Source organism: Astatotilapia calliptera, chromosome 9 (assembly GCF_964374335.1).
Source record: "Astatotilapia calliptera chromosome 9, fAstCal68.1, whole genome shotgun sequence".
NCBI classification, from domain to species: Eukaryota; Metazoa; Chordata; class Actinopteri; order Cichliformes; family Cichlidae; genus Astatotilapia; species Astatotilapia calliptera.
In genome coordinates, this window is record NC_137430.1 from 9217155 (window position 1) to 9361333 (window position 144179).

General features: G+C 42.1%; 2 protein-coding genes, 2 long non-coding RNA genes and 1 other non-coding gene across 11 annotated transcripts in view; 3 read left to right on the forward strand and 2 right to left on the reverse strand.

The window, feature by feature from the left end:
• Positions 1-2250, forward strand: part of klf6a (Kruppel like factor 6a) — a 5777-nt gene extending 3527 nt beyond the window's left edge. The window contains exon 4 of the mRNA XM_026180023.2: positions 442-2250. Within this exon, the coding sequence (XP_026035808.1) occupies positions 442-493 (52 nt within the window). The 3' untranslated portion in view covers positions 494-2250. The remainder of the gene's footprint in view (positions 1-441) is intronic.
• Positions 2251-33570: 31320 nt separating this feature from the next.
• Positions 33571-107778, reverse strand: pfkpa (phosphofructokinase, platelet a). 5 transcript variants are annotated; one of them, XM_026179435.2, is made up of 22 exons: positions 107513-107776; positions 104856-104929; positions 103968-104045; positions 102675-102864; positions 102254-102419; positions 101950-101994; positions 101755-101863; positions 101011-101106; positions 99740-99832; positions 97922-98047; positions 97263-97327; positions 96944-97013; positions 95870-96016; positions 94673-94743; positions 94370-94457; positions 92346-92498; positions 90775-90939; positions 89537-89598; positions 89175-89286; positions 88752-88851; positions 86839-86944; positions 85910-86715 (listed from the first exon to the last, which is right to left on the reverse strand). In XM_026179435.2, the coding sequence occupies exons 1-22, from the start codon at positions 107604-107606 to the stop codon at positions 86559-86561; spliced, it is 2367 nt and encodes a 788-aa protein (XP_026035220.2). In that variant the 5' UTR covers positions 107607-107776; the 3' UTR covers positions 85910-86558. The 5 variants fall into 5 exon arrangements, with proteins under 5 accessions (XP_080162051.1, XP_026035220.2, XP_026035221.2 ...); XM_026179436.2 differs by lacking the exon at positions 92346-92498 and adding an exon at positions 93495-93647; XM_026179433.2 differs by lacking the exon at positions 101011-101106 and adding an exon at positions 101462-101557.
• trnat-ugu (transfer RNA threonine (anticodon UGU)) lies at positions 96621-96693 on the forward strand. The gene has a single exon. It is a non-coding gene; the product is annotated as a tRNA-Thr (tRNA).
• A 2054-nt stretch (positions 107779-109832) lies between the features above and the next one.
• LOC113029772 (uncharacterized) lies at positions 109833-110220 on the reverse strand. The gene is made up of 2 exons (XR_003273493.2): positions 110046-110220; positions 109833-109966 (listed from the first exon to the last, which is right to left on the reverse strand). It is a non-coding gene; the product is annotated as an uncharacterized LOC113029772 (long non-coding RNA).
• Positions 110221-129182: 18962 nt separating this feature from the next.
• LOC113031211 (uncharacterized) lies at positions 129183-133179 on the forward strand. 3 transcript variants are annotated; one of them, XR_013911240.1, is made up of 5 exons: positions 129183-129271; positions 129971-130036; positions 130387-130542; positions 130994-131086; positions 131376-133179. It is a non-coding gene; the product is annotated as an uncharacterized LOC113031211 (long non-coding RNA). The 3 variants fall into 3 exon arrangements; XR_013911241.1 differs by lacking the exon at positions 129183-129271 and adding an exon at positions 129298-129427; XR_013911242.1 differs by lacking the exon at positions 129971-130036 and having other exon boundaries at positions 129184-129271; positions 131376-131673.
• The last annotated feature ends 11000 nt before the right edge of the window (positions 133180-144179 follow it).

Below are 144179 nucleotides of genomic sequence, written 5' to 3' on the forward strand. Positions count from 1 at the left end.
CACTTCCCATGCATCATCCTAGCAGTGATGCTTGTCTTTAGACTGAAAGCACATTCATGTAGCCCAAAAAACTAGTACTCGACTAATGAATAGATCGCTCTGATATATCGGGTAATGCTAACTCAGTATACACATGTTGATATTTTTGGCCAGTTTGTCTAGTAAAAATGTGACATAGCATATTTCAGGCCCAACAGAAGCTTATGAGTCAGATGTCAAGATTGCTTGTCTGCGTTGATGTTTGGACTCTAATTTTTAGAGTCTTTGACACAAAAATCAGGAAAAGCCAGGCTGCAGGAAAAATGAAGCAACTGGCTTCTTCATATTACGAATTTCTCAGTTTAGGTCTGCAGATTGCAACGACTATCTTCATGCCCTACAGCGTGCCTCATCCAGCATCTTACTGACTTTCTCTCTCGCCTCCCCCCAATCTATCCACAGATGTTTCTCCAGGTCTGACCATCTGGCTCTTCACATGAAGAGGCACATCTAGAGCGGGGTGAGCGCCGAGCGACGCCACAAAGTGGGGGGAAAAAAAAGTTTTGAAAAGGGGAGAGGAAGGAAAAAAAAATGTAAACAAACGCCGCCTCCCGACCAGTCTCTTGGTTGAACTGTCCCAGAGCAGGGTGGCGGGAGAGTGTTCCAGCCAAAGCATGCCGTTTTGCACCATACTGAAACCCAGTGCCTCCGGGACCTCTCTTCGGAGAAAGGCGCTCTGAAGGTCGTCTGTTGCAACAAGAGGACAAAATCATGGATGGGCAAGTTTTTTTTTGTCGGTTTTTTTCTTTTTGTTTTTTTTTGGATTGAGAAGGACTTAAAACACACACAGACACACACAAAAAGACAAAACTAAACAAAAAAAACAGAAGAAATAAAAAGAAAAGACAATTAAAGAGTGAATGATTTGTACGTATGGTGCATGATGTTTTGGGGACATCTCCCAGACAGCAGATACACTGGTACTTTACTAAACTGTCTGAGGCAAGCATGTGTGCACTGTGAATGTCTGTGATTGGCTACCGGACCCCCCTCCTCCCCATCTGGAAGAGAGAGGAGAGGAAGAGGAGAATTTTGGGGGGTAGAAGATATGGGATTGGCGGATGGGCTGGTACCGATGTTGCTGTGGACTGAGCATTCTGGGAGAAGCATTCCGCTTGTGTTTCCCTGGTGGCGGTGTGAGGATGAGGCAGGGAGGAAGCTCCTGCCTGCCTGCCTGCCTTGTGTGGTAACCAGACTTGGGTGAGGGAGGGGGGGCCCCCCTGCTTCTCTGAAGCTAGCGAGGCCTTGGGTTTGACCAGAGCCAGTGACAAAGAGAGAGAGAGAGGTGCTGACATGTCACCTTCTGGTCTGTGTAACCTAGGGACCAAAACACCCCCCTACACCCCTCCCCTCTCTTGGTCACTGTATGACAGGAGCTTTTTTTGGTGTTTTTGGTGCAGCTACTAAATGTGCAATGTGTTATGTAGCCTGGTTTATTATTTTTTTACAAGCTACAAAGCTCATTTGTAGTCCAATTGTATAAGCTGTGTGCTTAGAGGTATAACACAACTATACTATAACTTCAGTATCATAGACAGGTGTTGCATGGTTCTAGGGTTTCTTCATTTCCTGTTTCCACTGTAATCAGGACTCCAGATAGTTTCAATAAAAGTGCAGCTAAACGGCAAACAGTTAAATGTTACAATATTGTACATAAAGCCTTGACGATTTCCTCTTTTTTTTTTTTTTTTTTTTTTTAATATATATTTTAACACTTAAATCCATTGCCTTCATTCTGGTTTGTCAGATCACCCCTGCTTGCTAACATTCTCATTCATTCTTTGCCTTGAGGAGTCATTTTGGATTTTTTTGTACTTTCTTTCCAATAATGCACTGTTGACCTTTTAATGGTGCCTTATGCAAGTGACTCGGCCCTCTGGGGTAGCCGTGGTTTTGCTCCCTTTGGGGTGTCACATTTGTTGTCTGGGTGATTTGCGAAAAGCTTAATCAAGGCTCAATTACAAATGAAATTGCACCTACTTTGTGTTTAAACTAGTTTTTTCTGGCAGTTAATTTGTTGTTTAAATGTAAATGTTCACAAAAGTACCTTTTCTGAGTCAACTGCCTTTTTTTTCCCCGTCTCTTTTTGAGTCGGAGCACCAGTTTAGTCGATGTAAATGCCATTAATTTAAGTTTGAACTTGTACATAGGACAAATGCTGTATGTTTAGAGCACTTAAATTCATTTATTAAAGATGTTAACTACTGTGTAGTATGTACTGAAGTCCATCACACACAGTGCTGCTCCTCTCATTCACCGGTGTCCTTCCCCACCCCACCCCGGTTTGACCACCCCCCTTTCCTTGTCCCTGCATCCCTTCGAGTGGGACTGAAGGGGGGAAAAAAGCTAAAGATTTATTGTAATTAACAGGCTGCAGTCGGACAGGCCTCGCCTTGTACCGCCTCACAGTAATGAATTGCTAAAGGCTTTGTTGGCATGGAATCTGTCACAGACTGCTGACTGTGTAGGTTGGTTATTGACCTGTCTGGAGAGCTTTGTTTTAGCCAAGCTGCAACAGTATTATGAAAACCACAGGAGTGAGCCGGGTGGGGTGAATGGAGGCTCTCAGGATCTGGGAAATTTGGCCACAAAAAAAGCTCATCAAAGTTTCTGTTTGGAGGTGGAGCGAGAAGGACCCTCAACGACAAAGTAGAGCCCAACCCCCCGACTCCCAAACCGCTCGGGCTTCTACCGATTACTGCTTTAGGATAAATCTTTGTGCGGCACTGTCTCTAGGTCAGCGACCCGGCTGCAGGAATCCAATGTCGCAGCAAGTTGCAGAGCGGCATGCTCCGACATATGGATTTCAGATGAGCGGGCACTGGAGACGGGGATGAGTACAAACTTGAAAGTGCTTGCTGCGATAGATTTTGGGAGCGCTGGCAAGGCCCTTGGCAGGCAAAGAGCAGGAACATCCATTCTGCGAAAACAGCAGCCGATACTGTTCCAAGTGATAATTGAGCCTTGATTCAGCCTCATGCTTTTTTTTCTTTCCTTCTTGTCTTTGCTCGCATTTCTTTTTTTTCACATCTCCATCATCACTTTCATCTCCACTACCCAAACTACTCTGTCTCACACACACACACACACAGAGCTCTTTGTTCTCTAAAATCTTTGTATTAAAAAAAAGGAAAAAAAAACTTTTGTAAAATTGTTATGTTTATGCTTTATGAAATTTTTATTTGAAATTGTTTTGCAAAATTGTTATATTTCTGTATGAATGTATTTTTTATTGGAATAAGAAATTCTTATCTGACCTTGGCTCGCCTCCTTTGTCTCATTTGTTGATTCTCCTCCTGAGTTATGCTTTATTACTGTGAAACCCCCCCCCCCCCCTTTTTTTTTTTTCCATTTTCTTTTTGGGTTTTTTGTAAAATTTTTCCTTTTTTTTTTTTTTTTTGGCTGGAGGAATATATTTTTAACTTGCCCTGCAGCTACAAAGATCACATTAGATCAGAGCTGTGGTTGAAACACTGCATACTTTGTTTCTGAACAACCTCGCCTCTTCCTGACTCACACATACCTTTGTCTCTTGAATGACCATCTTTGGAGAAGCTGGCTCTCAAACACAGAAACCTTGGTGGCAAACATTCAAATTTTTGCTTGGTTTTTTGTTTTTTCTTCCCACCCCCAGAAAAGTTTCAGTAAAATCCCGCTACAGCGGTTTCAAGTCTAAAAACGACTGACTGCTCAGAGCTAGCTAGCTCTCATCAAAGCAGAATAAATAATTTATCTCCGTCTCCTACAGCCCGTGGCATTTAATTAGAGAGCCGCTTTTATACATTTGTTAGATAATTACTCTACTTGACACAGATAATGATACAAAACAGCAGTGTATAAAGCAAAGAGTCTAGTTTAAGCTACAAACTAACAGGAAAATAAGAGTTAGATAAAACAACACCCTTCTTCTCTGCTTCCCGTGCTGATGACCTCGAATGGGCAGGCAACTTATTAGCACCTCTGATTTTCAGTAAAAGCCCTGTGGTTTCTAAATGAAGCTCTGCCTGCAGTTGGTAATTAAGCTCGCTCCGGAGAGCCTCCCGGCTTTGGAGTGGTGAAGAACGTTGTTTTTTTTTCCCCCACTTAAATCCTGGAGTTCCTTGATCTCTCAAAACCGCTGCCCTGCTTGGTTTGTCAACTTCACATCTACCAAGCATGCAAAATGCACCATTATTGAGCATTAAAAAAAGGGGGATAGCATTCCAAGCCAGTCCAAGCCACTCGCTTGACCCGCTCGTAGAGAAAATCCCTGTTCTGTGTTCTTTAACCTCTGCAGCTGGGAGCCAGGCAGATGTTGAATTCACTTTCCACTGCTGCTGACTCACATCCTCGCTGTACCTCTTGTGAAGTGGACCATATTGGATAAAGCTTCTCATGACTGTGGCATCGAGACCGCGTATTGCCTTTGATGTGTTCAGAGCTCCACATGCTTTCCCACATTGATGCTGAAACCCGAAGGATTACTGGAAACAATCCATCACTTTTCAATCTCGTACGTCTTTTAATGTCTCAGCGGACAGTGCAGCCCAAGGCTCGCGTTTCCTGACAACGTGAAGCGCTGGAAATGCGGTTTTGTCATAAGGGCATGTAATAAATGACCAAGCAGTGGTGGAAAGTGACCAACAGCTACAAGCCATCTCTCAGAATGAGACTGGACATTAAAGATATAGTCACAGGGGACATTTTGTCTCCAAGCTAGTAGTTTTATTTTTGAGACTTTTGCAAAATATAAAATAAAATATTGGGGTTGGCTAAACTTTGTTTCAAAAGTTATGCCCTCCACTATGTTTGATTTAGTTAAAACACCCTCTGTTAAACATTTGTCATTGGTTTACTCCAATTTAGACCTTAAAGAGGACCTATTTTATGTCATATTTATTGTTACAATGCTGGATGCTTACATTAAGCATGGCTAAAGTGTTAAATAATGAGGACAGCATATGTGCACGTCACTTCCGTGAGCCTATAGCTGCAGTTTTGGCTCTCTCATTGAGCTGATATCCCTACTATGGTAATCTCAAGCACAAAGCTCTGTCCATGTGAACAGAGGCCCACCCACTCCCTGAGAGGCAACCAATCAGAGGAAATTTGGCTTAAATGGAGGTGGAAGAGAGCTAAAGTATAAGACAAATAAGGATTATTGTGAGTCATGCAAAGCTACTTTTGTAGAAAGAAAGAATAAATATGTGGAGCTTGATATCAACATAATAGGTCTCCATTTATATTAAGTGGAACTCTTAATGTGCACCACTTTAATGAAAACGTAATTGAGAGGTGTTGCTTTTGCAAGTTCAACATAGTGCAAGTGAAAGTGTTTAACTATTAAATGTCTTCCAAAGAAAGCCTGGAGTAGAACACATATACTAGGCGTGAGGAGAAAAATATGACCCTGCATGCACTTCCAAAAAAGTCTGCCGGCATCTCTGCCAAAAAAAAAAAATTGTGGTGCCCTCTGAAAAATATCTTTTGACCTTTTTTTTTCATTGTAAGTAAAAGAGTATAAAAAATAAACATTGAAAAACTAGCTTAAGCAAAGTATACAGCCATGTGGAAAAAGGGAAATCCCACCGAGAGCAATGCCTTTTATAGATTTTGTCAAACAAACGCTTGATCCTTGTTGATGTGGTGTACAGATAAAGAAGATATACCATGACACCTGCAAAAATATCCATACATTTAATATCCTCCTGTTGCCACAGAAGCTACTGCTCCTCCCTTCAACAGAAATAACTTCTTGTAGGCGTTTTACATAATTGTTATTCACGAGTTTCTGAGATTGGCTTGCTGAGATGTCTTTATTCCTTGAGTTGTAAGACGTTTGAACGTTTCCCTGTATATACTGCCTGCTTTAACCCCCCCACGACATTTCAGTAGGATTCGAACCTGAGCTTTCAACAGGCTACAACCCTTCATTTGATTTTTCCTAGGTGAATTTCCATTGTTTTTCTTTAGGATCCAAAGGACTCCCGTTATTTTCAGGTACTATTTAAAATGGTGCCTCTGAGTAAAAATCTTTTACACCTATGGAATATCCTTTAACTCTTGCAACTATTTAGATAATAGCATGGCAACACTGAAAGCACAAGTATGGCACAGTCCTAGCGAATAACTTGCATGCAATCTGCAGAATCATGCTTTAACAAACCTGCAGTTAGCTTATCTCTTGACCTCAGTTTCCTCTAATGCAAAAAATATCTCTAGTCCAGAATTTGATTTAGATGCTTGAGTTTTCATTATTATTAATAAGAAATATCTTCCACCACTTTTTCAGTCAGCAATGAAAGGTAAATGTATTAAAGATAAAGTTTAAAAAAAAAAAAGGCTAATCGAATCAAACACTAGCATGAATAGCATGAAGTTTATCTTGAGTTAGCTTGTTTTCCTGTTGCTGCTAACATTTTTTAATGTCAAAATCCAGCATCAAAGTCAGTCAACAAAGTCCTCCTCTAGTTTACTAAAGTCTTACTAAATGAAAACTACACAGTGGCCAAATTTTTCAGCGAACAAGCGAGTAAGTCTAGCTTCTGAAGGACTCTCCTCTTCTCTATCGTAGCTGTGGTGACAATGGTTACAGTGAACTTTGAAACAATAAAAAAGCAGTTCTGTTCAGTCAGAGGTTTAGAAATATGTTCCAGATCAAATAAGCTTACCCTTTTTTCACTAACCTCATGACGGCTAAATAACCCCTCCGCCGACCATGTAGACTGCACACAACAAAGAGCCCTCACATCCTCTAGTCTCCAAAATAGAGACTTACATTAAACTTAAACAGCAGTTCTTTAGCGCTGGCTTCTAAAACTAATTTATATTGTCATCACCAAGGCTAAACCAGAAACAGGCAACAAAGCTTTGGTGTTGCCTTTTTTACCTATTAGCAATTTAAGCTAGCAATCTAAGCTAGTTTACATAACAGACAAAAATGTTAAATGCAAAATTAAATCATCGTGTTGTGGCTGAAAAAGATACCAAAACCTTAATTTAGTGGTTAAAAATGTGCTAATTTTAACATACCGCTTACCTTATGGTATTGCACTGTTAAGAGTGTTTCTGCTGAACCTGGTGGAATATTTAATATTAATATAAAGTGAAATAACAGTTATTCGGTTGAGCAACCAATCTCTGAAGCGGTTGACAAATCATTTACAAAAAGAGTGTACTCTAAAGGCTTTTCTAATTTTACACCCTTACCCGACCTGGTAATGCTAGAAAAGATTGGGCACGTTAGTCGCCATCAATTCAAAGCTTTCTCAGGTCCATGTCAGCTGTATCAGTGGATCTCGATGAATGTGACTATCTCTCACTACATAATTGCAGCGGGATTACTATTTTATCATTCCCTTTCAAGCGGAAGGCCTTCCAATTGTGGATAGTAAAATAAATCATTATCCAAAATTGCTGTGAAATAACAGACATGCTGCAGGAGTGAGAGATTGCTCTGGCTGAGTTTCTCTCAAGCACGCACACACAAAATGGACTGTGATGGAGGTACACAGTGAGTTAAATGAGGGGAAATAATAAGGAAAGAGGAGGTTATCAGGCTCTGAGCCTGGTTCATTCAGCCTGCCAGACTGCAAGTCATCACATATGCAGACTTTACTCGAGCGTCAGGGCTTTCTCTCCCTCTCTTTCTGTTAATAGACTCTATTAGGACTTGGCTTGTATGGGAAATAGGAGTGAAATCAGAGGTCAGCGACCCTCCTTTATGTGCCTTGGCTTGAGAGAACCACAACAGCAGTCGCCACCGCTGTGCCATAATCGCCATCATCACCAGCCCCATCATCATCATTGATGGCGTCTGCCTCGCTAACATTGTCGTTCCCTTTTCAATCCTCAATGTCACTGTTGTCGTCAAAAGTGCCTCTCTGCTTTTCTTACTCTAATGCGCCCTAATATTAATCCTCCTCCTTGGATCCCCCTCCTTAAATAATGCATACTTCCTTAAACGAACCCCCCATAGTAAATTAGATTCTGCACTTAATTACCGTCTTGCAATTAGCAAAAAGAAATGAGAGAGGATCTAAGAACATTGCCCACAACAAAATGTACCAGATTAGATTTTTTTTGTTTTTTTTTCTTCCTCCTCTGTTTTGTTTTGTATTTAAGCCCCAGAAATATGAAGAGCTAAAGCTTTTTTACCGCTTTTAAGACAGATTAATTTCCGTCTAAAGCTATCAGTTCTTTTGAAAATTGAGATGCAATCCTCAGAGAGAGCCCGGCTTGCCCCGAAAGAAGCAACAGCCTCTCAAGAAATCTGACAGAGACACAGTGTAGCAAAACCTCCGCCTGCTGATGTAACTAAGTGTGACCTTGTGGCAGAACCCGGGGTGAACCAGCGAACACGTCTGAGTCTTATGCAAAATAGCATGGGTAACTTCATTAGTACAAGTTTTTAGCGGGTGGATTAGTGTCTGACTAATAAAAATTATTTACAGAAGCCACTGGTAGGATTAACCCTGACTGATTTAAATTGTATTTTGCTTCTTTAAGTGAATTTATATCAGCAATATGATTAGTAAACACTAACTGCAGTTAGGTGTGCAGATTTACTTGCTAGTCGGCATGAATTAGCTGTAGGTACGGTGGCCCTGAGCGGTCAAACTCAGTACAACTTTAAGAAAAGTCCACAAAAGCACATGAAACACAACAGAATCAAACACTGCAAAAGCTTACAAAAATAAAAGTCATGCCGGAGCAGCTGCAGAGGTGACACGCTATTAGCCGTTTAGCTAATAGCAAACATGTATCCACGGTATTACTTGGATTGTGTGATTAAGAGAGATTTGTGTTCGCCCTCACAACAATCAGATGAATCCTTGCTTCTTTTACGGATGTAGAAAACAGTGTTTTCTGCAGTTTTGCAGCATGATTGTATTTGCTAGTGTTTCCTTAAGTTGCAATGCATTTGACCTCCCACGGCCACCACATATAGTACACGTCATAATTGTGCTCATCATAATTTTCAGGCATCAGAAAGAGTTTCTAATGGGAAGGAACTATTTATATGGGACAAAACGGAAATTTGGGAAGAAGACTAAGCCTTTCGCTTCTCACTCCCCTTTAGCTCCCTGAACTAGTACAGCAGGGGGTGGATGGTGAAAATAATAATAATAATAATCTGACAAAAAGTACCTAATGGGTCTTTGGGTAAAATGGATCAAATCCGTATTCAGGAATTGTTAAGTCACACAGGGTGGTGTAACTCTAAAAGACTGCTTTGATGAATACTGTGTACAACTCCAGAATACAGAAAGAACATATCAAACGGTGTTGCTGTGTTTGTGAGCTATTTTATTGTTTTGTTTTTGTTTTGGAATAAATCAATTCTCATTTTTGATTTGATGCCAGCCACATAATGACCAAAAGAATTTTCAAAACAGCCAATAAAAACAGTGGAAAAGTTGTGTCACGCTATAAAGAAACACCTGGTGGAATAACCCACAATTAATTAGGTTAATTGTCAACAGGCCGGTAACACAATTTGAGCAAAAACAAAAGATGGTAGAGACACCGAGCCTTTGAGAAGTTAAGGCAGGGAGGTCAGCATCCTGTGGTACATTATATCCTTCAAATACTGTGAGAATTGTGGAAGTCGCCACACTGACTTGGGACAAGATCCAAAAACACCACTCTTGGCTCAAGCTCATCTAATATGGACTGAGGCAAAGTGGTAGATGGCCCTGTGCTCTGATCAAAGGATTGATTGACTGATTATTAAATTTAGGAAATCGTGGATGATTTCCCCTCATCCAGGCTGAAAAGGAGAAGAAGCATTCTCTGCTTGTTACCAGCACAGAATTCAAAACCCAGCATTCATGCTGGTATGGGGGTGCATTAGTGCACGCGACATGGGTAATTTGCACATCCTCAGGGGCATCATGATTTCTGAAGGATTCATATATTATTATGTATTTGGTGCCACATATGCTGCTATCACCAGCAGCCTTTTCTGAAACATCTGTTGCATTAAATATGACAAACAATAAAAAAGGAGGCCCTAAACTGTTGAATTGGAAAATAACTCTAGCCCCTCCTGGAGAACTAGAAGAGAATAGATGGATTTATCACTATTTCGTCTGCTTCATCCATCCTTTCTCTTCCACTTATCCTTACGGAGGGGCTGGAGCCTATCCAAGCTATCATAGCGCAACAGACAGGTACACACCTTTGACAGGTCGCCAATCTGACACTCCACTACAAAAGGAGACAAGATGGTAGCTATTACTGGCACAGGATTCACTCATCTCCCTTTTCTTTTGGCTACACATGAAGCTGCTGTGTTGCTAACGTTTTGTATTATAGATAGGTTTTCCTGAGCTGCCTTTTTGCTGGCCTTTGTTCATTGTGAAACTAACCTCAGCTCCTGTAAATCCTGTTCACAAGTTGTCAAATAAGCTCAACAAATATCATCAATTTCTCCCAAGCTGCCTGGGCTTGAGAGAAAAAAAGAGTCACTCTCATGTTGAGTCTCAGCCACTTCTAGATGGACACATCACAGGACCATATCCTTCACCTCTGTGGCTTTTATGTGTTACCAATTCAGCCACTGGCTACATAAATGGAAGAACTCACTTAACAGCTGTGTGACAAAGTTTAGTTTGCTTCCAGCAGTGTGGGTGGAGAGTGACTGGCATGTTGTCCCCTCTGGACTTACCGTTGCCGCGTGTGCTCACTGCTGTGACTCTTCAGTACTACAAACCCATACAAAGCCCTATAATTGACTTGACCTGACTTGACTCCAGCTCTTGTACACACTTGTTGCCTTCGGTGCTCCCCGTTCTTGCCCAAGTGTGGCCAAAATTTCAACAGATATTGAAGAGCCCACTCAGAGGCTTTAGGGCTTACCGGTACAATCTGCCAGCCTGTTAGCCTGCAGATATATTCCTGATGTCCGTGGATTTTGACAAAGCCTCTGCTTGAAGTTAGAGCGACAGCTGTAACTGTCAATATCTCCATTGCATTGATTTAAAAAACTACTTCACCTAATACTAACACAGAAAACACCACAGTCAACCCAGTACAACAAGGTGGACTGTTTGTGGGGAGCTGTGACTCAGGAGATAGAGCAGGTTGCCAGTCGGTTGGAAGGTTGTTGGTTTGCAGGCCTTTGCGGTATCCTTGGGCACGATACTAAACGAGTTGTTCCCGATGCATCCATCCAAGCGCATACACGAACGTGTGATTTTTGGTGAAAGAGGCTTGTGGTAAAAAGTGCTGTGAGTACTCAGTTAAGAGGTGGGAAGTGCTATTTAAGTACTATTCCATTGGCTGTCTGGCCAAATAAAGTTTAAAGCTCAATAAGATGGCATTACAATATAATTCTCTTGACAACTAAAGCTATAATACTGAGTTATCACCCAGCTCTGAATAAAACCTTACAGCTACATCATATAGAACAGTTTATATGAGAACAAAGGAAAACCACAAAGCAGTCGGTTGATAAATAAACATGCACATCACTGTAAATTGGCCACAGCGCGTGTACGTGTCTGGTTGTCAATGCATGCGTGAGTTGCTTTAATAGAGAGGCACACAGGCTAAGTGACGGAGGAGTCTCTGGGTTCACGCTCAGTCCTCAGAAGATGCATCTCCAGCACACGAGGTAAATCAGTCCATTTGAATACAAATCCGGGTCAAACTGGGTCACAATCATAATTGTCTCTGTAATTAGATTCAGTCTCTGAGTCTCTGGATTGTGTCAGTCCGGCAGACAGCAGCAGTCTACCCAGGGGGGATGGACCAAAATACACTGTTAGCCTCTGGAGCCAGGGGTCGAGCGGTCAAGAAGGGGTGAGGACAGGATAGTGCACATTCACATATAATGGTCTCTGGTGTAATGGTGTTTTCGTCCATGCCCTTTTCCACTCTCATTAAGGCATTCTTGGTGGGTCGCGTTGCTTCAGAACTCTAGATGCGAAGCTTTGTCGGTTTATGTACACTAATGATCCCAGTTGTTATGGTGCCATCATGGCATTGGATGTCATTCCAAACAACTCGTTGCTATGTTGCCGCACGTAAGCACACTGACCAAAATAACTGCATTGTCACTTCTTGCTTCTGAAAGGCTCTGTTTTCAGCCCACACTTTGCCACCGCTGACAAAGTATTTTCCTCGAACCGTGCAGCCAAAGCACTATCTGAAGTGCGGGGATTTCATTTACAGCAACTAAACGAGATGTCAAGCTTTATAAAAGCTGGTATGATTTTCAATTTCTCTTGCCATTATATTGGTAGTGAGCAGAGACACTTATTACTTGAAGTCAAGGTCTGAGATGCTTTGAAAAGTCCTCTTCTCTCTTCTACAGGTTAACAGTGTGCATTTGCATTAATCACCATGACAACTGCCTCCTGACTGCGTGTTATGCCTGGCAGAGAAAGAAGAAAGCAGCAGAGAGAGATGGCGATAGCCTCGTGACAAGATGTATTTTAATTTCACACTATGTGAATATTTTCACTTCAAACTTGTGCTGATATGCATTCGGCTTTGCTCAAATTGCAATTATTGTGTGAAAAGATGAGGTCACACCACACTGGTTGTGTTCCTTTTTCAATCCATAAACGTCCACTTCATCTCGGTTTTAGAAATCCAGTCTAAGGAGGGTTTTTTCTTTTTCCATTTATCCATTTAAACGTATCATGTGCCGCTTTAGTGTATCGGGGTAAAGGCAGAGCAGTTACAGGAACTTAATGATATTGGAATAGAACAGATCTTTATTGTCACTGTTACAAGAACAATGAAAGACAGTCTGCCATCTCTCTGTTAGCAGCATGTACATTTTTACATTAAAATTCCTTTAGAATAAGAGAAAAAAATAGACTTAAAGTTATAGAGGGAACTTGTAATAACGTAAGTATCTATACAGATATGTACAAGTTATATTTGCCAAGTAAAGGCGCAGGTGCAATATAAGCTGCAATGTAATCAGTGGTAGTGCACATTGAGTAAGAGGTAGGAGTAGAGGTAGGAATGCTGGTTGCTATTATAATAAATGCGGTTTAGGGCAGCACGGTGGTTAGCACCGTTGCCGCACAGCAAGAAGGTCCTGAGTTCAATTCCACCATCAGTCTTTCTGTGTGGAGTTTGCATGTTCTCCCCGTGTTTGCGTGGGTTCCCTCCTGGTACTCTGGCTTCCTCCCACCGTCCAAAGACATGCAGCTAGTGGGGATAGGTTGATTGGATAATCCAAATTGTCACTATGTGTGAATGAATGTGAGTGCGAATGGTTGTCTGTCCCTGTGTGTTGGCCCTGTGACAGACTGGCGACCTGTCCAGGGTGTACCCCGCCTCTCGCCCTACGACAGCTGGGATAGGCTCCAGCGCCCCCCGCGACCCTGAAAAGGATAAGCGGAAGCAAATGGATGGATGGACGGTTTATAAATACAGTGTAAATGTCCATAAATGTTAACAGCACAGTTAACCTTCAATCAGGGTGGAGGTGGGGTGTGTTTGACAGCCTGTGGGTAGAAACTTTTATTGAGTCTGTTGGTCTTTGACCTAATGGACCTGTAGCGTTTACCAGAGGGAGGCAGGGGGGTGGAATGGTAAATGGACTTGTTCTTACATAGCACTTTTCTACTCTGTCTGATCACTCAAAGCGCTTTATTCAACTAATTCATTCACCCAATCACACAAGCACTTTTTCTGACCAAAGTGCTAAGTAGTCTAGCATTCATACACATTCACACTCCGATGGATGCATTGGAGAGCAACATGGGGTTAGTAGTAGTTAGTATCTCGCCAAAGGATATTTGGCATGCAGACTGGAGCAGCCTAGGATCGAACCACCGACCTTCTGGTTAGTGGCTGACCTGCTCTGCCACCTGAGCTACAGCCACATTATGGTCTAAAAACGTCATACGTCAAAAAACAGATGATGCATTGGGCTTTAAAAAGCAGCATCCCATACTTAGCTTTTGGTGTTGACCATCAGCAGCCATTGTTAGCTTAGATTGCTAGAAGCTAGCTGTGAGTTCCTGGCAGGAAAGAAAAGGTAGGCACCACTTTGGAATGTGAGGAATCCATTTCTCCTATGAGAAGTGAGACTAACTCTCCATCAAGCAAACACGGTGGCACCAACTTAATGCGCCAGCGCAAAACTAATCAACCTCGCTTCCAGTAAGCTCCGAACTATTAGCTACCACGTGTTTCCTCACAGTACACTGAGTGAGCACGTGTGGTTTGATAGGCTAAGTCTCAACGTCATTATTAGCTGCACAAGAATTAACTTTGCTAAATAATTGCCCTTCTTTCATTTTATAATAGGTGCACTAAATTTAGCCATGTTAAGCCAGTCATCAAGTTTTACGAGTTATTTACACTTCACTCCATAATCTCTCATTTAAACCTAAAAGGCCACAAACGAACAAGAATGCTCACGCAGAATATTAATCCTCCTCTCTCCACCTCCATCTCAGGAATTAATTTTGCTATGCACACCAGCATTCTTTGCACTAGACCCTAATTAATTTCTGGTCACACTAATTAATTATCGACAGAAAAAATGTGAAGAGCGTATAGGAAATACTGTAACGTTTAACAAGGAAAGAGGGGAGATTAAAAAAATTGCTTGAGGTGTCTACATGCTAAATTGTGTGACAGTATGACTGAATGTTGTTAAAGTCCTATCTGTCTGCAAAGCTTAAACTTGCTGAACTTTTAATATAGTGTGTAAAATGTTCGTTTTAAATTGCTTACCAAAGAAGAGCTTTTTTTTGTTACTGTAGGATACACATATGCAAATGGTCCTCATAGCCATGGAAAAAAAATAAACAACAGAAGAGGGAGAAAGGGCAAGCACTTTCTATTTTCAGCTGACATGCTCTCTAGCATATTTCAAAGATTAATTGCTACTCCTTGTGGAAAAAGACATCTGTCGTCCAATTATTAAAGTGATTGTTTTGTTTTGCCAGCTTATTCTTGGGGTCAAGGGGTGCTGTAGTAAAATATAAATGACTCTGGCTCTCTTGCATGCTGGTGCATAATGCTTCAGAGACGACACTCGGGAATGTTAAAAGGTTCCGTAACCCTGGAGCGACATTGAAGCTAATGGTGGCGACTCTCTGGGAAGCGAGTAGCTTTTTAGTGCCAAAGTCCACTCAGAAAAAGGTTATAGAAGAAGGAAAACCATTCATTGGTTATATGAAATCTCCATGCCTCTTACATTGGTGATTCTTACACTTTTTTTTTCTTTGTGACATTTTAAAGTGGTATTTTTACAAAAGAAATAAATTGTTTTTAAAAAAAAAGTAACCGGGTTTGTTGGAATTTTAAATCATTTCTATATTTTTATTTACAGTTTATCTTCATTTTATGAATGGATTACCTGTTTTTTTTATCCTAAACATGATAATAATAAAAAATTTAAACCAGTTTAAATTAAAGAACCATGAGTAAATGAGTCATATAGCACTTTAAGTGGTCCAGTAGAGTAGAAAAGCACTATGTCAGTCAATTTACCATTTATCAGTGTTAATGTTATTGTCTTGCAATTACATTTTTGAGTAAATAAATCTTCATGTAACTCTTATTTGTCAGTTTCTGACTATTTATGGTTTTTAAAAAAATATGCTAAAAAAATAAGGTTTTAAAATTGTAGCAGTTTTGTGAGAGGACACCACAGGCTGGCATAAAAAGTGTTTGGAAAAATAAGAAAAAATAAGAGTTTGGAAATGACTACATAAAAACATTTTTTCAGTTCACTGAACTATTAAAGTGCACAGTGTACGTGTGGTTACTTGAACAAGTCAATCGCTCTCAACTTCATAAATCGCCGCTCAGAAAGCTATAAAACCAAAAGATACTAAACTAACACAAAAAGCTCACATGGGATCTGTGTTTGCTTTTTGGTTTGTGTGTTTTAGACAGTTGTGCACTGAAGTTCAGCCTTCATGTGTCAGGATTTATAGGGTAGGAAGCAACTCTAAAGCTACAGTGATACTAGATCAGCCGAGATATGCAAGTGAATAAGCAAAAGGCAGCGAGGCTGACTGACTGCACCTCGTCACGTCCGATAACTGCAGCAGACGAGCAACAGGTTATTTTGCATTTTAATTATGAGAAGGTCAGGCCAGGTTTTGTTCACCAGTCTTGTGTTTCATGTGATTAAACATGCACCGGACGCATAATTTATAGAGCACAGAGGACGCTTTGACCCCATCGAAATCTCGCATGTCTTTGTTGGTGCTATGTAAATAAAGACAGTAATTTATAGCAGAAAGATTAAAAGCTCTTAGAGGATGGGGAAAATCTATGATACATGTTGAGGCAATTTCATTTTTGTTCTGCTTCTTCAAAAATCCAGGCTTTTTTCTTTTTTTATCTTGAAGTGCTTTGTGTGTTTTTTAACTGGTGTTCTCGCCAAAGGAAACAGGAAACATCAATGACCAGGTAGCACATTTCCCACAGTAAACCTGCAGTTGAAAGTTCTTGTGCTGTTTCTACTTTCTGTCACCCAGCAGACTTCACAGCGGTTCCCATTATTTATTCTCACTGAGCTATTTTGAGGGCCAGCACACACACATGCATGGGGATGAAGAACTACACAGAGAGCATAGATTGCATTCTGCAGCTTGAGAAATTCTAAAAATGCTCGATGGGTGCAAACCAGCACCCTCCAGCCCCGCCAGATAACAAAAACGGTTGCTCTTTTAGTTCCCATTTATTTCCCATGGATTACTGCTCTAATTTACACCCCCTTCCCCCTAAAGGCTTATGGATGCCATTCACTTCATAACAGTAGTCTGGCTCTGCTTCACAGGATCTAGTTCTCAGACTTTAGCCTTTTTCTCATTTGCATACTGTAACGCAGCAGGGGAGGGAGGGCTAACTTTCTCACATGGGAGGCCAAAGACTGTGACATAATTGTTTGGCACATTATTAACACTCAGTGGCTGTGAATGCTTCACCCTCCTATGGTTGGCTTGAGAATACACTCCAGCAGAAATTGGAGGTTTATCTCATTTAAGCTAAAAGGGAGGGGCCACTAGCAAAATAAAGCCCTCACACCCACCCTTTAGGAAATGGTTGCCCACCCAATGTCCGCCCAGAGCAAAACAGAAAGAGCAATAACCTGCCGTAGCCTAGGGGCGGCCCCGCTCTTTGGCTCAGGCCCCAATTATGTCGTTTTAGACAGCGGCACTTTGAATGACAATAATCCACTGTCATCATGCCTGTAATGGTGTTTTTCAATATAGCCCTCCAGATCCACTCTCAATCCACAGCCGTAAACATCCTCTAGTATTTTTGAACAGACACCAGAGAGGACAAACAGCCAAGGTGACGACATCTTTACCCCCTGCTCCTCTGCTGATATTACTCTTGGCCTTTGAGAGCCCTTGGAAAATTTCCCTATGATGAGCCAGAGGCGTCCGCTCAGTGGAGAGGTGATTTCCATAAACCAGGTCAAGTCCAATGGTGGTTAGGACTGTGATCACTCATATCCACTTTACCATGAGGGGGTATTATTGTTTCGTCCCTCGGCCGACCTCTGGTCACTCTGCTGTGGACGGGTAAAGAAGAGTTTTAATCTGTAGGCGGGCCTGCTGCAGAGGTAAAGATGAGATTGAAGTTGGGTCTTTGAATCGGTCATTTCCAGATGATACATAATCAAACATTTCCATAGTTTCCTCATAAAGTAACAAAAGCATTTGTCTCATCTAAACTATAGAAACGTTCTCAAACTAAATCTGAGCGTGTGTTTTAAACCCACGAGACTAACTGAGACTAATTCAGTTGTGAACTCGGAAGATTGTAATCAAGCTAAAAACAATGAGTCATTTCCCAGAATGCAGCGTGGCAGTGTCTGTCACTTGCGCTTTCCTTGTGGTACCAACACAAAAATTGGTTTGGTTTGGATTTCCTTCTCATTTCAGAGCCACAAAAGGCTTTACAGTTGGAGAAGTAATTATTTAATCCTCTGCTAAATATCTAAGTCTCTAATTTTCTGGTAGTTTCATTTTAGTGGACAGTCAATCAAAAATTCACTGAGTGAAAAAAGGATTTCATCCTAACAGAAAACACGACTTAGTATTTGATGGAGAAACCCTTTTTGGCAAGAACAGCGGTAAGATGTTTCTTGCAGCTGGTCAGAGATTTTGTCCCACTCGTCTTTACAGGAACTCCTTTAGGTTGCTCGGCTGCTGCTGGGCAACTCAAAGCTTCAGTTCCCTCCACAGATATCGGACTGAGGTCTGGAGACTGGCGAGGTCACTCCATGACTTTAATGTGCTTCTTCTTCAGCCAATCCTTTGTTGCCATGGTATGTTTTGGATCACTGTTATGCTGGAAAACAAATCCAAGACACATTATCAGTGTTCCAGCTGAGGGAAGGAGGTTTTCATCAAGAGGTTTTCAAGAATTTATCATATATGGCAATGTAGTGAAGTTGTCCTGAACTCTTAGCAGAAGTAGCCCCAAACCATGTTTCCACCTTGTTGCTTGACTGTGGGGATGATGTTCTTTGGGTCATACTCAGCGTTTATCTTCCTCCAAACACGACGTCTTGAGTTGATGCTGAAGAGCTTGTTTTCATTTCATATGACCACAGCACTTCCTCCCAAGCCTTCTCTGAATCATTTAGATCACAGGTCTCCAACTCCAGGCCTCACGGCCTGGTGTCCTGCAGGTTCTAGATGTGTCCTTGATCCAACACAGCTGATTTAAAAGTCTAAATGACCTCCTCAACATGTCTTGAAGTTGACACCAGCCCTTGAGACCTGGAGTTGGACACCCCTGATTTAGATGTTCACTGGCAAACTTAAGAATGGCCTGCACTTGTGAGCTTGAGCAGGGGGACCTCTGAGCCCCACAAGATGTCAACCCAGTACGTTATGGTGTATTAACAGTGGTGTTCTTGGTGACTGTGGTCCCAACTTCCTTCAGATCATTAACAAGCTCCTCCCATGTAGTTTTGGGCTGATCTTGCATGGAGTTCCAGAGTGAGGGTGATCTATGGTCATCTAATATTTCTTCCATCCATCCATCCATCCATCCATCCATTCGCTTCCGCTTATCCTTTTCAGGGTCGCGGGGGGCGCTGGAGCCTATCCCAGCTGTCATAGGGCGAAAGGCGGGGTACACCCTGGACAGGTCGCCAGTCTGTCGCAGGGCCAACACATAGGGACAGACAACCATTCACACTCACATTCACACCTAGTGGCAATTTGGATTATCCAATTAACCTATCCCCACAAGCTGCATGTCTTTGGACGGTGGGAGGAAGCCGGAGTACCCGGAGAGAACCCACGCAGACACGGGGAGAACATGCAAACTCCACACAGAAAGACCCCGGCCTGATGGTGGAATTGAACTCAGGACCTTCTTGCTGTGCGGCAACAGTGCTAACCACCGTGCCACCATTTCCAGCAAAATCAGATCAACAGTTGTCACCTTCCCACCAATCTTCTGATGGTCTTGTAGCCCATCCCAGCTCTGTGCAGGTTTGCAGTCCTGTCCTGTGACAGCTGGTGGACAGGTTGGAATGAAGAAACCGATTCTGTGGACAGATGTGATTTATACACATAATGAGTCAATGGATTTCTCACACTGCATCATTTTGCAGCTGTTTTCACTTTCACATTTAGTTAGTCACACAGTTTTATGTTGCTGTACATTCTGAACATTTTATTCTGTTGTCTAAAGATAACTGTGCCCTAGTTGATTTTGGCACATTTTATCTTGCTGCAAACTAGGTTACAAACTCCAAACTAACCAAACTGGTTTTGTTAACAGCATTTTTACTCAGATATAATCTTTCACTGCAACGCATGCTGATGAGCATTCATATGAACTGGGTATGCGTGTGCTGTGCTGCATTGCTCGGCTTCCCAATCAGATCTACCCACGGCTCATAACATCGGATTTCAAAACACCAAGATGGCAGCTCAGATTGAGTTTACTAACCAATGGACGGTATCACAAAGCACATAGTCTGTGGTAACGAGGGAACAGACTCAACTTGGAAGCTCTACTTTGTCTTTTTAGCGTATTTCCGATAGTATTCAGCTGTCCAATGGCTGCAAAAACCCAAAGTTTTGGTAAAACTGAAATAGAACTGCAGCAAAGCAGCCAAAGTTCAAAATGCATCCAAAAGTTCATGTCGAACTTGTTAAATTACGATTTGGAAGTGATGCAATATTTTGTGTGTTGTGCTTGTTAAGAAACATAGACGTAGATGGGTTTTTTGTCATGAATTTTAAAAAGGAAAACACAAACACAAATAAAGAGTCTATCAGTACTCCAAGGTATCCTGAACCTATTAATCTGCTGTTTGTTTTCAGTCATGGATGGCACATACAACAAAAACAACATCCTAGTTTATGTTTTAATTAGTTTGCCACTGTTGCATACACAAATCATAATTCTGCCAACACACCACCGTTAATGGATCCCAATAAATGAAATGTACATTTTGAAAATTGAGCAGGCACGCTTCCAGAATAAAGGCCAGTTAATCATACGCGGACACTTATTCATTGATTCTTCGCATCAACTCGACTTCTGATATCACACTTCCTTCTTATTCCCCCGCCAGCTATTCATTCCTTTTATTTGCGAGACAGGCTTCATGCAAGAACCATCCTCTTTTTTCTTTTTCCCCCCTCTCTGACATTGTTTGCTTTTGTTGGTACATATCCTGTTGTTTTGTTTTGAGGGTGTAAAGGTCTTTGGGAGACTGAGAAAGCCGTATCAACCCTGTTTAGCATAAAGCTTGTGGCTGGCCCCCGTCCGTGGCCTAATGAAAAGTAGAAGATAGGCTATGCTTGTCATGCTTGGCTGGCCCTGTGATCGGCAGACTGTGGACAGTTACTCTGCTTGCATGCCAATTAATCTCAGCCCCTGAATTTCCCACCGTCGCCGTTTTTATCCGCTGCTTGATGGGAAAAAGAAAAAAGAAAACTCTGAGGGTTGCTTTCGAACAAATGGTCATCAAAACAATTGGTGTTGAATTTATGTGCATGGCACAGACTTTGTCTGGAGGTTTTATAGTTCAACACAGATTGATTTTGCTGAATTCACTCTGCTTGCTTGCTTCAGATATGGACATTAGAGTGTAATGGTTTTATTTAGCTGCAGATAAAATAAGGCAGCAGGAGTCCCAGTTGTGTAGGATTACAGCTTTCCACAGACTGTTAGATGCCTCTGAAGATCATATTTTCCACCTTTTGATATGGTGCATTGGTTAAAGGGCACTTTCAGCCGTATTAGCATGCTGCTCAGGCAGCCGCTGAACATTATTATTCTCTTTTATTTATGTGTCAAAGCAGTGGGAGGAACCTGGATCACAGCTTAGGCTCAAACGCTCTTGGCTCTGTCTCAACAGACAGCCCGAGTATCTTTAAATGGCCAGTCATCGCCATCGGAGAGCAGATAAAGATGGATTTCAGATGAAGATCCATCGGGCGAAAACAGACCTGAGCTTGCTGTTTTTGGCCCTCATCACTCATCACGCATCATCTGCTACATGCTTACACGGAAATAAATAGTGGGGAGAAAAAAAAACGAAGCTGAAAAGTTCTCATACAGCTATTTTACAAATCAACAAAGAGCTGACAAAAAAATAAAGGAGGAAAAAGAGAAGCTCATTCATCATTAATAATAGACGGGCTGGCTAAGCTCACAAGGCAAGTGAGGAATCCAGGTTACAATTTATGGGATAAATATTTCATCGCTAACATCTGTCTGTGTATTCTGTGCCAGCGTGTTTTGAAGTTGTTACAAATGAACGTCAAACGGAAAGTAAGTGAACAAGCCGTCGAGGGACTGGAACAAAGACGTAGCAGTGCTGGGAGGAGAGAGAAAGAGGAGGGGGGGGGGAACTGAACAGCAAACAATTTTCCTCGGCTCGTCACACAAATTAAATATGCAGCTTGGCGGACTTTACAGCATTGCTGTTATATGGAGGGGGGTGGCGGGTGAATCCATGGCCTCCCGTGCTCCTAACCTCCCCCAACCCGACTATTGGGACTGTGCCACGGCTTGGACAGTGCTCACATTCTTCCACAGCTTATCCCAGGACTCTCTCAATTAGGCACTAATAGGCAACCACACAAAGAGCTTTTAAAAATATTTTACAAAAAAAAAAAGTACAGCGAGAACGAAGCAGAGAGAGCCCACTTTGCTTAAACATCCAAGTTTTTCTAGACTCTAATTGGCCGTACCGTTTCCCGTTTCCTGTTTGTATTTATTGTCGGGCTTTTTCATTAGATTACACCCGAAGGAACCCCACCTCCAACCCCTCCCTTTACCCATACAAGAAACCTCTCTGCTCACTTGAACATGGTCAATAGGAGAACATCAGCACCTAAGATGGGACGTGACAGCTCTGCTTTGACAGCCACTTAGAGCCACGGAGCACGGGTCAAAATGTCAAACGCCGCCTTGTGCTTATCATGCAGCTGAAAAGAAGAAGAAGCAGACAGACTCCGAGCCTTCGTCGCGGAGAAACACCAATAAGTGAACAATTAGAATTAGCGCCGGCTTCCTTTCTCTCTCCTGCTTTCACTCCCATCGTATGATCAAGAAGAGAAGGAATAACACGGGACGCTGATACAAAGCGCCGATAGTGAAGCGCCATGCAGACTAAAGCTGGTGCCACATCAGAGCACATCCATATGAAATGAGTTACTGATGGGGCTGTTTTTCAGCTTCAGAGAATATGGCACTGAATCAAAAACAGAGCCCCCCCCCATCACCGCTACCAGCACCACAACCGTCTGCACATCTGAGAGTCAGTGTGGTTGATCAATTAATTATATTCTCTTTCACCTGTTAATTTATAGCAATTTTGGTTTCAAATGGAAATCTTAGCATGCCAAACAGCTTCCGCTTCTTTTTTTAAATGCGCCTCTTTCTGCACTCCAAATCCTCTCCAGTGAAGCCGTTCAAGCAGGTAGAAGTACAGCCGGAGCTTCACGAACGCAAGCAAAAACTTTCCAGCCTAATCCCCCGTTCTTCTTCATTAAATGTGCCACGTTTTCGACTGCGACGCGTTAAAAGTCGTGTTATTTTGCTCGCAATCAATTCTCGAGACACTTCAGCTGGCTTGAAAACAAAGTCAGTGAAGGTCATTTATGAAAAGCACTCCAAGTTCAGAAGCGGTGAAAGAGTTCGCCCCTCATCCACGTCCTCTCGAGAGAGCTTTTCTTTTTCTCAAGTGCCATAGCGGCCACAAGGACAACTACAAACAGTCGCAATTTAAATATAGCTAGTTATACAGGCGTCTCTCTGATGGCAAGCAGCACTGGAAGCACAAAAGTCCTCCACAGAGGAGGTAAATATTGTGAACGCGGTCGAAAAACTAGCTAATTTGAAGCGCTAAGAAAGAGCACGCTGTGAAAATGTTGTTCCTAGAGTATTTAAAAGTAGAATGGGAGGCAGAGCCTTCAGTTTTCAGGCCCCTCTTCTGTGGAAACAGCTTCCAGTTTGGATTCGGGAGACAGACACTATCTCTACTTTTAAGATTAGGCTTAAAACTTTCCTTTTTTCTAAAGCATATAGTTAGGGCTGGACCAGGTGACCCTGAATCCTCCCTTAGTTATGCTGCAATAGATGTAGGCTGCCGGGGGATTCCCATGATGCATTGAGTTTTTCCTTTTCAGTCACCTTTCTCACTCACTATGTATTAATAGACCTCTCTGCATTGAATCATATCTGTTATTAACCTCTGTCTCTCTTCCACAGCATGTCTTTATCCTGTCTTCCTTCTCTCACCCCAACCAGTCGCAGCAGATGGCCCCGCCCCTCCCTGAGCCTGGTTCTGCCGGAGGTTTCTTCCTGTTAAAAGGGAGTTTTTCCTTCCCACTGTCGCCAAAGTGCTTGCTCATAGGGGGTCATATGATTGTTGGGTTTTTCTCTGTATCTATGAAGCGCCTTGAGGCGACTTTTGTTGTGATTTGGCGCTATATAAATAAAATTGAATTGAATTGAATTGAATTAAACGAGTGTCCGAGCATTGTAGCGAGATGTGTGTGCGCAAAGCGGGAGCTCAAAAGCAAAAGAGAATTACTGAGGCGTTTTACCACAAACTGAATAAATTGCAAACGTAATGGAAGGGTCAATATCACAAAAACAAAAACCTCCCTTGCTGCTCAGAATGCAGATTTGGCTATTAGCATCTAAGCTTCTGTCAGGGACTGGTTTATATATAGCAGCAGTGTTGTATTGTACACCAAGACCTCACTGAGAGCTTACTATGACCTCAACTTGTGGCAATGAGCGGGAATGTCATGCATAACAGCAACACATGTTATATTATGTTCAGTATATCTTTTAACGTTATGCTAAATATATACCTTAGTATTTCCTAGAATTGTGTGTGCTAATTAACTGGGTTGCACACTCTCACATTTCCAGCATGGCTCTCACCTCTGTTCTCACGCCGCTGAAATCAAATCTCATGCAAAATAAGACGTTTTGCAAAAAGACAAAAACAGGTTAAACAGACCGTAGAGTTCATCCAAACCTTTAAGAAACTCTTTCTGGGATATTTAAAGGGCCGGCACTCTCACCCAGACTGATAGCTGAAATGTAATACCCGTGCCATGACTTCAGTGAGAGGGGAGTCTTCTGTGATGGTATGTTAAGTTATGTAACAGGCACAGAGTCAGAATGTTTTAACATTCACTGCTATATCTTATTGATTCAAATGCAGACTTGTGTATGTGTGTGGAAGTGATTGCTGCGCTATTGACTTGTGAATTTCACAGTTCACAGAAAATAAGCTCAGAACTGTGTAAATAGAGTGTAATGGAGTGAAAATCAAAGGGCGGTATACATTTAAACAGCCAGCTTGGTCTTACTGACATCTCTTCATCTTCAAAAACTGCTGCTCTTTTTTCCATGTTCATGCATTTAATTCATCCTACGATCTTATTTTTAGCCAGAAAGCAGTGTTGGACTTGAATCTTTTCTCAAACTCCTTTAATCAAACAAAAGAACAAACCAAAGGAAGACAAAACAACCCTGAGATTTACTTCCTAGACAACACACCCCCCACACTGCCACATAACTTTGTGCTGAGTGCTCTAGTGGGCTGAACCAATGGAGAATGTACCATTAAATCATGCATCAAGGTAATCCGGAATCGCTTTACACCCTTTAAAAGGCACTGAAACTGGCTTTGCTGCTTAGCCACGGTCCTGCACCAAAACCCTCCCCGCCGCTCGCCTGCCCACCCTTCTGTTTTCCTTTCTGTGTATCCTGGGAACCTGGAGAAGTAATTACATCACCGCAGCTCTTCTTTTCAGGCTGTCCGATTGGTTGCGTGGGAACCTCGGTGCAGGAAGGAAGGACTTGCAGGTGCGTTCATAATTAGGAGAATAGAGTAGGCAAAGGGACTGTGCACATACTCTCTGGTCTGCTTTCGGTCCACACGGAGAGGTGTTTGCTGCAATTATTTGCATGTGTTTTTTTTCCCAGAGCTGCCGCCTATGATATCACCCAACATTATATCTTGCTGTGCTCAGGCGAGTATTTTCAAATGAGCAACTGAAGAAAAACAGCCAGTGCAGTTTAGAGTGTGAACACAATCAAAGGCGAGAGGTCACATGCGTCCAGCCTCATTAACTGCCTATTAAACCTATTGTGTTATTGCGGCTCCCAACCAGGCTGTTTATATCTGCAGCGCCGTCGTCCCTGCCCCCACCCCCCACACTGAAACATCCATAATTTCAAAGGCTCTCTTAATGAACGTGCAGGCCTGTCCATTAGCTTCAACTTCCAAACAGCTATTGTAGCGCCACAGCATGTGGTACAAAACAACAACAGACTGACACCATTTCTCTCTTTTGTTCCCTCTTTCTCTCCGTACACATTATTTGTTGTGCTGTTTCTTGTGAAGTGGTGTTCCCATGCGACTGGCAGACGTCTTGGCGTGAACCTGCTGTAAAAATAAGAACAGGCCACTGCGTTATTTATAGACGAGGCCACGGCTGTCTAGTGAATATGCTGCCGAGATGCAAAGCACACCTGTCACTTTCTGTATGATACTGGGAAGAAGGTGGAAGCGCCGTAAAACACATCGCTTTTACAAATAACTTTAGCTGAAAGTCGTCTGCGCCAGTTAATGCAAAAGGCTCAAGTTCGCCTTGATTTCCCATCCAAACACAGTTGAAACGCTGAAGTTATCAGTCCAAGCTGAGCGCGGTGTGAGAGCAAAAACTGCATCATAGCCCAGCTGATGTTGACATTGTTCCACGCTTCCTGTGGGTGATGGGCCCACAGGAGGTGAGGGTTCAAAGAGCTGTGCCCAGCCAGGCTCTGTGGGCTAAGGTCCAGCCACCAGATGCTCTCCCTGGAGCTCCCTCCACAGTCCCAGTAACCCTATCCCAGGCAGGGTAAACTAGTAAGTGAGTAACTCCTGGATGAGATATTCCGAGCTTGTCCTTACAAGAGGAGCCCCGGGAGGTTGATCCAGGACACTGGATGTACTGGAGAGTTCATATTGCTCGGCTGGCCTGGGAACATCTTGGTTTTCCTGCAAATGAGCTAGAGGAGGGGGCTGGGAAGAGGGAGATCTGGTCTTTGCTGCTTAGGCGACTGCTCCAGCGGCTAAACCCCGGATAAGTGGAAGAAAATGGATGGATGGACATTTAGGTGCAATTCCCAAACTTCCACTTTGGAATTAAGTTTAACTTAATTTTGACCCTGATGGCTATGTATCATTTAAACTTTAAGTTCTCTAATCAACAAAAGTCCAGCAAACATTTGAGTTGTTGGCTAGTGTTTCCCACAATGCACTGCCAGATCCTAATGTATGTATGTTGGTATGTTGGTCGTCTGTTTGCAGTTTTTGAGGTCCTTTAATTTTTTTAAGCCACTCTTTTTTTCCAGACCTTCTTTTGTTAGCACCGCCAGTTAATAGCAAGGTGCAAATCTGGCCTTGTCCAAAGATATGCATTTTGGGTTAGCTGGTGATTCCAAATTTGCTGTAGGCATGAATGTGAGCAATGGATGGTTGTCTGCTGTTAGCACAGTGATGGACTGGTGACCTATCCAGGGTGTACCCCTGCGCTTGTTAGTGTGAGCTGGGATAAACTCTAGCCCCCCAACAAAACTAAATTAAACAGTCAACAAAATGAATGGATGGATTGATGGACCTTTAGACCAAATCTCAGCTCTATTCTAATATATAGCACTGTCATGTTAAATGTCTTTTCATTGCGGTTTTGCTGGGTGGGTAGTACTATAATAAAAAAGGGAGGACTATCTAGAGCAAATGCACTTAAAGCAGCATTAGGGTAGTGAAGGAGGGCACATTTCAAGAGCTGGAGATAACTCTTTTAAATTCCTCGGCGTTTCAAATCGATTCTGACAGGTAGTTTCACCATGTTTATTTTCCTGTGTGTACATTGAACTGCAGCGTGCCCTACTAAACTTATTTTCAATTTGCTTAGTTTCACTCTGCTCACTTGAGGTCAGAGGATCTCAGCGGGGAGAAACCGGGGCTGTGAATCTTCCATCTCATGCTCCGACTGACTCTTTTGCACTTCAAAGTGTCTCTGTGCACCTTGAGATCACCAACTCTGCATCTCAGATGGAGAATAAAAGAGATACATTATGCTTTGAAGAAATTGATCCCCGAGGATGGCAAGCTGGATGTCAGCCAGCGTGGTTATGATACTGTTATGGTTCTGCCAGGCTGTTTTTTTTATCCTTTTGTGAAAGCGATACTATTAGATCTGCTATTACGAGTCAATAATCTTCGTCCCAGGTGTTGCCGCTGCGCTGATGTGTTTGTGGATGTCATGTCATGCAGAAGGGAAAGGTTGTCTGCACTTATATTCCAGGATGCAGCTGAGATTTGACCCAATTTGTTTTCAAGCTAAACACTCTTGCCTGTATTGGCAGTAAATCTTCACTTTATACCAGGTAGAATTAGATTTTAAAAAAAGGAAAAGTTTCTCCTATCACGACTCGAGTCGCCCAAATGCATTCTGCACCGAATCCCCCCCCCCTCCAAATATAACTTCTCATATCAGATAACAGCAGGCTGAAGTATACAGCATATTCAGCAATCAATGTGAAACATGCTTACTGTTCAGCAGACCGAATGGAAAGAAAAATCCTTACTCCTGACACAACATTATTTCCACGAGTCTATTAGAAAATAACAGCATTTGCAAAGACGGGGGAGGAATACATTATCAGCAGTTAGGCTGAAATGACAACACGCATTATACGGCGATTAGTTTACACAAGGCAGCTAATGGATCCAATCACAGCACATTAATAAACAAGACACTTAGCTTTGTATCTACCTGAAGAGCCTCATCAATCTTTCATTGAGATAGCCACAGCCAGGGCCGAGGCAACGCCGGTCCAATATTTTGACCGCTGAGAGGGGGGGAACGATGTCAATCACTCTGCCTCTCCACCGCTGCTTATGCAGAAGTAAAGAAAAAATAAAACAAAATAAACATCTCTCGGATCAAAGCAATCAGTAAGATTATTCTCTCTGCCGTGCTGCACAAAACGACCGTCATATATCTGCAGAAGCCGATCGGGGATCAATGCCCATGAATCAATGATCGTTTTGGCAGGTGTTTGCAAAGACACCCCACCACCACCACCACTTCTCTACAATGTGCATTGACATTTTTGTCTGCTACAGGGTGTGTGTGGGGGGGGGGGAGGCTGCTAGAAACCGGCCTTATGAAGACTAATAAGCCTCGCATGAAATGCGAATGAAAGCAAATGCCAAAGTTGTATAATTACTGCAGTATTTACTCGTGTGATATATTACCAATTTACTGCATGTTTCTCTAATTAGCCAGCCCCCTTGCCTTGTACACTGGTTCTGTCAAGTACAGGCCACAGCTAAAGGAGGGTGGGAGTGGGTTTTGATGAGTTCTGTGATGCTGTTAGAATTCCTAACAGCCACCAATAGAAAGCAATGAAATAAATAAAATGAATCGTCACAGTCAGACACATATTGTAATGCCTGCAGCACTATAGCAAAAGCAAAAATGCCTCACTCCCGCATTGCTTACACAACAGGCAGGAAATATGACTTCAAAGTCGGCGTTTTCACAACTTCATCGCCAGAAAAGACGGAAATAAACTCCAGATCTGTGAGCACACGCGGGGATCAATCCGTTAGTCAGACAATTAATCACCTCAAAAATGCATGTTTATCATTTGTCTCCAACACTTCCATTCTGATGGATTACATGCATTACAGCCCTGCTTCCGATCTGATTTGTATGCCTCACTGTGCTGATTACAAAATTACACTGCTGATGCATTGGTTTTGTCAATACAAGATTGATGGCGCTGATGAATCCAAGAACAAAAAAAAGCACGTAAAGATTGTTAAATGAATGCAAAGGTAAAAACAAAAAAAGGAAAAAGCTTGAACAATTAAGCAGCTGATGGGCCGAATGACAGACAGGAGGCAGACAGAGCTGAATGGCAGAAGGGGGGGTTGGAGTTTTTGGCTTCTACTCCACTATTTCTGTGACTTGGGGGCGTATTCCCCCTGGTCTGCAGACAACCCCAGGCTGTTCTCTCAACTTCACCAAGTCTCTGTCTGTCTCTATCAGCCTGGGATCAGGGCTGCTCCGAGCTTGTGCGAGTGTGTGTGTGTGTGTGTGTGTGCCCACGCTGTCTGTTGCTTCAATAAAACCAGCCAGAGCAGACTGGGACCAGGGGGAGACTGACAGACAACACCAGCTCACAGGCACACAATAATAATGTAGCACAAACACATCGTGCAGCGCACATCCATAGAGAGCCATGCAGAGTAGCTGTGTGTGCACGTGCAGCTCCATATTCCACTCTCTCACAGGCACACAGACAACCATTTGGTGTGTGTGTGTGTGTGCGTGTGTGTATGCATGTGTGCCTGTTAGGTGGGGAATAGCGGGCCTCCCTTCCCCTGGGTGCCAGGTGCCGACAGGACATCTTCTGCTGGAGGCAGTTATCTGAGGACGAGCAGAACAAGAAGGGGGGAGGGAAGACAGGAGGGTTTTTTCACCACAGTATTGCCTCCATGCTGCCACAACAAGCCAAGACAAAATCTATGCATGTCGAAAAGTATGCATGGTAACGTGTAAAATTACCACCTCTGACAAGACTGTGGATAATTTCGACTAATCCTCAGAGAATTTGCTCAGCAGATAAATCGTGTTTCTGTATTCTGCCCGTGACAACGAGGCATGATCCTGCTTCCAAATTCTAAAGAAGATGCTGAAGAACACGTTTCAATGTTTTGGATAAAAAATTGCTTCATCAGCACTCTACATTTGGCAACAAGCCCTATCTGGATCAATGTTCAATGCAAAGACCCAATTTCTTTTTTGTCATTTCAGATAAGCCACTCCCACCTGCCCTTCTTTATGACTCCTGGTTGTTGCCTTGCTGGTTTTTCACTACACAGATATTGCAAAAAATATTCACTTACACATCAAAATCACTGAATTCAGGTATTCCAATCACTTCCATTGGCACAAGCATCTATGCATGCAGACTGCTTCTGCAAACATTTGGGAAAGAATGCATGGCTCACAGGAGCTCAGTGAATTCCTGCTTAGTACTATGATAGGATGCTACCTGTGCAACCGATGATGATCCGCATCATCGGTTGACTGGTTGTGTAAAGTGCTTTGGGGTCCTTAGGGACTAGTAAAGCGCTATACAAATACAGGCCATTTACCATTTACCACAAAAGTGGAAGTGATTGGGGAATGACAGCAACTCAGCTATGAAGTGGTAGGCCACATAAATCAACAGTGGGGTCAGCTGAAGCACATAGTGTGCAGAAGCTCTCAACTTTTCTGCAGTCAGTCGCTACAGACCTCCAAGCTTCATGTGGCCTTAGCTCAGGAACAGTGCTCTGGGTCTCTAGAGCAGTGGAGACTGAGACTGACCTGGCAATCTGACGGATGAGTCTGGGTTTGGAGGTTGCCATGAGAACGGTCCTTGTCTGACTGCACTGTGCCAAGTGTAAAGTTTGTTGGGGGTGGAAGGGATTATGGTGTGGGGTTGTTTTTCAGGACTTTGGCTCGGCCCCTTAGTTCCAGTGAAAGGAGCTCCTAATGCTTCAGCATACCAAGAAATTTTGGACAATTTCATGGTCCCAATTTTGCAGGAACAGTTTGGGGATGGGCCCTTCATGTTCCAACTTGACTGCACACCAGTGCACAAAGCAAGCTCCATAAAGACATGGATGAGCGAGTCTGGTGTGGAAGAACTTGACAGTCCTGACCTCAACCTGACATAACACCTTTGGGATGAATTAGAGAGGACACTGCGAGCCAGGCCCTTCTCATCCAACATCAGTGTTAGACCTGATGCACTTGTGTAAGAAAGGTCAAAAAATTACAATAAACACCCCTAAAGTTTGTGGAAAGCCTACCCAGAAAAGCTGAAGCTGTTATGGCTGCAAAGGGTGGATCAGCATCATATTAAACCCTATAGATTAATAATGGGAGGTCACTGAAGTTCATGTGTGTAAAGGCAGACGAGTGAAACCTTTGGCAATGTAGTGTATTTTGTTTAACCAGCACAGACACTCTTTTAGTCTAAATAAACCTGTTTCAGCTCGTTATATCTATAAAAGCAAAAAAACAAGAAGGACTCTGCAACCATCCATGAGATAGAAGAAGACTTCCCTTCCCAAGCTTGTGCTTTGCTGCATCCTGTACTGGTTGCTGACATTTTCCCACGACTAAAGAAAAGTTTATTTGTAGAAAAGCGTTCTTGTCACAAGCCGGTGCAGCGCCTCAGACCATTGTTTTCACCGATTGTAAACTACACTGAAAAATAATTAACTTCAATTCAAGCCTGGATTTCAGCTTTTATTTACACAAAACTAATCAAAAGAAAAGATTTTCATTTTAATGTCTGCCGGTCATTGTTTACGAATGAGCTTAGATTTTTAAAAGGCTAATAACAAGCTCAACTTACATTCGCTAATAATCGTTGCTAATCCAGTTTTCATATTCAGAGTTTTTACCTGCTTACAGCAACTGGCTGCTCAAACGTGACTGATCGACTCTCAATATTCCAGATCAGGCAACTTTACACATGACATTTACATGTAGTCCAAATATACTGGAAACAAACCAGTTAAATGCAACACTACATATTCTGATGGAGTGGGGCACATTCCTGCTGATGTCTTCCTTCTTCTGATACGACAAACTTTGCTCAGGTTTATGCATTTTTTGGCTTTTCAGCCTCAGTTCATGAGAGCAAATCTCTGTCAGTTTGTTCACATTTGCTTACTTTGGTTTTATAAATTGCTAGATTGAAGATAACAGTGTTGTTTTGCTTTGCAGGCAGTTCTATAAACTGATAACAGAGATTTAAGCTCTTCATAAAGTACCTCCTCTTGTTTGCTTACACGCTCCTCAGACTCCGTATTCACGGATCCATCGCAGCACCGGGGCTATTCTATCTGCTGTTGCAGTGTATGGGATTACAAAGATGCACGGCCCATACAAGATTACAAAGACGCAGAGCGCAGCAGAAGCCTGTTCACTCCCTGCAGCATCCTCCTTGTTTATGTCCAGGGGATGTGGTAGAAGAGCAGGCTACCAGTAGGGAATCCTGCATGGCCGTGTAATCTGGGCTCTCCGCTTAGACACAGTGCATGAAGGACAGGCTTATCTCTGGAGGGCTCACTGTGAAACGGCTAGACACGGGACGGGGGGCTCCATTGCTGAATGGATCTTTTACGGAGACGGCATGTGTTCTACAGTGCATTTACACCTCGATGAAGCAAAGAGATAAAGCCTCGCTTTGTCAGCATGTGAAATGCATAAGCATCCTGGATGCTGGCGTAGGCATTTTTGCAGCACTCGTATTATCAACTTGACACATGAGTTTTAGAGGATTTAAAACGATGAATGAACCAGAACGACTGGAAACAACTAAGCTAGTGATCCACTACACGTCATTTTCTCATCTAGCACTTACTTTAAAGCAAAGCAACTCTGCAAGTTGAGTTGCAAACTTTTATTTTGCAGCACCTTGCTGCATGCTCCTACACATTCCTTCTCATCTTCGCAGCCACGGGGTATTTTTACGGCATCACGGTAGGTTACAGCAGCAGTTTTTTTGTTTAAGCCTTCAGCGCAGTTTCCTGCACTTGTCTGAGCTTGTGAAGACCTTTGTTGAGTTTCTCCACCTCTCCCCAAGGGCATCTCCTCAACCCTGCACAACCCCACTGTCACATCATCCCATCCCGTTTTCAGTTTGTGTTGAGATTCCATTTCCCTGCTTTTGTACTCCACGCGCAAATCCCAGCTCTGGGCGGATCCCTACATAACAATGAGCCGCGCCGCTATCTGTGTTTTAACTGGCTCTGCTGGAGGAACTCTCTGGATCGCAGCCAAAACAATTCATTCACACAGAGTTCCTCACACACCCATGTTGTTTCACTCCTTTATTTTGGAAACTCGACGGAACGGCATCATTCATCACTGGCAGAACTGCTGCAAATATTTTTCCTGTTCGCTGTTAAGGAGGCGAGCTGGTGTATAATTTGCTGTGCCACCTGAATATATTGCACATAAATAATTCAAACGTGAGCTGTTACAGTTGTTGCGGGCATTTCGTGATGATGACAGTTAACGTGAAAATGATGGTTATTCCCTTTAAGTTCAGCTCTGGGTTTATGTTTATCCGCTATAGAATCTGCACAAAGTTCAGTGAGTTCAAGCAGTGACTGTAAACACTGCTGTCTGTTAGCCAGAGCCTCCATTTTTTTAATCAAATCTCTCCATCCTGAGCTCTTGGCTTCCTCCTGTGTTTCTACTTCTGTGGCAGAGAGATACATCTTGATTTCATAATTAGTTTGTCGTCTCATTCCCAGTCTCTACCTGCCTTCCTGTCCACCCTGAGGACTCACACTTTATCAGCCCCTGCTATCATATGCGGGATAAGCTTATATTACTCATTTCTTTTTCTTTTTTTTTTACATGTTTTTATGGTCACTAAGTCACTGATGAACCACGGACTGTCTGGCCTTCATCTCAAGATAAACCCAGAGATCGAGCAGTGCGTGGGAGTATTTCTCTCTCCACGCACCCATACAAAAGTCACAATGTTATCAGCTTAAAAGGTGGGACAGCTCAGCCATCTGGCAACTCACCAGCATCAGATGCATTTGGAAATTTATGCCTCTTCTGATTAGATAGCACGTAATTGGCACATTGTAAGCTCTGCTGCTCTTAGTTACTGTTGCTGCATGTGTCAAACTTTGCATCCAATCAGGTTGCAGTGGTAACAGCAAGCTCACATGAGACTTTGTTAGGAGCAAATCATTTCTGATGACATAACCACGGGATTCAGATCTTAAAAACTAGATGAGTAGTTTAACCTAATGATTTGATAAGTTTGAACAGGAAACAAAGATCTCAGACGTTAGTTTTGTTGGTCACATTTTCATCGACAGTTATACCCAAGAAAGAGAATAAAGGCTAAACGATTAGTTGTGCCAATTGGCAGACAGCTTTGTGACAGGGTAGCAAATGGCTGTGGTTAGCAAAGTATGTCACGTTAATGCTAATTTTGGCAAAAAGCAGAAACAAAATGAACTTAAAAACTTAAATTTAATGAACAGCCAACTGCTTAAACCAGAATTATACTTTCCATGTCCACAGGTCTGAGTGACATAAATTTCATCAACAGTCAGCGAGCATGAGATGTCCGCATGTCTATTTGGTTTTTTGAGACCCCTCTAAACCTAACTTCACAACCTGACACACACTTGAAATGTAACTAAACATCAGGCTGAAAAAGCCCAAATCTACTGTGACTGGCCTGTTTAGCAACATCGATTCCTCCTGTGCATTTCATTGCAGTTTTAAAATGTGTAGAGAATAATGATTGACTCAATATCAGGATGCACAATTGTCAGCGAATTCCTGGGGCGAGATTGCTAAAACCATAAGAGTGGACATGAGGGAATGTGCAAAGAAGCTATTGCACCAGGAAAAAACTGACCACAACAATAAGTGGGGATTTAGGAGGGAGAAAAATTCCAGCATTTTATTTGTTTCCATTGGCTGGTACTGCATGTGAAACACTGGGACAAGACCATGCGGTAATTAACGCTTTGTGCACCACATTCAAGCCTAAATGCTGGCAGCGGTTAAGATTCCCAGCAGGAGTCTAAATCAAGCTTTGGCGAGTCTTTCAGTACAAATGAATGCTGAAGAGTTCAGCATCTACCTCACAGTTAAAACACCCCCATCTTTGACTTATACCAAACTTATACCAAATTTCCTTTACAGGGAGCTCGCCAGGCAGCTACTACTACAAAACAATGAGATAAAACTGTTGCTACTCTAACGTTTCGAGAGCTGCAGATTTCTTCATATTGCAGACCCTGCAATGCTCGGCATCTGGGCCTGTAAATGTCTCAAACTATAACTCCTAGATTGTATTTCAGTGCCTGCCAACACAGCCTCCCTGCAGCCTTTTAACTACTAAAACTTCACACAAGAGTCTGTGGCTAATGTAACCTCTAACTCCACGCAACAGTGCAATAGATCTTAATTTATATGCTTCTTTTATTCAGTCACTCTGTACTCTTTGTAATCCATTTCTTAGTTTTCCTATCGCATTTTGATTTCGTGGATGAGAATGTGCGGACTCTTTAGATTCCAGATATTATTCTTATGCACGTTATCAGACGAAGCACAAAGTGTCACATTGCCAGAGAAGTTGGGGTGGAGATTTTCTCTTTTCTCCAGATGTGAAAGCAGAGCTGGTACCAGTGGGTAAACAGGATATTGTAGCCTGCATACCAGACTTCATACCTTCATTTCACTGCAGTGCTAATTTAATCCCTGTTACTATGGCAGTAGAACACAGAGCTTTAAAGACACGTGGTCATTTGTACGATGTGGCTCTGGGCCCAAATATCACATCTTCTGCAATCGCAGATTTGCTTGTTTCCATTTAATGAAATCCATTTCATATGGTAGCATCGCGTTTCGTTTGTGACAGCGCTGCCAGCTAATTGAATTTCAGGAATGAAATCGGTGTGAGATATGGATCATCCACCTCAGTGTCTTTGATCTCCCGGGATCTTCCATTTCTGTGTTCAGATTTTTATTTGAAAAGGATAATCTGTTCCACAGGCAGAAATCATCTCTCAGCAGCCTTTCAAAAGGGCAAAGGTGATGTGAAAACGGCCATCGGTGATTGGTTTTAATGAGAGTGTGACCTTTCAAAGAAGCCCAACAATAACTGGGATGGCTGATTTAAGCAGAATCCATATCAAAGAAGCTCTGGGTTGCAACAGTGAGCACGGTACACGGCGGCAGGATGAGGAACTCATTATTCTGCGACTTGCAGAGAGAGTCTGAAGCAGAGAGAACTGGAGAGGAAAGCGAGGGAGAGCAGAGAAAACAAGTGTGGAAAAAAAAAGATTTTAAAATGATCAAAATTCCAGTCACAAAACATTAGGGCTTATGCCGGGTCTTTTACTCGGAGCTGACAAGGCTCTGCAACTCTGCCAGCTGCCAAGCATGTTGCATCATGAAAACACACTAAAGCCTCAGAGGAAAGTGCTGAACAGCAGGGAGGGATATGAACAGCATCAAACCACGCACCCCGCTGTTCCATACAGTGTTTTCGCTGTTTTTTAAGGAACAATCCAAGACGCACGCCGCATACGTTGCTCTGCCAGGTTTGTCTGAAAGATCGTGCACATTAAGCAGCTTTACAGGTGATCACGAATGATAATGCAGCAAAAACTACCACATAAATTAGCCGCCATTGTGATCCTTGTGTGCATCGGTGCGCACAGCTCGGCTCGAAGTAGGAATGCAAATGGCATTTTCTGCATTAATCCGAGACACGGTGATTGAATTGCAAATGCACTAAAGTCACTGTTTTTTAAATTCATTTAAAGGCTTTGAATAGTAATCGTTTCCTCTTTTCCCGCACTGCGCCGCTTAACACAAAGAGTTGGTTTTACCTTCCTCCAGTGCACGAACTGCTGACCAAAGCCGGCACACTAAAGACGAAGATGCTACAGTGTATGTAGTGCTTGAATACATTGCCTCACTGCTTTTCTGTGCAATAGTGCATCAGTTGCATAGCTTGCTAAAACACTTGTATAAGAGGGACTATTGGGAGATATGAAATAGAAGTAGCTAAAATTAATTGCATTAATAGTATCTGGGGGTCGTCTCTGATGGAAGTTCACGTGACCAGACATGCAGCATTAAGTAGTTTTACCTCTTTAGTATAGCTCTACATCCGTACTATTATATTTCTGGCAACAGTCATATGCTGACACATTGTCTAAGTTGTGTATGTTTGCATGGATTTGTTGGCATTTTGCTGGTTTTAGCACTTGCTCAGCGTACGTTTTAAACTAGGAGGCCAGCATGGTGTTATTTTTGAGCACAAGCAAATAATTTTTGCAAGTACAAATGTTGCCTTTTGAAGAGAAAATTATTTTGAGCGAAGAAAAGCTTAATCTGAGAGAACAAAAATTTATTGCTGCGTGCAAGAAATGTATTTCAGTGTTTGCTATTATCCCTCTCGCTCAGTTGTTGATATTTGCTCTGTGTGCTGACAGACATCTGCAGATCTGCTCTCAGTGTGTCGCTCCCACTCTCAACATCCCTGCTCTCTGCACGCTCAACTCTTTCTGTACACCAATAAAAATGTGCCACAAAACCAACCAGTCACAGACTTGGATGCAAAAATTCTGATTGGCTGTTTTGGTCTCAATTCAGCTTGCTAGCTACTGGAAACATCGTCCAAAATGTAGCTAAATCCAGGAGAGTGGTTTAATTTAAACTACAGGGTGGGCCATTTATATGGATACACCGTAATAACATGGGAACGGTTGGTGATATTAAAGTCCTGTTTGTGGCACATTAGTATATGTGAGGGGGCAAACTCCTCAAGATGGGCGGTGACCATGGTGGCCATTTAGAAGTCGGCCATCTTGGATACAGCTTTTGTTTTTTCAATAGGAAGAGGGCCATGTGACACATCAAATCAAATCAAATCAAATCACTTTTATTGTCACATCACATGTGCAGGCACACTGGCACAGCACATGCGAGTGAAATTCTTGTGTGCGAGCCCCACAAGCAACAGAGATGTGCAAACACAACAACACAAACGAGCAAAATACAAGAATGGCCAACCTGAAACTAATAAATATATGTACAATATATAATAGTGTATGCATTTCTGGATGTGTATACTAAATATTTTCCTACGTGTGTGTGTGTGTGTGTGTGTGTGTGTGTGTGTGTGTGTGTGTGTGTGTGTATACACATTTTTACAAATTAAATAGTAAAAAAATAAAATAAAATAATAATAATAATAATAATAATAAAATATATAAAATATACAGAGTTGAATATGTGCAAAACAAGTGGCATTTATATACAGTGTGGAGTGCATAATGTTGAAGTTCCAGTAGTGAAGCGGAGGTGTCTATGACGTGTTCAGCAGTCTGATGGCCTGGTGGAAGAAGCTGTCTCTCAGTCTGCTGGTACGGGACCGGATGCTGCAGAACCTCCTTCCTGATGGAAGCAGTCTGAACAGTTTATGGCTGGGGTGACTGGAGTCCTTGATGATCCTCCCCGCTTTCCTCAGGCACCGCTTCCTGTAGATGTCTTGGAGGGAGGGAAGCTCACCTCCAATTATCCGTTCAGAGCACCGCACTACTCGCTGGAGAGCTTTGCAGTTGTAGGCGGTGCTGTTGCCATACCAGGTGGTGATGCATCCAGTGAGGATGCTCTCAATGGCACAGTGATAGAAGGTCCTGAGGATGCGGGGGCTCATGCCGAATCTTTTCAGTCTCCTGAGAAAGAAGAGGCGCTGCTGCGCCTTCTTCACTGTTTTGTTTGTGTGTACTGACCACGTAAGATCCTCAGCCAGATGTACTCCAAGGAACCGGAAGCTGCTCACTCTCTCCACAGCAGCGCCGTTGATGGTGATGGGGGTGTGTACTTCTCTGCACCTCCGGAAGTCCACTATCAACTCCTTTGTCTTTGCGATGTTGAGGGTGAGATGGTTGTCTTGACACCAGTGGTTCAGGGCGCTGACCTCCTCCCTGTAAGCCGTCTCATCACCGTTGGTGATAAGACCCACCACTGTAGTGTCGTCCGCAAACTTCACAATGATGTTGGAGTTGTTAGTGGCTGTGCAGTCGTAGGTGTAGAGTGAGTACAGGAGAGGGCTCAGTACACACCCCTGTGGAGCACCAGTGTTCAGTGTGATGGGGGATGAGGTGATGCTGCCCAGTCTGACCACCTGGCGTCTGTCAGACAGGAAGCTAAGGATCCAGCTGCAGAGGGAGCTGCTCAGTCCTAGATCCTGCAGTTTCCTGTCCAGCTTCGAGGGAACGATGGTATTGAATCCTGAGCTGTAATCTACAAACAGCATCCTCACATACGTGTCAAACTTATTGGTAATGTCACAAGAAAAACAATGGTGTGCTCGGTTTCAACGTAACTTTATTCTTTCATGAGTTATTTACAAGGCCCACCCTGTAGATTAAAACCAATAATGGTCTTAAAAAATTAAATATTTTAAAATAAAATAATTAAACATACTAACCGAAAAAGGCAACATTTCTATGTGTGCTCAGAATAGAGGCACAAAAATAACGCCATAGGCCAGTTGTTATCAAATACAGCTGTCTGATTGGTCAGATCTGTTTTTTCACATGTGCAAAATTGGAACGATCGAGCTTGACCCAAAAAAAGAAAGCACATTTTTAAATATTTTTACAGATCCGGTGTGTACAGGCTTTAAAGTCAGGCGTGCAGCTCGATATGTGTTTGTTAGCAGGCAGTGAACTCTTCTATTCATTTAGATTGAAAATAAACAATATTATTAAATTGTAACGTGACATATTCATTCAAATAACAACAACAGTTGCCTCAAGGTGCAAAGCAAAGACCCTACGACAATACTGAGAAAATCCCAACGGATACATGTCCCCCTGTAAGCAAGCGCTTTGGCAAGAGTGGGAAGAAAAAACTCCCTGTAACAGCAGGAAACCTCCTGTAGAGCCAGGCTGAGGGGCAGCCATCTGCCATGTGGGTTAGAGGAGGACGACAGGACAAAGACACCCTGTGAAAGAGAGCCAATAATTAAATGCAGAGCGCTGTATAAACACACGGTGAGTGAAAAAAGGGGAGTGAAGAAGAAGCGCTCAGTGCATGTAGACTAAAGGTCACGTCTCTGGTTCTTTTCCCTGCATACTTTAATGTATAAAACAAAATGTAAGATGTTTTTTTGTAGCTTCTGGAGGAGATGGTGATAACTTATAATGTATCTTCATATGTCAGGGTTTATGTTGAAATTAATTAAACTAATAAAGGTGATGACACATATATACAGCACATGTTGAGCTTAAAATTTGTGATAGATGTTAAATTATAATTTTACAGCCACAGTGACATACTGTAGTTGTAAATGTCACGGCAGCCTGTGGTGTAGACACTCTTGGCTGTCCGTAATGATGACACAAGGAGGATCGGTGTAGCTGTGCCTCACAGCAACGATTTAAAGCAAGTCGCATAACAGACATAAAGGGAAGTACATGGTTACGTACTTACATCATTTATAGCATGTATGACTCCAAACAGGAAGTTAAAGGTTGTTCATGTCTCACTGTCCTCATGAGTCCTTGGAGCGTCCAATCAGGTTCTTCATTTTTGTAGTCCCTATCTAGGTTAGTGAATATTTATTTATTTATTTGAACTACAGTATGATTCCCTTGCACGCTCCAGAGGTGGAGTTCACCTTACAAAACATAGTTGGATTTTTTGGCATCTTTTTGCTTGAAATTAACATTAAAAAACGATAATTAAATCCAATCAAATCCCAATTTAAGTTCCAGGCAGGAAGAGGAAAACTCAGAGTTTCACACCAACAGAAATCAGCAGTCACTTCAGGAAATTACACTTGCTATAATATGTCCGTCTGCAGATCGTGCCCCAAACTCTAGCATTCATCCATGTGATGGGGTAATAAAAAGGAAGAAATGTGGTGAAGTGAATGAGGCAAGAAGCAGCAGTCATTGCTGGTATTTTCCTTTAACAGACACTTAAATCCTCTCACGTCTTCTCAGATGATTTGATTCCACACCTGGCTTTTATGACCTTTTCTTCTAACCATGCAGTATCTCGATAATGGCCTCTGTCTTTAGTTTTCTGGCAGCTACATAAACTTATCCTGTCACTCATTTTATTTGACCTGATTTGACTTGATTTATTAAAGACTGAATAAAGGAAAGCCATGATTTTAGTGCGCCATCCCCCAATATTTATATATCCTTAAAATCCCCTTTTAGATCAAATAAAAATAACAAACAAACATGCAAGTGTAGTCAGAATCATAACTTAGCTTAAAAGCTATATCTAAATACACATTATAGCACTAGCCAGTTCAGTCACACTCTGTAAATAAAAGATGGAAATCACAAATGGTTTATTTAAAAAAACACCACATTTTAAAATATCTAAGTTACTTTAAATTTTAGCTTTCTTGAGACAGAGCTGATCACATTTATCAAGTTATCAGCGAGTAAAAGACTAATAAAGCACCTGAGTTTCACTTGCTAAAGCTAAATCGTAGCCTTCTTGCATAGGTTTCAGCTCAAAGTAGGTTATATTATTTGTCAGATACCTACTGCAGGTGGAAAGGTGCAGTTTAGGAACATGGATTAAATTGAGGTAAAGTCTGGCAGGACACCTAATTTAAACATAAATTTAAAATAAAAAAGCGCTAAGTTATTCTTAAAATATCGCCCTGCACAAGTGTTAACATGGCCTCACGTGGCTCTCAGAGGGTTTGATGTTTTTGGCACTTAATCACTGGCTTCATGTCTCAGCACCTAAGGCTGTAACTTAGCTAATGACTAAAATATTCACAGAGAATTTTCTTTCACCAACTTTTCTCCTCCATCAAACAGATTCTTCAACTCTGTCGCGTCAAAGCCTTAAAAAAGTTTGAATGGTTTGTTATAAGCCAGGTAAAAGCTTTGGACTACTCCGCTAATCCAGGACTAGACTATAAGCACAACTGTCAACTGTGTTAAACACTTTTGTAACAGAGCCTTTTTAGCTTGTACTGTAGTCATTAGAGTTTGCTATTAATCCCCAAATAAATTCACCGTTCTTTTGAAGAACACACAAGTAGTTTTTACTTTTGATATTGCCGCCTACATTGCTACAAGCACTAAACAGCGGGGGTCTCACGGTTAACAAGCAAGCTGTTATGCCAAGTGCTCCTGTGGCTCGGGAACTCGAACGAATTGTTGACCAACCGGTTTCCTCGGGTGAGATACCGAACCACAGGAAACGTCACCTGATATTTAATCAGTGTGAGACTGCGTCTGTGCAACACAGAATCAGTGTGTTGTGTAAATGGGTGATTGTGCCATGTAGTTTACAGCACTTAAGTGGCTGATTGGGCAAACATATAAATGTAACCCATTTACCATTCATTTAAGAGGTAGGAGTAAGGATAACTAATCAAACGTACAATATACTCCATCACGTGTAGTACCTGAAGTTTAACCTCAGAAACTGACTGTGAAGCAACACTCAGCTGCTCCTGTGTTTAGTCAACACACACACACAGTGCTGCTGCTGTGACTGAGTCATGTTGACTCTCATTTATTGAGGCTACTTTGAATGCATAATATTAAAGTTTATGCAAATGCTGCTTGTAGAGTTTTATAACTCTTTTTATGACAATCTTGTTAGTTTTACAGCGGGGATTCGACTCTGTTCTTTCTCACGCTCGTGTGAGGTTTATTAGGCTCTAAATGTAACACGGAGGCATAGAGCTAAATAAAAATGAATAAAATTGAATGATTCGAGTTTTTCGTTTGAATTAGTTGAGCAGTGCTGTGCAATCCTGCAAATTTTGGTATCGATCCAATACCAATAAGCGTATAAAGATGAGTCACATGATGGCCACTAAATCATTGTGATTTTGACTGTGCGTGATTATGAGTTAACGTGCACAAAAAAGCCCTCAAACCTTCCAGCACATGCTGTTCAGTGGGCTACGTTGAACTTAGAGGATGGAATCAAAGTATCGATGCCATCACACTCATATCAGTCAGATACCAGTACAGTGGTCCCTCGCTATGACGCGGTTCACCTTTCGCGACCTCGCTGTTTCGCTGATTTTTTGTGCAATTTTACGTGCTTTCTTTTTTACAGCGCATTGTGTTCTGCGTCCTGATTGGCTGTAGACCATCGTCAATCAATCTCCTCCATGCTGTGTCTCCTGCTCAGTACAGAATGCTTCAGCTTGTCAAATTTACATTAATCTTCAATCGCTGGCAGTGTATGTTTGTAAGTCTTCTCCCCAACAAACACAACGTCGACCAAACGTTTTGCACCGTCGAGGGCACCTTCAGGAGCATCCAAAAGGCAGAGGAAGATGCTAACCATCATACAAATAGTTGGACTTCTGGACATGCTAAAGGAAGGTAGAAGTTACCGTATTTTTCGGATTATAAGGCGCGTTAAGTGAAACAAAACAGTCAGATAAGTCAAACTTTACTCAACTCATTCTTCTTGCTTCCTCCACGTCCGTACCATCGATTCATTAATGTTGAGTTTTCTGGCAGCTGCTCTATTCCCATGTTCTGGACCTGAAAACAGGGTTTAATCTTTGGTTTCCTTCTATAATACTGGACTTATTTTTCTACGAAGGTTTGAACTTTGAGAGTGTTTAAACACGAGAGAAAAGTGTGAAAATGTTCACGCCTGTCTGAGAAAAGTGTATAAAGTGTGTAGTGTTTTATAGCCTCACAACATCTATAATAACTGTAAAAAAACAAAGTTGCTACTTTGCGGATTTCACCTATCGCGGGTTATTTTTAGAACGTAACTCCCGCAATAAACGAGGGACCACAGCTTTACTATATTTGGATCGATGTGCCCACCTCTGTTTATAAGGTTTAATTCCCAATTGATTTCAGTTTAACTTATTAATATTTTTCCATACAGATTAGAACAGTTAAAACAAAAAAAAGGAAAAACTTTCAGTTTTGTGCAAAATCCGTGCTGCAATAGTAGCATATGTTGTAGATGTCCCTTTTGCTGCACCGGGGGAATAAAGGCTAGTATGAAACCTCGCCTTGGGCTATAACCTTTGTTCTCTGATATCAAACCCCATACAATCGTGCTGTATGCGATCAAAATCTGAGAGTCGCATTGATATTCAGGCAAAATAGCAGTAGTGGCCTTTGAAACAATCTTTTCCATGCAAGACCATCCATTTTTGTTCCAAATGCAGCTACATTAGGACATACTATATCACAGAGGGAAACACTGGAGAATTCAATCAATGCTCACTTTGAAATCCACCCTAGCAAAATTTCTTCTATTTCGCTTTTCACAAAGCGTGATGGTGATCTGATGTGTGTGTGTCTACGCTGCACGGTGGAGTGTAAGCGTGGTTTGTGTATGTCGAGCATGCTGCATGTTGCAGTAAATCGGAGCAGATTCCTCCCAGGGGGACGTGAAGATGAACCGTGGGGAGGGTGAAGGATCGACAGAAGGGGGGTTTGAGGAGGGGGTGGGGGGTAGTGGCTGAGAAGCTGACAGAAACATTATTCAAATGATCTCCTGTGCTTTTGCTTTCTCTTTTTTTACAAACTAAATCCTACCATTTGAGTCTCGGTGAGACAGGAAGAGCTGAGGCAGTTCGTGAGTGTTACCCACCCCCCTCCTCGCCTTTGGCTCGCAAGCGCCAAAGGTCCCAGAGTCCTCTGGCAGAATTACACGCACCTTGGCCATGCTCGACTCAGGGGCCCTGCTGTTTATGAATCAAATATTTGATTTAGAAGGTCTGCTGTCCAGCGTATTTCCAAATGCCACCCAGACAATAGAAAGGTAACGGTGAATCCGGCTTATCTGAGAGAGACCGTCCACTCGCAGACTGCTGGGCCCAGACACTGTTGCTGCTGGTACTATGGGACTGAAAGAGCAGCGAGAGGACGACACGAGACGGAGATGGGGGAGATGGGGGAGAAGGGAATGGCGTGCGGGGGGGGGACATATTGTGCTTTGATGGGTCGGCTTTCATTTTTACTGCTGTTTTTCTTCAGTGTGGCAGCGCAGCATTAAAGTCTTCAATCTCTAGTTGATATTACAGGACTCACGGCAGATTGTGATAAACAGCACTGCGCCTTCCTGGGCACTTCCTCTCTGAACATCTGTTGAAGCGTCACACGGCGACAAAAGCAGTGTAATTATAATGCACCACCTAAACCTGCCTACCGCACAGGACTTGGTGCGGTTCTTTAAAGTAGGTGTCGCTCTGGCAGACGAACAGTCAGCCTGGAAGGGGGAGTGAGAGAGCTGGCTGGCTCGTGGGTGGATGCACATAGCTGTGTCTGTGTTTTCCGGCGCTTGGAAAATAACAAGTGACTGCAGGTGTGGTTTTTCATGTTGCACCATAGAATTACAGTGCTGATGTTCAAGTATTCAAGTCTGCTGAGTCATGTTTACAGGTACGTGGGGCCGTGTTACACAATGGGACAGGTTTCAACAGCTGTACTCAGTGTTGTTGTACACACTGTACCACACAGGAATTTTAGTTTGCAAACCTTAGCAGGTTTATATGTGTGTGTGTGTGTGTGTGTGTGTGTGTGTGTGTGTGTGTGTGTGTGTGTGTGTGTGTGTGTGTGTGTGTGTGTGTGTGTGTGTGTGTGTGTGTGTTAAAGGTAAGGTTCAAAGTGGTCTCAGTGGTTAATTAGAGAATTAGCTGTAACCTCGAAACTGGAAGAGTGCCTCCAGCAGGTTCCTGGAACAACATCAGAGGTCTCTGTTGATAAGAGCGCAATCCGAGGAACAGCTAAGATACTCCACAGAACCCCTCACTGTCCCAGACCTCTACTAGAGGGCCTCAGTTTGAGGATCACACACATAGCACTCCCCAAAGTGTAACATGTGAAAATGCTTAGTATGAGGCTTTCTACTGTCATATATATATATATATATATATATATATGTATATATATATATATATATATATATATATACATATATATATATATATATATATATATATATATATATATGTATATATATATATATATACATATATATATATATATATATATATATATATATATATGACAGTAGAAAGCCTCATACTAAGCATTTATATATATATATATATATATATATATATTTATATACATATATATACATATATATATATATATATATATATATATATATATATATATATATATATATATATATATAATGTTGTATAGGACATAGCATGCAGCACTTCTACATTTGAGCATGGCTATATTGCCCATGTAGCCATGGTCATGTCCTTCAGTTTTTGAAGGTCAGCCAAGCAACTACTTCCTACTTCCCTTTAGATATCACTAATATCAGTAATATTGGTATTTATCGATAGTTTGGCTTGCTTCTCTTCTGTATATTTGGCACGTTGCTTCTGTTCATCAGAAAGTGGACGTGTCTGCAAACTCCTTTCATGCAGGCACACTGTGCTCCACGACCTCCTCCCTGTCTGCTGTGTTTGTAACGCCTTCCAGATATCTTGGAAATCAGTATGTTGAAACTTGAAAATGACATCACTGCTGAGTTAGCACATTCCAGAAAAAAACAGGATAATTTGGTTTGATTCTTAGCAAGCTAGAGCTATTCAGGTATCCATCCATCTATCCACTTATCCTTTTCAGGGTCGCGGGGGGTGCTGGAGCCTATCCCAGCTGTCATAGAGCGAGAGGCGGGGTACAGCCTGGACAGGTCGCCAGTCTGTCGCAGGGCTAACACATAGAGACACAGACAACTATTCACTCTCACATTCACACCTTACACAAGTTACATTAATTAATTAACCCACAAACTACATGTCTTTGGACTGTGGGAGGAAGCCGGAGTACCCACTCAGACACTGGATGAACTCTGGGCCTGCACCAAGGCCAAGCAGGAGGTAAATGAGGATTATTTTAAATAAGTATAGTAGGTATAACAGGCCTGCTTTAAAACCCATAGTCACACCTCTTCCTGTTGAACCATCCCATATGTACTAATACTGCGCTCTTGTTTTACGGCTGCAGTTCACATCACGCATCAGTGTTGCACACACCTGTGACAAAACACAAAAGATGTTAGCTAATGTTGCACAACCCAATGCACAGTCAGCGCACATGGTGCAATAGTGGAACGTCTTGTTGCGTATTGGTTGAAACAGACAGGAAGAGGGTGCGGGCCCATATTTACAGTCCCAGGAAGGCGATAAGCTCGAGTCCACTCCTACACCACAGATCCTGAGAGCTGCACAGGTTCACAGGTCAGCGTTTAATAGCACAAAGTAATCTGCAGACAAACAGCCCAGCCCACTGTACAGTCACCCAGGTAAATATTGCTGCACTCATTTGTCTCGCCCTAGCCTCTCATGGCCTAAATGTACATTTCATAAATGTTGATGAGCTGCCAGGCGATGAGCGGGCCAGCGGTTATTGCTGTACAGCATGTCTCAGCCCATTGTTTGGGATGGGAACGCCCGTGATTAATTCAGCCGGCTACTTGGAATCACCATGTGGAGGAGGATTACAGTCAAGGTTATTGGCCTGGTGGCTGGAGGCCAAGAGTGGCAGACAGATAGAGAATTGCATAGAGAGCACAGAGGAAAAGGAAGACGTGTAAGATCCCCACGGTGAATGAGACTGCCTACTTATCAGCTGTGATGCGTGATGTGCAAACAGAGGCCTTTCAGGGCTGCCAGGCACACAATAGCTTTGTTTGCTATGCAATAGAAACTAGTTGTTCGCTGCTGAGTCAATATTTACTGCCTAATGGAATGTGTGCTCTGCTACTAGCCCTGATCAACAACACCAGATTGAAGGAGGGACTTATTACCTCCCCTCTCTGTCTTTCAACCCCCCATGATCATCCTCTGTCCCTCTTCGTCCTTCCCTCCCTCTCCTTTATCGTACTCTCCCCGCCGTCCCATCTTTTACTTCCTTTCCTCCCCCTTGCACTCTCAGAGTTTTGTTACTCCCTGTTCCTCCTTACCCTGCCCTCCCCTGTTCTGTCAGTCACATATCATATCTTGCATCTGCACCTCCCCTTGGCATAGCTAACAAAAACAGTTGTGGAAACTCCATATAAGGCTCTGTTTGGGACAGACGAGGTAGTGAGCGAAAAGGAGATCACTTATCAGGTAATTTAACAAAGGAAATATTGAATCCTGAGCGGAGCAGTACAACGATAGAGAAGGAAAAAATAAAGACTTGACAAGAGGAGGAGAGTCCTCTATTTCTGAAGGCCAGTGTCCTACCAAGGCCGTGACGCTAACTGTGAGAGAGATAGCTTAGCGATGAGATCACTGCGCTAACAGAATGATCCCTTTGTGTCTGAGCCCAGTGGTTGGCAGTGACTGCGTCGCATGTGGTATTTACGCCGTGGCCTCTGATAAACTAATCACAGGCAATTTTCTTAAAAGGTGCACGCAGGCCAGTCATGCACAAACGCACCAGCGCATCTCCTTAATAGCACCAAGTGGAACTGGTTTCTTCCCTCACTGGGTATTGATTGTGCTCTGTCTGCCACCCTCACACACAGACGCACACCTTTGCCCAGGTGTGCACCGATAACTAGAGGCATGACACACTTGTCTGAGTTCTTTAAAGGTTTTTTGTTTTGTTTTTTACACGCCAGCCACCCCGACAATCCATTCCTTTCAGTCATGCTTCAGCATCGTTTCCTTACAGCCCGAGGATTACTGAGGAGAGGACGGCTGTGGGAGTGACTGTGCAGGGGTAGCTGGGGTGAAGGGGGGTTTCCATAGTGACACCAAGGCAATGAAAAGATTGGACCAGTGGAGTGCGGAGCCGGTGCCAGGGTGTGTATATGCACGCACGCGGGTTCTGCTCTGTAGCTCGGTGGAGACACAGTGGAACCATTCATGATCTACTATCTGGCCCCCAGCGGCCTTCTCGCTCTTAAATCAGAGCCCTCAGATCCCTGCTGGGTTTTGTTTTCGCACCCAAATCCACAGCAAAATTTAAAAAAAGAAAAATTACTGTTTTAATAGTGTTTGATATTTTCTGTCATCTTTCTCCTCCCACGCATTAGAGCCTTCTCATTTCTGTCCAAAAACTGTGCCAAAGTGGCGAGGTCATGTTTAATACCCCTGTCATGGAGAAGAGAAATTGATGGCTCCGAGTTGTGTGTGTTAATGGTTTTATGCTGGCCGAGGGATAAACAATTAGAGGGAGATGTATTCATAGTCTCTAATTATCCTTTCTGCATGCAGATTAAATGTTTTCATAAGTCTGGCTCTAACGAGCCAAATCCTCTCAATATATGGGCATTACATCTGTCCACAATCCAAAACAAAATCACTTAGCTGCTGTTGTTATCAAGTCACACTGTGCTGTGAGCGAGACTCATCAATATCGTTTAACTGGGGAAACTTGGGGCCTCATCCGATTGCCTTTTATAGCCATTTTCCAATGAACTTGACCTCACACTGAGTCCACTGACAGGGCACTGACTGTGGCTCAAAGTGTGCTCAAAAATGCATTTAACAGGAATCTGTCTATGAAACGACTCAAAACGTGCTCACGTCTTGTAAAGATCCCCCCCTCTCTGCCCTGAGCATACATTACAAGAGGAATCGTTTTCAAAGGGGCCTTGATTGTGCGGAGCCTATTAATGAAATCTGTGGTCTTTCATAGAAATGACACTTAATGAAGACTATAAATTGGGCACAGACGCCTTGAAAGAACGGCGTAAATTAAAGCTGAAACTCTAAATCTGGTGTAATACCTCAAAGAGTAATTTAAAGATAAGACAATTTCTCGTTTGGCACGTGAAATAATTAATTATCTCTTTGATCCAAATCTTAACAGGGCTGCTTAGTATGCATATAAAATTCTGAATTGTAAAATCAAATTGACATTATTAACTTATAGTGTTTTAGATTACATCTATTTGCTTTTTAAAAGGTCCCATGGAGTTGAATTGATAATTAAGTAATGAAATGAAAATGTATGATCTAATCAATGGCAGTCTGTATTAGCTCAGCAGTAGTAATAATAAGGTCACGGGCACTGAGGGGCCTGCCTAAAGCTGGCAGAAGCCCTGAAGAATTAGGTTGCAATATGACTAATAATTATCATGGATCTATAATGAAGCTTTTTTACTCCTCTTGGATAATTGAATGGTATTCATATAGTGCTTTTCTACTCCAAGTGCCTTTTACTACAAACCTCATTCATGGAAGCTCGTTTCCACCACGGAAAAAAAATAAAAAGGGTCACACATTGCCCGAAATTTCAAGTTAATAAATCAAAATGTTACGTTTTGCATTACGTATCTCAAAATTTTGAGTTGATAAGTCAAAAAGTCAAGAAAAAAATTGTGAATTTTAAATGACTTTTTAGAATTTCTGAGAGTTAGCGCTGTCAGTCAGAAAGCTCCAGGTTCTTCAGCTGTGAATGGCTGCATAAAAGGTATGTAGTGGACATGCACACAGGAAAGTGTGCTGGCATCCAGTGTGGGCATCAACTGCAGATATCCAGTGTGTTTCACCCGTTTGTACAGGTCACATCAGTGTGGTCATAGTGAACTACTGGGCAGCTGATGTCTTCTGTTTCCACATAAGAGCTAACTCTGCCTTTTTAGTTATTTTCTTCAAATTGAGCCGTTACTGAATTCAAGATAACGTCCGACATCTTTTTCAGTGGCAGAAACAAACTTCACACACCCAGTTTTTTCTACACCCAGGCGTCTTGTCTAACATCACTGACTTCATATATTTTTTAAATCGTCTCACTTCATCCAACAGCGCTAATGTTAAGTAACGGGAAAAACTGGACACCCAATCAGCTTTGCTCATATCTTTGCCCAGCTAACCAATCAGATTTCCCACGTCCGCCTCTCTTCTTTCACCTGCCACGTGCCCGATTGTCTTTTGCTCTGTAGCAAAGCCTCCCAGTGTTCCTTGTTGTTTTTCCTGGTGTTCACGGCTATCTTATGCATGACCTGTTGCCTTTTTTCCTGCGTTGTGCCTACATTGTTTGGTTTTGCTGGCAGCCTTTCTTTGTATGACCCATGCCTGGATTAAAGACTGGATTTGGGATTTTACTCTGCCCCCTGGTGTTCTGTATTACATTGCCATTGTCATGATCCCTAAATTTTCTGTCCCACTGAAATACATACATTTTTTTCTCTTTACTTTTCTTTTTAAAATCTTCAGATGACTCTCAGGATGCCACCAGGAGCTGCTGCTAGCACCTTGGTGTCTGATACCACAGGACACCTTCAGCGCTCTTGTGGCGTTTGTGCCTCACCGGGTCGAGGCGTTTTAGCAGGACGTGTTGGACCCACACTGTGTGAGGCAGGGAGTTTAAATGCTCTGTACTTAATTGGAGTATTGGATGCTAACATGCTCGCCTGCATATTTATTATTAATATATGTGTTCAAAACAAATCTGTGAACATTTGAAATCTCAGCTCATGAAAATTCATGAGCATCTTAATAATCCTTTTTTAATCCTTTTTTGTATGGAATTTGTTGCTTATTAATCTCTTTAAAAGGATTTCTCGTGATATGTTATTTGGTGCAACAATTACCCACATGCAGTGACCAGCTATAGCAATAACTGTATTCAAAATTTAAAAACAAAAATACTATTTTAATACATTTTTAAGTCGGTTTTATGCATTATGCATGAAAGCCACAACAACTAATTTATCTGTATAAAAAGTCACTTAATTTGAAATCTTAAAATGTTTGAATTCCTCATATGAATAGATATTTACTGTTAGTGTTTGAACAACACTTATTTATTGTTGTTGTTTTAATTCTGTATCAGCTCCAACTTCATGGTGTCTTTGTGTATTAAAGTAAAGGAAAACTTACTTATTGATCAGATACCGATTACAAAGTTGGTATCGATACCTTTCAGGAATGATTTTTATAACAACTTACAAATTGTAAGTAATTATCTGTAGTAGCAGATCTCAAACGAATGGTAAGATTACATGCACCTGTAGCATTATGTGCACATAGGGCTGGGTGATATGGCCTAAAATCTATATTTGAAGCATGTGCAGTAACGATATATATTGCGATATATTCTTTTCTTCTGTATACACACACACACACACACACACACACATATATATAGATATATGGTGGTTGGGAAGCTCATCTGTAACCGGAAGGTCGCCGGTTCGATCCCCGGGCTCTCTGTCCTGGTCGTTGTGTCCTTGGGCAAGACACTTCACCTACCGCCTACTGGTGTTGGCCAGAGGGGCCGATGGCGCGAAATGGCAGCCTGGCTTCTGTCAGTCTGCCCCAGGGCAGCTGTGGCTACAACCGTAGCTGCCTCCACCAGTGTGTGAATGTCAGAGTGAATGAATAGTGGCATTGTAAAGCGCTTTGGGTGCCTTGAAAAGAGCTATATAAATCGAATCCATTATTATTATTTATTGTGCAAAAGTTGTTGTTTTTTTAATTTTTCAACTTACAAAGCTTTTCAAATCATTTTTAAGATGTAACAGATCTGTTTCCAGACAATGAAACACCAAATTCTTAAATAACAAATAAAAAAGTTTTGAATAAAGTAAATACAAGTAAAATATCAGTAAAACACTAAATTCTAAGTTTTTTACAATAAAGTGCAAAATGTGCCTTTGGAAAAGATCAGTCTGCTGGTGTGTAGGGCCACCTTTTTTCTTTCCACTTGACTGACTGGGCGTTTGTGGAGGGCGAGTTTTTGGTTTTCCTCATATTGAAAACGTGCTTCGTCTCTTCGCTATTACTGTCGCCCCGCATAATTTGCAGATGATATTTTTCTGGTTAACATCCGACTGCTTAAACCCAAACCAGGTGCATATGACCGACGTCGCACTGGTCTGCTTTATGAGCACCTCCCCCATGTGTAAGCTCCATGCTTGCAGCCGCTGCAATGCTTTCGACCAAAACAGGCGCAGCTTGACGATATCATCAATATAGGCTATCGTGGTAGAGTGGTATAGTCACAATCTCTGTCCATCCATTCGCTTCTGCTTATCCTTTTCAGGGTTGCGGGGGGTGCTGGAGCCTATCCCAACTGTCATAGGGCGAGAGGCGGGGTACAGTCTGTCACAGGGCTAACACATAGAGACACAGACAACCATTCGCTCTCATATTCACACCTATTAATCAATTAACCTTTCCCCACCAACTGCATGTCTTTGGACGGTGGGAGGAACCCATGCAAACACAACAACATGCAAACTCCACACAGAAAGACCCCGGCCTGATGGTGGAATTGAACTCAGGACCTTCTTGCTGTGCAGCAACAGCGCTAACCACCGTGCCACCGTGCTGCCCCAAAATCTCTACCATTGGCCAAATTCATATAATTTCTACTGTATACCATTTATACCGCCCATCATCCATAGCGGTTGTTTGTAAAAAGATTTTGTAAAACTATTTTTAGTGCAGTGGCACTCTGGGGTCAGCAGAATGTGTTGCCATGCATCTTTAAACCTTTAAATAAGTGTTCATCAAACAGTGATGCTAACAGTGCCTGTAATTGATGATTTATAATATAGTTTGCAAAGAAGAAGGAAAAATATACGTATTTATTATTTATTTATTGTTGTTAGTCAGCCGGAACCATTGCACAGTGTCATCTCAATTCATTTTGGGGTTTTGTTTCATTTCAGTTGGAAAATCTGGAAAATGCTGCTCTGCCAGAGGTACAACGAGAAGAAGGTTAAAGTGAGGCTTAGGACAAGGATTCATCCTCTGTGCAAAACTTCACAACTGTCACTGGTTACTGAGATATTTCAGTCAGTACAGAAGGCTCACTGCGTGCCCTCAGCCATGCAGCAAAACACTTGCTTGCACAGCGCTAGCAAAAATGAAAGATGATTAACATTTGTTTTGCTGTAAAACCAAGACGGCTTTGGCCCCTGCAGGGCCTTTTCAATTCTGGTGGCTTTGTCAATATATTTTAATATTTGGCCTGATGCAAGGAGACACAGTGACATAAAAACGCGATGCTTCAGCTCCACTGCTTCATAACAGGTTAAATGGAGCGGAGGGCGATGAGCAATTCTCCAACAATCCCTCTCCTTGGGTTGCTCTTCCCCCTCCAAACCCATCACTTCCTGGTGTTCCGGCTTAAAGCTTTACCCTGTGGGGTCCCAACAGGCTGGAATAAAACACGAGTGGATGCGGCAAGTTGCCATGGAAACTTAATAAGCCGGCAGTTGTAGTGAGAGAGGGAGTCAACTACAGTACCCGGTGAAGCATGCGTCTGAAGGAAATAAATTGAATGCTGCGGAGGGGAAGAAGACGGAGGGAGACGGGAGGGGAGGAAAAAGAGGCAAGGGGGACCGGGTGCTATTGTGAAATAACCTTTTAAGTCGGAATTAAATATTTTGTCGAGAGCGCGCGACTCTGATGTCCCACCCAGGCCTCCCTCCGCCCCTCTGCGATGTGCCTGAGGAGGGTTGGAGGTTAAATGGTTGTCTGCGTTGTCACAAGGACACTCTGAGCCGTCTTCTGCCGTGCGTCTCAACTTGTGACCAAGGGGCGCCTGACTGCTACCTCCAGCCCCACCCCCCAGCTTCCCCTAACCTCACCTACAACTGTCACGGCTGTCGGGCCATTACGCAGGCGCTCGTCTCCAGGGCGCAATTGATGTGCCTTTAGCTGTCAAAGCTCAAAAGCCTCCAACATGCTACAATATTGCCGAGCATCCTTTACGCCGCGTTCATTAACCGCCAATCTATCATTAATTATTGGCTCCTGGCATTTATGGAGAGGTGGGGAGATTGATAGGGTGGGGGCTGGGTTGCTGATTGAGCCTGTGTATAATGATTCACAACAAGGAGGATCCCTCTTAGCTTTTATTTATAAGGCATGGAGTGAGAGGGGGGGGGGTTCTTCTCACCACTTGCCAGAGGTGTTGTACGTCGGTCTAGCTAACCCGATAAGTCCTCACGGCAGCTGGAAAACAGCTTTATCTTCATTCTCCGCGTCTCTCAGGGTCCGTCTCCATATGTTTTTGGACAGCTCGATGATCATCTCTCTTTACCTCTGCGGGCTCCTCTTTCCCCCCGGCCCCCTTAACAGAAACAAATTAATTCCCCTCTGAGGCTTAAGCCCTGGACCCCGCAACTTTAAAGGTGATGAGCTTCCTGCTCTTGATTCAGGGGCCAGGCGACTGCCACCTTTCTGTTATTGGGCTTTGAATAGAATTAGCTATCTGCTTCAATAGCAAAAAAACCCCTAAATAACAGTGTCAATGACACTCTTATGTCACTGTAGCTCTAAATACAATAAAACCAGGCCTTGCTGAGTCTATAAATCATCAGGAAACCTTGGCCTAAAAGTGCCAGCAAAAAAACCCAAAAAACCTGAAACGTCTTCCTTCTCTTTTTACACCCTAATTCTTTTTCATCCCCCTCTCTCCCCGGACCTAAAACTATTTACAGCTTTTCAGATGCTCAAGCCACCAAATTATAGCGTTGTTTTATCTTTAGACAAGTCGATAAGGGACCATATTGGTTTTCTGCTAAAAGCTACGGATTGCGCTGCCTGTATTGACTCATCAGTCGGGCAGTTCAGACCGCGGCCCAGGGAGGCACATCCGTCCACACACACAGGCACACACATAGTCCTCAGTTGCTCACAGCGTTTCATTTTCTGAGATTCACCTGGTGGAGAGAAAGATATTAAAACTAAGAACAAGGATCAGAGCCGGGATAACACAGTGTAACAAGAAAGAGGTAGCGAGCGGGAGCAAGAGAGAACAGAGAGGTACGAGACAGAGGCAGACGGAGTAAGACAGGGGAACAGGAATAGACGTGAAATGAACACCCCTCCAGAGCGCTTCATCCTGCATTGTCACGCTCTGGTATACCAGCGGTCTGCTTGATATTTAGTGACAAAGACTAGATTAGGGCTGCCTGCCTATCGCTGCTGTCCCCAATCAACCCAGCGGTGCACAAGCAGTCACACGGAAACCTGCTTCTGCTGGGAGCTAGTGAAAGCTCCTGGAGGCATCAGGTGAGAGTTAAGATATTGTCAGAGAGGCCAGAGAGGGAGACGGACAGATTCGTTACATCGGTTATTATTCCAGGTCGCGTCACAGTGGAATGGGAGACCTCAGCAGGTTTCATTAAAGCCCCCAGAGTGAGTTGTTCAGCGGGCTGGTTAGTGTGCAGATTCTGGGAAAGCACTGAATAGATGGAGGGTTACTGGAGGTGACTGAGATAAAATGAACTAGTGTGTTTTGGCCCGCAGAGGTTATTATATGTTGTTGCACTGAGGGCTCACAAAAGGCTGGCCTGAGCTACAGCTCGGTCAAGCTGTTTATTACGAACTAGGTTGATGTAACCAGAAATATCCAGAGGCTGAGAAGCCAAATGGACAGCTGCCATTTAAAATAAAAAAAATAATGCATGGGTGACTATCACAGGCAACAGGATAAGCTTTCAGAAGATGATTTTATGCATTATTCTGTACCGTCGCTCATAAAAGTATTCCGGGAGATGGAAATCTGCCTCCGAAAGACTTTCATCTGCAGGCTGCTACGTTTCCCATGTTAACCTGGGAAAGATGAGTGTTGAGCAGCAGAAAGGCACAATAGTAGAATTAGGATTCATATAGTGTTGGATTTACAGGTACTCTTCCAAATGACTCCATGGAGCCCTTCAGGCTACTGTCAGCAGAAACCCTCACAGGAGACATACAGCTTATATGCCCTTGGTGTTTCACAGCACTGGAGCAGATGGTTATGATATGGATTACACTGACAGTAAGTCAATAAGACCCAGATCTTGGGTTTGCACCGGATTAGTCAATTGTCTCTGCCCCGTCCCGTCCCCCCCACACACACACTGTTTTTATGATTTTGTTTGCTGACTGTTCGTGCCTCTCAGCTTTTTGACTCGATTTGAAGCCACTCTGCCAACCAGGCTATGAAACAGTCTCCATGTCCGGATAAACAGGGGATGCTCATCCCGACGCCGTAACCCACCAGCACAACCCGCACAAATCTCATTTATTGCTCCCGTGCCATATGTTACATGTCCACATGCTTTTACTCTGATATATGCGCTCAAAACCAAGCTTGCAGGCCAGCTTTGGTTGCAATTAACCAGTGCGCCATCCAACCAGAGCGCGGCAATTAAACAGCATCCAATCAAATTTGCGTGACAACCAGACGCCTTTCATCACAGCGGGAAACCAGACGTGCTCCGTGCAGCCCACCTGCCCCGAGCACTGTCTCGGAGATGGTCTGGAATAGCTAATTAGGCAGGGCCGCTTTCAACCATCCAGCACGGGACACTCACACCGAGCCGACACAGAAAAAAATTCCACTTGATCTCGTCGTCGTGCTTTGCTGTTTTTTTATGTGTCAGCATTCTCCTGTTTGATCCTGCATCCACGCAGGCAGAAGAGAGAGACGAGCAGTTATGGTTTGTTTAACAGAGTTTCAGAGGAGTTTGGAAACACCTGCTGTGCACGTCGCACCGCATGCTTTTCAACCGCAGTCCCACCCAGGGAAGGGGAATGGGGGGAGGGGTGGACTGTGCAATAAATTTTTTTTTAAAGTCTTTTCATTTCGGGAGGTTTTTTTGTAAACGGTGGACTCGTCTTTCTCAGCTAACACGTTTAAACTGGTTGTCATGTTGTTGCGAGAGCATTCGGGAGGTGATGCGCTGCAACTCCGGCGCTTTGAGCCGCAGGAAGTGCACTTCAAAGAACGCGTCTCTGCTGCGAGGCTCTTTGGTTACACTTTTGTTAAAAGCAATCCATTTTTAGCTATTGTTACAGGTTTTGTTAATGCAAAAGCATCGAGGGGTGGCGGTGGGGGGCTATCTTACCACAGAAAGGATAAATATATGCATATGTAAATAATTTCAACAAAAGCATCGAGTCAAGTCACCTCTCGCTTAGCTGTAAACAGACAAAACTCCTCTCCGTCCTGGTGTTTGGAGAGGTGAAGAGTGGAGTTCTCACTCACAGCTGGAAAACAATAAAGCAACAAATAATGTATGAGGGGCCAGCAAAGGGGGAGCGCACCGCAGTGAACACAAACACGAATTACTCATTATATATGCAATATTCGCTCAGTTTGTGTGAGTGAGCAAGTGAGCTCACCTCAGTTAATATGCAGTGTTTTCCATAAGTCAGGCAGGGTAACTCACCCTTGCTTCTAGCAGGAACCCTGTGAACCCACCTCCTTCTTTAGCTTTCCGACTTCCTCCCTGCCCCTACCTCCGACGTCCTGCGCTCACAATAAATTGATGCGAACGCTGTTTTATCACTAGAATACCAACTTGTCAGTAATGTGCAGGAATGTGCCCACAGTCAGCAAGCCTCTTTCCCTGTCCGCTTTCTTTAATGTCTGGCCTTGACAGGGAAAAAAAGGCATACGTTGGGCCTCAAAACTGAGCAGCTCATCAGTCATGACATACCATTAGTGTTCAAAAGGCCAATTACAAAAACCTACAAGCCACTCCTAGTCACTAAACGGCAGACTTCAATTGGAGCTTGACCTCACTGCGATTTGTGTGCACAGCTAAGCACCAAATAATAGATAAAAGATCTTTAACATAATTACGCTTTAATGGACGCTGAAGCCACGCTGTCAAAAATTGATATGCAGGCCTTGGTGCATTTAAGACGAGATGGCAGAGCACATTTATCTCCACGTCAAAGAGGAACCGAGAGAGAGGGGAGGACAGCTAGAGGAGTGACACACCAGGATGTGGATTGCACCACCCGCTGTAAGATCTTCTCCCATCAAGCAATTGTGTGTTAGTGCTATCTAGTCTAATTGCAGTGCAAATATCCACCCTTCACCCCTACCAACCCTTTTTTATATTTAATCATATCCTGCTATTCTGTTGACAAAGCCTGATGAACATCATTTCTACCGCCGGGTCTTCTGCCGGGCCGTATTAGCGCCAATGTTGACCAACTCCACCAAGGTGACCGCCAATAACTGTGGTCAGCTCCAGTTGGCCGCATTTAGCAAAGACTTTTTGTGAAGTCAGCCCCATTAAGTCAGGGATAATTGTGTGTGTGTTCTCCGTGGTGAATATTTGATCTGCTGTTTGCCCTTTGCTGGCCACACAGTGCAGAATAATGGCCCTCTTTGAGCGGCGCGAGGCAAAACCTTCGACTCCTTCGGCCCAGTAAGAGGCCAACGCAATTACTCTATCAATTATTAATTCATCATAAAGGTCGTCCCTTTGCTCCATTATCCACACCAGTCTAAGCATGCCAATGCCATGAGTGTTAACAGGCCCCCCGGGTCAAACGCCACCCAGACAGAGAGCTATACAGACACTTCACAGGATTCAACTCATTGTCAGAAGCAGTGGAAGCCATATGTGTATAATTAAGAGCGTGAAATTTTATTATTTGAAAATTCTGAGAGTAGTAAGGAGTCTGAATTAAACTTTAATTGAAGGTTTTACTAAAGTGTCATTTAGCGCTAGCTAGCTAACTGAAGGCTAAAGAAGGAGCAATTAGCTTGGAGCTGTATTGTACCAAGTAGCCTAGCTAGCAACTGGGTCTAGTGGACAAAATGTTTTATATTAAATGTGAATCTACAACATTTTGTTAGTTAAAGGTTTTGTTCTCTTCCTATGATATTTCACCTCAGTGAGCAGGCTTGCTACCTAGCAAGCTATGATATATGAGAAGGGGACAGACATGAGTGTGATAGACTGAATTTAAAGAGTGAAAGAGGAGAAAATAGGAAATGAGATTTGAAAACCTGTTGAGAAGAACAGGGACAAGACTTGAAAATGTCTTCAGAAATTAAAAAAAAGAAGAACAGAGGAGGATATGAGAGCAGAGGTGTCAGGAGCTGATACAAGAGAATAAAATATGCAGTTCATCTTTTGTGCATCTTAAGTTACTGATCAAAAATATTAATGTTTTTTTTTTAATATTTTCTTATTTCAGTGGAGGACATTTTCAGGCTTCAACAAGTGAAGCTGAGAGTGAAAGAAGTGAACGATGAATGGCAAGGAATATATAAGTAATACTGTAAGTGTGCACTATTAGGCTCCCGTTGGTCTGATAGTCACTTTAGTGTGGTGTTATTGGACATGATTAGATTTTTACACCGTACCTTCTGTAACTTAAAAAATATGAACATCAGAGAGGTTTTGCCTTTGGTTTGGTAGCAGAGGGAAACATTTATTGCTTGCTGTGTTATTTTTGCTGGTTTTACAGTGAAGAACAACAAAGTATCTTTGCTCTGAAGCAGTTTTTTTCTGTCTGAAATGATGCATAGACCTGTTTGACGTTCCATTAGCTCAGTTTAAAAATAACTTAGGAGACCTTTAGGGCTGGGCTAAAGGTCTCCCCAGTTATTCTCGTATCTAGTGACTGCTCTCAACCTGACCCTGGTTACAGAATTCAAACCAGTGGTTCCTAAACATTTTAATCCAATGTACTATGACATGCCAAACAACTCAGAACCTTGATCCAACAAGACATCCAGTCAAGCTCCAACAGCTTGAGGTCCCAGGTGCTAGCTGCATGGCGAGTCAGGTTGTGGTGCATATGAGTTCAGACACACTGTTTTGGTCAACCTTTGAACTGTTTGGCCTCCAAAACATATCTAAAGCTCAGGCAGACTCATCAGCATTATGCTCACATTTGTTCATTTGAAGTAACTTTGTGTGTAACACCCAACGTGTAATGCATAACTTTGCATGTGACAAATAAAGTGATCTAGACTTCTTTCAGCATAGCTTCTACTTTTAGTTTATTTATGGTCAACCAATCATCTTAAACATTCATCCAAAACTGTTGACCTGCTATTTGAATCATTTGTCCACAATTTATTTTAATTACTAATACATTTAGCAATTAATAATTGTTCCATCCTTGGCAGCAAGAACTGCCGCCAAGTATTTGTAATAACTAGCAGTGAGTCGTTGATGGGGCTGTGTAGGTATTTTGGTCTTCTTTCCTTTTACAGAATTCTTTGAATTCAACCACATTGGACATTTTTTTAAACATGAACCACACGTTTAAGGTTACGCCAAAGCATCTCACTCTGATTTGAGTCTGGATTTTGAAAAGCCAACTGCAAAACATTTGTTTTTGATTTTGTTTGTCTTTTTCAACCATTCAGAGGTGGATTTTTTTGTGTTTTGTATTATTGCTGTGCTGCAGAACCCAAGAGTACTTGAGCTTCGGGGCACAAATCAATGGCAGGACAGAGGACTGCACCAGAAAGTCCTCAGAATTTGTCAATTATGGCAAATCATCCTGCTCCTGAAGCAGCAAAGCAGCCCCAGATCATCACACTACCACCACCATGTTTAACTGTTATTATCGGGTTCTTTTTCCATGTGGTGCTGTTTTGCCAGATGTAACAGGGCTCCCCATGTTTTAATGTTTGATGAGTCTTTGTGTTCTTCTTGGTCAGTAGTTTTTATCTTGAACTCTCCCACGGATGCCATTTTTGTTCATTCTTTTTCTTGTTGTTGAATCATGAACACTGACCGAAACTGAGCCAAGTGAGGCCTGCATTTGTTTGGATGGTTTGGGGCTTTTCTGTAACTTCTTAGATGAGTCATCAATGAGCTCCGGGAGTATTTTTGGTAGGCCGGCTCCTGGGAAAGTTCACCACTGTTCAATGTTTTATTGCCTCACTGGAGTCCCAAAGCCATAGAAATGTCTTTGTAACCCTTTCCAAAGTGACAGATTTCAATGACTCTCAGCTGTTCTTGAGTTTCTTTAGATTGTGAGATCTTTTAGCCCACTTCACTTTGTCAGAGTGTCTCTATTTAAGTGATATCTTGATTCAACAGGCAATAATCAGGCCATTTTGTACTTCATCGGGTCATCCTTGGCTAATGTTAAAATGTTTTTGATGACCTGAAACATTTAAGAGTGAAAATATGGAAAAGATAACATTTTTGGAAAGGGAGAAATGCTTTTCGTAACGCTGTATACAGCAGTCTCTCATGTCTTATGGGCACAGGCTAAACAGATTGACTGAAGCAAACCACATGAGCTTTGCAAGCGGATCAATGCGCTTTGACCATGACCAGTGGTGAGTTTGTGGTCCTGTGTGGCTACATGTCAGCGCCGTGGCAAATGTTAAATGTGTCGTCTGGTTTGACCTTTAGTTAATGGTGCTGGCGCTCCTTAGCAAAGGTCACATTCTACATTTCAACCAATCGCCGTTCATTGCATTAACCGTCTGCCCGCTGGCGACCAACCGAAACAACCCCCCCGAAAAGATCAAAATACACTACGTAGTATGTGGCCCATCTCACAAATAATGATGTGATCGGTGCGCGGTGAGGTGATGGTGATAATCAGTTTCATGAAGGATTTGATAGCGTGACATGCTACGACCTTTAAAGAGCCTGATAATGTATGTGTGCTGGGTCAGGGTTATATTACAACATCAATATTTATGATAATAACAGCTAAGCATGTTATTACCCTCTTCATCTGGAACAGACCACCTGTATTTTTTAGTGTGCTGTCAACAACTAGAGTGAATGCAGTTGGGGGAATTGGATAGCAGGAGGATTAAATATTTTTCCACACATTTACTGCCAAAGCAGATTTTCAATTAAAGCAAAGCAGTCTACTTTGGTAAATTATAAATTGTCAAGGCTGTCTTCATTAAATTGTATTATTAGTCGTATTAGCATTAAGTGCATAATTTAATACAATTATCCCTAATTATTCACATAAATTACATTTAGGCCACTGAAGAAGAAAAAAAGGAGAAGTTTCCGTGGTGTATTTTTCCTGCTCTAATTTGACTGTCCCGTTAAGAAGAACGCCCCCCCCCAAACAAAGCCAGCATTAATATTCATTTCCCACATTTCACTTTCACTGAGGAGTTTACAAAACTCCTCTCAAACTTTCTCTTGCTCGTCTATTAACAATATTTTTTATATAACATTATCTTCCAGAGCCACGACGTTGCTGCTGAATATGTGCAGCTTGAGCAATTACAAAGAAGTGTGAGGACCTGACAGCTTAAATACCAAATGATATTTTTATTACTATCAATTCTCATGCAGTGTTAAATTGAGGGCGTAAAAAAGCATTAATACAGTTATAATTCATGACATGTCGTGATTCGTGACTGTGAACAGAGTGATGACTGCTTTTATAACCGAAACAGACCTACACGTCTCTTTCATATCATTTCAGCTCGCCGGGATACAAGAGCACGGGGGCATTTTCGTGCAGTGTGTCGCATCGTCATGGCAACATGGGAAAGCAAAAGCCAATATGTTTGAGAAAATGTTAAAAAGGACGAAAAAAAAAAGTGCCAGATCTTTTCTGTGGACTCGGTGAGGTAGTGAGAAAGTCTGCCAGCCACCGGTGGAGGAGACAAAACCGAAACAAAGCGGGCGTGTGAGCGTGCACGTAAACTGTGTGTGTGTGCAGGAAAGTGCTGACTGGGAAAATGTGGGGTTTCTTCAAGAGCTCACAAAGCCATGAAAGCGTGTGATGACAGAGTCTGGTGAACACACTCCATCACTGATGTGGGCACACATGCCCGCCCACGTGCACACACGCACACTCGCACGCGCACACGAAGACGCATTCACACTCACAAATGCAATAAAGGCTGTCACAGCAGATGGAGACACTTAAATTTTGTTACAAGTACCTGCCTGGAATATGAGACCTGTTTGAAATCTGCGATACCATCTTGTAGCCAGCGTAGGTGTTTTGTAGAGTAACTGTATCCTCAGATTATACTGCGGTTATAAAAACAGAGGTAGTGCTTTTTACACGAATGCCGAAGCCATAAGCATCCTGCACAAATGTGTTTCTGCACGGCCATTATTTATTGGATTACTGTCTTCTACAGTAGGCATATTTATCAGCACCTTTGCAGGCTATTACTTTAATTTTAGATGAAAAATAAAAGCACATCTCTATGTTTATATTTAGACACCTTGGGCTGTCGACTGAATATTCCTCTGTGATGGGTGGGCTGCGAGTAACACTTTACATAAAAGCCCTGAGACTCAAGTGACTGGCATGTTGTTGCACAAGAACCATTTTTAATAATCAAATTCCCCTGTGGCTTGAGAAAGAAATATGTTTGCGTGCATGCGTGCGCGTCTGTGTGTGCGCCCGTGTGTCTGTTCGTTCCTGTTCTCATTAGGATCTAGAGTACAGGGCGCTGCTTCAATGTTGTTTCCTGTATAGCCCATTACTGCTACCTGCCCCGGGGTTGGAAGTTGAAGCCTGAGACAAACAGCGAGCCGTGTGCAGCAAAATGCACCCGGGAGATTAGCGTGGCGAGGAAATCGGGGTGTGTGTAAGAGGGGTGAACTTAAGGTTGAGTCAACCTGAGGCCACAATGGGCTGTTGTGGAGAGACAATTTCCAGCAAGGCTTTTAGCGTGGAGGGGTGGTGACAAGTGAGAGGCAGAGAGAGGGATCATTTTGTGTAATTTAGTTGAGAAAATAGAGAGATACATTATTAAAAGTCATAGAATTGAGCAAAGCACAAAAAAGTCACCTTGAAAAAGGGCCACGCAATGCAAACAATATAAAAAACTGCACACACAACATTTCCTTTAATAAGGTCAGTAACTTTAGAGCCTGTTCAAATCCATGTGAAGTGAATGTTCCAGCCACAAAGTTTCACTTTTGAGTCACACAGGCAGTGTTAGTATGGTTAGCTGAAGCTAGCTAGCAATCAAAAAGCTGCATTTGTTTTTTAAACAGCTTAATGACGGTTACATTAAATTCTAATGCCAACGTTACATCAAGTAGACAAGTCGACATAAAAGTTGCCATTTGTTGGTCATTGCAAGTCTTAAAACTTCAAAGTTTGAAAACGTATCACAAAAACTATGAAGTATTATGCTACATATCTTAGGCTATAACAACATGCTTAAGCAGGCATTGATGCCACACTCATCACTTCCAGTCAGTGCACCTAACATGCATGTTTTTGGACCAAGAACGTTTTTTTGGGTAATTTTCCCTCAACATTCTTTAGTCAAAGAATCGAGGTGTGATTGAAGTGCAGACGCAGCTTGTGTTTTTGTACATAGTCGCCGTTTTCAGCGGCTCAAACGTAATTTGACAAGCTAACATAATTTTAAAGATCAGGATTGTTTTTACTACTGGTTTGAAAATTCTTTGCATTCACTGCCTAAAGTTTAGAACCCGTCGACATCACCAACCACTGCACGTCTTCCCTTGAGACACTCTGCCAGACCTTTACTGCAGCCACCTTCAGCTGGCTGACTTAGCCATCAAAGAACATCATTTTCTTTGTCTTTTGGTTTTCTATCTTGTATCTGACTGGATGCAAAAACTCATCCAGTCGGTTTAGTAGCATTTGAATAAATCTGAGAACTACTTCTATTAGCAGTCATATCATCAGTAAGCACTAGTGACCTGGCACAAGGCCTTTTGGTTGTTATGTATCACATTGCCTCTAAAAACTGGAAACCAGTGTGCACTTCAATCAAATCTTGATTGGTTGATTTAAAAATAACCATGGCAGTGTACAGATGCAAAATTACAAAATATGTATACATATATGTCATTTTCCAAATGTTCTAGCTGAACACATGCTAGGAGAGGTGAGGCATGCAATGCTAAAATGAAGAATTTCCAAAGCATGAGGTATTTGGCAGGTTTTGCTGCAGTACCTGGATGCAATGAGATACGCCGGGTTACAGATGTGTCTCTTAACTGCCTGTGCTGGCTGCAGAAACGTTCCTAATCACACTGTGTGATTATGGATGAAAAATTCTGTCTGGGTTAGCTAGCTACCGAGACTCATGCTAATGCTGAATAAGCATGAGTCTCGTTAGCCTGCTACTGAGACTTATGCTAATGCTGAATTAGCACAATAAACAGACAGTACACCGCGTACCCATAGATGGGACCAAAAGTTAAAGGACAGGAAAGTTAAATGCAGAGGTGGAAACGGGCAGGTGTTGTAAGTTGTGCTTTAAATGCTGCTCGTGCTTTTTACCATGACTTATCTGAGCAACATGAGAAACCAACATGAGACATTTTGCGAGAAGAGAGGGTTAATATAGAAAGACAGCATGTGTCTGTTCTGACTCAGTGCTCTGTACACAGTCCGATCTGCCCCATATTCCCCTTCTTCAGTCACGGGCAGTACTTTCCCTCCACATTAATATCAAAAGGCTAGTCCGTTAGCATGGCGTGACTCAGCTCATACTATGCCTGTGTTGTGCCAGTTGCAATTTAGCAGGTGTTTGGTGGGGATGGCTCACACTGATACTGTCAGTCACCATGTTTTCCAATTACCATAGCCTGCACACCAACATGATTGCTTGATTGGCAGCGTTATTTCCGTGGCAATTATTACGATTTTGATTATGTCAATCATTTCACTCTCTGCTCCACGTGGCATCGACTCGCAGCAGCTCACATTGCTCCCTTCTTCGTTCCCCCTCATGTGTCTGATGGCTGAGGTATATTCTCTCTTTTTACAGTAGAAAAACTTTTTAAAAATTCATGCTCTGCCCGCCTCTAGCACTATTACCTTTGAGCTTGGTAGCTCATTCTAAATTACTAACGGCCTGTATATGGTCCCCATAATGATCATTTTCACTCTGTGTCAGTAATAATTGCGAGGTTAGTTCTATTTTAGTGCAAGCTCAGGGCTTCTAGTTTTATCTTGCTACTTCTTGTATTATTCATGTCATCGCTGTGTCTTTGACTTTTCCTACAGCGCCCTCCATTTAAACTGCAATTACTACTATTACCTCTTCGACACTCCTCCAGAAAAAAAGGAGAGGGAAAAAAAGCTATTTTCTTCATTACCGTCGTCATCACTGCCACCACCATCATCATCTATTTACTACATGATTCAATTAGTGAGCCATCAGATAAAAGGTCACAACCGTAATCAGTCCTTTAAGAACATGTTTTTCTCTGAAAGCCTTCCACTGGGCCCTGGCTTTACATCCAAGGATGGCTAATGACCTCGCCTTTTTATTTTGTGACTGCGACTCGAACGCCTGCATTTTTTTAAACTAATGCAGTATCCACAGCAACAAATGTCTTTGGCTGTGAGGCCTTAATAGTTGGTACAGAATCAGCAGAAATGCAGATATTGGCCAGGCTTCACTCCCGCACTCTTCATGTGATGCTTTATTTATTAAAACCTTCCTTCCTGATTTAATTCTTTCTCATAAATTTTGCAAAGGGATTGAACTGATTGAAGCTTAATATGCAATATTCCAGCTCATGTCAGTGCTCTATGCTAAGGTGAATGTAGGTGGACATGTGACGGCTGTTTACCGTGTGTACTCTACCTGCAATTAGGCACACTTAAATAACTGCATGCCACATTTTTCTTATCCTTTATGAATGATCAGACTCCTTGATCAGACTGCAACAAGAACTACTGAATGAATTACTTTTGTTGCTTTGTTCAGGTATCCGTGTTCCCAGTGATGCATGTGAACCTTTAAGTTTTTACTGTTAAATGGACTTCCATGAAATTTCGACGTTCCCCAGAGGTTGAACCCTAATAACTTTGATGAGCTATTAGAAGCTCTGAGACTTAATTTCTCCCATCTACTGATGGAGATCCCATCCCCATTTTTTTGTTGTTGTTGGAACTGAGAAATTCTTGGAATGACCGTTATTATTTTTTAGTACCTACCTCAGGGTAAAAAACATTTTCCAGTCGTTGAGGAACCTTTGAGTGATAAATGTACGTTGGTCGGTCCAGGCACGCTCGCGTGCATCGACTACATCTCTGTAGTTATTAACTAGCTATTAAAGTCAACCTCAAAAATTCCTAAAACATGAAACTGACTCATATACGAATTACCAACCTGCTATTTCTATGTCCCTTCCATATTGGCGGCAATGGCAGTTTTATTTGTACAGCACATTTCATTACACAATAAAGATAAAAACATGAAAACCTATTTAGGTCTAGTATCGTTTAAGGTCATAAAAACAAAAACTTTACAAACTGGTTAATTTAACATACACACACACAGTATATTATCAAGTGTTATTAAGAAATTCTGTAAGTTTGTTTTTGACTCATTTCTAATTGATCCTGGGTCAGCGGCAGCTCGTTCGAAAGAACAGGACCACAGTAACTGAGACTCTTGGTGACTGGAAAAGAAAAAATAATCCTTTGAAGGCAGTGGCAGGTCAGGAGCACCTGGAATTTTCCAAGTGGTCAGATAAAGTTTAACAAGGTACCTGATGTAACGATTGGAAGATAATTTTTTATTAAAAAGGGCGGGGCTAAATGCTGAAAATTAACTAAAAGGTGCGGGGTCACTCATAAATATTAGCAAAAAAGAAAGAAAGAAGCAAATACCTATTTGTATTGTCCTTCAATTTTGATTGATTTGTTAATTTGTTAATATACATTTACTTGGAGCTTGAATGTAAAAAGATTCAGTTGAAGATTTGAGCTCACTCTGTATCTCATTCTCTGTTAGGAAGGTTTTGTGTGTGTAGCTTTGTACATCTGTATCTGCCGTGAATGTATTCCCACTAGGTTTTCAGCAGGCTAACCATGCGGGCAAGAAATATACCTTGAAAACTCACAGATCAGGTATGCTGATAAATAATTAAAGGTGAATAAGGTGTCACTACAGCTTCTATAGTTATGTATTACGTCTTTTCTTAGACCAGGGGTGGGGAACTCCAGGCCTCAAAGGCCGGTGTCCTGCAGGTTTCAGATATCACTCTGGGTCACCACACCTGAATCTGATGATTAGTTCATTTCCAGGCCTCTGGAGAACTTCAAGACATGTTTAGCCATTAAATTAGCTTTGTTGGATCAAGGACACATCTAAAACCTGCAGGTCACTGGCCCTCGAGGCCTGGAGTTCCCCACCCCTGTCTTGGACAGATATCCATGCTTCAAACATTCATGCTCCACACAGGATGAACTAACAAGGTCCTCTAACATCTTTTGAACGTGTCCAGTCACTCAGCCACATTATCAGTCAGTTTGTGGATTCAAACTGACGACCTTTAAGTCACAAGCCTTTTTCTACAAGCTTCAATAAAAAGAATGCCAGATACACTTCTAATCAAAGTGATGCATTTGACTCCAAGACAATTTCACACTTTGGTTATTTAAGACAGAACCTAAGGTAAAGTTCATTTTATGTTATAGGGCTGAGGCTAATCAGCCTGATATACTTATTTGAAGTGTAATCCAACTGACACACTCTCCAGCAGTGACCTATATCTGAATGAAAGCTGACAGACTGCTTCCTCGCTCACACCCGCATGGACACACACACACACACACACACACATGCATAATCACCTTAAACATCAACATCTTAACTTTTCTGAGCTCACAGGCTGTAGTACGACTGTCTGATCAAAGCAAACTAGCAAACTTCAGTGTGTGTGTGTGTGAGACTCCATCTCAGTAGCTGCTCTGTCAGCATACTCCCAGTCCAAGAGGGGATGGGGTGGGTGTAGGGGGGCACACAGCATGGCTAAAGAACTCATCAACAACCCCAGGCGCTGTGCTTGGTGTGTGGGATGATGCGCTGCAGACTCAGCCTCTCAGCCCAGAAACCCCCCCACCCAGTGCACACACAAACACATCATCTTCATCATGGACCCGTCTGTACACACATTAACATGCTTACTGTCTGCATTCATTCGGCAAATGTGCTTGTTCCCCACGAGGACAGGCATTTTTTAATGGGGGTTAAGAATCTGGAGTGCAGGAGCTTGTTATGAGAAACTAGAATTTGATTTGCTGTGAATGCAAAGCACACAGCGAAAAAGCTCTTGGGGTATTTAGTCTCTGGCTATAGGCTTAATGAGCTTGTGTGTGCATGCAGTATGTGCCGCGTTACAGTTGTGTGTGCGGTGCACGTGTGCGCGTCACTGTTTGTGCAAGTGCAAATGCCTGTTTGTTTTGCAGCTGTCAAAGGCTGGAGCTCTCTCCAAGTGTAATACACTTATGTGATGGCTAGTGGCTGGAGGCGGACGGTCTAATTCACTCTCGGAGGCTAATTCCATGCTAACAAGTCAGTGATGCCACATGCTTGTCCTTGCCCACAGCCCAGTGGGCCAGTCTCAAAGCAAACCAATTAGCCAGCCTCACTCAGGCTCTGTCAACCCCCCCGCCTTGAAAAATCATTCTAAACTCCCCCCCTCCCTCCACTCCTCTCTTGGAGGCTTTTGAATGAAGTAGGTCCGCGAGGAGAGTAAAGGGTCTGTGCATTAATAAGCCTGTATCGCTGGCATGAAAGACGCCTAGCAAGAAACATCAAATACACAAACCTAAGCTGCCTTGCCAATTAGCTAAAATAGCTATTTAGTGACAAATCGTCTAACCGGCGCATGAATCCACGGCTAATGTACAAGTGAGGAGATGAATACAGTTTTAATGGACGCATTAGCACGCCGAGGGATTCTTTGTGAAAACTTGCTCCGCTCTATCACTGCGAGTTTGAGGAAAGCAGGAAACATGACGGTGTCAGGGCTCGCTAAGTGGACTGGCTTGACACTGTGCTGTATTGCTGCAGTTCCACTGTGGGAGTAGCTAATTGGATGGTAATTAATGGAATGGAGGCCGATAAATACCTTTGTGAGCAGGCTTGTCAAGGACAAGGAGGTGACGGGAGGAAGAGAGGGAGAGACGAAGAGAAAGCTACAGGACAGGCACCTTTTCTTCATCATGACAGCTAATCCTCATCCCTTCATCCCTCTCCTCGCTTCCTAAATGAAACTACCCCTCCCTCATCACTCCTCCTCTTTTACTCTGCTCTCTTCCTCCCCCTTATCAGGCCCCCCTGCTTATTCTCCCTTGCCCCAACTTCAGTTGTTTCCATGGAAACGCTGAATAAAAAGAGTTACTTCTAGATTAAATCAAAGATTTCGAGGTTGCGAAAATATTACAAGCTTTTGAGTCGTTTTCCTCGAGTTCAGGATGATACTCTATTTTCTCCTTCCAGATACGGCATGCGTGCCCCTGCCTTCGCAGTGAGGAAAAAAAGGCCGAGCTGCACAGCTTATTCGCTCACTGATGCAAACTACACTCGTGTGTCTCTGTGGGACCAATGAATAGCTTGTGAGTTGACAGTTTCGCTTTCTTCTTGGGCTTTTTTTTTTTCTTCTCCTCTCTTTTCTGTGTTTCAAGGCTTTGTAGGTGTCCCGCAAATCTGTTTAACCAGTCTGTCAGCTGCCATCGAGGTGGTCCAGAGGAGAAATTTCATGCATAATTGAGTGCGTGGGCTGGAAAACGAACAAATCCTGCGATGTTTCAGTAGGACACTACAGATTAATAAGGTTGCTCTGTCTCTAAACACACAATAGGTTACTGTGACATGATGCAGGTTACCTTGACAATAGACTGTGTTGTTTTTAACTGTCGTCTCTTTTATCCTGATCCCCATTGTGTGAATGGAAGCTTTGGCTTGCTTAGCTTAAATAAACAGCGGCCTTTTTTGCATTGGTGGTGATCTTAACAGCACAGGTAGAGGTCTCTGCAGAACACGTGGTTGGGTTTGGGTTAAGGATCAGGGACATATAGGGCAATATAAGTAATTCCTTGCAGTGTAATGGTTTAGGCATTCCCGGTTAGGTTAAGGAATGCCTGTGCTGTGTCCTACATACAGTGCAAATCACAGCCTTTGTATTACAGGATAATTTGTGTCTCGTTTTCCTGTAAAATACATGAAATTATGCAATACTTAAAATACTTATTCATCTACTACCTAAGATTACTTGTTCATTACTTAAATTTACTTAAAGTATAAATATTTCTTTGTTTTGTATAAAAATCTGACCTGTTATCCTCTTCTAGTGTACCTACCTTTAAGTATTTCTAGTTAAAAGTAATTACGTTGTATTTTCAAATAAAGTCCTTTGAAATGCCATTTAGTTACAGTGGAATTATGTCCTTAATTTCAGGCGGTATTATAAAGCGTTACTGTTACGTGTTACAATTATGTGATCCTTAAGTAAATGCAAAAGAGGTAACTGTGGTAGGATTTTTGTCTAATGTCCCACATTAAACAAGTGTGATATATACATGCTGATACGTAATAAAGGTTCGAAACATTCAAATGGCACATTACAGCCTACAGGAACCAAACCAATACAAAAAGACGCATAAGTACAGGTACTTATTTTTTTGCATACACATATTTTCTTTTAAGGTTACATGCATAGAGATTACAAAATAAACAAACGTAATAGTTGGGTTATACATTCAATGTTCTGAGTGAGCTCAGCTCTGGAAGACATGGAACAATAATTATCTTTTCCTCAACATGAAATGGGTTTTCCCATTAGTATATTCGTAAGGCCTGTGCTGTAGCTATTAAGTCAGAGCAGAGAAAAGTCTGAAGTCGACTGAACTCAGTGCAGCTGACGCTTTCTTTACCACAGTTGGATTGGGAACTCTCTGCCATTTATTTCACCTAAACTGAACCCTATGTTACTCTTCACAGTTTTTTACAAACCTAAATGCAGTTCAAACGAGCTACTACCACAAGGGATGCTTGAAAAAGGTTTATTAAGAACGGACCCGTCTTCTTTTAGTTGCTCAAATGATATCAATCCACTTAAGTTCCCCACTTACATGATTCTCTCATGTGCACATGCTCTCAGAGTATCTGAAGTCTGAAGCCGTTTTCTTTCCAAGTTGCACCAACACCACTATCAGCTTTACTGACAGTGTCACACAGTGTGCGGTATTGCTAGCTGATAGTGCTTTGCTAGCACAGGGGCAGCCTGGTGGAAACACAGTAGCTGGTACTGCTGTTATTATTTTACTTTTCTACTTTTTTCACAATCATATTTCAGATTTTTTTTCCTGAATATTCAAATAAATAATACGATTTTGAATGATTGCTGTCAGTCTTTAAAGAAGGATCATGCATACCATACACTCCCTAGCTCACAGCCCCAACAGTCCACATGACCTTCAAAAAAAGAGAGACATGGCCGTTTTCTTCTATTGTGCCAGTGACCGGAGTATTTTTGTTGCAACAATTTTTCATGATCAAGCAAAGAGACTTTGAGTGCCCATAAACCTGTTGCCATTCTGATGTTCCTTTCTTAGACTAACATTGGTAGATACTATCAACTACATGTCAGAAACTCACAAGGTTCTTGAGACCCAAGACCTCCTTTGCCCAAAGATACCTGAACATGTGGCCTGGAGGAGGCTCTGGACCCAGGATTGAACTTGGAGCTGGAAATCAATTCAATTCAATTTAGTTTTATTTATACAGCACCAAATCACAACAACAGTCACCTCAAGGAGCTTTATATTGTAAGGTAGACCCTACACTAATACATACAGAGAAAAACCCAACAATCATATGACCCCCTATGAGCAAGCACTTGGAGACAGTGGGAAGGAAAAACTCCCTTTTAACAGGAAGAAACCTCCGGCAGAACCAGGCTCAGGGAGGGGCGGGGCCATCTGCTGCGACCGGTTAGGGTGAGAGAAGGAAGACAGGATAAAGACATGCTGTGGAAGAAAACCACAAGCTTTCTGACTCAGTCTCGCGTACGTCCCCTGAACAATCCCAGCCCATTCTTCTTTGCTGACTCTCAAGCTCCTCCAGATTTCATGGTTTTCTGTCATGGACCTTGGTCCTCAGTTCACCTTTGAGGATTTCAAGGGGACTCAATTCAGAGGTTTATACCGACCAATCAGGAACAGTCATTTTGGTCTGTGGTGGCATGTTTTGGGTTATTGTTGTGTTGGAAGATAAAGCGCCTAGTTTTGCTGCTAATCATTTTCACATATTCATCATTCTTCGTGATTCCTTCCACCATGTCGGGATTCCCCTGTTACTCCCACCATCCTGTTTCACTTTGGGGATGGTCTTCTTTCTTTCTCCAAAAATAAGAAGAGTCTCTGTTTACAAAGAGTTTTGTCTCATCTGACCAAAGGAAACACTTCCAGTGTGCAGAATCTTCCTCCAGGTCGTCCTTAACATACTTACTTGAGTCTTACTTGAAACTGTCTCTTCTGCAGAAGTGGAGTTTCTCTTGGTCTGCAGTCTCGCAGTCCATTCCCGTGCAGGGTCCTAGGGTGATTGTCTTCTTTGAGACCACAATTCTTAGTCATTCGCTTGTGTCTTGGCTGTTGTCTTTGAGTCCTTGGTATCTTTAACTTCCTGCCTCTGCCAGTCGTTCTCTGCACTGTGCAGCTTTCAGCATGTTTCCTGATGACACTTCTCCCTCCAGTTCTTTGTATATCATCTCCTGCTTTGTGAGTTAACATCGTTGCACAGTAGAGGCTTGTGCTATGGCTTAATAAAAAGGTCAGTTTTTAGGTCAGAGAGCTAATAACATTGACGCTGATCATTTTTTATTTTTCTGAAATAATTCCATTAATATGTGCAAATAGAAATATTTATACCTTCTACGGACAAGTAGTTTGTTTTGAAAAGCTATGTTAAAAAGCTGTCTTCAAATATCCCACCTATTGACAGTTGCCATAGTAACATGCCGTGGCTGATCAGTATTTATCCATATCCACAGCTGACCATCCGTATAGCAACTATACGTCATCTCTTCATCACTTTTGCTCGGAGAGGACGAGTGACAAGAGATCCACAGTGACACTGGTAGCACAGAAAGCTTTTAACAGAAGCCGCCTGAGTGTGTCCCTCCTTCACACATGGCTGAGTCCTGAAGGAGACGAGGCTGCGCGTCACCTGAGCGGGGGTAGGCAGGTTCACATGTACAAGGACACACATTTGCAGACACACTCACACACACACACACACAAGAATGTGGGGAATTAATGACAGAAGAGAGCTCGGCGTTTGGACATCTTAACAGCAGAGAGAGCACGCCATCAGTCCACAAGAGGACATGTGGTGAAAAAGCGGTCGTCTTTACTCTCAGTACAAAGTTGTCTGGCTGCTCTGTTGCAGTTTCTTCTCCCACAACTGGAAGTTTAAGGCATGCTCATTTTTTTTCCATCGGACTGTATCTCCCTCCAAGTGGAGAACTCACAGCCATGTGAAAGATTTTCAGTAAGGGTGCCATTAAATGCTGCAGGACTTATGCATTTTTGAATGCATACATTTTTTATGCATGTTAACCAACTTGTATAACTTACATCCTCCTCCTTTTGTGGCTCTGATGTACTTTAGTCTCTGAGAGCAATAGCATGCTTCAGGGAGAACGGTTTTTGCAGACTGGGTTACATTATTCTGCTTGTGTCTCACCCCCACCCACCCACCCACCCATACAGTACAGTGGTGCAGAGCTCCCACCCAGCAGAGAATGATTTATGAGGTACACACTCGCCAAATTACACCTAATGAATTGTATTGCTCCTGACTGAATTTAACACCCCCCCCCCCCCCCTTTTATTTTACTGCCTTTGTTTAACACGGGTTAACTGCCACAAGAAAAGCAATCGATGCTGAAATGGTTAATGAAAGAATATGAAAGATTGATTTGCTCTTGTCCTAAGTGGGATTTATGGTGTGTGTTCTCACGCTAGGCCTGAGGATTAAGCCCACGAGGTCTGGGTTCATGTTACTGTATCCACATGTTCGGCCTGTAGCCCAGGAGAACCAGTGGATGCAAACACATCTGTCTGCACCTTGACCTCCTCCCTGCAACTGACTGAGGTAGAGAGAGGGAGGGATGATTTTAACGCACACCTGCGTCAAATTTGAGGAATTCAGCCGCACCGGAGGCCGGCGTTTTGTAAAATATCCTGGCGCTCTTGTTAACGTGTCACGGCTTTTTAAAGGGCTCTGCAAACAGCCCACCTGGGACTCGTGGGAAAGGGAAGGGCGAAATGGGAGGGGAGTGTACAAAACAGAACGCGGCCCGTCGTTATTTTCACAAGTCTTTACGACTCAATTTAGCGGGTGGGGAAATAAAACAAGCAGGGTGTCGGATCTCCGGGAAGGGGAGGAGGGGGAGCTGAGATGAGTTAGTGGGTGCTCCCCGAGCTGTCAGAGAGCTCGCTGTATCGGCGAGGGGGTTGGTGGGGATCAGAGGGAGGGATGGGGGAGAGATGAGGGAGGGGTGGGGGGCAGAGCCGTCCTAATCAAGCAAGTTTATTCAGATCAACGTCAGTCTTTAGCTTCGCTTCACATCTCAGCAAGTTGAAGCCTGAGTGGTTAGCTGAGGAAACCAGGGATTCGTTTCAAAGAAGCGAAGGCTTCGCTTAGCTTCAGAGTTATTTAGCATGAATTCTGCATAGAAAATTAGCATATTTTGTGGCTTTTCCTCCTCTTTTTCATCAAATTCTCCATGGTTTTCATTCCCAAGTAGAATAAGACGGGCTGTGGACCTTCAAACATAATGAATGACGTATATATTTTCTTTTCTTTAGCTTTTTACTTTCTTTGCAGTATGCTGTTAATATTGCCCTCTGATAGTGACTGTTTCCCACACGCTATGATAGTGCCATGTGTTAATGGCGCTGTCTGCCCCTCAGAAAGGCCTCGTCTTCTTTCATTCACCTATCTTCTGTTTTTTTCCCACCGCTGTTATTTCAGACCAATTGGGAGCACGCGCGCGCGCACACACACGGACAGGAGGAGAGTGTCGGTAATTAAAATTCTGTTCAGCATGACAACGCTGTTTCATGCCTCATTTTTCCCCCTCCCCACAAGTGGGATGAATACCGGATAAGCGCCGAGACTGTTTTTAATAGGTAAATACACTGCTGGTATGCGCTTATACCGCGTGCGGCGCTACCTCGAGCGCACAGGTGGAGAACAGACGCGAACCGCGCGAGCTTATTATCAGCGGCACCAGCGCGCGCGCCGTTCGGTAATGGCAGAGGCTGTTGTATTTAAAGTGTGCTTAAAAAAGATGAAAAAGGAAAAAAAAAAAAAGCAGTGGCTGTAGCTTTTGAGTGCAGTGTGTTCCTCACTGACAGCTCGTATATGTTTGTGTGTGTGTAGGTGTGACACCAGCATGCACAGTTGCATGCTTGCATGTGCTGATTCTGTGATGTTTACTCATTGAATGGAGGGGGGGGGTGACACAAAGCCTCCTGGGATCCCGTCCACAGGGCTTGTCAACTACTGTCACTCAGCCATCACAAGCCCCCCCCCCCCAAATGCAAAACAGAGACAGGCAGCCACAGCAGCTTGATCCAAAGGGACCATCGCTCCACCAGTGTTTAACCTCTGCTACAGCTTCTCTCTGTCTCACTTGCTTTCCTTTGCTTGTACTATCTCCCCCTCCACCTCCTCGTCATCCTCTCCTTCATCAAAGCATTTCTGGCTATTTTGTTTCCCAGCTCTACAGAGAGTTATTGCTCATGACAACGATCACGGTCGTTTATTTTCTCTCCGCAGCCCAGCCTCTGTATGCATGCCGGGCTAGTATTACCCTATGATATTCAAGCGCTCTCTATTAAATATGCATGAACCCTGGAGATGAAAATTAATTTTGGGAATGTTCTCTGCCTCTTTCTCCCCTCGCTCTCTCTTTGAATGTTCAAATATGCCTTCATCTGCCTTTGTGTCAAGCCGTGAATTCATTATTTCATTTGCCGGTGACAGTTCGTAACTTAACGCAACGTGCTGGAGCGGAGGGTGAAGCGGCGTCGCGATATTGATCTTGTTAAAGTGAGGCGGGGGGGACGTAAAAAAACAAAACAAAACAAAAAAATCCCCCAGCTTTGGCCAAAAACACACGTACCAAGAAGGGAGTTTTCTCAGATTGGCCAAGTTTTGGAAAAGTTTGCCCCGAGCTCTTATCACTCATGAATATTAAGGGCCATAAAATGGGAAAATATTACACTGAATTATGCATGTATGAAGTAATGGAAATCTGCAGTAGGACACTGCAGTTTTTGTGCTGTCTGTTTTTTTGTTTTTTTTAAACATGATCATCTCGGCAAACCGCCCCTCGTTTCTGCTTGTGATGCGCTCTCTCGTCCTCCAGACTCCAGCACGTATGTGGGTGCTGATGCGCTGGTGTCTGTTCTGCTGCACGGTAAATTACAGTATTCCTCGGTAAAGAGTGCGCACAACAGTGAGAACATCAAAAGCGTTGCAGACACAAACAGCCTGGTTGAGCAGGCTGTGTAGGAGGTGAAGCCAACACAAGTTGAAGGATAAAACAAGAACCGCTTTAAGAAACAGTACACAGCAGTGAAAAGGAAGTCTGGGCTTTCTTATGGAAGATGCTGCAGTGTTTACTGATGTGCTGCTGTAGTGAGATCATCTTGATATTTTATTCTGGTATTAGTTGAGGAAAACTACGCTGTCGTTTTAGTGACAGTATGAAAAGAAAATGGCTTCACTCAGTCAAAAAATAGATAATTTAGGCTGCGTGAAACCAGGAGCTATGTTTTGATTTGTTGAGGATACTGTTACAGTTTTATTTGTGATGGGTTAATGCATATGAGCCAGCAGCTGATTAGCCTAGCTTGGATTTGTCTAAAAAAGCTAGCAGCCTTTAAAAGTTTTTTTTTTTAAAAAGAGAAGGAGATGTAAAATTGTTCTGTTTTTATAATATATATATATTTATTTATTTATTTATTTATTTATAAATAAATATATAAATATATAAATAAATATATATAAATATATAAGTAGCTCTGATTTTGTCCTGTTGTGTAAAAGCAGCATCATTCTACCTATTTTTTTTTTTTATAATGAAAAACCATCTTTTTGCTAATGCAGTTAGCACTTAGCATGATTGCGTTTGCATAGAGCTAACTGAAACATAAGGAAGCAGCTAACTTTTTATGCCTTTGTTTTTTGAGTTTAAGTTCTGTCTGCCAGGTGTTAGCTTAATTTTAAGCCTTTGTTAAGTACTGAGGGAAATATTTGGACTTTTAACTGCTAAATTCTCAAATTTTCCAATTAGCTACATGCTAAAGTTGTCTACCAGATGTCTGATTTTGGGTATCGAGTGCACAGTGGGTTTTAAGAGCCTTATCACTGACCTATGAAAGCAGTTAGAAGATATTTCAAAAATATATTTTAACAGGGAGTTCTTCCTCCCCGCCATCACCAACTGTTTTGCACATATTATATTTATTGTAGGCACTGCAATATATATATATATATCTATATCTATCGTAATTATTTGATTTTTGGGACTTGTGTACAGTGTCATTATTTCTTAGAAATGAGCACTAGGCATTATTGTATTTTAGTGTGACCCAGTGTGATATCAGGAAGTTTATGTTGCCTGAAAGAGCTGCCCATTCAGCAGACTGGGAAGCTTTGGGCTGCTCCACATCAGCCCCCTTTTGGCCTGTGTTCACTCACCCCAAGTCCATCTGCATAACTGCATCTTTCATGAGCTCTGGTCAATGCCTAATCCATACTGTATGGGAGTGTGTGTGTGTGTTCAGGTGAACGCCTGCACGTTCTCTCCTGGTCACGCGCTACATATTTTGTCTCGCTGTGACCCATAAAGCAAAGACTCACATGCGCTACATGGACAGACACAAAAGCATTAATGCGGGACAGAACTGTACAGTCTATCGTAGAGTAATCGTTCAGGTCAGCAAATAATGATCTCTCAATCGCTTAGCTGCGAATTAGCACTCTCACCTGTGTCTCTTCATCACCTTCATGGCTCCTGCTAGTGGCACCTTGTTTAAACCCAGTCAGTATCAGCAAAGAGAAATGCGGATGCCGGCAGCAGGTAGAAGACCCCTGTAGTTCTTATCAGGTAAAGTGGTTTTTGATTAGTGTTAATGGCCGGGACTAAATAGCGTTCAGCTTTTCCAGCAGCTATGCTTGTTATTCGCGTAAATGTGTGTGCGTGTTGTGTGTCTGTGTGTTGTAGCTCAGCTCAAGGACATGCTGGCAGTTCATCAGGTTGACAAAGCTATATCTGCTCTGCATCGACGAACAGGTTTTATGTCTGTGCCTGAACCCTAAACTTACACCATCAGGTTGCTTCTAGCTATTTTGAGAATGCTGCTGGATAGTGTTCTGGACTGCAAAGCATCTCCCCGCCGCAGCAGTGTCAGTGTGTCAGCACCGCCTCAATAAGAATGAGGCTTTTCTCGTTGTGCACGCTCCAGAGCCACGATCCACTCGTGGCCTAGAAAGACAGGCTTGCAGCACCCTCCAAAACGCTCGGCATCTGGTGCAACAGACAGCCTTGCATGTTAATGCCGAGTTAATATTATTCTTATGAACTGCGAGTGACTTCGCATGTTAGTGAGCGCTCTCTCTCAAATTTATGTCACTTCCATTAATGCCGCCGTCTATTTCACGTCACGAGCACGTCCGGGCCCAGGCACACCCCACACACACCCACAGTACAACCTCGTGCACTCAACTCAACGCTGGATACACACGGTTGTATCCAGCGCACGCCTTTTTCTCCACAGAAGCAACAGAGAAGAAGAAAATGAATGTCCTGACTCATTTATCACATAGCTCCAAAAGTACAGATGAATCCAGTGATGAAAATCTGTCCTGAGAAATGTCAGGAAGATATTAACTCCAATACATCAAAGAGGAGCTGCGGTCTCTGAGCTGACTGCCAGCCGATGCTCCCAGCCTTTTTGGTTAAATAGGTGGGGGGGGGGGGGGGGGCACCACACACCAGCGCCGATGTAATTTTTGCCAGCTCTGACCGTTTGTCACACAGAAACGAGTAAATAAAGACACAAGTTACTTCCGTCCACAGATTAACATCCGAAATGATGCAGAGCGAATTTCATTAGTGCGCAAATGCCATTCTTTAGATCTGTCTGATCTCAATGAAGTGTGAGAGAGTGAGGGGAAAGAAAAGAGGGGGAGAAGTGCCCTTTCATGTAGATTTCACTAATCGCTTCCCTAACAAAATACGGCAGACTTGTACTAATAAGTAAGTTAAGGCTCAGTGGACAGATAGAGTGAAACACGGCACAGAGGCTAATGGAACTGAGAGCTTTCCATGCCTCCATGGGTGTCTTAATTGTCAAAAAGAGATTCTCAGATGAGCATTTCAGCCCTCGCCCGCTGGATTGTGGGAAGCCTAAATTGGAGTGCGACTGACTGGACTTGTTTTAAGGCAGAGCTTCTCTGGTGTGTGCGAGGCGGATCAAATCCCTTATCCTATGTCTGGAAACGGTTCCTGTGATTCACTCCTGTTTATTTTGCAGCCAGCGCCGGCACAGTGTGAGCTGCCCATGCAGCCAATGGGGACTGCAGTAGGCTCATATCAAAAATCTATAACTTCTGCTCTTCTGTGCTTTTTCATCTCGCAGCGAATGTATTGTGAGCTCATCTATTTTTTGCATGGCTCCTCTGGTTCATAAATATTCATCCCCGCAACGTCAAATAGGTGATTTATCTGAAAGCAAAAATATGGCTTTTTCGGCACCAGCCAGCTTGGATTTGTTGGCTCTTGTCGCTACTGTTACCGAGGCACCTTTATAGCAAGCTATTTTAGCATTGCACCTCTAATGCTAGTTGTTACAGCAGTAGAAATTCCAACCGCTGCGGTTCATTAGTAGTGAAACCGGAGTGCAGGGGGGGACTCCATGAGAGACGGAGAATGCACTTTTAATCTAAAAAGGTCAATGTGCATGAGCTATTTTGGAGATTCACTGCGAGCTTATAATTGGAGGCCTGTCTGAAGACAACTTGGAATTAAATGAAGACAAAGTTACCGAGCGTGTGGTTGGCCTTTGATGAGAATCGGGGAGTGAGGACCCTTCATTTGCAGCCTTTAATCAGTCCAGTGAGATCAGATTCACGTGTGATTGTAGGAGAAAAGAAAGGAGGGGAGAGAAATGAAATGGTAATGAGTATTGATTACCTATGTGCATATGACCCTTTAGTCTCCTCTTGCATTCTTAAATCAACCCAAATTATTGAATTTTCTAATTTCATGCTCAGAGAGGAGTAGCCGGCAACATGAAACTGCCTCCACAATGAACCATGCGCCCATTGGGGTCTGAGCAAATTATAGTGAAGAGAAACAAGGCGTCTTTTTGTGCAGAGGCGTGGGCGTGAACCTGAATTAAACGCACCGCTTTTAAGTTATGGATGATAATTATTCTGGGAGGGTCTGTTGGGAGTAAAGGTGATTCAGGTAGCTTTTTCTTCAAATTGCATTTCACGTCACGGCACTGTCACTAAGCGATGGCCTCAGCACAGCCATATATGTATGTAATTGCTTGCCGTTAAGTTGGAGGAAAAAAGGTCCGTTTAGGCTGGAAAAAGAAGCCCAATTACATGTATACACAATTAATACACCCATGGGAAATAGAAATTTTCTTTCAAATGATAAGATTAATTCCTAATTATGGCCTCACACACACGCACACACACGTGCACACTCACACAAGGCCTCACACAGCTAATCTACTTTAGTAATAAGCTAGTGTACACTGAAATAGTGAAGAGAGAAGTGGACAGCAGCTGATGGAGGGAATCCGTGTCATAGTGGACTCAATGAACCGGGGCACAGCGCAGGCCTGACGGTCCTCTGCTGCCATCTGCTGGCTGTAACATATATCATGGTTGGTGCAGCACAGAGGGCTTTTAGGAGTTTTTGTTTACCTCCTCCATGCCTGCCATCCCTGCATTTACTGAAGAGAAAAAGTGCATAACAACGATTGGTCCGTTAGTTGGCACCTTGTAACTGTTTTCAGTCTCTTTGAAGATGCTGTATGTATGGTGCAACCACACGTGTGCACTATCGTTTCGAATTACTTTGGCTCTTTTTGTGTCTCCCTTGTTGTGCTTCTCTTCATGCTTATATTTGCTTCTCTGTAGATTATGGTGGATTTTTCCTTTTCTTCGTATTTCTTTGTAGTTTGTTGTTACTTTGCATCCTTTATTGTGTTTGAACATTTTGCTTCTCTTTACAGTTTGCCTCTTTTTTATCTTGTTTTTCTATTTGTGCTGATTTTATTATGTATTGTTTGTTTATTTTGTGTAATTTAGTCTAAGGAGCTTAGAAAGAAAAGCGTCTGGACTTCTTTGAGTTGCTTGAAGACGTTTCACCTTCATCCAAGAAGCTTCTTCAGTTCTGGGGTCAAATGGTGGAGAGTCCCAGATTTAAGATAAGATAAGATAAGATAAGATAAGATAAGATAAGATAAGATAAGATAAGATAACCTTTATTAGTCCCACACGTGGGAAATTTGTTTTGTCACAGCAGGAAGTGGACAGTGCAAAAGTTATGACGCAAAAATTAGAATACAATAAGAATAAATACAGTACACAGCTGTACAGAATAGAATAAAATAATATACTATATACAGTAGAATAAAATAATATACTATATACAGTAGAATAAAATAATATACTATATACAGTAGAATAAAATAGAATAAAAATATACAATAAGATAAAAATAGAATATGAATGCTATATACAACTGAGTAAAATACAACGATGACAGAAAGGATTATTGCACTTAGTGTTATTGCACATGTGTGGATGTGTGTGTTTGTTCAGTTAAAGTCTTTGTTGTGGAGTCTGACAGCAGTGGGGAGGAAAGACCTGCGAAATCTCTCCGTCCCACACCGTGGGTGCCGCAGTCTCCCACTGAAGGAGCTGCTCAGTGCTGTCACAGTCTGCTGCATGGGGTGGGAGACGTTGTCCAACAGGGATGACCGCTTAGCCGCCGTTCTCCTGTCACTCACCACCTCCACTGGGTCCAGAGGGCATCCTAGAACAGAGCTGGCCCTTCGGATCACCCTGTTCAGTCTCTTCCTGTCCCCAGCAGAGATGCTGCCGCCCCAGCAGACCACACCATAAAAGATAGCAGAAGCCACCACAGAGTCATAGAAGGTCTTCAGGAGTGGGCCCTCCACCCCAAACGACCTGAGTCTCCGCAGCAGGTACAGCCTGCTCTGCCCTTTCCTGTAGAGGGCGTCTGAGTTATGAGTCCAGTCCAGTCTGTTGTTCAGATGAACACCAAGGTACCTGTAGCTGTCCACAGCCTCAATGTCCATACCCTGGATGTTCAGTGGTTGCAGTGGAGAATGCTTGTGCCTGCGGAAGTCTACCACCAGTTCCTTGGTTTTACTGGCGTTGATCTGGAGGTAGTTCAGCTGGCACCAGTCCACAAAGTCTTGAGTCAGTCCTCTGTACTCCTTGTCGTCCCCATCAGTGATGAGGCCGACTATTGCAGAGTCATCAGAGAACTTCTGCAGGAAGCACTGGGTGGAATTGTGGGAGAAGTCTGCAGTGTAGATGGTGAAGAGGAACGGAGCCAGAACCGTTCCCTGTGGGGCCCCCGTACTGCAGACGACCCTGTCCGACACACAGCCCTGAGTCCTCACATACTGTGGTCGGTCAGTGAGGTAGTCCAGGATCCAGGTAGTGAGGTGATGGTCCACTCCAGAGTTCACCAGCTTGTCCTTCAGAACCGAGGGAAGAATAGTGTTGAAGGCACTGGAGAAATCAAAGAACATGATTCTCACAGTGCTTCCAGCGGTCTCCAGGTGAGCGAGGGAACGATGTAGGAGGTGAATGACGGCATCATCCGCGCCAATGCCAGGCTGGTAGGCAAACTGAAGTGGGTCCAGTGATGAGCTTGTTAGGCGCCGAAGCTGAGCCAGGACCAACCGCTCCAGGGTCTTCATCAGGTGGGATGTCAGAGCCACCGGCCTGTAGCTGTTGAGGTCCTTGGGGCGTGAAGTCTTTGGCACTGGTACAACACAGGAGGTTTTCCAGAGCTGTGGGACTCTTCCCAACCTCAGGCTCAGGTTGAAGAGGTGCTCCATCACCCCACACAGTTGGTCCGCGCAGGACCTGACGACCCTCGAGCTGATGCCATCTGGGCCCGCTGCCTTCTTGCCATTAATCCTCCTCAGTTCCCTCCTAACCTGGGTGGTTGAGAGAGACAGGCTGGAGCCTTGTGTTGAGTGTGTATTGGATGCTGTTGTTGGGGGTGGGGGGGAGTGAGCAGGGTGAATAGAGGAGGTGTGAAGTGTCTGAGGTGTCAGAGGTGGAACAGCAGCAGTGGGGGTGGGTGAGTCTGCAGCCGATGTTGTAGACTGTCTCATGGTTGAATCAAATCTGTTGAAGAAATGATTCAGTTCATTTGCCCACCTCACATCCCTCCCAGGCAGAGAGTTCTGCTGTTTGTGGCCTGAGATGGTTCTGAGGCCTCTCCAGACTTCACCAACGTTGTTTTGCTGAAGCTGGTTCTCCATCTTCTGCCTGTAGCTGTCCTTCCCATTCCTTATCATTTAAACCCTGTGGGAGTGTCCCCCGAGAGGGACATGGACCCCCTATTGATCCTCTACCTAATCACACACGCCAGGGTGTGAAAACGGGTGTAGGTCACAATCAGCCAAGGTTTCGGGTGAGCCCATAGTGAAACCTAGCCCCACCCTATCATGTGATTTCCTGAGGTCAAATGACCCAGGATGTGAGTGGGCGTTAAGGTGACTGGGTGACTGAGAAGTGGATGCAGACATCGTGTTAATTTAGTTAGTTAATACAGTCGACACTATTGCCTCACAGGAAGGAGGTCCTGGGGCCTTTCTGTCCAGGTGCTCTGGCTTCCTCTCACAGTCCAAACACATGCAGGTAGTGGGGTGAGGGGAACTGCTTATCTAAATTGGACATAAAGGCTTAATGTGGCCGTGTGTCTCTGTGTTAGCTCAACACACTGGTGTCCTGTCCAGGGTGTGTCCTGCCTCTCACCCTTCAGCCCCTCCATGACCATGAATTGGATAAGTAGTTTGTCATTAGGTTAACTTTGCAACAACAAATATTTACACAGCTAATGAATGGCTCATTAATCTGACACTCGGGGCCACGAGCCTGCTAACTGGCTTCACTAATCTTCAGGCTTCACCAAGAGTCAGTCAACTGAAAGCGATTTTGATTATACAAGCTCTAGTTAAACCCCAAAAATGTCAATTATATGACTGGAAGAACTGTAATAATCCCAGATGAAATAAAAGGACATCGTTTGATGGAAAGTGACAATCGTGACTCAGGCACATCTCAAGTATGATTTTATTCTGTGGGTCTCATATACATCTAACTCTGTTGGTGCAATATAACAGACAGCTACTCAGTACAGCAGTGCCTACATTTTTAATATATCCACATTTACAAGCAAAAATACTTTTTAAAAGATAAATATTAGTTTCCTTGTTAAAGCACAGAATGGAGTTCTCTTGGCTTGCAGCAAAACTATATTGCATCAGTCTCATATAAATATGCTTAACCTCACACTCGTTCTAAGAAGATACGCACTGGTTTGTGCTGCAGATAAAGTGCCTACTCTGCAGCTCTGCAGTCAGAGAATGTCGAAGCAACTCAAGACACAGAAAGTGCAATTTAAAAACACTAAAAAGATCCAGGGCGACGAGGACACACAGATGCATGGCAGGACAGCTGTGTGTGTGTGCATTTGATAAGAGGAGGAGAGAGGCTAGACTACAGTTGGTGAGTTTTTTTAAAACAAAACTGAGAGGAGCGCCACTAAAAGGAATGACAGTAACAGACCATGAACACAGCATGTGGCCAGAAAAAAAAGTGTTCATGTTGTAACAGGAGCTCATTTACAACACAAAGACTGACACCTCACAAAATTTCCATCATACACAAAGACTGAACTCAGACCGTCATACAACGCGGGCCTTCACATGGCCACCGAAGCGTCCGAGTCTTTTGGTCGATTGTGTACGACGTGCTCGAGCTGTCCGGAGTCGGAGACGTCGTAGCTCGTCTTGTACTTAGCCAAGATCTTCATCAAAGGACGCAGCTTCAGCCACCACTGCTCCTTGGGGATCCTGTGACTGCACACAGATGAAGAAACGTCAGTGTCAGCGTTTATTTCGGCATTTCTTTCTCATTTTGGACTCCCGAGTTCTCTTCTGGACTAATCTCCCTGTGTGCCAGCGAGCTACTGTGATACATACACAAAGTCAGTCTCATCCTTGAGTTGGACCACAGGCTGGAAGACCAGAGTCCTGCGGCGCATTCCCAGCAGACAGCAGGAGTCCTCGGTGTTAGCAAACACTCGGCCTGCACACAAACACTGAATCAATCAAAGGTGCAAACACAGGAAGTCCCTGATCTTACAAACATGCATTAGGGTGGAATTAAAGCCACTGGAAACCCGAACCTACAACAGCGTTCCAGCTGTGGGTCTATGCAGTGCCGTTATTTTGGAACTTTTTGATCGCTAGATTTAACTTCCTACACCTCTGTGTGTCAGTGATTTAAAAGCCCACTGGTGAAAATGACTAGTGTCATTGTTTTTGTAGGAGAAACAGTGGACTACACTGGTGATCAGGGTTACCCTCACATCAGCAGCAAAGGATAACTGCTTCCCTTCTTAAAGTCGGTGATTTTGTTAGTTGGCACCAGAAAAACTAGTCGTTTCATTATTAATATTTTGTTAATGTATAAAGCGAGTTAACTGTAGAGTTGAAGCTGCGTCTATGTAGCCAACCACCAACAGCCACAGCTGCCTTACCAGCAGATGGCAGCAGCACCCCACCCTGCCTCTCTCTGTGATCGGTAGCTTTAAGAAGATCAATCAAAGCAGCACATGGATCAGCAAACATACGACCCGATGGCCAGAACCAGACAACCAAAGGGTCCATCCTGACCTGCTTGATAGCTTTCAAAGAAGGGCGTGCATTTTGCACCTTTAACTGTATTTTAATCAGTTTTACAGGCCTGTTACTGTGGCTTGTACGCCACAGTAAGAAAAAAAGAAAAGAAGGGAAACTTCTTCTGTATTATCAGTAGTCAAATTTCTTTTTTAAGTCTCTATTTTGTATACGGTAAAAAAAAATCAGAACTTTTGAACTTTTCAATTCACAAATAATTTCTGTTTTTTAATTACAGTCCTTTTTTTGTTAAAGTGTAATCCCAGTGACTGAGCTCAGTTTTTAATGTTTTTGGACTTTTTTGTCTCATCAAAAAGGCCAAGGACTCACCTAAACTCTCAACTTTGATACCATTTGTAATTGTTATGATTTTTGGCTAAATTCCCAGTGGCTTTCACATTGAGAGGTATCTGGGGAGGTGGGGGTGGTTCACAGTGATTTCTTTCTACCAGCTAGTGGCTATCTGAAACATCATCATAAATGAAACAGCTGCAGTGTGGTTTAAGAGGATGAGAAAACTGAAGCACAAAGAGGTGTTGATATGGAAGCCATGAACAAAAGCAACTGAATTGAGATAAAGCACCGCACACTACCAAGAAAATGTGGGAAAAGCAGGAAAAAGAAATGTGCGTGTCGCTCACACAGCCCATGCTTGCACATTTCCATTTCAGAAAGGACCTGGAAACAGCACTGCATGGTGGCTGCCGGTAAATTTGGAAGGCATGGGCAGATTGCATCCTACATGTGTGTAACAGAACAGTGAAAATGACACACACAGAAACACACACACACACACTGGGAGTATGGTGCTAAAATGAAAACACAAGATAGGAGCTAAATATGTAGATGGTCATGGAGCCAGCATGAAGAAGAGGATTTACCTTCATCTTATGTCATCCGAGTGTAAGAGAAATGGACACAAAAAAACAAAACAAAAAGAGGAGTTTTAACTTTAATGGCGGCCTTATTACACAAACAGTGTACAGGTCGGTTGTGTCGTATCAGATGAGGAAGCGTGTCGGTCCTCATTAAAATGCTACATTGATGAGTGTAAATGATCAATAATTCATTTTCTTTGTGAGGATAAACATACATCAAAATGTCAGACAGAGTGACTCCATGACAGATCTGCTTCACAACGGCCACGCCTCTGCAGGGAGGGAGGATCGGCTACCGCGGGTCTAATTACAGGCTGCAGGGAACATTAACCTTACCTTGTCTGAACGTCTCAACCAGCTTTTTGGAGACCCACTGCATGGCCTTGGCTGAGATCTTGGTCCCAAAGTTCCGGTCAAATGGAGACGGCGCTCCTCCCTTTGAAAAAAATTAAGAGTTTTCACTCATCCACCAGATCTTTCCCCCCTTTCTTCTTAATTGAACACATGTTTGCTGATGTGGTTTGCTAGCTGTGCTATCTTTTCATTACAAACTAGATTTTCCTCAGAGATCATCAAAGTTTTGTGTGTTCCAGTTTTTTTATGTGCTAATCTCAAGATACACAAATCCAAAATACAACAAAGACCAGCCATGTAAACTGAGAACATGCATATTCATGATACAAATATGGAAAATTGGCACTTCTGTACTCTGGAGGAGACGTTACCACTGATTATTTATACAATGGGAAATCAGCCCACCTGCTGCATGTGTCCCAGCACATTCTTCCTGCAGTCAAACACCCCCCTGCCTTCTTCAGAGTACAGCTGATAGATGAAGTCTGTTGTGTAGTTCTCATTGCAGTTCTCATTCCTGACAGACACACAGTGAAAGTGTTAGCAGAGGCACACTCACGATGTGAGTTGACGCTCACGCTAGCTGGACGTCATCAGTGGGAGCCGGATCGTAAAATGTCAGCACTGTCAAAACTGTCGGCTTCACCACAACATTTGTTTACTATACAAGGAGCTTCAAACACCGAGGGATGGAAATGCATGTTTACACTGCAGCTCATTACAAAGAGATGCTGGCTGGAAATTTAAGGTGACTGTCATTTTCTTACCTGAGGACCAGACCTCTCTGAATGCTCGTCTTCATTTTCTCTGTCAGATGTTCAACATTGGCCTGTGGGACGAAGTAGTGCATGTGGCTGATGTTAACACATAGGTGGCTCTGTAAGGTCTGCCTTAGAACTAGAGTAGGGTGACATCTAGTGGATAAAACCAGGAATGACATGTAAAGAACTGAGCCTGAAACTTAAAGGGGACCTATGTTGCTTTACCTTATTTACTGCCATATACACTAACGGCCACTTTTTTAGGTACACCTCTTTTGCCTTCAGTGCTGGTACTAAGGGGCCTAAAGTTTTCCAAGAAAATCCCCCGACACCATTACACCACCAGCAGTTAATGCATGGCAGAATGGAGCCATGCTTTTATGCCGTTTATGTCAAATTCTCACCCTGCAGTCCCAAAGCTGCAGCAGAAATAGGCTCGACAGCCCAGGCAACATTAACTGTTGCTTCAGCTTGCAGTTGTAAGCTGACAGGAGTGGACCTTGCTGTGGTCCCCTGCTGCTGTAGTTTGACTTGTTGTGCATTCAGAGGTGTTCTTCTGTAAACCACGGTGGTAACGAGTGGTTATTTGAGTCACTGCTGTCTTCCTATTAGCTCAGAGCTGTCTGACTATTCACCTCAGACGTCTGGCATCAACGAGGCCCTTTCACCAAGAGGACTGCAGTTTGTCTGGATGCTTTCTTATTCTTTGATCGATCTCTGTAAATCCTAGAGATGGTTGTGGGTTCAAATCCCAGTAGATCAGCAGTGTCTGCATGCCAGATGCAGTGAGTAATTGTCATGTGACTGGCTGATTAGATATTTGGATTAAAAGGAATTTAAACTGGTGTACCTACAAAAGTGGGCATTAAGTGTATATACACTATAAATATAACAGATTCCATCATTATTAAAGTTATTATTGAATGTTTTTGTTTTCATACAGGATAGTTTTCTTTTTGCTGCTGTTTGTTTTGTTAGAATGTTTTATTTGCTTGCTTACTTCAGTGTTTATTTCTGAGCATTTATATAACACTGTTTGTTGTTCATTGGACAATACGAAAATAACTGTAATAAAGGGAGAATGTCCTTGGAGAGAGAGGAGCCAAAACTGTTTGTTTGTTTATTTTGGAACTGTGACTCATGCAAAGCTACTTCAGTCCAAGAATAAAAAGCTGGTGCTGAAATGACCATCACAGGTCTACTTTAAATAATGAATGCATACTGGTTCTGTGGTTGCGTCATACCTGCAGTTCTTTGATGTCAAACGGCTCCTCGTAGATGTAAGCAGCATCGGCCCCTGAAGCCAGGCCCCCCACCGTGGCCAGATAGCCACAGTAGCCTCCCATAGTCTCAATAATGAACACACGTCTCTTGGTCCCACTGGCTGATTGCTTGATGCGGTCACAGGTCTGACACACGCACATGAGCTCACAAAGTCAGTACACATTCAGCACTAATGTGTCAAAGCTAACCTCTGTAACCCTGAGCTCATATTTGCCCATCAAGGTAAACATAAAGATTAGTGTTAACTTAAGACTTTCCACACAGTAGAACAACAGCATGCTTATTTAGCGAATAGCTACATTTCAACAACAGATTCATCTAAATGCTGCTTTCACCAGACAGACTGGATCCTGCGAAAGACGACAGAACACGTCAGATGGTAACATTAAATTCAGAATTCATATGCAAACACTTGGTTAAATTCTATGTGGAAACATTTTTCTTCCTGTGCTAGATTTTTATTTTGATAGCCCAGTGCTGACAATCAGCTAAATATGAGATAATCTAGCGTCAGTTTAGAAGTTGCAGCAGTGGTAAAAATATAAAAATATGTGTTACTGTGAATTCACGTGCTCTGCAGAGAGCCCGTCTCCCAAAAATGGGAAATCGTGCTATAGTGTATCCTTGTGCTTTTAAATGAGAATGTGTTGAAACAGCACAGGGCGATCGTGGCTTCTGAGTTGGGAGTTTGCCTTGTAATCGGAAGGCTGCCGGTTCGAGCCCCGGCTTGGACAGTCTTGGTCGTTGTGTCCTTGGGCAAGACACTTCACCCATTGCCTACTGGTGGTGGTCAGAGGGCCCGGTGTCCAGCAGCCTTGCCTCTATCAGTGCGCCCCAGGGTGGCTGTGGCTACAATGTAGCTTGCCATCACCAATGGGTGGATGACTGGATGTGTAAAGCGCTTTGAGGTCTTTAGGGACTAGTAAAGCGCTATATAAATACAGGCCATCCAATAAATAAACTGTTACTTTAGCTTTTAACAGGGTTAGCTCTAAGAAGTAACATTTGTAACAAATCTGTTTCTCTGCATGGACACAAGCTAACAATTTTGTAAATCACTATCCTGGAGCCCTCAAAGTGCTTCAGCATATCATATATTTAATGTTAGAAAACAAACCTGATGTACTTAAATGTGCACAATTTTACTTCATGCTTTTGTGTATGATTTAAAAGAACTGAGAAAGTTGTGCACCAAACTTTTCCATCTTTCTCAGTTGTTTTGATGATGTGAGGGGGATCAGTAGGAAAACACTTTTTTCCAATTTTTCGCAGCAGCACATGAATGCACAGTTTATGTTTGAGTTAGTGTTCGGGTTAAGTTTAATTCATTGACTTTTGTTGCCTTTACTGTAACCTAAATCCAGAGAAAATAGTGTAGCACCTTCTGTAAGCGGACAGTTTGCTGAGTATTAGCACTGGACCACAGTTTTCTCTCTTGCACTTTCATATCATGCCTCACGTTCAGTGTCTTTGCACAAGCATCTTGAACAAAGCGCTCAAAGCTCTGCTGGCGGCGGTTTGACTGCCTTACCTCCACAATGGCATTGAGGGCCGTGTCTGCCCCGATACTTAGATCGGTGCCGGGTACATTGTTACTTATGGTGGCAGGCAGCATACACATCGGGATGCAAAACTCCTCATAGCTGGCGCGAGCCTCATACAGCTGCAGCAGACTCTCAAACGCCTGAAGCAGCAGTATACAGAAAACGCGTTAGACGACCGGTCACTTATAGAGAGAGAGGGGTGAATCTCTCTCAGTTTGCAAGAGAGTATCCCGCCATTCCGGCATGTTCCGTGTGATAGCGGCTATGGCTTCCCTTTGGCAGAAAGGACGGGAGGATGGGATTGTGAACAGAGTGGTGGAGAAAAGAAAATAAGAACAGAAAGAGTTGCAGAGCAGAGAGGGGAACGTGTAATCAGAACAGGAAGTTGATGTGCAGAGAGAGAAAGCAGAGGGAAGGATGATAAACAGGGACAGACAAAGAACAGATGAAGAGACAGGACAGAGAGATGTGTGCGTGTTGGCCTCAGAATCTGCTCCACGGTGACGCGGCATATAACAACCACATGACAGCCAGATCTGCTTATATTCAGCAGGACAAGCAGGGCCAGTCGAGTCTGCATACACAGCAGGAGGACATGAAGATGGCCAAGCTGCGATTCCAGTTTGAAACAGCACACGTTACCTGAACTACAGGCTGTTAAGCTTGTGTTCTGGCGATATGTAGACGTCAAAACCTGCATGCAGCCAGCCACTCGTCATGACGTGTCAGAGGACACTATCACAAACACACAGACAGGGAGAAGGGCAAGCAGAGCAAAACATGGCGGCCACAACACGTGTGCACCTCACAGCATGCCTCCATGTTGACACTCACTTACTTACCTGAAGGGAGCTTTACGTTTACCAGTCACGCCTCACGGTGCTGACATGACTCACTTTGTCTGTCTGAATTTCTAGTTTTTAGGGAGGCTTTTTGTGCCACGTGTGGCTGACAGATGCCACCGTTACAAGGATTTCTTCCGAATGATCCCCTGACAGGCTGGTGACTGGTAAAACACAACACTGTGGGTTTTTCCCCCTTGTTGAAACACAGCTGGCTGGCTTGTAAAGTGAGCGGATGTGTTTGTGTGTCTGTGTCATGTCTGTCTATTCCTGTTGGCAGGCCCCATCACTTACAGTAGTGATGGCGTTCAGAGCCGTGTCAGCGCCAATGCTGAGGTCAGAGCCCGGCACATTGTTGGAGACAGTGGCTGGGACCATGACCATGGGCACACAGAACTCGTCATATTTCCCACGAGCCGTTAACAATTCCAGCAGTGACAGGAAGGCCTGCAGGGCAGAGCCAAGTGCTTTAGTGTCTGCGAGGGGTTTGGAAGGTTGGTCTGGAAGAGAGGTGCTACTTGCCACAAAGGAAAGGGTAAGACATAAGTGGAGGGTGCCAAGGGGAGGAGCCAGGTCTATCACAACGGACAGCAGCGAAACAGACAGGTACCACTCCACATTCACCCTCAAAAAACACACACACGTACATCATACACAGGATAACTCATTTACTTGCATTCATCAAAGGAAAAGTAAAGCTGGTGAGCATCTATACAGGAGTGCGTGAAATGGCTGAAGAAAAGCAGGTGTTCTCTGTTTCCAAATCAGATCAAATCGAGTCAACTTCAGTTAAATAATCCAAAAACATCATGTTAAGGAGTCTTCTTTCTCACTATATAGCTATACATATATATCATATACCATTTAACATGTAATGCTAAATATTAGCTTCCAATGTTGCAGTTCTGCAGCTCTGCTTTTAGGCAGAGAATTGAATTTAAAGCATAGTTTTGTACACAGCTATGCATGGAACCATACAGAGGTGTGCTGAAATGAAGCGGGATAAGGCTGATGGAAACATTATACTGTTTATTGTAACATGTCATAAATATTCATAATTTAAAAGCTTTTAAGCTTGTACACAGACTTAAAGATGAGAAGCATCTACTGACAGACTCAACAAGTTAAAAGCAAAACGAGCAGAGACAAAAACTGAGTGTGAAACTTACCTCGAATCCACCGATAATCAGCAAAGCATTTATATTGTGCTTTCGCATTTGCTCAGCAATTTTCTCCACGTGTTTTGCAGGAAGTGTTCTGAGGATTACAAAATGAGTATTATGAAAAAAAAACATTATGCAAATATACAAAATCATTGAAATACAAAGTGTATGGCTGGGAATTTAGTTTCTTAAAGCCGTCTATGAGGAAATTCTCTGGATACACTGGTACAGTGCTGATACAGATTCCATCACCTTTGTAGATATCTCAATTTAATCATCATTTTATAAGAAAAACTGAAGACTCTTTACCTTTTTGTCCCCAACAGGGAGCCACCCTGTCCCGTCCAACCTCCAACATCACCCCATTTCACCTCCTTAATCTGAAGGGTAGATGGATGAGACATATACGTTAGCTATTACTGATGAGTGGAGCTGTTCACAGGATGCTTTTATTTATTTTGTTTTGTTTTAAATGTTCTAATTTAGTGCTCTTCTAACCTGCAACGAGCTGAAAAGCTCCAAAAGCTGGTGCTTTTCTTTCTTTGTTGTGTTAAGAGTTGCACAGAGACTAATGAGTCCCAGTGTGGAAGCTGTTTTCTCCCCAATTTATTTTCTTAAGTTTGCATCTCTCTCACAGTTGTGTATTTTCTGTCCTATCCTCCTGGTTCTCAGGGCAGACATAGCAAACACCAGAGTTAATTTGCTGGACAATCTCTTTCATGTAGCAGCGGAAACTAACAAAGCGTGTAGCAGAGAGTGCTTGAGTCCTGAATAACAGAAATCCATTATTCCCTCTGCTCTAATCTTCTTGGGGTCAGTAGGCACAGTCTGAATCCAGGTCTCACAGAGGATGTTTAACTAAGCAGTGACAGTGGAGACATTCTGATAGAGATAAATGATCCGATTGTTTCTTAAGTGCTGTTCACTGAGCCGACCCCACGCTCTGAGCGGTTTCGTCAAAGGAGGCTAGAGGACAGAAACTAGTTATACCAGTCATGCAACAAAGAAACGGTATCACCTCAGATTACATATCAGTACAAGTTTTCATTGTTAAAAGTCACACAGGTGCTGCTTGCTTTTACCCTGTATTCATAAATCTCGTGATATTGTGGTGATAGGTAATGTGAGAAAGTCTTTGACTTATCAGTACAGAGCTGTTTCTCAGCCCAGGGAGAACAGTCTGTTTCCCCCCACTGGATAGTTGTGGTACTGCATCGTTTCGACTGAGCCGAGCAGAGCAGGGAGAGTGAGCGTGAGGAAATTGGTTTACATTAATCTGGACAGATTATCCCCCGGGTTTCCCTGATTATGCTTTAGTGTGACTGTGCACTGTCTGACTCTCATCAAGCTAAGCCAATTCTCTCTGAGATATTGATTAAAAAATTGGAGTCACACACACAGAAGATTTTTATTAAGCTTGGAAATTATGAATGCATTTAAATAACATGAAATCTCATTAGTTTATAATGACATGCAGTAGTGCAGCAGCAGTGCTACAAGTCTCACCTGTCCTTTGTAGAATCCCTCAAAGCCATCACTGACGGCAAACATCTTGTGCCCCTCAGAGATGCCCACCCTTACAGCTGAACGGACAGCAGCATTCATGCCCGCTGCAGGGGCCCCGACATTCAGCACTGCCACATTGAAGTTGCTCTGAAGACATAAAATGCACAGCAACAGGTTATCATACATTCTGGCTCTGGAATAATCCCACCAAATGATAAAGTGTGTTTTTGAACATGGATGATCACGCTCTACAGAAGAAATCAATAAATGCTTTCTGGGGTACTCTCAGCCACATGCTGAGCCTACAGTGGTCATTATCACAGAGGCAGAGGGTGGAGTCAGACCCTAAGGCAAGGTCCACAGCATGGAGTCTGTCAGGCTGCCTCTACACTTCGCTGATTTTCAGTGTAAGCTACCTCCTATGGAGCTGCAGCTCCTGGCAGGGATGATCAAGTCCAACCCTCAGAGGGGAGCCAGGTGTGATCTAATATCACTGCACAGCAACAGTGGCCACCCGGGCCCCATATGAAGCCCACGCTCACTAAACCTTAAGGCTTCAGAGTAAATAAGAACAACATGGTTAGAAGTCAATACTTGTTCTTATTATGTGCACTTTTCATCTTTTTATAATGAACAGCAGGGAACCACTGACGCATATGACTGCTGAATACTAATGCCCTCAGCCTGATGTCACACACCCGTCTACAGGACAATGGTAATAAGGTCACTCCCTCAGAAGGTGTGCAGCGCAGGCTCCATAGCTCAGTGGTTAGAGCACTGGTCTTGTAAACCAGGGGTCGCGAGTTCGATCCTCGCTGGGGCCTGATGCCTGGACAATACTTTTTTATTTGTTTTTGCCTCCACCTCTAGATAAATAAAGTATATGGCTTTGTTTTGTCAAAGACAGCTCTTAAAATAGCACAACTGAGTCATTATTTGTTGGGCAGAACCTTAGGCTGACTTGGCTCCCTAAAAACAACCTGCTCTACAGGTATTCTGTGGGGGGGGCTCTGTCCTTTTTCATTTCTGTGTGTGTGTTAAGTGTGAGCAAGCAAAGCTGACACCATCACTTACAGTCGGCAGCTCGGATTCTGGTTTACGATGAGCCAGCAGTTTGTATGTCTTCAGGTTGTTTTCAAAGCTCCTGCAGAAAAACCAAGTGCAGTGAGTTCATCTGTTCCAACACTTCAATACACAGTAAACACTTCAAAACTAAGGGAGGTGTATTTGAAAATGAAGTCCATGATCCTGATTCTTCCCCTCTTTCCTCATCCTGCTGAACACTGAGTGTAAACAACAGACTGATGGTGTTCTAAAATAGCACCTTGATCCACTTTCCCTGTGTGCACTTAGAAACACCGGACTGAGTGAAGTTCAGGTCTGTCGGTCATACCTGCCCCGAAGCTTAACGGCCTCCTCAAAGCGTTTCTGGTCCATAGCTTTCTGGACCTCTTGAGTCTGGGGCAAAAAAAAGAAAGGAGATTGTTTCATTGCTTGAAATCTGCATTTAGACACGGCAGCACAAAAGTACTTTTCAATTTGATTAATCTACACGATTTGGGAATAAACATCTGCATGCAAGGTCTGTGATCTTTGAAGTGTCACAACTGCTGCATGGAGGAGAAACTGCCCTGAAGTGTGGACAGAGGAAAAAATAACGTGTGTTTGGGCAAAAAAGGTGACTAATACGTAACCTGCTCTTCACCTCTAACATTTCCTGCTACATAACGTCAGTGAGGTCTTCACTGTGAGCTCTGTTAAACCCAAACAAGGAGCGAGAACGACAACAAAGCTTTTTTGTGCATTTCTATGGCGGTACACATCATCATAAACAGATAATGATTAACCAGTGGCTCCATCTCAAACAATGCACTTCTCTTGTGGACACTATTGCCACTCCAGACTCTGTGCTGTCTGAAATCATTACTTAAGCTCTTTGTCTTTATGGACTCTGTCTGTCCTCGGCTTCTCTGGTTTTGTAAATATGTGTGTGTGCATGCCTATTGAATACGTGAGGGTCTTGGACTGTTTCCAGCACAGAGCAGCACTTACCATCTGCACACACTCCATCAGAGGCACGCGCACCGATGTGTTCCCACACAGAGACACCACACAGGCCGGCGTGTTGGCCGTGGTCTCCAGAAGCGCGAGAACAGCCTCGACACCCATGCGGCTGGCCTGCATGTGAGACGCACAGATTAAACTGCATCTTCCTCACTCATCGTTTCTATGCCAACACATTCTTCCCCTGCTCAGGGTTTCTTTTGTTCTTTTAAGTTTTATTTACTTTAAATCTAAAATTGGTTTTAATTCTCCTCTTAAACATCCATCATTTTTTTGTTTTCATCTGTAGACGTTTTGTAGTAAACGGGAAGGGTTCCTGGGATACACTTGCACGTGTGCAGAGCCACAAATCTGTTAATATGCTTAACGTAAAACCTGAGGGCAGCGCTCCTCAGACACACACGGGATTGAACAGGAAATGTTTTGGACAACTCTTCAAAACAATACTGCGGACAGGGAACATTTACTATAAATTCTCAAAAGACCATCTATTGAAATTGTGAAAATGAAATCATTTCTGATAATATAATGGCTTTTAAAATTAGGAATAACACTTTAAACACTAATAAATATGCTGCTCAAAAACATAAATGTGCCTATAAACTGCCAAAATAGTCAAAAATGTCAGTTGCAACAACCTCACGTGATAAATTTAAAAACATGATTTATTTGACAGGCCAAAAGCAAAAGATACTGCTTGGAAAAAAAATGAAAGGAATCCTTTTTAATCAGAGTAAAGCATCAAGTCAGTTAAAGTTGTGGGCACTGATCTGGTCAGTTAAGTAGCAGAGGAGGTTGCTGATCAGTTTCAGCTGCTTCGGTGTTGATCAAATTAAGAACAGGTGCAAGAGCATGGAGGAGATCCCAGGAGAAGCTTGGTTACTCTAGGAGAGCTGGACGGGGGCGTAGAAGGTCCTTAATCCATCAGCAGGAGCGCTGTCTACTCCTTTGTGCGAGGAGGAACAGGATGAGCACTGCCAGAGCTACAAAATGACCTCCAGGAGAACACCTGTGTCGATGTCTGTGACCAAACACAGAAACAGACTTCATGGGGGCCTGAGGTCCTGATGCCCTCTGGCTTCCCCTCTGTGTTCACTGCCTGGCACCGTGGAGCCCGACTCACATTTGCCATAAATACTAAAACAGGCAGGGCACCGCTGCCCTGTGCTTCTTACAAATGAGGACATGTTCAGCCTGAGCAAATGCGACAGACATGAAAGGATCTGGAGAAGCCACAAAATCGTTCAGCATGACTGGTTTGTTGGTGGGACAGTGATGGGCTGGGGAGGCATATCCATGGGAGGACACACAGACCTCAACAGCTTAGGCAACTGCACCCTGACTGCCATTAGGTATCAGGATGAAATCCTTGGACGGACGCTCAGACTGTCCAGGAGTTCAGTGGCGCTCTGGTCCAGCTCTGGGAGTAGATTCCCCAGGACATCATCCTTTGTCTCATGAGGAGCGTGCCCCGTTGTCAGGAATGCTGACGAGATTGTGGGGGTCACACAAACTACTGAGAACCATTTTTAACTACTAGCCTGCAGTAATTTGATTTTTAGGGTGTCTTCTGGAGGTTGAAGTTCATTTCCATCAAATGATCTGGAATCATTTAATTCCTTATTTTTAAAACAAGTTTTATTTAACCAACAGGCCAGAGGCAAAGTAGTTTGACAGAGAAAAATGAATCCTGCTTTTTGAGCACGTGAACCCAACAAATGTTTGATATTTTGGCCCCTAAAGTAATTAAACAAACAGTAAAAAAACATCAGAGCACTGGCTCATAACTCAGGAGGGTGGACCTACCAAGATACGGTCAAAGGCAGATGGGGTTCCTCCTCTCTGCACGTGTCCCAAAATTGTCACTCGTGTGTCGAAACCCAAGCACTTGACCACGAGCTGCGAGGAAAAGAAAAACAAGTTTGAGCAGATGGCCTGGCATCACATCATCAACATTCTCATGAAAATAACAGCTGTTCATTTAGGTAATGGATCCTTAAAGAGGCAGTTCACCCTAAAATCAAAAGTCTGTACTTTCCTCAGGCCTGTGCTGCTGTTTATCACCTATATTTGCTTTGGTGTGAGTCGCTCAGCTCCAATTGGTAAGTCTGTTTTCTCTTGAATATAATGCAATCAGATGATGTTTGCCTAGTGCTGATCAGAGAAGCAAAAATTAAATAAATACATGCATTTAAAATAAACCTCACAGGTACATGCAGGCTTCCTTCCACATAACGATACAACTGTTAGTCGGTTAAACAAAAATAAATTAAAAAATGTGCGTGTGTGTTGGGGGGGTTCAGTGTTTGTTTTTTTAAATAAGCATTCCTGCTGAGCTTTTTAAATGGATTTTGAGCACCACAAATCGACTGAAGAGAAGGCAGACGGCAAAGTCATCTAGATGGATAAACAGCACAAGATAAATAGGACCAGAGAAAAAGATGTTTATGTGATTTATGGGTGAAGTGTTGCTTTACTGTTGTCTAAATTCATCTAATGCATATTATATATACACTAATAAAGGTATAACTGTGTCACTAATATATACAAAACAAAGGTATATGCAAAAACACATGTAAACAAACTGGCACATCACAAACTTGAACATCAACACGATCTGAAGCTGAAGAGAAGGGGAAACAACAAAGCACAAGCAAGCCGTTCTAATTTTTCAGTCATGTTAGAAAGGAGCTTTTAATTTGAAATCAAAAATAATTACTCTGCTACTTTAAATAAAAACAGAATCTCCAAATAAAAATGTTAGTAATAATTACATAATAATATCATCATGATTCACAATTTACAGTTAAAAAGTCAATTTGTAAGGAAAAAGAAGGCTATGTGTGAAGCAGCTATAAGTAAATGCTATAAGACCTATAATAGCTGTGAGGTTTAGAAAAGGTGCCTTGCAGTGCTTTGGCAGTACAGTGTGGTGAAAGCCCTCTTACCAATCTAGCAAGTGTGCTTTACAGAGCATTCCAGAAACACAGCAACAAAGCCACACCAGGGCAGCAGTACAGTAGTAGAGGTCATTCAGGAGGGAGTCAAAGCTGGAACTGGGTACACTCTGTACTTACATTCTTAACATATTCAGTGGTAATGGGTTTGTTGTTACGATCAATCGCCCCTTCGGCTACAATTATGATATTCAGCCTTTTCATCCCTGCTCGGTTCTACAAGGAGGGCGTGGTGGAGAAACAACATGACAGAAAAACTGAGACTGTGGCTGTGACGTGGGCTTTCAGAAGCACGGGGAGGGAGCCGGACGACGGCGGCAGCCTGGGAGCCGAGGACAGATTTGTTCACAATAAAAGCCTGGTGTCACCACGGCTTGTGTTCACACTTAGTTATCAGGTGTATCCTGTCTTTATTGCTGCTTGTCCACACTTTGTTATTACGGGACTGAATGTGGATACTGTAAGAAAACTGTAACCAAAGATTTTGGCGGTGTGTAGCTCAGATGGCTGGCTTGCATCAGTCAGGTCTCCGTGCTTCTGGCTTCCCCTTTCTTAACACTCAGGTACTCACATCCTTGACAAAACTAGAGGTTATAGGCTTCCCGTGCCTGTCAATGGCTCCCTCTGCAACTATGATTATGTTCAGCCTTGTTCCCCTGGAACGGGTCTAAATCATAGAACATTGGCATTTTTTTTCAAAGCAGAAAAAACACAAAATCTCACAAAAGTCTTTCGTGATTTAAAGTCTGTGTAGAAAAACAAAGAAAGGTTTGGAACAACATGTTATCAGAGTAAATATAACATTACATCTCATAGAACAACCCAGTAATACTACACTTCACTGAGTAAGTCTGACTGTGTTACCGCAGATAGTTTCTGACACATCTTCTCCTCCCAGCCATCCTCTGGAGGCATTTCAGGGATCAGCACCCAGTCTGCCCCGCAAGCCAGGCCGCTCACCAGGGCCAGGTAGCTGGGAAACACACACAGGTGATAAAGGCCTGTGTCTCTGACTGAGAGTTGATGGTTCTGGATCTGCTAAGGTTTATCTATTCTTACCCACAGTGTCTGCCCATGACCTCCAAAACAAATGTCCTCTGGTGACTGAAAGATAAGGAGAGGAAATATGATGTAGGAACGCTGATGTACCCGAGAGCAGGTGTAGAAGATACCATGATAGTTTTTTCCTGCGTTAAACTTTTCTCAACTTCAAGGCGAGTGATTGAAACAGCTGCTGGTAAGAGTGAAGGATTATTATATTTGAAATGTACCCTGATAATTAAAGCCTGAACTAGCGACTGACTTGTCACATATGCAGCTTTCACACGTAAAGCTGCTAAAGGTGCTTATGTTGACTGCTCACCTCTGTGCAGTTGTCATAATTGCGTCCACCACCTCGATGATTCTGTGCAAAGCCGAGTCAGTGCCAATTGTCATGTCAGTTCCACAGAAGTCGTTATCGATAGAGCCGACCATCCCCACAATGTGAAGGGCAGAGTACTTCTGGACGGCATCGGCCTCAATCAAACCTGAAAGGAAAAGAAGCTTAGAGCAGGACTGGGCTTTTGTCTGAGTAACCACTCTGAGTCACAGCTGTTCCTACAAACACAAATCTCTGATATTACTGGCAGGAGATACGGTTTCTCAGTATGGCACCAAATGACTCCAAGCTCCACATGCTGTGCAGAATTGTTTTCAACAGTGTAACCACGTCCTCAGAATATATAAACTGCATTTTGTCTTGACTGGAAATAGGAAACACAGAGCCATAAAGCCTCCACTACCTTGTTCCACCAACTCATTCAGCAGCCCGCTCCATTCCTCCTTGAAGAGGTTGGCTCCCGTCAGACTGCCGTCTCCACCGATCACACACAGGTTGGTGATGCCGTGCTGCACCAGGTTGTGGGCAGCCTTCAGGCGCCCCTCGTGAGTGCGAAACTCTTTGCAGCGAGCGCTGCCGATAACAGTCCCTCCCTGGTGACGATAATGGGAACGTTTTAAAAGTGTCTCCGGCCCATATCACATGGTTATTCTTTTGGTTTGAACTCCTGCGTTTGTTCTTCAACAGGAAAAGCACTACTGATAACACACCGCCTACTGCGATGTTAGAGGTTGTAATGTTTCACCACTAAACAGCCTTATCGTCTGTGTCACATGACTTACATGTTCCTCCTTTGTGCATTGCTTCCTGCAAGATAAACCTAACTTTGATAAATACATATTTCAGTGTTTTTCCACACTTTTATATTTTATTTATGGTGGGTAAAGAGGGCATGTGGATGCATTAGTCACGCCATAATAAAAAGGATAATAATTCCAATTTATAGTAAACGTCTCAAGAAATAAATCTGATGTGAGGTTAGGTTATTTATTAATTATTAAACACGTCGATATGAAGATTGTTCCTCTGCAAAGTGCTTTGAGTAAAATAAGCTGCTTATCTAGTAAGATGAACTCTAACTGCACTGTCTTGAACTGCAGCTGGTGACAATACTCCAAAGTCGCCTCGGTGGACTTCAAAGCAATACATCAAACGGGTCTCCACTTGCTCCAGGTTCTAGTTAGAATGGTTCCTCAAACTCACAGAGGATAACCGGAGTAGCACAAGGATACTATCCCCAGCTGCAGTTCAAAACAGTGGAACTGGAGTACATCTAAATGGACGTGATCCTCTCTGGAGAAAGCAGCTGAATAACGCTGATTACCATCACAACAGTAGCCTGGTCAGAGAGCCAGGAAGAAAAACGATACAGGAAGGGCCAGAGTTAGCTTACTGGAAGATGATGAACTTGCAGAGTGAGAAGATCATAAATCAATCACACATCAAGGCGTTCCTCCACACAAATAAAAAGCTAAATGAGTTTTTGGACAGTTATTAAAACACCTGCCAGCCCATCCAAGTAATGTTTCCATGTGGGAAACACTGCACACTGCAGTCCAAGAACTGCAAAAGTATTTATTACTTTCGAATGTTTCCGATATAAGCCGGGAGCCCACAGGAGAGAGAACACCTGCTTATAAAAACCTCACTCTGTGTATGTTACATGTGTCTACTATAGACCATGATAATTACTCACCAACTGCAGCATGCTGGACACACTTTCCCATGTGGCTTCCTTTATGTTATCCCCACCATCCACCATACCCTGATATCCCTGATTACAGAGAAAAAAAAGAATATACATTTAACATTTATGCCTAAACTTGTGGCTGTAACTAATTTAATTAGATATAAATTACATGTAATAAACATATAAATTGCCCATGTAACTCTGTTACATAAGTACAACATGAAATGTTACATTTAATGGAATCTGGGCAAATAAAATTTACTCAAGTAGTATACATTCAGTTTATTTTCCTTACTAATTATTTATTTGAATACATGACCATTTGATTTCTGCTGCAATTTATTTCAAAATATTGCTTCATGGTTATGAGGCCAAAGAATCATCTTTCTGAGTGTTGCACGAGCTAAGCAAACAAACACACACTCCAAATAACCTCTGGCTAACAGCCCAAAATACAACACAACGACATCCTATTGTCATCATGACTTGAAATAATCAAAATATTTCCACATAATTCAAAACCAATGAAATTTACATCATTAACTATAAGACTGGTGCATCCTCATACTGTGCTACCTTAGCTGGGTGCAGGGTATTCATATGAGGCATCTAAAGCCTCAGTTATGTAACATCACACTGTGTGTGAGCAGAAGCCACACGTACACAGATGTGCTGGGATCACAGGATGAGCAGACAGAGCATGGCTCTTCCCAAAGCTCTTTTAACATCTGCTTCATGAAAACAAAATAAACATCCCTGTATTGATACCGGACCCCTGGCTAGTACTATACACAAATCCAACCATTAAAGTTGGGCTTAAATGTCTTCCAAATACTTTATAGTGATTTTCCTTGAAAATGCTACTATAGTCCTAAAGATAAATTTATGGCTCACCTCATGAATGAAATAAACCTTTGCCCCCACGTACAACCCCATTCGAACCACAGCACGCACAGCACCATTCATTCCTGAAAGAGAAAGAGTTAAAAGAAGAAATCTTAATCACAAAACAACTTGTTTTACAAGGTCAAACTTTAAACTATAGAGAGGGAAAACACATGTGTCTCAACTGCACCAAGTCATTGTAAAACCCCAATTTGCATGGCTCTCCCAGGGCTTAAGCTACATGGATATTTATTTAATCTGGGTGCAGCTGTAAACCTTTATTTATTTTTTTATGAGTATTTCTATGTCCTGGATGTGGGAGATAATGTGTGTAAGCCCAGCCTTTGCGTGTTTATAGTGTCTGTGTGTCACTTGTGGATTTTTTTGCCCCATCAGAAAGCCCTGCCATGTTTGGTCAAAAGGCTTTCCTAGCTCCTCCTACAGGTTCTGTGAGTCTGAGTGAAAATACTAACCAGTAAGACCATGCTCTGTGGCTTTAATGTCAACGTCAGGGTTAGCTTCAACACAGATGGGATAAAAACGTAAAGCTTTACCCACAGGAAGGAGGAGAACGGGAACTTGGCTAACTGGAAGAGTTGTAAACAAAGGGAAGAAAGGACTGGGTTTCCTTGTGAACCAAGCAGTACTGTTACTCTGCAACACAAAGGCTCAGCCCACTCGGGAAGCAGAGGACACAGCAGTGAGGGAAGGGAACAAATTAGGAGGAGGCCTCTGCAATGTGATCTGCTCATGAAGCCGGCAAAGCATCCAGAATTATTAGAAAAGGACCAACAATACAACCCAGTGTATAATCCATGGCACGCTGTCCTTGTTACATAACTACAATCACAGGGGCATCAGACATCAGAGTGTGGTGAAAACAGAGGCAGAATATATGAAAAGATGTTCGCGTAGATATCTCAGCTGAAGGTTTCAAAGTCTCTATCAAAGCAGAACATCTCTTCTTCTGCGTGACTGACTCTTTCTCCTGCTGACTGACTGAAAGCACTCAGCCAAGGCTACACAATGTACTCTGACATTGATGCACGGTCTCAGCTAGCATGCTGCAGACTCACTGCTTAACTCTGGGGCCAGCGCTGCGTGTTTGTTCTGCAATTAAGTGGATCAATTCACTGCTTCTGAATAACCACATTCACTCTTTGAGCTCCTGGAGGATGGAGGTTACACTATAGAATACCTGGTGTAATTAATAATAATGCATTATTAATAATTCTTCACAAATGCACTTACATAACAACAACAGGTGGTTTCTGAGAAAAGGTCAACATTTGTCTAAATTATGTATTGAAAAGTTTAAAACAGGGTGGTTATTTAGCAGAAGATTTTAACATAAACAACATTAGAAAATAAAGAAGCTTCTTTAATGCTGTAGAGCAGTGTTAGTGCTGCTGCCCTTTGTATCACAATCCAATGCTAAAAGTGGACACAACTTTGATGTGACCATGGCTTCTCAGGGTAATATTGGAAGAATATCTGGATCAATAAGCCAAAAAAAGCTGAAGTGCTTTCTGACTATTTTTAAAGCAGGATAAAGAAGTTTTTTCCCCACAAAGATACAAAGCTTCTTGCTATTTTTGTCAAATTACAATTTACAGTTTGTTTGTTAATAACTTTCCATGCAGCATGAAAACAATAAGAAGAAAACGTGTTTTAAAATATCCATATTTATTCATGTTTTGCTCATATTTCACTTTCTACAGCTTGAAAGCTATCAGGATGGATTCACTCTCTCTTTATGTTTCCTCTACTACACTGGTCACGTGTAGGCCTAATAATAAGTTACATAACAGGTAAAAATAATCACATCCTGTCTTTAAATAAAATCACAGTTTCGACTTTTGTTGTTTAATTATAAGATGATGTAACTCATTCGGATCAGCCGGCTGCCATTACAATGTGGTGTTACACGGCAGTAGTAGATGTACATGTGCTTAAGCGAAATTACGAGATGAGCCGGTGAGCACATGACCCGGGTTTCCTCTGTGACGTATAGTTGACTGGAAGAGACGTAGATGAGTTATATGCTGCTCATCACGTACACAGGATGCCGGCATCCCACAACCGCTGGCCTCCACTGTGCTAATAAAAATCCAAAGTCTCTAGTCTCGCTAAAACTGAACACGACAGAAACGCTGTGTAAGAATTTCCAACCTGTGCGCTAGTGGCCTACGCATCCACCAGAACCAGCTTTTAATGGTTACACAGCGCCCTGCACTTCTGCGTATCTGGCTTCTGCACAACCTAAATTAATTGGGAATCTGCGCTAATTAAATGCTAACACAAGCCCGTCAGTTATAATGCAATAATAAACTGTGAGGAGGAAAGCAAACCGCGCGGCTCGACCTTGACGCATCTGTCTGAGCCGCTGGGTAATGTCACACATGCCTCTGAATCAATGACAGGATGATGCTGTTAGCGACTTAGCAGGGTGCGCGGTGTTAGCATGCCGGCTAACCGTGTAAATGGCACATAACATCACAGCCTTACTGTACCACCCCGCCCCACCGCGTTTTTAAATAAAAGCCAGGCTGACTTGACAGGCAGTCACTATGACACGGCTGTGTATCTTCGCCCTTTGCGGGCCTTTCCTCACTGATACGATGCTTCACACAAGTATCCACAAAAAGTGTAACTCGATACTCTACCTTGAGCATCCCCTCCGCTCGTCAGCACCGCAATGGCTTTGCCCGCTCCCGACAGGTTCTCAAAAAATATCTTCTTGCTGTCCGGCTGCGCCATTTTCACAGCAACTCAATATATAAATATAAATAAATATGTGTTTCCTGGCACAAGCCGATAAAAGAGAACACCGACAGTACGGAACTGTGCTGAAATGATGAAGGGCAACAATCTATGCCCTCTACCTATGTACAGTATGCCCGCTTTGGTCTCCTTCTCCTGCCTGTTCCGTATCTGGTCGCTGATTTGCATAGGCCGAGCGCGAGGACAGTTATTGGCAGAAGCTCGGGCCAATCAAATCATAGTTCCAGCAGCATCCGTTCGCTTGCAAACTAATAAGAGATGTGTGGGCGGGTCTATCATTAGAGGATGCCGGCGAGGTTTCAGTGAACCTTAGTGAGGAGGAAGCAACAGGCTGCGAAAGTTACACACAGAAACACCTGAATCATACAGTGTAAAGACGAATAAATCTATTATTTTTAAATTAATACTATGAGTAGTAATAGCAATATGAATATTTTTATTTCTATTTCTAGGCCTAGATGTTTTTATTGCAGTAACTGGTTTGCTCTATCATTAACATTTTGGTAATCCTTGTGTTTCAACTGTGTACGTTTTATAGTATTCTAAATCTATATTCTTTCACTGTTGCTGATGTATTTGCCCAACAGTGTAAGGTAAAACAAACCTTCCACAGATGCGCTACCTTATGCCATTCTTCGTAAAATGCATCGTTTACGGCCCAGGCTGACACTTTTGTGAAGTGTATTATTGTGTTTTGATCACTGCTTAAATATCATATTTACATTTGCATCACTGAAACTGTGCGCTTTCCTTCAGGCCGAAATCCTTTTGCACTGGAGCTATGACTTCCGTTCAAGGTCGTTTTTTATGAGCCACTGATTTTTGTTACTACCTTTATGTGTATGGGACTCCTAACACTACACAGAGTAAGTTAGCGTTGACTATTTAAGATTTTTCACAGATAAACACAGGAATGTAAAACTATGAAACACGCAATGAGGAAGGTTCCACTTTGGATCGTTGTCTCCATCATGTGGCCTTAAGGCCAAACTACAAGTGGAAAGCTATAAAACGGAAGTACTGTGCATGTTCTGTATTGGTCTCAAACAAAAAGTGTGAGTAAAGGTCTGTTTAGTAACATATAACATCAAAACCTGAGTCATCAGCAGAAAGAAAAAAAATCAGTCATTTTGAATTATTCTCATCACACAGCAGACACCGCTGAACGACCTAATTCAATTATAGAGTACTTTGCAATATGATTTAGAACAAGCAAATGAGGCTACTGTGCTTTTAGTCCAGAATCACCCTATTATCAGAAGAACTGTTTTTCCTGCAAACTCAAAATCGATTCAGAAGAAAATAACATTCTGATATGCATGAATGACAGCCCTTAAGCTTCAGGAACTACATACAAGGACATATAAAGTGATCCTGCTAGTGACATCACTGATAGTTGTGCACCTTCTTGCCTCACATGTGTCCCCTCAGTCCCCTTAGACACTCCTACATCTTCCCCGGAGAAGACACTGTTTGTTTTTGTGTTAGTTCCAGTCAGTTATGAGAACTGTCTCAATTTGATCACACTCACTGTCCTGAAAAGTCAAATAAAAGTAAAGAAAATACTGAGTTAAATAGTCTTTAGATAGAAAAAAAAAACATTTAGTTTATTAACCTCCTAAGACCCAAACTCTTCCACGACATGCATTTTTAATTTCTCTTTGATATTTGGGCATATTGGGGCTTGATAAATGAAAAACAAAGAATTACCAGATTTTCTTTTTTACCTCATTTTTGTTTTTATGAAAAATCAGAGCCACATATGAGGATATTCGTTTAAAATTTTGATAGAACAGTAGCAGTATAATGTCCTCATAAATGGATATCAGGCCCTTGAAGAGCAAAACTGAGTATTTTGGTCTAAATAACCCAAAATGTGATGTCCACATATGTGGACACCAGGTCCTAGGAGGTTAAACTTAAATTGCATCTGCAGGTATATTCAAACAAATCCAGCATAGTGTTAGTTCAGACAGGCCACAAAGCCAAACTCAGATGCAATCTCTCCTGATCAGCTCATCTCAGTGCCAGTGTACATTAGCTGATACCCATCTACACATCCAATTTGCAAATTTCATGTAAAGCACTCTATTTAAGCTGCTGCACATCTGCAAGCCACTTAGCAACCCACCTCCATTTCAGCCCCTCCTTTCATGCTACATCTGTCACGGAGGAGCAGGGAGGACTCGGCGCAGACTGAAATCTCAGAAAAACAGGTTTATTTACACACTCCAGGTGCACTATATACAGGTGAAGGAGAAGGGGGCCAGGGTTCCCAGGGGTGCAGAGCGGGGTCGGGAAAAGCGTCCAGAGTCTCCAAACCAAACACGAGAAATCTGCATACAGAGAACAAGGGTTAGCACGGAACTTTCACGGACAGAGCTCAAAACTGGCTGAGGCTAAAGTAGCACTGACGAGCGTTATTCAATAGTCCAGCGGCGAGGTGCTCTCAGTCACTGCCTTAAGTAGCGGGAGCAAACAAGGTGAGGAGCCACAGGTGATTGCCTACAGGTGGTGGAGGCCGGGAGCTCACAATGAGCTCCGCCCAGGCAGCGAGCAGAGAGAGAGGAGAGAGAGAAAAGACAAAACATAACATGTAGCCACACAGGGCCAGCCGAGCAGGCACGGGGACCATGACAACATCATGAAAGGAAGGGCTCACTTCCAAGATCCTTGGGGAGCATTACATAACTCATTAACACTAAAATAAATCAAAATCAGCACAAACTAACCATTTATAGCTGATGTGCCCAAAATCATGCATAACTCTGAGACTAAACACAGTCGTGTGTGATGACTGGCAACAGTCTAATTGGCCATTCAAGGAACAGCACATTTTGGAACTGTCAGTTTTATTTACAAGTGAGCTGAAAACCAAAAGGGTGCTCCCGTGGAACTGCAGATCAGTGACTTAAAGTATAAAGAAAGTCTCTAGGCATCAATTATGCATCTGAGTAGTCATTCTGTTGGGTCTCATCATGGCATAATTGCCAAACACAGTTTATTTGTGCTAAAAATACCATCTGTACATGTTACAGTAAAAGTATCCCAGTGAAAAAACACAAATAACAAGCTCTCACTTTTCTCATTTATCTTCCTTTTTTTAAACCTTCAAGTGGAGAGAATGGCTTCCTTTACATTACCAAGCCTCTCTGCCCTCAGGCACTTACAACCATCATATGGTCTCACTCCACGTGCTGTCGAGGCGACTTTGGTGTATACTGTTTTGACTGCCAGCTGGAGGCCCGATGTGGATCCTTTATCTGAACTCATCATTCTTTGCCGTCAGCTTTTTGCTTCACATAACAACGAAAGCTCTGTATCCGTCAAATTATGTCATCTGCTACAGTATTGGTTTATCGTCAGGCCTCAGCTGTAGCATGAAGCAGACGACGACAAAGAGCTTAATTTGTGTAACAAATAAGTGCAACTCTTACACACAACAAATGTTGTCGTTTTCATTTCTCCAGCACATCATATTGTGTGCGAGGTAACATGAGTACAGCCTACTGTAAGTATCCATTAGGGCGTTAAGTGACATGTAGAATTTCCAAGATTTCAATTACGCTAATCTCTTGGAAAAGCGTGAGAAACACCAGCATTATCAGTCGTGCATGTGAGCAGCCTAAAGAAAGGCCTGCTGGCAGGCAAGCTGCCATCGGTGTTGTTTTCTCACCGTACATGTGCGGACTTAAGTTACTCACTCCCACAGGAAAACCGGGGCTGTCCATTAAAGTCTGTTAGCTTCATCCCAGAAGCATGTAAGTGAATTGATAGTGAATGGAAAGAGAATGGTTGAGTAAACTGAGCCGAAGAGACGTAAATGTGTCCACGTCTGGTTTGTCAGAGGCAGCCTGCAGGTAAAACTCCTCAGACTGTAGGAAAAGACTGCTTTTAAAACGTCACTGCAAGTGTTGGGAGACGGGACTTGTAGAAAAGCAAGAGAAATGAAAGAATTGAAAGAAGTTGGATTTTTCATTTTTCTTTTTAAAATGTAGAATTTTACATCTATTTGTAGTTTCTTGTGTTTTCTTATCATTGTTGCGTAGCAGCCATTGCCGAGGTGTTTTTCCTCTGGGGTATTACACTTCTGTGTATTCTGTGCTGAAAAAAAGTGATTCTTGTATTACCAGTTCATTTTCTACTTCCAAGAGCAGCAACCAGACACCGGGGGGTTACGACACCAAAGAGGAAGTTGTGGTTAACCACAGATTTACTCTTGATTGACTTATTTATTTCCTGCATGGGCACGGGGAGAGAGAGCCAAAAGACATTTTTATTTTTACATATTAATAAACATAACACAGAAATGTAAAAATGCGCTATTTATTTGGGTGTGGAACACAGAGATGTTTAAAAACTAAATTCATAGACAAGAAATTGTCTGAAACATGACACGCTAATGATCTTGGCCCAATTGAATTTGATGGTAACATGTTATGCTCAGAATGATAAGATAAGATAACAAGTCAAGAACTCAGTCTATAATCTAATTCGATACAATAGTGAGATTACATGTAACGTAAATAAAGGTATTGTGTTTTGAGGTCAAATGTATTTTGCACCTGTCCTTGTGTTGGTAGAGTTCAAACAGATGTTAGAGAAAGTGTTCAGCTCTGGAACCATTAATTATCCACATCCATTCAGCTCAGCCCAGTCATTTTATTGACCTCTGCATCAGCTGATAGAGGAATTTTACAGTGTGTTGATTCAGACAGATTCAGTGACACGCTGCCTCACTGAGTAATATGGATGCTTTTCATCAGCTAGCACTACAGTATTCAGGCCACAGAAGGGTTCCCTTGCACTAACAGGTTCAAGAAGACAGCACTTTTCAGTCACAACTAATGCTGATCCTCCACATTTCTTCTTGCTGATCAGATTATAGCTCGTATAACTGAAGAATTTCTAAATCGCTGAAAACCAGGCAGACACCCACAGCTGGAAAATGCCCACCATACAAAAAGCTGCAAGTGGCCACTTTAGATTGGCAACCATGCTACATGGTACAAAAAGCAGTTGCTGTAGAGTCGATGTAGACTGTTACACACGCGCAAGCACACAGTGTACCCTTAAAGCCTTAAAGCATAATGTTTCCACCCACATGCTTGACTATGTGGAATGTGTTCTTTGGTCATACTCAGAATTCCTCTTCTTCCAAACATGGTGGGTCGAGTTACTGGCGCAAAGCTCAACTTTAGTTTCCTCTGATCACAGCACTTTCTCTGAATCATTTTAAAGTTCACTGGAAAACTTAAGGCAGGCCTGTACATGTGGCTTATTGAGCAGAGGAATTTGTTATGACATAGCGTTACCATGATCCCAGGCTCCTCCCATGTAGTTTTGGGCTGATCCACTAGCTTTCCTAAGCTCATCCTCACCCCAGGAGGCGACTGATGCTCATTTCTTTCATTTCTGAATAATCGCACCAGCAGTTGTCGCCTTCTCACCAAGCCTCTTGCAGTCTTGTAACTTCTATATTTACATTTATAATATATATTTATAACTTTTTTCAGAATTTTTGGATGATATTCTGTTTCTCTTTATTAGCATAAAGCTACCATAAACATTACAGACAGTACGTGGTGTCATCTTCAGGAGACCATGAATATCACTTTGACAAATCACTGTGAAATGTCTACTGGTGTCTGAGATGTTTCCAGTCTGGACCAATTAAAATGTGCAATAATATACAATTTAACGGGACTATCCGGTAATCCCCCCCAGCAGCAGTCACTCATGACACCACTACACCTACTCAGCAGTCGTCTGTCCCTCACACAGAAACTCACTCTCTGTCAAATTACATTTCCTCCTTGTAATTTTACACCACAAACCTCATCCCTTATTGCCACACGGATCCCCAGGGAAATCCAGTGCCAATTTAGAACAGGTTTGTGCAATATAGGCTCGCATTGATTGTTTGTATATTGGCTGCAGGTTGTCATTCAGATTGGTCCTTTTTGTTGGAATGAGGTTTTAGCAGATGTTGTGACCCAAAGAGACAGAGCTCAATCTATTTCCATCCCAAGAGGCGAACTGCAGTCTCCAAAACTGCACTGCCTCCATAGAAAGAGTTCATTGTTGTTTTTTTATTTAAAAAATTTAAAAATATACAATTAGTTTCACTGCAAAATTCACTTCATTAAACCGTTTTAATTAGCAGTCCCCAACCTTTTTTGCACCACAGACCAGTTTAATGTCAGACAATATTTTCACGGACCGGCCTTTAAAGTGTCGCGGATTAATACAACAAAATAAAACGATAGGACCAAGACAGAAACTGTGGTGTTTTGTAAATATAATAATAAACACACATTCACTGTGTAATTGTGTAACTTTATTAGCAGCGTCCTCCTGAAATGTTCCAACAACATTAAGAGTAACGTCCTCCTCTTGCCCCCTTAATGCTCTCTGGTTGCTATGGTAACGCATAAATATTTCTTTCAAAATAAGACACACGACTACAACACAGGAAAAGACCCAGGAAAACCGAGTTAACGATAAAAACCCTGAAAATCATAAATTTCAAACCCGAGCCTCAACTCTCGTGGCCCGGTGCCAAACAGCTCACGGACTGGTGCCGGTCCGTGGCCCGGGGGTTGGGGACCGCTGGTTTAAACCATTTGCTGGACTTTTTTTCTTATTTAAATATTATTGGATCCTGTCATTGGCACTAAAAAGTCATGGTTAGGTCCCTCCTTAGACATTCGTCTGGGGAGAGAAGCTAGTGACTGTCCAAGTTCCCAGAATTGTTTTCTTGCTTTGTTTACATTATTTACATAGTAATAGTAATAGTTACAGTAGTAGTAATAGTAATATGCAAAACTAATCTGGTTGATTTGGTTCTAATTTGTGCTTGGTCGACACCAAAGCTTTTACCGTATGCAGTACATCAGGAAATGACATAATACGGGTTGAAATTGAAAGTGTTAAAACAGTTCTGCCACTAATGAATTCAGCTTATTGCATCCCTATATAAAGCAGTCATGCACTTCCTGCTTTTATGATGTGGCAAGGATGCCTTTAACAGACACATGCAACACGGATGCTGTTTGTGTTTCTTCTCTTCTTCGTTTGAAAGGCTTGTTTCTACTTTAAAACAGGATCATGTAAAGCACACCGGACAGACATTGTGAGCTAATGGTCTGTTGAAAGTAGAGAGCCATGAACGATATCCTCTAAGAGGGGAATACGATTGTGCTTGTCGTCCTTGTCTGGTGACGTGATGCATCATTTAGGCTGATGCATGAGACTCATTAAGATATTGTACTGAGATGCCTAATGGCAGCCTATTTCACAGCTGATTTTCCAACGCAGAGTAACATACAGTATACGAGCAGTACTTAACCATGCTGATTATTTCTTCTTCTAAAAAGAAATCAATTGACAATATTGTTACCACCACATGTATTAAAAAAATACCTGATCTGGGGTTAATAGAGGTCACGTTTGGCATCAGCACACATTTGCAGCAGGATAAAAAAAGAAGAAGACGTGAAAGTAACAAAAAGAATACAAAGAGATGGTTTATAATGTTAGGTAATAGCGTAAAGGTGGTGAACTGATTTCTTTCCCTTTCTGATTGCCACATGGGAACAAATGAGTGAGCTGCCAATCTGCTGAACTGATTTCGGGGGGCCTCAGGTTGCTGATTAATGAAATGTGGGAGGACAAAAAGACGACTGTGAGCGGCGCCTACCCACAATCCCTCACTGCTTTTTCTGATTGGGCTAATCACCCCATTGTCCCTCAGAGCTCCGAGTCTGGGATTTTTAAGGGCAAGAAGAAAAAGAGCGACTGAAGGAATCACACAGAAAACTGCATTTCCTTTTTTCTTTTTCCCCCAAATCCTCCCACCATCTCCTCTTTCTGCCGTATCAAATCTTGCACCATTACCTCCAGTTTTTCCATAACGCCTCATGTGTCATCCATCTAGCTCACTTTAATGGCAGCCTCATAATTATTTAGATGATTATGTGTTGCAAGCCATTTAGCATGCTCAATGACACATGTTTAATTTATTTGCTGCAGCAGCTTCTCATAGAGGAAAGAGGGGAAAGAATTGAAGATGGCTGCTGGTGGTGGTGTAGCGGCTACAGTTGCTGCTGCCGCTAGTGAGGCAAATCCAGTGCCAAAATTGTTTGATAAATTGCAGCTGTTGATATAATGCGCCATGCCACATCAAAGAGCTAATGTGATACAAATAAGGTATGGTTTGTGTAGCATTGCAAGGCAACATTTGCTCGGGCTAATGGCGTGTCTTGGTTGACCAGTCAACCCACATAACGGACTGCACCATTGAGCAAGCTATTAGGACACATAATGGACAGAGCAGCCTGGTGCCGAGTGTGAGGTCGTTTCCTTCGAATCCAGCTGAAGCAAAATACGCAGAAAGCTCATTCTGTGTTTGCCTCTATTTTAAGAAAATCTCAATATTTCCATTGTACTGGCAAGAAAAACTGAAATTAGAGCTTGACACACTTGTCTGTAGAGCTCAAAGAAATATTTGAAAATATAGTTTTGGCATTAAAGCTTGAGAGATTTGACAAATGAAGGGAACGTATACAAAAAAGCACAGCAGCTGTGACTGTTCGAGTGCCTACATGCTTCTGCATGGCTGCAATGATGCTAGGCAGCCACTAGAGAGTAGTACATCCCTGCTGAAAAGGTAATAGATGGCACTGATTCTCAGAGGTTGGGTTGGTCTCTAACATGAAATTGCTCTGCACATGCAAACAATATAATTACTTTATTTAAATTTGTGGATTTGATTAACTTATACTAGTTTCTGAAACTTGAGCTATCCATACGAAATATAATACTTTTGCCTTTTTACTTTTTATCACACGTATTTGACTCAAGACTGTGATCATTATTTCAGTCATGTTGTGTTTAGACTTTGGTTCTTGAGGGTATGTTTATATGTGAGATGAACAACATACAGTCGAAACATGGCCGCCCCTCCCTGAGCCTAATTCTGCCAGAAGTTTCTTCTTGTTAAAAGGATGTTTTTCCTTCCCACTCTCACCAAATGCTGCACATAGAGAGTTGTCTGATGAGTTGTTGAGATTTTCTCTCTATTAATGTAGATGCAAAACCTCAAAATTTTGCCTAAATAAATCATATTTTTCTAAATTCTAGTCAAAATATCATCACACTTGAAAAAGGGACACAATCAGCTACACAGTAACATTTCAGTGCGGTGTAGGAAGTGAAAAAGTCTTGAAAACATATCGTTTTGAGTCATATCTCACACAAAACAAACATTTTCTAGTTTTCATGCATTTGTTTTTAAGCTCCTGTGTTATTTGTAAAAGATGAATCATCTTGTTTCAAGAAATAGACCAAACTGGAACGACGACATCAAATCTGCTTTATCGAGAACTGCAGTCTTAGTATCTTAAGTACAGTGTGGTTATTTTGCTTACAATTCAAACAAACCATGTCAATGTGACATTGAAAAAGAGGCAAAAGCTGACATTAAGTTTCCGTCTCTGTTGTGTTGTGCTGGACAGACTTTGCTTGAGTTGTGATTTCACACTTTAGAAATAAAACTGAACTGAATCGAATCAATAATATTTACTAACCTGTGGTGTTGTGTGGTTTTTCTTAAAATTATGTGTTTCTGTCATAAGTTTGGCGCACAACAATATGTTAAGTTCATGTAACTTATCCTTCTTAAATACAACACGCTTAAAAATATTATATAAAAATACCCAACACAGAGAACAAACTAATTAAAAATGAATGCAGCTGAACTATATTCCTTATATTTGTATGACTTGAATGTTTATGGCCTACGGAAAGTGATCTGTGTACAAAGTTTAACATTAGACAGTTGCATGCTTGCATGGTCATAGAGAAGGAATGGATAGAAATAAAGGGTTTTGCCTACATGATAAAAAAAAAAAGACTAACATTTAAAATAAGAGCATTGCCTATATGCTGAAACATTTCTGTAAGAGATCTTAAAGTACAAAAAAAGTTCTCCCTGAGGACCGAGCCGGGTCGATCAGCACAGATTTATGCTTGCGTGGCGCGGAGCAGCACAGCTTGCAGACACAATGTCGAGTGCAGTGTGCTGCAGCTGGGTCTTGACGTGCACTGAAGTCTGTCACTGCGCTCCAGGAGCGCTTTGTCATCACTAGCATCTGCCGTGACTTCTTGTTGGAGAAGCTTCTGGAACAATCACAGTTCTCTGGTTGTCAGCACCTGGTGTTCCTGTCTGCTTCCCTGCAACATGTCACTGTCACCCAACCGCACGCATTTCACCGCTCATATCCACGAACCAAACAAGCATGCTATTGTCGTGCACCTCTCACTGTAACCGCAGACACTCCTGTATCAATTAGTGCCTTTTTGAAAATCATATTTACACAGCTGGTTACTGGTATCATTTAAGACTAGATTTCATGTTTGAAGTTCTGCTGTAGTGGAATTTTCCAGCTGTTTAATGTTGTTTAACAAAATCTAATTTCTCAAATGCAATCCAACAAGAGTATTCACAAGCATATGCCTCGGTGTTTCGCACTGACCCAGAAAGCATATGGACCATTTGTCAGCTCCACAGTGTGCCTCTTGTGTTTGTGTGGTTGATTGTATCAAACGTGTGCACATATAGAAAATATGCTTCTTTCACAGCTTATGTTACTCTTTGGTGGTGCTGCAGCCTAAGATTAAAGAGGAGCTTTTGTGTTTGCTTGGTTCTCAGCACTTCAGACGGCAGACGTTTTCAATTGTTTCTCAAAAATATGATACAGTAACCTCAAAGCATCTGGGCTTGATTACAGGGTTAGTGAGTAAATGTGAAATCAGCTGTGCTATCAGTGCTGTTCTTTGAAATACATGTAGCAAAATTGTACAAATGTAATTTCCTTTCTTTAATTTTTCACAAGGTTCAATAAACTCTTTGTTTCAAAAGATTTAAATTTTCTGGCTATTATTTTACACTTCAGACTTTCCAGGGCGTTATTATATGAATAAATTTCATCAGTGCAAGAGTTCTGTTGTTGGCAAAACCCGAAAAAAGTTTACTGCTGCAGGAAACTCTTATAATTTACAGGTGTGTAAAGTCCTTAACCAATTTATTATCTTCATGTGTTGTTTTTTTAATCTGTATCATGATTTCCACATTAAATAAGTTTGTACATTTTATCTTTACAACAGTTAGGCTTCAAGTGCAGCAAGTACCAATCAAATTTGAAAAATGGTAGGTTCAATTTAAGTTTGCGCTTCACAGTTGAATCTAATTCCATAACTTTCATGATAAAAACATGCATTCATCAGACACTTTAATAAGTACACCTGCAAGTACTAGGCTGGACCCTCCTTTGGCTTCAGAAGTGCCTTAATTCTTCATGGCACAGATTTAACGAGCTGCTGGAAACACTGCTGGCTCATATTGAGATGATTGGACCACACGGTTTCTTTTCACAACACATGATTATCTGAGTTACAGTTGCCTCTCATCCTCTCAAAGCAGTCTGGATATTATGCTGATAGAATTAGGATATTTCCATTGCTTGTTAGGGTTTGAATATATAAACATTATATAAATATAAACATTTCTTAGTATTGTTATAATAACCACTGCTTAAAAAATGTATTAAAAACAAGAAAACACAAATAATCTAGAAATCTTTAAAAAAAAAAATTGTTTAAAACTCAGATTTACTGAATTCCCTGAACCCTTCTTGCTTTTATACCCACATCTGAAAATTATATTTTTTTAGGATTAAATACATCATTTTGATTAAAAAACTAAAGGAACTAGCCACATTTTCTGAACATTCATAAAACAATTGGCTCTTTCTGTACGGATTGGACAGTGACATGGACTTCCAGAAGTGCCCCAGCAGCCCACCTAACCAACATAAGTTCTTTAAACAAAATTAAATAAATAAGTATGCAGAAGTAAATTACTTATCCAATAAAATTTTGACCGGACGATGAGGACAATCATATTCAAAAGCAGACTGATGTTTCCATCTGCACTAATTTATGTTTGACACGGCGGCGGTGTCCCAGGACCGGACTCTTGGGTTGTGTAAGGTGGGACCAGCACAAAACAGAGCACCTACCAATCCCAACAAACACAACACTGATGAAATCAAATTCAAGACAAAAGGAGACGGGTTGCAAAGTGGCTTGGAGTTGCACAGCAACAGCAGGCAGGCTCAAACGGCTTAAACAGTTTATGTGAGAGAGTCAAATGAATGGTGTAGAGCTGAGCCACTGCCTGAGATCAGCTGATCTGATGGGACTGTTGCCTGCTTGAACCAACTGTATACTTAACTGATTACCACTAAACATAAACATGATACGCTATTAAAGGTGAAATCATGTGACATGGCGGTGTGTAGACCTGTATGAGGCCTGTGAGGTGACGCTCCTGTGACCCCCGGGCCAGTGAGATTGAAAGATTTAAGACTCTGATTATGAATTCCTTCCACTGTGCAGGAGCCCAGTTACAATGGGCTACTTGTCCTCAGAGACAACACCCCGTCCTTTCTAAGCTGTGATACAAGCTTAGAAAGGACAGGATGGTACATAAGGAAATATCTGAGGTAAGAGATGTACTCACTTTCCTACAAAGCAGTTCATTCTGTGGCCTCGGGATTCTTCATGATCCCAGTTCTATTCAAAGTGAATTTACACTGTTAAACAAACACGTTCCCCCTCCTTCACCAATTTGGCCATGTTTGATTTAGGAGCTTGCGTATGTACTCAAAAATACACACCTTAAACAGAAAAATGAAGGCTGCTGAATAACAAATCCCAAACCCTGGCTGTATGTATTTTAACCTTGTTAAAAGTTCACAGTCCTTTTGTTTTCACCCGGTAACTAAAAGAGGATTTTGTGGAGTCGCATCTTTTTCTCATCACCATTAATTAATGATTAAATGATGATTGAAAGATCCCTCACCTGACTGCGTATGGTGATGTATTTAGTCTGCTGATTGAAGTCTCTCAATCAGTAGCTAAGTCTGTAATCAACACCTGATTATAACATGCAAACATACAGTGGGACTCTCCCCCCCTCTCGCATCCTAAAAATCATCTCTCCATTTATTTCATTTAATCAGCTAATGGTGTTAAGGTTGGCAACTGTTCTACCGTTTGTATCCTCCCATTCTTTCGACTCCCTTTTTGTCCTTAGAGCCTGAACCAACCCATCATTGCTCCATCCCTCCATCAACAGACAGATTAAAGCAATAAGTTAAAGTCTGGTCTCTTTGCCAACATGTTTTGTCTCTGACTAATGGTGACGTTTAGGAGCAGTGAGAGCTGTAAAACACCCAGATAAAGTGAAACTGCATCCAAGATGGGTTTAAAAAAAGGTATTTCCATGACTAGCTGCACAGATTAGATTCTGGGACATTCAAATGAGTGACATCAAGTTTGTGTTTAATGTCAAACAGGGAAGCAGAAGACCTGACTGCTACCTGCAAATGCTGTGAGTACAATAGTGAGTCAAGAGTCTTTAAACAAGCAGAAGAAGCGTAGCTACATAAATCAGGGATGCACGTGTTACTACTGGCTCTGTACACAGAGCTTTTTGGGTATCGTTGTCTGCTTGTGTAAGTATACATCAAATCTAAGCGTATTTTTTGGATAGACAATTGTTTGGTGTCTTGACAGAGTTTGAGGAAAAGATTGATACAGTTCTCAATAAGCTTGAACCAAGAAGGATTAGCATTAGGAAACAGCTAGCCTGGCTTCATCCAATTAACAGTAATCCTAAAGCTCAATTCAGGACCTTGAAGTGCTGCAAAGATAAGATAGCATATTGGCCTGTACCAACAAGACCTTTAACTAAACACTCATATTGGTCATTTTGAGTTCTTAAAACACCAACAAAGATAATGTAAGAAAGCTGAAACTATCAGCAGCCTGGAGTTTTTTTTAATTATCTTTTTTACTCACAAGTTGATTTAATTTGGTCACAAAAACGGCATTTTGCAGCTGTATCTCCAGGTAACAATAATGGCTATTGCAGTGAAAACACACTGGAGTGCTTGTTATTGATTAAAAGAATCATGCTGTTAGTTAAGTTAAATCTGTGAGGGGCTGTTGCACCTGTTGCATCATGACACTCATGCAAGATTTACATTGTTTTAGTTTCTTTCTTGAGTTTTATTTCAACCATTCTTGATAAAACATTTCCTAAAGTCCAAATTCTGACATGTGATTGACACGGTGTGTTAAAAATACTAACCCACGAGCTAAACCCCCTGACCGTCACCACCTGGAGCTTAACGAAAATCCTGCAGCAAAAATACTCCTGCAGTTATTTGTGTGCCGTACAAAGACAAGGTTCGACAATAAGTGCTGACAGTAAAATCAGCATCACTCAAAGGAAAACAGCAAATTAGACTTCAGCTTTATGTGAGGATTATATAAAATACTGTGCAAAACAACCTTACTGTTACCGCAATATAAACACAAAGTCAGATTGAGCAGCCTAATTCTAAATAAAGTATTTTGTGATACTGACTTCCTCTGTTAAAAAGTCACCACTTAATAGATTTCCAATGCAAATTCTGTTTCTGGTGTACCTTGGTGATAAGATCATCAAACAAACAGACACCCTCAGTCCAAGTGACCAGTTAGTATTTAAAGAGACTGAAGGAGCAGAAGAAAACGCGTCCACAGAGCTCAGTGGAGCAGATTCATGTTTTCCTTCAAGCTTGCCAGCTGTTGTGTGTTGTGTTTGTTGTGAGGAGTAAAATAACTGTCAAACTGTTGGACTGCAAAAATGGGCAGAAATCCAGCCTGTGCAGTTCGGTCTGCAGTTAATACAGTGAAAAATTGTCACAATATACAGAGAACCACCTGAGCTGCCACCATTCCAGCTTCTTCTCCAAGAAACAAAGGTACGGATAGAACCAAAGGTTTACACCGATCAGGAATAACATTGTGATCACCTGCCTAATGTTGTGTTGCTCCCACTTTTGCAGACCTGATACACTGAGGCATGGACTCCACTAGACCCCTGAAGGTGTGCTGGGGTATCTGCACCAAGATGTTAGCAACAGATCCTTTAAATCTTGTAAGTTGTGAGGTGGGGCCTCCATGGATTGGACGTGTTTGTCCAGCACATCCCACAGATGCTTGATTGGATTGATATCTGGGGAATTTGGAGGCCAAGTCAACACCTCAGACTTATTGTTGTGCTCCTCAAACCATTCATGAGCCTTTTTTGCTTTAAGGCAGGTGCATTATCCTTCTAAAAGAGACCGCAGACATGAGCTGATACTGTTCCCAAAAAAGGGTGTACATGATCAGCAAAAACGCTTACATAGGTGGTACGTGTCAAAGTAACATCCACATGAATGTTTCCCAGTAGAACATTGTCCAAAGCATCACTCTGACCATGCTTGCTTGCCTTCTTCTCATAGTGTATCCTGGTGCCAGGTGACTCCCAGGTAAGTGATGCACACACACGGCCCCCAAAAAACCAAACAAACAATGGGTAACTCTGATTCTGACAACTTTCTATCAGAACCAGGATTAAGTTGTTATTGTCCGTCACTATGTTGACTTGTTATTAACAGGAACTTGTTTGTTGGATTGAACCACACAGCAGCCTTTACTCCCCCACGTGCATCAGTGAGCCTCGATCCTGTCACTGCTTCATCACTGTTCCCACCTTGGACCACGTTTGATAGATACTAACCGCTGCAGACCAGGAACACCGCACAAGAGCTGCAGTTTTGGAGATGCCCTGACACAGTTATCTAGGCATCACAACGAGGGCCTTATCAAACTCGAACTTGCCCATTGTTTGTGCTTGTAACACACAGAGGTGGCAAAAGTACAGACAACTGTAGTTAAGCAGAAGTAAGGATACAAAAAATACAAAATTGAAGTACTGAATCAACTTCTTAGTAAGTAAAAGTGAAAAAGTACAGACTATTAAATGTACTCAAAGCAAGAAAGTAAAGAGTATCTCCTTGAAGGACAATTCTTCCATCTATTTTTATGCACAGGTAACTGGACCGTCTACTATATTAATGTAAAATAAAAAATAATATCAGTACATGAGAATACACATGTTATTCACGTCTAAATTCTAACTGTAATGAATGTGCTCACCTTGAACCTTTCATTTAGGAGGCATGCAGTAAAAGAGAATTAAAAATAATGATTTTGTGTTGCCTACATGGCAGAGGGCGACTTTACCTCCACACCTAAACAGAAAAATGAGAAGAGTCAGGGGTTAAAGTGAAATGCGGCAAGTGGGGGAACACGAAGATCTGTTGTAGTGGCTTAACGTGAGGAAAATACTAACAGCTCACAATCATTTGTAATGTGAGCTTCTGTAGGTTAGTGTACATGCTGTGATCAGCTGACCTGCTACTTTTTGTGGATTTCAGCAGATGTTTCACAGCTAACACGACACTAACAGTATAATTAATCTCTGCTACACTTGATGTAACCTAACACTGACCACCACAGCCACTCTGTATCAGTCCAACACAGACCTTTACTGTGAATTCACCACATTAATGCAAGCTAACCTGTTTATTCTGCACATAACTACTGAACAGTTTTTTCATTTCAAATTTGAATAAAACAAAAATAGCATAGCTTAGTTTGTTTTTGCAGGATGTTTCACAAAGTGAAAATCCATAATAATAAACCCAACAGGAAGTGTCATGTTGTTAGCATTTAGGCATGCATGTAACAACTTTGCACTTCTTTTGGGGGTTTTCTAAAGGGAGAATTATTGTGATGGCAATGTAATATCAGCATATGAGCATCACAGCGTGTTTTCAGGGTTTAAACCACCTGGGTGGTGTTTCCAAGATTTCAGCTCTCTGTTCTGTAAGAATCAAGTGCAAGTCATTGTAATTTTCTTCATGAAAAGCATTTTAGTGAGATACTTAGTACCTGACAGAGGGAAATGAGACTAGGGCCAGTGTTAGTGGGTTTTTTCCAAATGTGAATTGACAGGGCGGAGGTGGGTGGTTAAGTTCAATCCACTATTGCTGATGAACAAGCTGATTTCTATTAACCTGCAGCCTGCAGATCAAACAGACTGTTCCATGCTGCTGCTGAGAGAGAGAGCACGACAGAGAGAGAGAGAGAGAGACTCTGCCACCAAACTTTTATGACACAGAAAGTCTGCTTAATGGGCTGGAAGATTCTTCCCATTTAGCCCTGTGCGGAAATAAAAGGAAGCTGGTCGGTGCTCAGGAAAAATGGCTACTTCCAGTTAAGTCCCCCAGTGGATTGGAAATTAGGAAATTATAAGCAGAGTGATCAATCACGGAGGAGTATGTGCTCCAGCATGAAACGCCCCAGTATTCTCCCTGATGTAAGAACGCAGTCACTTCCTGTCCTATTAGTTCAACCAGATGGAGCACGTTCCCCATGTTATTCCCAGACAGATAACATGAGACGCTTTCATGATCTGCCATTGTGGATTTTTTAAAGCTCTTTCTGCAGCAGGTAAACACAGGATGTGAAAGTAATCTGTCATTTTTTGTCTCAAACGTGTCCACTCCCCCCCCCCACACACACACACCCTATTTGTGTTGATTCTAACTCACAGCACATCCTGTTGTGTCCAGTCAGACATGAAACCTACCAGCAACAAACAGCATCGAGTGCTAAAAAAAGATTGGAGTTTTATCTCCCAGCCTCCCCGTGTGTGACAGCCAGAGCCCCAGAGCACGAGCAGGCAGAGCCGGGAGCGGCAGCGGGACGAGATCAGGAAGCCCCGGAAAGGCGAAGAAGTGGAGCTGATGGTGGAGGGGTGGAGAGGAATGTGTCGGCTATGGTGTTCCGGGAGGGTTGGAGGGGAAAATATTGATGCAAAGCAATCATGACAAACAAGATGCAAATTGTCACCATAAATAATCAAATGTTTGTCACAGCTGACAGTTGGGAATGTTTGATTGATAGTGAGCCAGAGGTATTAAGAGTCTGAAGCTGCGACATGTAGCTCTTCTGATTCGAATAACAACAGAGGAAAGAAACAAACAGACAAAGTGAAGCTGATGAAGCAAAACAAAACGGCAGACGATCATATGAGCAACACGTTTTGATTAGATATGTTCACATTAAAATTTGGGAAGTGACTACATTTGGGATCTGGTGAGTTTTTCGATAATTAATTTATGTCTAATTTAAGCGGCTGCACTGTCGTGGTCATTTTGGCGGTTCAAACTAACCTCGCTTTTTTTGTTTCACTTATTTTTTATCATTATGTAACTCTTGTTGGCAGGAATGCTTCATTAGTTGTGGGAATGTTCAAAAAATGCAGTGGGAAAGAAGTGTGATGGAAACTACACAATACATGCCAAGAAAATAACGGAAACTTTGAAAAAGAAACTTACAGAGCATGTTGGCTGGAACCACAGACAATATAAAAGACGGATGTAGCTACTGTAACGTCACCCACTGGCTTAGGAAGTCCTGTTTTGGAATGTCGAGATAACCATTTTGGCCGTTCCCATCCTGGTTGTAGACAATCGGATGAGATGATAAAAGACTTGTGGCTGACAGCTCATTAGCTAATAAGGGTAAAGTTTAATACCAAAGATAATCCTCCAGTCAAGATTTCTAAAACAGAATATTTTTCTTTTTTTTTCAGTTTGAGCAACAACAGAGTGACTGAGCTCATAAACTCAGCAGGAAAGTCTTTACATTGGTGAACACAGAAAGCAATTTTCCCATAGATTTCTATTGGAAGACTTTTTGCAACCACAGCTATCGCTATCTGGTGGCCAGTGAGTGGGCGGTGGAGGCCAGGTGGAGCGGCTCGGCGTCTACAGGGTGCAGCCTGCATCCCTCCATCGTTACCACTGTGCAGAAGGAAATGGCAAGTTTGAACTTTTTGCTAAAGGCATCCACCTGTCATCGACATCTCCTATGAAAGGGGCATTTTGAGTAGACTGCCTCTTCAGTTTTCATGCAGATATTTATGGCTTTGATTTTGACCTGATAAAATACACTGAGAAGCTGCGGAGACCCACAGAATGTGACTGAATGTGGCAATTTTCAGATTTTGAACTGGCGATGGAAACGAGCAGGGGAGAAGCAGCACATGCCTGTTGGACAAAATTTAAAAAGTTCAACATTCAGTCCAAGAATTACTTGGACTAAACTGTTGGACTTAACAGGTTCTATTTTGAGCTGTATTTCAAAGCCCTTATCGTGCTGCATGTGCACTAACTCTAATAAAAGGGCTCAGAATTGCAGTAATATTAGGAGTAACATCAGAAGTGCTGCAGGTTGCCTGCACACTGGACACTGAGCAGTGATGTGGGAAATGTCAGCCTCTGCTGAGACTTCGTGCTCTGCTTGTTCACCACCCATGCATACCACCCTGCTAATGACCTGCAAGGCCAAACATACCAGCGCTCTATTCCTCGCAGACACTCCCCCTCACATTGATCGTTTTACCCTTGTAGGCTCTTACAGATTTCCAGTGATTCATTCTAGTCATTATTTGTCATCATTAGATGTCTTTGGATTAAATAAGAGTCGATTCTTTGGAGCTCAGCTCAGTGTGATATAGCAGCCACCATGCTGTCGTCACGTTTGTCCAAAATTCTCTGTTAGGGACTGGCCTGGAAAGTTTATGAACTAATGTTTTGATGGTTTTGGTAAGAGGGAGAGTATTAATGTTGTGAAATGGGCCCTGTGATGAAAATATGCCCTGTGATCAAAGATGTGGGCAGGAGAATCTTTTATATAAATTGTCTGTACGGGGCGGAGATGAGAGGTGAGCAGGAAACAGAGGGAGTAATGGGCAGAGAGCTGAGAGATGCCTGCAATGGCTATAGGATCAGAGAGATGAAGGAGCGCACATACGTGTGTGGGTGTGTGTGCGTGCACTGCAGCCTGCACAGGGAGCTGCAGTGGCGGCTGTGTGCTGATCATTCATGATGGCACCTTAGAGGCCATCCTGTAAGGAAGAAAAATGAAAACTATTAAAGGCTCACTGGGCTATGTTGGCTTTGGTGTGTCAGCAATTATTGGCCGGGGACAGCAGTCTTTAGGTCCTCAGATATAGAAGAGTGGGAAACTGTGGCAGAGAAGGGAAGGACACTGCCCGGTTACATACTCTACTCTGATCTATGCTGCAGAACTTTCTTCACTGCGTGGCAACGGTGGCACAAAGGGGCTTTTATCTGTAGTTTAGGAGTGGTAATTTAGCAGTGAAGTAGTCATTTGCTTTTATGTCTGTGTGGCTTTTTCCGCGATGTTTGGCTCAGTCTTCTGAGTTAAGCAGCCGAAGATGCTGTGGAGTTTCTGCATAGCTGTCAGTCAAACAGCGTGGGTGGCACTGTGACCTCTTTTCCTTGGATTCTGTTGAGTGGCACCTTTTTTTTTTTTACCCCCCCCTCTGTTCATCTGTGCTGTTTTAACTGTTCACTTCTTTACCCATCTATTCCAAATGCTTCCAACTTTCTATTAACAGCTCTGTTGAGAGTGTTCACAAGATGACATGCCATTATATTCATACTGTAACCTTCTCATGGCAGTCACCTGCGTTCACACCACATGCACAACGTGTGACATCGAGCAGAACAAGTTTGTTATTTGCAGTGCAAGTGCACAGCTTGGCTTGATATAATTACTGGAGTTCTATTTAAATTGAACTGCACATTTGTCTGCCTCTATGGTGTGAATTCAAGGTCAGAGGAAACAAGTTCTGGCTGGCTTTTTTTATCATGTAATAGGCAGATTGGAGTTTTTCATGCTGTTTTCATTCTGTCTGCTATGATTCAAGTCCCCAAGACTTAGGAGGAAGAGTATAGAATGAATAATAGGGCTTTGTGAGGGCAGGTTAGGGTATGGTTAAATTCGTTTATGATACTTTGCTTGCAAGAAGCTTCTTGGATTTTTTAAAAGTGATCTTGAGCAATAGTTCTTCGGTCTTTGTGAAGTTCTTGAAACTGCATCTTTTACTCATTGTCTATCCAGTCCTTGTACCTGACCCATGAATCATTCAAGAATAAAAAAGGCACTTAACCCAAAGGAAGAACAACTAACAGAAAACTTAGCAAAGAACCCATTTTACTTCCTGTCTTTAGGCACTTTGTTACGAGCAGCCTGTCACAAAAACGTAATTTGCTTCCATTTCTGCAGCTGAAGCTGCAGAAAAATGCCAAAGAAAACCAAAAGTAACACAGTTTGACAGACATAAAATTGTGTTTTTGCATCATCAGATTTCAAAACACTATGTAATACGCTTTAGAAAGCATCTAATTGGCAAAGGCTTCATTTTTTCAGCATATTTCAACAACAGAAGACTATCAGTCAACACTCAAAAAAATGAATGAGGTGGATTGTTCAGTGTATATTAATTATTTATTTTCATTTTACTTAAAATATATGTTTTTGTTAAATTAACATATGTTTTTCTAATCAAGTCTACGTAATTGTGTCTATTATTCAACGTACATAATACTAATGTGTTACTTGATCGCATAACATTTAAGTTAAGTCAATTAGGATCGATATACCTTGTATATCCACAAGGTGGCAGTAATGCAAAAACAGTTGTAATGAAACCGCGCAGAACAAGAAGGTTTCACGGCTTGTGCCTGCTCATGCGCAAGACTTCAAATTTAACTGAAAAAGGCTGTTTTGGCGCCAAGCTGCTGTTTCTTTGAGAGGTAAGACCACTTTTTTCTTTGACTATGTTGTGTAGTATCTATATGTCCAGCATGGTTATATTTTGCGTTTGTCTTACAAGACATGTTATATCGTTTGCGTGCGCTTGTTTTACATTAGTTTTACTGGGTCCTGGACATGCTTATTTTGTGGACTGTGTAAGAAACATTTTTATTGTTTTTTGTTTTATTAAGGGATTAGCTACAGGGGTTCATGGGGTTATTCTTTCAAGGGGTTATTTTTCCATTTGCTTTCTTGGGATTCCTTTTCTGTAATCCGAGAGTCGGAAATATCGAATAGGATAGCAAGGATAGCATAAAGTGACATTTAAAATCCAAAAAGTGAAGGGCGAAAGCCACTGTGACACCATTGCTCTGCTCTATCAGTAATCTGTATTATGTAAAAATGGTCTGTAAATACAGCATGTTTCCTAGCGGAGTTATACATATCAATGTAGTTATAAATTACAGTTTGTGAAAGTACACACTTACTTTTTTTAATAAAATTATTCAAGACATATGAGTGGACAGACAATGGAGGTCGACAGACCTGGTGATAATTGCTTCTATAGAAAGTTAGCACATGGCAGTGTCAATCTCTTGCTTTTCTTCTGAGTAGTATTTTATTTAGTTGTAATTCAAACAATAATTTGCTTCTTGAAATTAAGTAATGAATTTCTTGTTTTACTTTATAAATCTCAGATCCTGCCTTTACCTGCTCCCTCCTATACTGATGTGGTGTATGTGGTACTGCTGAGCTTGTATGTGGTATGTGAACTGTTATACTTTTAAAAACAAAACTGTTTTATAAGTTAAGTTTTCTTTAGTGACCCATCCCATGCCCCTGTTATTTCTTCTCCTCATCTGAACCATGGTAAAGGTTGCAGTTCAAGGGCCTGAGGCATGAAATTCTTTTCAGATCAGCTGTGATCAATATTTTTTGGAACTTGATAAATAACAATAAAAGCTGTAATGGCTCCATTAGCATTTTGTGTAAATGTTTGTGTTAAAATTATAGCTTTAATGAGGTCTTACTACATTAGTTTTAGTTTGTATATGTGTACATATAGTATGTATATTTACAGTACAGTATGTTGTGTTTGTTGACATATTTTCAGGTGGAAGCAGAATATGTGAGGATTACTACTGCTGCACATGTTCCAAGGCTTTTTACACAACTTGACCAATACACTGACCAGCTCATAAAAGTCTTCAAGAAAAAAGGAGGCGTTGCAGGGAAGAAAATTAGACAAACTTTGGCCCCAGCCACACAGGTGCGTTATTCTGTTGGTAGCAAAATATTATGGCTAATAAGATCATTTTCAAATTTAAACAGCTAGTGTATGGTAGCTGCACAGTGCACTTACATTTATATTAAGCAAGACAAAGTTTGGTACTCAAAATGTTGAAAATTTAAATTACCTAAACATATGTAAAATCTGATCCCTTGATTTAGGTTAAACCAGAAGTGAATGTTTTTATGTTATGTTTTGAATGCAAAAAAGATGATGTATTAGTTTGTCTTTACCTCCATTATGGACATATATAATGTGGTGGAAACCCTGCCCAACAGGTTAACTATTCATGTCCATGTGATGATTAGTTGGTCTTGTGTACATGTCTATCTGTGCAGTGGATATGTCATTCATTTTGCGTATAATGTGAGTTTCTGTCATCCTAAAGTATATCTGTTTTCTCTTCCTGTATCTCTGCCACTCTCTACAGAAGGAAAGTATTGAAAAGGGGAGGGAGTGTGTCCTCAGGGCACTACCTTTTTACCTGAATGAAGACCCAAGCATCCTCTTCAAAGAATAATTGGTTGGTAATTTTAGTTTAGTTTTTTATCTGTATTAAACCAAATTTTGAATAACTAATGTTGTTGCATGTTGTTGTTGTTGTAATTTGCATGGAACCTGTTTAAATGTTTTGGGAAATCTTCTTGTATACCCAAACTATTTATATTTATCGTTGAATCTGTAGTCTGAAATAGTGGCGCACTGGGGTGCATGTTCCTAATATTGTGTTTATGTCATTAAAGGGTAGCTTTGGCCCTTTTTCTTTCTTTTTTTAAAACTGGACGCCATTTTTCTATGTTTTTGTGTCTAAGCTACAGCTGTTCAGAGGGAGCTGGAACAAATTACCCTTGCTATCTTTACCATCGAAAGAGCTGATGCCAGCACTCCTCCAGCCGATGTGGGTATAACCATCTAGTGTGTCCTGCATGACCTGGAAGACCTGGCCTCTGCATGTGCACTCTTAATGGGTGGGATATATGCACTGAATCTCAGTTAACCTCAAGACTGAAAGCTTTCTTTGAAGTACTTCAGAAGCTCTTCCTTCATCTGTATGTCAGCATACTCTTGACCAAGGTACAGTTGCTCAAGAATACACTGAATGAATAAGCCAACCTTTAATTTGGATGATGAATGTTCTGTCAGATGGACAGAAGTTTTTCGGAGGCTGAATGGGAATAAAATGGTAATTTGTAAATGACAGATAACGGGAAAATTACATTTAAGAGAAATTTAGAACATTTTGAAAAGTTTGTAAACTACTACAATTTGAGAGATTTTACTGTTGTGGGGGGCTAGTAAGAGACAATCAAAAGTATTGAGATTTAAAGGATTTAATTGAGAGATGATACTGCACCAGAAATGTTGAAGGGTGGTGTGTATATTAGCGTTCAAGGCATATTGTTATGAGGTGGAAATATGTTCATATTCAGTTTGTGTTACATTGTGTGCATTGTAAAGGTAATTGCAATACATACTAAAAATAAGGGTAAGTTAGGAGGTTGATCTGATATCCTCGTGTTGGTGTTGTTCCCAGATCATCATACTAAATGTTGTTCCAGGATCAACATTGCAAGTGACCAATCAGAATGTTGTGACGTCATACTTTTGCGACTTCGGGAAAAACCGGCGTAAAACAAAAAACTGTACTTAAGCTGCGTGAAACCGCCTCTGTCCGCCGATCAACTGACCCTAACCCTAACCGTAACCCTTTAATAAACAGTAAGCAGAATTGATATTGTCCTTGCAACATTGGAATTTCATAAATGCACGAATGGCTTGGCGCGCAAAAGAATAACGTCACAACAATGTGACAACATTTTCATGATGGTCTGGGAACAACACCAACACGAGGATATCAGATCATCCAAGTTGGGAATGCAGGATGAATGTATATTTTGTGGACTTTTAAAGACGAACAATTGTTTCCATGTTAAAATGTTTACATCTGAAGTTTTTTGCCCAAACACTGGTAAAATAAATGTTGACAGTGGCGAGTGTTAAATGGTTACTGCTGTGCTGTTGCAAAAAAACTGAACGCTGACAAGCTGTTTTATTGTTAGACCATAATGTTGGCATGTTTTGTTAAAGTTTTATTTGGGATGGTGATGTAATTTTCTTTGATTGCTAATATCAGTGGACTATTTATTATTATTATTATTATTATTATTATGATTATTATTATTATTATTGTTGTTGTTGTTGTTACATAAATTTTTTTTAAATTGTGGCTGTTGAGGTGGACACTTCACTTTGCATTGTTAAAGGAAAGCACTTCATTGGCATTGTGTTACTGGACTGACCCTAAGCAATCATTGCAAATAGCAACTTTGCTATCCATTTTAGACACTAAAAGAAAAAAACACTCACAGACCTTACTAGCATCACATGTGCCTAACTCAAGTGTCATCTTATCAATGTGTTATGTGATCTTCAATGCGTTTTTTTTTCTCTCTTCTATTTCTGGTAGATACAGACATTTAATTTAAAGTCTTGATGTTGCATCTGTCTACATACTGTTAATTACTAACCCTAATGAGCTGTTGTGTTTTATTTTGGACTGGGTTTACACAAATGCTCACTGAATGTGTTGGCAATAAAAGAAATTTTAAAAAATAAGTTGGATGTACTTAATTCATTTGTGTGGAACCTGTTGACAAAATAGATTTATGTAAAACTAATTAATAAAGCACAAGGTGGCTGAAAATATAATATTTGAATTAATCTAACTTAAATTTAACATTTTACTGCCACAAATAAGAAATGTGTTGAAGTAACTAATCTAAACTATCTAACCTGAAAATATATCATCTTTGTTCATACAACATAACTTGATTTAGTTAGTCTTAAATATGTCTTGTTAATCTTAAGTAGTTTTTTTAAATTAGATGAACTAAAGATTTTTGCTTTAAACTAACATAATTCAATTTCGTGGAACCTGTTGACAAAATAATTTTAATTAAAGTCAACGTTTCATTTTTTTGAGTGAATGGTTGGCCTCCCCAGAGCCAGGACTTTAACAGTATTGAGGGAATGTGTGATCATCTCGACAAAGAACAGAAGAAAAGCCAACCAACATTCAAAGAAGAGCTTTGAATGTCCTTCAGCAAGCCTGGAGAACTACTTGCATAAGAGGCCAGGCTGTGTTGAAGAACAAAATGTGGTCAAACCAAATACTCACTTTCAAGCTTCTTCGAATTTTACAAACTATTTTTCTTTTCTTTTTTTTTGCCTTATTATATTGTATTTCCATGTATGTTTGTATGTTTCAAGCGATCATCTAACGCATTTCTAATTTTCCTGACTAACAATAAAGACTTTTGTACAGTTGTACTGTTAGTCTTGTAGAGTGATTAAATAATGTAATTTATTATCAATTAAATTACGTTTAATTTTTTATAAATACATCTTTGAATATATAAGTCAACTGCTTTTTGTTAAAAACGATTGCTTCATGTTTATGAGGGTGAAGAATCTTTAGTTTTTTGTTTTGGAGTTTTTTGGGGGATTTTTTTTTAACACAGATCGGTTTTGTGGCTGCTACAGAGGAGGCTATCTGTCACTATTAATAATCATATCAACTGTATTACATAATTCATTTACGGTGTTATTTTAGCTGAAACATTCGTGTGTGAATGAGGGTGTACCAAGAAAAAACCACAAGGGCGCCACGGTTGAAGACTAAATCATACGAAATGCTGCAATTCTTTAATATTACATTTTCACTGTCATAAAATAAGAAACAACTGCTGGGACATGCATTATAAATCACATAAATGAAGGTCACAGAGTCCATTAATGCATAGCCTGCTGGTCATATTCACAAATTGCAGTATCTCACTCCTACCTGCTGGTGAATTTGGTGTCCTTGCATTTGCAGCTCCTGCTGGAAGACAGATCCTCAATGGTGGAGCCCTCATTACTCATTACAGGGTTTGAGGACGCGGGGGACCACCTGCGACACTTATAAATGACTTGCTTGTACAGTTTGCCTAGGGCAGAGCTGTTGCCGGGCCTGACCAGATGGCCTGTGATCGACTCTCGTGTGGTGCAATACACACGCGTCCATCGCCCAAGGGTCCAGTTTACTTTTCACATGCATTATAAGGCAAAATAACACAGTACCTTGTGGGTAACTGTGTCTGGAGTATTTCCCTTGGTAAATAAGCTAACTATGTAATTTCATAGTATCCATGAATCCCTAATCTAGGAAGTTCCAAGTTCCAAAGTAAAATAATTTACTCATACAAAAAGTTGCATACATCTAATTATTATTTATAAGGTAGGAGGCTCCCTTGTTTCTTTTTAGCAATAAAACAATCTGTACTACAGCTCTCTCATCTTCTTAAAAATTTGTATTCTGCAGGAAAAACAAAGGTAGACACGAAACACCAATGGCAACGTTTGTGACAGTAATCCATGCCGGAGTGGGAAGGTGATGCAAGAGGTCATTGAATGTAAACGCTGCTGTTATTCGGGTAGTGTTAATCCCTCGGGCATAGCGACTGAGCATGCATCAATCACAGCAGTGTGTGTCCAGAGGTGAGCCAACAGGCATTAACCTTGAACCAGGAGTCAGAGTCTGGCTGCTCTGCCCCCACGGCCACAAGACAGCAAGCATTGTGTCCACTCGCAGAAATACAAGCTGGAACTTAGCCAAAGTTAATGTGAAGAACAAAAAACACCAGTGCTACACAAACCTGTTTTTACACTCCGTACACTCACGGACTCTTCATTAGGTACATCTTGCTATGACCGGGTTGGACCTCCTTTGGCCTTGGGAACAGCCTGACAAAGATTCAACAAAGTGCTGGAAAAAAACTCCTCAGAGATTTTGATTCATGTTGATATGATAGCTTCACACCCACTACATCCATGATGGGACTCAACCAGATCTCAAAGGTGCACGATTGGATCGAGATATGGTGATTGTAGAGGCCATTAGAGTACACATCAACAAACCACCCTGCTCAAAGAAGTCATCAGAAGATTAATACACTGTGGTCATAAAGGGATGGTCACTCACATAGACTGGGGCATTCCTCAGTTGGAGCCCCACACCATTGCACCACCACCAGCAGCCTGATTTGCTGATACAAGGCAGGATGGTTCCAAGGTTTCCTTGCTTGGTTACACCACATGTGATCCTAACATCTGAATATCGGAGCAGAAATTAAGACTCCTCAGACCAGACGAAAGTTGTTCCAATCCCTTATTGTCCAATTTTGGCGTGCCTACTTAAACTGCGGCCCAAATTTCCTGTTTGTAGTTACAGGAGTGTCACCCAGTGTGGTCTTCTGCTGCTCGAGCTCATCTTCTTCAAGGTTTTTCTTCAAGTATGTTCTTGTGCAAACCTCGAGTTACTGTTGTCTTCATATCAGCTCAAAACAGCCTGGCCATTCTCCTGTGACCTTTGGCATCAGCAAGACAACAAACACTGAATATTTTCTCTTACATGTGAGAACAGTTTATTTGGAGCCAAGCCTGTGTTTTCACACTCAAGCACTGTGAGGCAAAGAGCGTTCAAACTTTTTGCTGAACTTTGAGCTCTGAGAAAGTTTTCCTGGTAAATATTTCTGGATAAATATATGGAGGCAGAATGTTGTGTTCAACCACAATGTTTTTATTTTGTATTCTCGTATTCTTCAGGTTGCATATACTCAACATGACTTGAAATCGTCTTTTTTTGAGTCTCACTAGAGTTCTTGAACTGTTACAAGACAATCCACTGCTTTGTTAAATAAAAAACGTAATTCTACATGAAAACCAGCGGTAAAAGGAACACATTCAAAAGCATGGCATGTCAACCAAATTTCACTTTTTTAGGTCTCTCATGGGCACTTCCATTATAACTTCACACCTACAGTTTAGGGACGTGCTTCGGAGCAAATCAGACTTAATAATAATGAGAAGTACTTTTCAGAATCATGCTCTACAGTTTTTCTGTTACAGAAAAAATACCTGTCTCTTTATGCCTCCAATCGAAACAGGCGTCCCTCCCCACAGGGTTCCCTCTGTTGTCATCTAAAAAAAATCAAAGGTATACTGTGATTTGATTTTCTCATTCATGTATGTTTTTTCAAGAAAAGCCATCGCCACGTTTTTAGTGATCATGGCAGACTCAACAATGTTTGACCGTTTTGTCCTGCAGATTACATTTTTCTACCCAGAGAACTTTCTGCCTTGTGGCTATTTTAGAAAAGACTAAAGTGACTTTATAGCTTAGATCTAATCATGCTTCCTCAGCAAGCAACATCAGATAGGCTCCCACACCTTATCAGTGTAGGAAGGCAGAGGAATCATTTCAGGAGGGAGGAAAAAGAGTAATTCGTGGCTGTAATAGCAGAGGCTCAACAATTAGAGAAAAAAAGTGGGGAAAAAATAACAAAAATACACCTTGGAGGCTTTTGTGATTGGAAAAAAAAGGCAAAAGAGGAAATGAAGAAACAAGGAAAGACTTCAAGAGCAGATGAAGGGGATAAGCCCTTGAAAGACTGTTTGATTCCTCGGATTGTCCAAAAGCTTTTGATTTGAGCTCTTTCTAAGTTACATGGTCCTCGTCAGGAGAACATTAAAATTCAGTAAGTCTGTTTAAAGATGAATATTATTAGATTTTTTTGATTCCCTTTTATCAGACTAAAAGGTAATACAACTAGATATATTTTCATTGCATTGATATCAGCTATAATGAATTTATAATGAAACCTTGATTTGTGGTATTTTATCATGAGTTTAAAAACAAATCATGTAAATACTGGTGTTTTTAAAACATAAAAAGGTCTACTTTGGTATCTCAGAGTTTTTAAAATTGTTTAAAAAAGTTTAATTTAATAAGTTTAGCATATAGTTGGGTCTGGATCAGGTGACCCTGAATCCTCTCTTAGTTATGCTGCAACAGGTCTAGGCTGCTGGGGATTCCCATGATGCATTGATGCATTGTCTTTTTCACCTTTCTCACTAACTATGCATTAATAGACCTCTCTGCATTGAATCATACTTGTTATTAATCTCTGTCTCTCTTCCACAGCATGTCTTTATCCTGTCTTCCTTCTCTCACCCCAACCGATCGCAGCAGATGGCCCCGCCCCTCCCTGAGCCTGGTTCTGCCGGAGGTTTCTTCCTGTTAAAAGGGAGGTTTTCCTTCCCACTGTCGCCAAAGGGCTAGGGGGGGTCATATGACTGTTTGGTTTTTCTCTGTATATATTACAATATAAAGCGCCTTGAGGCAACTATTGTTGTGATTAGGTGCTGTATAAATAAAATTGACTTGAATTAATTCACTCTCATGTTTTGTTGGGTGACCAACAAAACACGAGTGTATGTGTATGCCCAACAACACAGACCCAATATACTGAGTACACCAGAGTTGTACTTGTGTGCTAAGCAGTAATGATGGAGCATGGGAGTACGAGGTGGAAAAGCCAGCCTTGCATCTTTTCAAACTCCACTGTAAGATCAGAAATGTCACAGCAACGCTTGAGGGGCACAAGATGGTCAAGGAGTGCACTTACCACGTCAACACCTCCAAAGATAAAATCTTTAATGCCAGCATGTTCAGGAGGAGATGTTATTGGTAGTGTTCTGCACATCCACACTTAAAGCTCATCACCTAATTGTGCAATATGCTCCACCGAACAGCGGTTCAGGACTTTCTTCTGTTTGAAGCCACAAATATTTAACAAAGATATGTTTGTCCTGAGGGAAAAAGCATTGCAGTCAGCGTTCCTTGGCAGTAGTGATGATGAGGCAGTAATATTGGGGATATTTTTTAGAAGACTTATTTCCAGTGTCACTTTAAATGACCCATTGTGAGTCTATTGAAACAATATGCAAGAACTATGCCAGTGCTACCAAGCCCATTACAGATAAGGGTAGGGCAAACATGCATAGCAAATGTCATCACCTGGTGATCACTTGGTCATATGATGATTATGTTTAAAATCGCCTCTACTCCAACCAAGTAGCTGCTTAGAACAAATAAGTTTTGATGCCTAAACCTGACAGGTAGTAACTGAAAACTGAAGTAAAGAGAATGAAAATGAAAAAAAAAAAAGTTAGTGCAACTATGTGAGGTTATCATGGATGATATGAAGGAACGTCTCTGTATTAGCAAGGTTTAGAGAACAAGTAAATGAGACAGCGACAATTTCTTTGGTTTTGTTCCCTGATTGAAAAAACTAAAGACATAAAAACCATAAGACATATTCTGATGAGCACGAACTGCCCACATAAATAATGTATAAGTCAAAAAATACAGAAAACAGTCAACAACAAGACCAAGTTAATGAACACATTTCTGCTGTGAGACTGTGCTACTTTATCCTAGAGCATAATCCCAGCCCACCAGCAGTTTCCTATACGCATTATAAATACATGTTTATGTAACTGGCGACCTGAAAAAGATGTTAATACATATGTTGCTTTCTGCCAAAATATAAAAGCTCAGATGACTAAACACAAAGTAGTACAACATTTTTTCCTCACACACACACACACACACACACACACACACACACACACACACACACACACACACACACACACACACACACACACACGCAATTATGCATGCTCCCAATGTGCTACAAAACCAGTCAATATCACTAAAATGTCACAAAGCCTTTCCATTTAATGCACTTTTTTCTCATTAAATGAAAAGGCTAGAAAATGTTTATTTGCTAATATTCTGTAAATCAGTATTTTTGGAGAGATGCTTTTCACATACTTGGCTCTTTTGAGTTGCTCTTTGCTGGAGGGGTTTTCTTGCTCTTCCTTACACATTAGGATACTTCAGATGTGTCCCTTTAGAAAACTCAGGGACGTAGTTGACCAAGTTATGGATTTTACTTGCTTCTAATTTAAAATTGTTGCAGTGTCCCTGTCATGTTAGAAAATTCTTCTTCTGCCAAGTTTTTCATGGAGCCATTAGTCAATCCCATGTCACACCAGCCTCCACCTCCATGTTTTTCTTAGCTGGCACAGTGTGGTAATCCTAATTAGACCCCATCAGATCCCAGTAAGCACAGTTGTCGTCATAAAACGAGCAATCCATCCTAATGTTTATTCATTACAAAAATCAGTTTATAATACTTTATCACCAAACAAGTGTGACGTATCCTTCTGTGAACGGCAGAAGACTTTAAAGCCACACTCACATACCAGCCACAGTTAGCCAGGATAGCAGTTCGTGCATCTCACATGGCGATGAAAGAAGCATCAATATGGCTGCACTGCTCTGAGTTTGCTGTTTGATGCTTTACAGCAAACACTTCCTTAAAGATAACCGGTAATCCAGATGTGACAGAACAATTGTAACAGAAATGGGAAGAAAATTTCCTTGACATAGCAATGATGTTTCCAATCTTGGAGACAATTAAATTAACATGATCGGTGCAAGACAGGAATTTAAAAGCCAGTAATTTAGTTTTAGTGACCTCCTATAACCTCACATTTACAGACAGGTGAGTGCAGAGGCATTAGCAAGAACACCCATGCTATCCAAGTGCATTAAATTTCAATCATTTTCACCCATTCGGTAATGCTATGTATGCTACTACTAATTGATCCATGAAACCAAAGTGGAATCCACAGCATACATGATTATTTTGTCATTTTAACAGCATATAGTAGATACTGAAAATAAAAGCAGTCCTAAATATCTTTCTTGCAGAACACCACGTTTTATTTTGTTACCACCATTGAAAACATTTGCTGTGTTCTGCCAGAGGGGAAAAACTCAAGTCTGAGATTAGCAACTATAAGCTGAGACTGAAGAAGACACTTGGATGAGCGACGAAACATTTCTCCCACTGAAAACGTCCAGATGAACAGAATCAACCTTTTGGGAACTAGAATATTGTGGCAAATTTCATTCAAAGCCAGTGAAAAATCTGGGAAAGTTGCCGAAACTAACAACGCAGGAACTCCAGGAACACTTAAAAGTAAAGAGGAAAAACTTTATTAACTGGCCTTCATCAGGGTCATAGTAAAACATAATACAATTTATGCTTAAATAAAGGACAGGAAAGAGAAAAAAAATTCAGATTCACCAATCACATCTTCATAGGCAAACCAGCTGAATTATAACAGGTTGGTATTGGTTAATAGGCTAATTGGTTAAGTCACAGCTCAAGTAAATACTGGACTAAACCATTAACGATAGAGACGGTGGGACACACACACACACATAATCCCCACCTATCTTAACATAATGCATGCGAGAAATACCTAAAAGGAAAGAGTGTTAGAATTGTACAGAAAAATAATAAAATGATTACAAAAGAAAACATTTATTAAAACAGAAGTCAGTGCAACTGTTTGATTGGAAAACAAGAACATTTGTGAAAAGGTCCTCATTTACGTTGCTAAAATGTAGACTTAAAACTAGAATGCTTCTTTTTGCTGATAAAATAAATACATAAATATTACCCATCCAAAAATAAGCAACAGGGCAAAATAACTGGTAAAAAAGTAAAATCATAAAAAGGTGCAGTTCACAACCAAAATTCTTCTCTTTTTTTTCCCAGAAAATAGCCAAAACTAACATGTGGACTAAAGCAGCGTTTATAGTGCAGTGAAGGTGTGACTATGACATTAAAGCCAAAATATTTCAGGAGTTGGAGACTGGCGGATAATTAAAAAACAGACTTATGAACATAAAATGCTACTGTGAGGGTTAAAAATGACCCAGCAGTTCAATCAGGACGTAGTTTAACAGGAGAAAGATTTGTGTTCGCTGATGCGCCCTGAATGTGTTGCCTCAGTGTCAGTTGTTGAATTTCAACTTTATTTATCGCCGCAGCGAGAATGTTGCATCAGTAGCTGTTGAATAAGCTGCTGTGAACAGTTTGCCTCTTTGAAATGCTAAACGAGACGGAGGTACAAATTAGCCTGGAAATGCTCAGTGCATGTAATTAAAGGCCCCAATGAATTCCAATAATCAAATGGGCCATCTTCGGAGAAAACTATTACAGGAGGATTATTAGTGTAGCAGGTTTCACTAATCATTCAGTGACAGACAAGCTAGCTGGCACGCACACGCGCACCCACGAGGCCACACTCGGACGCTCATGTATAATTACAGTCACAGACACCCCCAAACATCCATGTAGACAGAGCGGTACGCCCATACGCACACAGGCACAGACAGTCAGTCAGACCTATTGATGTCAACCTTTTGCTCTCAGTTATCATCTGCACACAGGCAGGCTTCATATTGAATCAGAGGGACAGGGTTAAATAAAACTGGAAGGCTTTCACTTTCAATCTCATCCAGCCTCCAACTTACATGCCTCGGCCGAAAGACTGGGAGATAGAGGGCCTTTGGATGTCAATGCGCAGAGACAACACACTGCATGTGGGCATCTGAATAACCTAAACTAACTTTTAGAGATACGCAGACCAGTCACCCCACATAATACCACAGATATAGAAAGTACAAACAACGTAAACAAAGTCTGTGTATTAAGTAGAACGTGAACAGGCTCAGGCAGAAACACAATGCTTATATGTATATATCACCAGCCCACAAGCTCCAGAAGCTCGTAGGAGAGTAAACTAGTACGGTAGTGTCGCATATCGTCCACACAGACAGAATGAAAGTTATAACTGTTCGTTGTAATGAGGAAAGTGATAGAAAAGCTGATAATGCGATGCCCACTGATGCTTGTTCTGTACAGCAGTGAAGTATTTACTGCATCAGATTTAACCACACACGGGCTCGCACACAATTTGTTAGCTGTCAGCCCTCTGCAGCGCCAAAGGACCCTGCGAAAATTAATCAGTGACATTAAAAAACAGACCAAAATGCGTCACGCTTTGATGCAACCCAATGTGTTTATTGATTAATAAACGGTCAAAGGATTCCATTTCCCAGATATACTGTCTCTGCCGGCTCGGCGCTGCCGAAGAGGCTTTTTCCCACAGGACAAATGTGTTTCAGCTGAGCTGATCCAATCCCTTCTCCATTGTTTTTATGTACCTCTGTTTAGCACTCCCCGGGCTCCACTGACTACCTGTCTGTTTAGAAGCCTATAAACATAAATCAGGCTTGTTATAGACTTTTTCATAAATTCCTCACTATAGAAGAAAGTAGCTCTAACCGATGGATCAAACGCCGTCGAGGCTTTTACTTTTATTTTTTCTGCTTTTCTGAAATGAATTCCTGTCCTGGCAGTGTTAAGAACATTATTGCTATCATTAAAGCGCTGTTGAAAATCTGTGGTAGTAAGCCAAGAGCCATGAAACCTGGCTATTGTTTTCATGTCCATACAGTAGATTTAAAGTACTGGATCCCTACCAGTTTGTATTGACTTTGCGGTGAGGCTCCAGTCCCTGAAAGACATTGATTTACAATTTATACAACAAAGCTCAGGCTCCACTTTCTGCTTATAGACAATAGCAAACGGTAAACACCGCTGTTCTGTCATGCATTGAAAATGTTCATACGCAGCGCTAATTTCTGCCTCTTGAACTGTAAAGGTCAATCACACTGACTCTTTGTATTCATCAGTACCTTCATCTGAAAAGTAACTTTGATTCCATCCAAATAGTTGATTTGTTAGTCATAACTCTCGATTTTTTACCCCACTAGTCTTAACCCCACTCAAAGCTTTGACCTCAGCAGCACACCAGTAGAGAGTCTATGTCACCTCTGGCACTCCCATTTGTCCCCTCACTGCACTTCAGTGGGAAAGATAATTACGCTTCAAATGAAGCTCCCTTCATTGTGTTGGCTAATGTTCAAAGCTCCCTCTTTTCTCGCACACAGTACAATGGTTAAGGTCAATGGATCCACACTCACCTCTTATTTACAAGATTCATGTTTATCTAATGCAAAATCAATAGCTCAGCACCAGGGAGAAGTTAGGGCTCGACTAACAATCGCTGAGAGCTACTTAACGGCACATCTGCCAGCGCTTTAGTGGGCCATAAAGGAGAGGGATTGTCGTCGACTGGCCTCAGCGGTGGTGTTGGAGTGTGGTGTCCTCACACGGCAGAGGGGTGGCTGCGTTCATCTCTTACGTCTAACAATCCTTTAACATGGATATAATAACTGTTTTTTTATTGCTGTTTAGATACTCGAAGGAAGCAGAAACAAGCTTTGACCTCAACAGAGACATATTATGACTTTTTTGGTTGCTATAGAGGTCTGGACATTAAATTTAGATGACCTGTTGTTTTAAATGAATGGTAGCAGCTTCACTGCCCACTCACTCTTGATTTGGCTAATGGTAACTGAGAACTTTAAAAACAGCTAAAAATAAAGGATTTCATTTACTGCAAGTCATGGTTCTGCTGAGGGGTGTCAAACATAAGGCCCGGGGACTGAAATCATCCTGGCAAAGACTCCAATCTGGCCCACTGAATGTCTTTGAAAAGTGTGGCAGAGAGAATAAGTTTGGACTATTAACTGCATGTTTTAAAACTTTTCCTCAACAGTTACCATTCATACCACACCAAAGTAATTAAGTAACAATTAATTAAGTTAAGTAATTAAGTAAAAGACAGAAAAGTTCCTGTTTTTTCTCAGTATACTAAAGAAATATTTGATTTTTACAGTGGTTTTATAGTTAAAGGAAACATTTATAAAATCTTTTTATTTTCGCTTCTGTTTATCC

Coding starts and splice junctions, on each gene's coding strand:
- pfkpa (XM_026179435.2), bottom strand. CDS start 107,606: ATGGCGCAGCCGGACAGCAAGAAGATATTTTTTGAGAACCTGTCGGGA. Junction 89,599..90,774: donor TTGACATCAAAGAACTGCAG/GTATGACGCAAC, acceptor TTCGTCCCACAG/GCCAATGTTGAACATCTGAC. Junction 86,716..86,838: donor AAGGATGAGACTGACTTTGT/GTATGTATCACA, acceptor ATCTGTGTGCAG/TCACAGGATCCCCAAGGAGC.